This window comes from Chionomys nivalis, chromosome 5, assembly GCF_950005125.1.
Source record: "Chionomys nivalis chromosome 5, mChiNiv1.1, whole genome shotgun sequence".
In the NCBI taxonomy this organism is placed as follows: Eukaryota; Metazoa; Chordata; class Mammalia; order Rodentia; family Cricetidae; genus Chionomys; species Chionomys nivalis.
In genome coordinates, this window is record NC_080090.1 from 5509205 (window position 1) to 5653383 (window position 144179).

Sequence of the window (144179 nt, forward strand, 5' to 3'; positions counted from 1 at the left end):
TCATGGCCTCCTCCTCACCCACCCACCTCCAGCTCTGCAGATTTGCCACACGTGCCTTGGCATCCTCTACCCTCACACAGAGAGGCTGGCGACTTGGCGCACTTCATCATCTCTCTGGCCTAACAGAGAGGTTCTCTGAGGTCACGGACTGCTTCTCCTACTGAAGGCTTATTGAAAGTCTGGGTGCTCAGGCTCATTAAGTGACTTCTAGCAACCTTGGCTGCATGAGTGGGTAAAAGGCTGGACTTACAGTTAGCGGGACTTCGTAATACACACACACACACAGATCTCGTAATGTATGTGACAGTCGACTTACTTAAATCACCCAATTAATTTTTTGTAGCCTTGTATAAATATAATAAAGCAGCTATAGAAATGAAAGATGCTTTCAGGTTAAATTTGACTCCACCGAACTTGCAGAAGCAGAGCTAACTTATTCCTCACTTTACATGATTTTTTTTTTTTTTTTTTTTTTACAGAAAGTGGTTTTAAAGGCAAAATGTCCTTAAAAGATTGAATTTGTTTCTGGCCCTATTTTTCTTAATTATGATCATGAAAAGCCCACGGCTTTCAGAATCTATTCATTTGCCTTGGAAAAACTGGTTTCTTTTGTTGACACAAGACGCCTATTCCACCTACCAGGCACGGGCTTGCTTGGAGCTCCTTACTCATTTTGTTTCAGCTCCCACCGAGCACACGCGAAGCTTTTCTTGTTCCCTTTTCTCCCATGGGTAGAAGGCTCCACTGCCTTCACGCGGACGTGAAAAGGAGCTGGGAAGGCTCTGTGATAAGGCTGAACCGAGATGAGGCCCAACTGGATCTTGCTCCTCTCTCTCTGTGTTGTCTGTGAACTTGATTGTGCACCAGTGCTTCAGACTCTGGGAAGAACTAAGCCAGTTTGCCCAAATGGTAGCCAGGTGTGTAAATCAAATTCAACTCTTCTCTGTCAGTGTGGATTTGTTTCTTGAGAGGAGGCAAATGAGAACATAGAATCAAGAGAGGGAGGTGTTAATTTTAGCTGTCACACATGAGTTGAATTATTCTGGCAGGGGCGACTGATGTTTTCCAAGTGACTGGAGGAGCCGCAACAATGAGACATACAGTGAATACATGTTGTCGAAACAGAAGATGTGTCGTATTAGTGGCTGAGGAAGATCCATTGGGACCGAAAGGTGAAATTGTCTCATTCTGATGGTTTCTGCCACTACTCATTCAGTGATAAATTGTGGGAGGCGCCTAGGATGCGGATTGCCTATCCTAAAATGAAGAAAGGGCCAGCATAGGGACAAAAAGCGGGTGTGCGAAAGGGAGCTCTGAAATAGCCCTTCTACTTATTAAAAAATGGACTCTGTCCAATTAAATGCATCGGGGGAAAATCCAACATTCTTAGCCACCAGAGAAAGCTACATTGAGATTCTGTCTCATGCCAGTAAGGATGGCTAGTGACAAGTAATGACAAATTCTGGGAAGTACAAACACCCACAGCAAGTGTGTAAATTACGGTGTGTCCTATGGAAATCAATATGGAGCTTCAAGAAACTAAAAGTAGAATTACCATATGATCCAACCATACCACTCCTGTGTATAAACCTGAAGAAATCTAAGTCAGCACACCACAGAGGCACCTTCCCATCCCTGTTTGTGACAGCACTCTTCCCCACAGCCAGGGTATGGAACCAGTGCAGATCCATCCTCCATCAGCAGACACAGGCAAATGGAATAGGAGAATGAGATTATAGACACAGAATAGAGTTTCATTCAGCTATAAAGACGAATGGCTTCACCACATTTTCTCTCATGTGTAATCTAGAAATTATTTTAAAAGATTTATTCATTTTTATTTTATATGTATAGTGAGCACCTGAATATATGTGTATGTGGGTCACATATGTGCAGTGCCCATGAAGGCCAAAAGGGAGTATCAGATCCCCTGGAACTGGAGTTACAGACAGTTGTAAACCTCCATGTAGGTTCTAGGAACTGAACCAGAGTCTTGTGCAAGAGCAGCCAGGGCTGTTAACTACTGAGCCGTTTCTCCAGCTCTCCAGAAATTAATTTTAAAAACATGACAATGGAAGAGGAATGGCTTGGGAAGAAGCTAGGTGCTGGCAGAGGGTGAGACAGAGTAATGGGTCAGTGCTACCAAAGCACATCACATGCCAATGTGAAAATCCATATTGATGCCCACTGTTGTATACATTGAATATGAATATGGTAACTTAAAAAAGAAAAGATACCTGCTGATGGCCTAGAGCTTGTGGGTTACTCCGCCCTTTCTTAGGCTTGGCAAACGCAATGACAGATGGCTTTGGCTAATGTCAATAGTCGACCAAACTAAGGAAAGAGTAGCCATGGCATACAGAAAGAGACAAAGGACAAATCCAGAATGGCCCAGTTGTTCCCCTGCCTTGTTTTATCTTTCAGACTGAGTATAGTGTCACACTATATTATATAATAACGCTAGTAACTAATGTCTCTAAATTTAAAAAGTTAGGCCCATGTCTCTAAATTTCATCTATAAACTCCATGATTGTCTTAGAAAAAAATAATTACCTCTCTATCTTCTTTCATGATTTATTTTCTTTCTTTATCAAATGCTATATTTAAAGTTGTTCTTTCCCAATTAATGTTAAATGAAAGGATCTTACTTTTAGTTAGCAGGAGGTTTAAAATATTCCTTTATTTCCTGCTCTTCTGCTTTGTTAATACTTAGGTCCCCTGCTCTGGGAGCACCCCTGCGATTTCAACAGCATTTTTGTGTAATGGTCATAACTCATATCTGAACTATGTATTAATACTTAGGTCCCCTGCTTTGGGAGCACCCCTGGGATTTCAACAGCATTTTTGTGTAACAGTCATAACTCATATCTGAACTATGTATTAAGTTATGAGAAAATCATTCTCAACACTTCACTAAAGCTTCCAGAATGTTTAGCAGTCGTCTTCCCTTTCTGTGTCATCCTGAGATAACGTGGGCTCCTTCACTAGGTACCCATCACACTGATGTTTTCTCCTGTGGATTCTTTGTGTGGGACAATAGGAAACAAAACTGTGCCCAGAATGAGAGAACTCAGATCTGATCAGAGACTTAGGTCCAGAGCGCTTAAAGAATCTCTGTATCCACAATAGAAAGAACAGTAGCTCAGTTAAATATGAGCAAAGGTTCTAAATAATGCTCTGAGGAGTTATTTATAAATAAAGCAAACATATTGTGGGAGGCAGAGCACAGGGCCTAGCGGGGCTTTTGCTAGTGTATAACCCAATGGCAACTGTTTCAAAGGGTGAGGCAATTAAGTATCTGCTCTGGCAGCTGTGAAGCAGCACATCTGAAGGCCTAAGCTAAGCCCCGCCCCTTACTGGGTCTGCATTTTCCCGACTTACTGTCCCCTAATCGTTTTATCACAATCACTAATTAATAGGAAAATGACCTTAAAACACTACAATTTGGATATTTCCCTGCTGAACCATAATTTTTCACAAGCATGCTTATTACATATGTTAAAACAACTTAATTCTGCAGCTAAGAAAAATATATATGGTTTGTCTGCAACGGCCAATACTTGGTTTTCTATTGGTTTGCTACTTCTGACAGGTCACACTAAAAGATTGTCAGACTTGGGGTCAGATAGGTTCCATCCTGTTTCTTGCTAGATTTGAGAGACTGAGAGAGAATATAACAATTTGTGAACCTTGATTTAATCTATAAGACAGGAAATGTACCTCACAGGATTGTAATAAGAATTAAATTAGACAAAGTCCATGGACGTCCAATGTGAAATGGACAGCCATTCACTCCTTCTTGGGATTATCCAGATCTTCAGTGGGCTCCGCTGACTTGCCTGTGCATGTGTATTCTATAAACATCTTGCATTTTAGTGACACCAGTTCCCACAGCCAAAAGGATATGGAAGTCCCATGACAGAAAATTAAACAACCTAAGCTGGATTCCCCCATCCCGGCTTCACGCTGCGATTCTCAAAATGATTTTAGAGGAAATGCCAGAAACAGATCCGTAAACTGCCCAGGAGACATACTATAAACACGGAATGACACCAGGCTTATGTCAGGGCAGGTGATCAAAACACAGGAGAAGCCGAGAGTGGAAAACTCTGCGATTCCAGATGGTCTCCATCTCAGGAGCGGTGCGCGCGGGCGAGAAGTGACTCGGACATGTGTGAGTCTTCACTGAAGTGGGGGGCTGCACAGGTGCTGGCTCCGGGCTTGAAGGCCATACCTGTCTTTGTAATAAGGCTTACAGTGGTGCTCTGTCTCTCCTCAGAGCTTCTCGACAGCTTTTCCAGACATTACCTCTGTGCCTTTCAGAGAGGATGGTAAAGCCATTTTGGAGAGGGAAACCTTAGAATCTGGTGGCCAGCGGCAGAATGGGAGAAGGGCAGAACAAAGAAGCCCTCGTCGCCCTCTATAAATGAGCACACTGCAGCGTTTGTTTTGAGTTTTATTAAAGCAATCTCTGTTTAAATTTGGCTCTTGAAGCAAATATTTACAAAACTCCTACTATGCTTGAGATAATGTGCAAAGCACAGAGAGTATATATATATATTCATATATATATGAACGAATACAATAGAGTCATTGTATATGAAGAATTTGTACTTAAAGGAGAGAAAGAGATTTATACAGAAACAAATGCAGTATCAGAATTGCACCATAAACACATTAGTTGAGAATAAAAGTAGTTATGTTGTGGTATAACTAGCTTGAATAAACACATGTGCATGTGAAGGTTTATGAAAATGTATAAATCTCAAATAATCAGCAACTGACCCTGGGGTCTGGCCTGGTTGAGGAAAGAAACATATGTATATGGCTATGTGTATGGGCTATAAAATATTAGAGATAAAAACAATCACAGGAAAGCAGGTAGGCAGGGGAGGCGTTGGTCCTTGTGGGATACCCTTGAAATGATGAAAAGGAATTTGTTTTCAAAAGCTTGTGAGGTCTCAGGAACACTCGGGGAGAAGGCCAGCCTGCATGTTCAAGCCCCTAACCTCCTTCTCACTAAGAGTCCCCCTTAAACCACCCTTAGGACCTGGGCATGTGCTGCCCACAGCAAGAATGCATTCTCTAATTCCAGAAACAACCCAAATCTGGAAGTAGGCTCAACCAGAAAAATTTGAATAAGGGATTCAGAGGCCCTGGATGTAATTTAGATGGGACAGTACAGGCTCCAGGGAGGCAACTCACTCTGGTGGCAGAGAACAGGACGTATGTTAAAAAGTTTGGCATCCATAAAAATTCCCTTGCCCTAATCTAAAAGCACTTCTGGGAAAATATTCCAAGAAAAGTTATTTGAGTGTCGTATATATCCATGGTGTGAATGAAATAAAGAGCCTGTCTTAGTTAGGATTTCTATTCTTAAGAAGAGACACCATGATCACAGCAACTCTAATAAAAGAAAACATTTAAGTGGGTCTGAATTATAGTTCAGAGTTTTAATTCATCGTCCTCATGGTGGGGAACATAGAGGCACATAGACAGACATGGTGCTGGAAAGGTGGCTGAGAGTTCTGCACCCAGACTGACAGACAGCTGGAAGAGATGGTGATGCTGGGACTGACTTGTACATCTAAACTTCAAAGCCCAGCCCCAGTGACAGACTTCCTCCAACAGGGTCACACTGCCTAATAGTGCCACTTCCTGTGAGCCTATGGGGGCCATTTTTCTCCAAACCACTAGAGCCTATCAAGGAAGCAGAGAGAGAAGGCGATGATGCCTACACTATCAAACAGGGTGACACAGAACCAAAAGATAGACCTGGGCAGAGAAAAAAACAAGGGCAGGAAATGTAACAAACCATACGGTATATTTCTTAAAAGCAGAGGATAGCCAGAGGAAGCATTTCAAAGGAATCAGAATCAGGGAAAGTTCACGGTTTTGAAATAAGAGTGGAGAGAACCAGAGTATCTTGTTGAAAAAGCCTTGCTGCATTGTTGAATGCTCCCTCCGCAAATGAGAGTTGAGGGAGAAACCAGAGTCATTGCAGACCGGGAGATCAACTCGTGATTGAACGTCAGTTTGTAAACATGACAAGTGTGAAGACAAATGGGCTCGGAAAGACGAATTTATTGTTCTGTGTAACATCCAGCTGTGCTGAGCATCACCGGTGTGGACGGCAATGCTTTCCAAGAAGACACAGCTTGCGTTTTTTTTTTTCAGCCAGCGCCTAGCATGGGCTCTCTGAGTGCCGTGTTATCTCATGGCACAAGTGAATCCATGCTTATGCCACAAACTTGACAACACGATTTCGGATTCCCAGGATACATGTCAAAACCAGCTGCAGTAATGAGGATTCTTAACCCTAGAGAAACCACTGATGGGATGGGAAAGAGAGACAGGGAAATTCAGAAACTCTCTGGCTGACTAGCCTGCCTAGAAGGCAGGAAGAGAAAGACTGAATCTCAGCTGTCCTCTGACCTCTAGTGTACTAGGTGGGGGGAAGCACCCCCCCATCTGAGGATATTAGCCTATCCTGCTCCCCAATTCTTTGCCAAGCAGAGTGAAATACTCTATTATTAATCAGCCTTAATCTCTTCATTTATCTTACAAAACTTAGGTTTTTGCACTCTAATGCTCTGGAAAATGCTTTTTCCACATAGTGTCTTCTGGGAAAGGTAAGGTAGGTGAGTAGCCCCTCCCCCCTCCCCTCCCCCACCCTGGATATGGCTGTCCTTTCCTCTCCTTTTCCATTTTCATGCTCTTTCCAAAGGCTCCAAAGGGTCTGCTCGGAACAGTTGGAAAATATTTGAGCTAGATAATCTCCAAGATCCAGTTCAAACACACTCTCCTCTCGGGCAGGTACCACTTTGCCCTTGGAGTGGTTCTGGAGTGGGCCTTTGCAGCTAGGCCTTCTGTTTGGGTTAGTGGTAGGAAGAGGGAAGATATTTAAGACAGGAAGAGAAGCGTCATAAAAGACGCAGTGAGAGGAATAATCCCAGTTCCTTGGCAGAAGATGTGTGGGATAATAAAGAGCTCTTTCCGACCAAACTCTACAGTCTGTAAGGTAGAGATGTGGGAACAAAGTTCAGTACAGGGCGCTTGCTTTTCCTATGAGACAAGTGTTTTTCCTGGAGACTTTCATATAACTTAAAAAGCAAATAATTCAAAACAAATTTTCCCAAAGGGAGGGAAGTTCATTTTTGGAACTTTTAAATTTATAGTTATTTTAGTGTGCATTTGCTTTGAAGTGACTTTTTCTGTGTTTCTTTGATTAGTTTGCTGAAGGGCTCTTTCCAGCATGAATATTGGTGGCCACTCATTCTCCGGCACGCTGCGCTGCTGTGGACACCAAAGCGATGGCTTGGGAGTCTGTTTCTCAGCATGGCAGTGGCACCAAACAACAAACGGGTGTGTTACTGTGGCTGAGTGTGAAAAATAAGATGAGACTTGATAATAAACAGTTGCTTGGACTGTGCATTCAAAAGTCCCCTCTAGAAGCTTCAGTGTTGACAAAAGAGGGTCTGGTTCCATTCTGCCAGTGCTTTGGGGAGAGCAAGAGCATAAACATACTTTGCAGTTCACTCCTTTGTCAAAGTATGCTGTTTGGGGAGAATTTAATAAATTGGATTTCTCTCATACATTTGAATTAGGTGTGAAGATTTCTTTAACCCTGTGGTTTCAAGTAATTTTCCTAATGTAGAATCACTTCTGCACATTATTGAACTGGTTTGGTGATGAGGAATGGGCCTTGTCAATCTTTATAGCCTTTAAGACATCTTAGCATTGTGCTTTCAAGAAATGTAACAGTTGTTAAAAAGGGATTGGCTAGTACATTGGCTAGTTTGTACTGGGAGGGAGTAGGATTAGGTTGGAATTTCATAATTTAGGTACTAAGGAGCTGTTTGCATGCTAACACACAAGGGAGGTGTTCATTAAGTCTTGTTGATTGTAGTAAGGAGGGGCCGCTTGTTTGTCCCGGCTGCCCAGAACCAAAATAATAACACAGAAACTATATTAATTAAAAGACTGTTTGTCCCTTAGCTCTAACTTCTTATTGGCTAACCTTTACATATTAATTTAACCCATTTCTAGTAATCTGTGTATCGCCACGTGGCAGTGGCTTACTGGCAAAGTTTCAGCATGCCTGACTCTGGCTGCAGCTCCTTTGCTTCTCCTCTGACTCTGTCCTTCTTTCTCTCAGCATTTCATTTAGTTTTCCTTGCCTGTCTACCTAAGTTCTGCCCTGCTATAGGTCCAAAGCAGTTTCTTTATTCATTAATGGTATTCAAGCATACAGAGGGAAATTCCACATCAGTTGATTGCTTCATCAGGGGTGGCCTTTGCTAGCCTTACAAGTCTTAGTCTTGCCTGTATCATCTAGACTATGAGGATGAAACACACAATGACTTAGGAAAGGGGTGAGTCTCAAAGAACTAATGTTTGGGGCTCAGTGAGGCTGGGCTGACATATGGAAGAGAATGTATGGAGTCATGAATGAACACAGCCAAGAAGAGAAGCCAGGTATAGTAGAGATGAGAGAGTGCACAGCCAGCTAGAGCTTGGTGAGTCTCATGGCTCCATCCTGCTGTGCCAAGAGCCTAGGTGAAGAGTGGAAAACTCAAATCAATCAGCAGGATAACTCAAAGTATCCAGATGTGCATTGTCATCGGCGCCATCACCAGCAAGTTTGTGAGGGTCAGGCCGATGTCGGTCTTTCCACACTCTTCCCTCAAGCATTTACATCCAGTCGAAGCTATCTGGGAGTAAAGGCTTCAATGACAGTAAGTCATGAAGGAACTCTGTGTGTTGAGCTTTAAGTGACAGCAGAGAGAACACTCCTTTCTGCCAAGAGGCCCTGAGAGCAATCCAGGAGCCTCAGCTAGTTAGAGTCTGGAGATGACAGCCAATCTTCCACGTGAGCAATGGCTAAATCATTCATTTTCAAAAATATTTTACTCTGATGATCTGAACCAAAACCAAAACCAAACAAAAAACGTGAAATGGGTTTTACCTAATAAAGGCCTCGAACATATATGAAGGCAGCTCTAAAAGAATGCAGTGATCTGGAATCATTCTATGGAGACCTATAATGTGATACTTAAAAACAAGTCTTAAGATCAGGCATAGGACAAATGAACAGGCCAGCAGAAATGAGGCTACAGAGTTTTCATCCAGGGACCTGCTTTCTTGTTTAACTTTTTCCCTAAGGCCACAGTCTGTGACTTACATGTCCCTTACAATGTGCAATAGACTGTTTTGTTTGGCTAACCTAATGCAGCTTGAATGAAGAGCAGGAGAAAAAACAAAGACCCTTAGCCTTTGGTTTGGCTGCTCCTACACCATTCATCAGAGCTTATTTCCAGGTTGGCACTGAGAATCCCAAGCCAAGCTATGCAAGAGGCAGTTTAATAGAGAATACAGATTAGGTTTCTAGTCTGGGCTCAGCAATACTGGAAAGGATATATAAATAAAGCAGAAAAAAAGCAGAAGTTCAGGCTGCTGGCAATTAGCGTTCAAAGGGCTTTGGATACAGAAGAACTCAAAACCATTGGAAAGAGGTTAGCTTAGGGTAGGACTTGACATTCTGGACTGCAGTTATTAGATGATTCTCCTGTTTGCTTTCTTTTCTCCTTCCCTCTGTCTCAGGTAGAAGGAACACAAAGCCAACATCCTGTCCTGATGGGGCTAACATTCCAGAGAGGGATTCAGGCAGCCTACACACCAAAACTGAAGAGACAGTATATCTTGCACATGCTAGTGCATGGGTGTGTATGTGTCCAAGATCCTGTATTCTTGTGTGTGATTGCAGGCACATCAGGGACACAGTGTTTGTGTGGAGGTCATAGAACAACATTATATTTGGATCCCCCAATTCCATGTTGTTTGAGACGGGATCTCTCTGTTGTTCACCTCTGTGGATGCCAGGCTAGCTCCCCTGCAATCTTCCAGGGTTTCCTCTGTCCCCACCTCCCATCTCACTGCATTGCAATCATTGCCTGGTATTTCGGATGTGAGCTACTGCACCTACCCATGGGCATGGATTCAGGGCCCCATGTTTGTGAAGCTTTAACCAGTGAGCCTTCTCCCATCTCCAGTGTATCTCTCTTTTTTATATATATATATTCTCGCCATAAAGAATTGAGTAGGCTTAGGGAAGGCAGACTAAGGGGGATGCCCCCAGAAAAGTGACCATTATTTTAGGGGACAGTAGTTAAGTGCCTTGGTGGGTATAGCCCAGATTATAGTCTGGGGAATCTTTCGGGGAGCCTACAGTCAACATAATCTTCCAAGTGTGAATGGTGTAACTCTAGACACAGAAATAAAAAGGCAGCTTGATGGTGGGTACCCAAAGGCTGATAGAAGTAATAAGTTCTAGTTTCCTACTCAACGGTGGCTCTCTAAATTCGAATAACTATGAGGGAGGAAAGCAATCCCCCCAGACACTGAAAAGAAGGAAAAGGAAAACTACGTTCCCTCCATCAGTGTATTTTACATGCAAGTATTGAGCTATGATCCTAGACTGTATAAGTATGTGTGATTATACACACTAGTCAAGAGTTCTAAACAAGGTATTTAAGAAGGTACACATGATTTGAGAGTCACATACTGTATATATGTATTATGTTGTCATGTGGTATCCCATAAAAATGTACAATTAAAATAGTAGTTTGAAAAAATCTCTGTGCTTGAAACAAACTAAACACAATCAACCCTGGGAGGAAAGAATCAATCTCTGTTTTGATTCAGAGCTGAAAAAAATGCTATTTTTTAATTTTGGTCCAAATAGGTAGGGACATGAGAATGGCAAGTAGTATGTTAATACAAAAACTATTTTATTTTTAATTAAAATATAATTTACATATTATAAAATTGACCTTTTACATTTCAGTGGCTCTTGCATTATTTATACAACTGCACAGTTAGCACCAGCATTTTATTCAAAAAACATTTCTTTTCTATCAGAAAAGAACTTCATGTCTGTCAGGAAATGATTGTCCATCATCTCCTCAGATCCACTCCTGGCAAACACTAGTCCATTTTTTTTTTTAAGGCAGTGAGTCTGTCTGTGACAGACAATGCCTGTTGACAATACATTAGCAGATTTTCCATCGATGGCTTCTTTTGTTCAACACAGTGTTTTCAAAGTCATCCATGGTGTAGATGCACTGGCATTCCGTTTCCTGATATGGATTCAATTTGTCACATGGTTATCCAATATTCTGCTTTTCGGCTCCTAGGTGTTTGAGCAGTTTTCTGAGTATGCTGACGGGTGCCACTGAAAAACTCTACAGTCGTTTTCACTACTGTGTGTCTATTCCTATTAGCAGAAATGGCTGCTTTTGTTTCTATTTTTGCTTTCTTTATTATGAGACACTGTGTAGCCCTGGATGGCCTCAAGCTTGCCATTTAGACCAGACTGGCCTCGAACTGCTGAAGTTCCCCTTGTCTCTGCTTCCAGAGTGCTGAGACTAAAGGCATGTGCTGCCATGACTGGCTAGAGTTTCTATGTTGCATGGAAACCTCATGTTTACTTCTTAAATAACTGACAAATTACTCCCCCCAAAAGCTGCAGCATTGGCATTCTGACTAGCAGTGCATGGACGCTGAAACTCTCACGTCCTCCCTCCCAAAGACTTCCCATTTATCTTCTTGCCCTCTGATTGCAGTCATGGTAGCAAATGTGAGCTGACATCATGGATTTGGGGTTTTGTCTTCCCTCTTATGGGGGAGGGGAGCAATGTCTCACATAAGCACAGTCTGGCCGCCAACTCACGATTTAGCCAAGGTTAGCACTGGCCTCCTTATCCTCCTGCCTCTACCTCCTGAGTTCTGAGATTACTTCACTACATCTGGTTTGCATTTTCTCAATGATTAATGATGTTGCATGTGTTTTCATGTATTTGTTGGTCATTGGTGTTTCTTCTCTGAAGAAAAGCCTATAGAAGTTCTTTGTTAGTTTTTTTTTTAACAGGGCTATTGCCTTTTCATTAACATATTATAAAATTTCTTTATGTATTTTGGTGTTAAGCTTCTATTAACTTTATGATCTGCTTTGAACTGAATTGGCATTTTATAGCTGCAGGTACTAGATTCAGTTTTGTTTGTTGGTAGTGCTTTGGCATGTACCAGAACCTCATGTATTCCTGGTTAACAATCATTATTTCTTGTTATCATTATTGTTTTGACTTTGGATTTTGCTTTGTTTGGCACAGGATCTTTGTATGTGACAGGCTAGCCTTGAACTCCCAAACCTTGTTCCTCAGCCTCCTGAGTACTGAGATAATGGGTGTGCCTCACCAAACCTGACAGCCACTATGTTTTAATGAGTGTTCAGGTTCGAAGGTTCTTTGACCTGGTAGAGCACAGCATTGGCAATCCCCCTGGTCAGATGATTTTGGACTGGTTCATTCTTAGTCTGAGATGGTTAACATTCCTGTTTCTCCTGTTGTCATGGACCTGCACTGGTCCTAAAGATGAAAAACATTGGGAGCAAACAAAATTGAATATCAAGGGAGACACTCACGAATCCATAGGGTTCCTGAAGAAGTGCAGCCGGCAGATTGTGTATGGAAGGGTAAAGAGGAAACACTGGGAGAGCTGCGCGAGGAGCCACGGTGAAGACAAACCATGTTTATTCGTAATTTTACCTAGAACCTAGCTTTGACCTTTGATCATAAATTGGATGTTATTCATTATTTAATTTGACTTATTACTTCTCTTCCACAGTCAAATACATGGTGTAGTGATCCTGCTGGTTAAGTCCCTTTTTATAGAGAGATTCGAGGTCAAAATTACATAACTCATGAACAAAAGCTTTATCCCTAGAAGGACAGAGGGGTCATGAACCTCCCATTCATATTTTCTCATTTTAGATTAATAAAGGAGACTATGCCTAGTCAAAGACCCAACGTTATTATAACCACAGTTAAAGCTACTCGGCACAGACTTCGATCTACTTGAGGCATCCACGTTGAGAACAAACCACAGTAGAAAGGGGGAGGAGTGACAGGGTTGGAGCTTTGTCTACTGAGTGTCTGTCCTGTGAACACACTCTGTAAAACTGTAGACTGTGTCCTCTCTAACCCTGTCAATCAAGCCAGACATAATCTCAGGTTACTGAACAAGCCATGAAGCTAGCTTTATGCAGATGGTATACTATCTATCTAGTTTAAACACACAGTTTTCAGACTAAATAGATTATTGGAATATAAGTCTTTTCACAGATAGGAACTCGAAACCAGTGGATATTGTTAAAATGCTACTTTAATATAAAGAAACAAACAAACAGAGAGATACAGCATCAGTGTTGAGGCTAGGCTATGCCCTATTCTAGTTCCTCCTTGTTGTGAGAAGCATTGGTGTGTGCCCTGTCCCAAGAGACACCCTCTCAGCAGCAGGTCTGGACTCCAAACTGAAGATGGAGGATGATTGTCACTTCAGTGGGCACGTGAATGGCACAATCTGTCAGGTGCCACCAATGCAGCACAGACTGATAAATGATTAATTCCTGAAAGAGAAAGTGCACCCCCATATGTTAAAACACATTGAGATCATTTAAATCATATCAGGAAAGCACTCAGGTTTGGGAAAGCTGGCCATACCCTCCCCTAGAACCTGTGAAGAGAAAAACACATAATACTGCAGTGGATGGTGGTGATGTCACTGACCTCTCAGCTGACTACCCGGTGTATACGTACAGGCAGAGGACATTCCAGTGTCCCACGGGCTTCAGCTTGGTTTGTCTCCACTAGAGACATGACTTGTGTAGATGGCCCTCTCTGTCTGCCTATCTGTCAATCATCCACCCCTTCATCCTCCTGCTCCTGACTTTAACCTCTATGGCCTTACCTCATTTCCTTTGTCCCACCTTGAGACACAGCTCAACTCTGACCCTGTGCCTGACTCCACACTCTTCCTTCTAGCAGACATCCAGAAGAGTTAGTTAGTTATGTTCCCACACAGCCTTCCATGAATCCCTTCAATTAGGCTTCTCTGAAACGCCTTGAATTCGGCTGTGGCCTTGCTGACCCTTGGTAGCCATGTGTAACCCACATTAATGCATATGTATAGATATATTTACTGTATGATTTATGATGTGTGATCTGAGCATTAATATCAGTAGTTAAGATGAGGGTAAAAGACTATTTCTTTGGCCACCTATCAGGAGAAATGGGGACAAATGACTGCCAATAAAACCAACATAGCTTGTGAATTGTCTTTAATGTATAAAGTCTGGCATTATGGAAAGAGAGAAATGTGTCTGTTTGTGAGACAGTGCCCTCACAACAGTTCACCTAGAACTCTCCTTTGCAGAGACTGTGATAAAGCTATACCAATGATCTGTAAAACAGATAAAGAAATCTGAAAAAAACAAGGTATTGATTCAGCACAGCCGGGGATCGAGATGTTGGCTGGAGCCTTTCTGTGGGATCATGTCCCATAGCCAAGTTCTCTTATCCAAGATGAACACAGTATTAGCCAGCTGATTTTTTTTAAAAAAAATGATCTTTGGCACTCAGCAAAATTAATGTGGAAGACATATGGCTAGGTCCTGTGGCCAAAGTCAGAACTGGGAAGTGTTTCCTTCCATGTGGTCGGCCTTCTAGTTTGAGAGCCCCTGGTGGCTGGAGGTTCCTCCTCTCTCTATCCTGTGCTCGGCTTAGCATTCATTTGGCTCTTTCTGAATCAGTGAATAATATCTGCCTTTACAGCTGAGAGAAATCAATCATCTCGAGATTGGTAATATGTCAGCGGCTCCTTGCCCTGCCTACAGCACATGCTAGCTGTGGGGACAGCAAAGAGCAGGCCCTATGCTTATCTCAGTGTCCACAAGAGTAGGGAGGACCTTTTCCTCACCTCTCTACACAGGGCTGCCCAGAGATAAGAGCTGCAGCCACTTATTGGACGGTAACTCTCAATCATTTCCAAGGTACAAGGATGCCTTCTTCTCTCGCTATTAATTAATTAGCTTGTGTGTGTCAGCGTTACAGTACTTCATCATTGCCACAGGGGGAACCGTTGGCTTCATTTTGGTTTGGAGACACTGCTGCTGAAGTTATTAAGCTAATGATTTATGCACCGTGTGATGGGGCAACCTCTCGTGCTTTCTAGTGGTTACTGTGTTTTGTTTACTGTTGATTACTGGCAGTTGTTATGCCACCGAAGGCCCCTGCCAGCTCTCTGAGTTTATGTATCCCTGTGGATCTTTAGTTACCCTGGTTAATATAGAAAACATTTGAATGGTTTAGTATTTTTAAAAATCCCATAAGTTGTGAATTAAAGCACTGTGTTCTGCCTTCCAGGAGAAAGAGTTCAGTGAGAGCTAACAATGAGCAGCAAACGCGGCCGACTCTCCTATTGGCTTCTGGTTTTATCAAAATGGAAAGACTGAGTGCTTTTCAGGAATACGGGGCTGTGACTCCTTCAGCTTTGGGCTATGAGATCACCAGTTTTTCCTTCTGGGTGCTGCACATTTTACCATATTAAGGAACCAGTTTGCTTAGAGCAAGCTGCACGTGTTTAAAGGCTAAGTCGGATGGCTGGCAGCAGGACTCTCCCGTTCAGCCCTGGGGCCAGCCTCAGTGAATGAAGCCTTTACAACCAGCCTGTGAGTTTTTGTTCTAAAGTGCTTTTTTGTAACCTAAGACTTGCATGGGGCAGATGAACAATGGACAGACACAAAGAAAGAAACAGTTTAGGAACGATGTGTTTAAAATGGCAGCATGTTTCTGTGTTGGGTGCGGGGGTGGGTGAAGCTCCCTCTACCTGGAGTTCTGAGATGCATTCCCTCACCGGGTATAGAGCTCACCAGTTAGGCTAGTCTCAACGGTCTGTGAGCCCCAGGCATCTACCCACGCCTGCTTCTTCAGTGTGGCGCATGGTGTCACACCTGACTTCCACTTAGGTCCTGGGGGTCTGAACTCAGATCCTCATGCTTGCCTGGCAAGTACTTTACCTGCTGAGTTATGGCTCCTTCCCTTTATGACAATCTCACACAGTGCTCATGTCTTGGCACTGAAGGAAAACATTCGTGTGGACAGCTGCCGGCCAGTCTGAAGACCTCAAACAGTATACTTCGCTTGTTTCAAGTGTAGCTTCCTGAAGGCTGCTGGCTACTGAATCCTGTCGGTCCATTTAGCTTTGCTTTGACTTCAAAATATTTCCTTCTCTCTGTCTCTCTCTGTCTGTCTGTCTGTCTGTCTGTCTCTCTCTCTCTGTCTCTCTGTGTGCTTCTGTCTCTGTCTCTTAGACAGCTTCACACCTCAGCACCTTAATCAGCTGGTGCTGACTGGTCACAGGGTTCCTTTTCTCTCTGGTCTGAAATGGTCCAGTCAAACAATGAGTGGTTTTCCCTTTGACCTCCAGCATCTCACATTGAGCAGATCACAGGGCACAGGGCAAGGATTTTTTTTTTTTGACAACAGGTCTAGGTATGAAAATAAACCCCCTCCATCATTGGGATGTATGTGCAAAATCCAGCCGACTAAGCAGGGATTGAGTAAGTTAGTTCGTAAGCAGAGAGCCAGGGCCAGTCTCTACGGATGAGGAAAAAAATCTGTTCCCATGTTTTCATGTTGTAATTTGAACATCTGCATATAACTTTAGTTCCAGTGAGTCCCTGGATACAGGTCTTCTGTATCAAAAGCTGCCAGAGACAAAAGAGGAAAATACATACAGCTGAAACACAAACCATGGTATAACAATGGCTGTTCACTCCTTCTCAAAACTCTCTATTCTTCTGCATGCAGATGCTCACCTTGAGCAGAAATAACATGGGCCGTATCATAGTATGTGGCGACATGGGAAGTATCTTATTCAGATAGCGTCTTTCGCTGGAAATGCTTGCCCAGGCTGTTAGGAGTTTTCATTTGTGTATGTTTTCATTTAGTCTTATAATTACTGCCACTGCCCCCCCCACCGCCACTTCTAAGAACGTAAAATTAAAACAACAAATTCTGGTGCAAATTACTCAGAAATGTCACTGATGCATTTAGTGCTGGAACTGTATCACAGGTTTAGAAATGGAACCCTATACTGGCCTCCTCAGAGAGCTGGCCAATCTTTTCTGCTTTTAAATTCAAAACATAATTAAATAATGAATTGTTTCAAAGTTTCTCTCTCTGTCTCTCTCTGTCTCTCTCTTTCTCTCTCTCTCTCTCTCTCTCTCTCTCTCTCTCACACACACACACACACACACACACACACACAAACAAAGCAAGCAGATGGAAGAAAGTCACTAATGTTACAAAGAGCACACTCCTATACCAGGTCCTTCTCTTCTGGGAAATCACAAAAGATAAGTTTTTTAATTTTTGTTATTTAAAAAAATTTTTAATTTAAAAATATTTCAATCGTGTTCTTGCCCTCTCCCAAGTCCTTTCATATCCTCTCCCCCTCCATCCCCACCCAACTTTAAGTTCAGGATAAGACATTTTTTTTTCTTTTTTTTTATTTCGTTTTTTTGGCTTTACATTTTTTTATTTTTATTTTATTTTTTAATTTTTAAAATTTTTTGAAATTTTATTTTTTATTACTTTATAAATAATACCAATCAAAATTTCCACTTCCTCTCCTCCCGCCACTTCCCTCTTGTTCCCCCACTCACCCTCCCCCCTTAACCTCCAGTACTAGGAGGTGGCAGGGTACCCCGCCCTGTGGGAAGTTCAAGGCCTTCCTCCACTCCGTCCAGACCTAGGAAGGTATGCATCCAAATAGAATAGGATCCCAAAAGCCAGTACATGCAGTAGAGACAAATCCCAGCGCCATTATCATTGGCTTCTCAGTCTGCCTCAATTGTCAGCCACATTCAGGGGGTCCAGTTTGATCCCATGCTCATTCATTCCCAGTCCAGCTGGAGTTGGTGAGCTCCCATTAGCTCAGGCACACTGTCCCAGTGGGTGGACCAACCCCTCGCGGTTCTGACTTCCTTGCTCATATTCTCCCTCCTTCTGCTCTTCAACTGGACCTTGGGAGCTCAACAGAGAGGGCTCACAAGTCATGTCTTCCCCATGGACCAGTCACAAGTGCTTAGAATGTCCTCAGAGAGCCGTGATTGCCCGTAACTTGCAGAAGCCGCATCATCAAGCAAACTGGATAATTTATATCAGCAATGAAAAAGTCCTTCATCCTAAGATTTTTATAGCATAAGCAACGGGTCTTTCTTCACAAGCAGCAGGTCTGTGAAAGTCTTCCGCCTGGTTTGGAAAGTGTATTAGAAGTGGGTTAGACTTACTTATTCTATAATTCCAGGTGAAAGAGTTAATACAAGTGACAAAATTATTTGCATAACTGTTCAATTGAGCCTTGTTACCCATGAATGCATTTCTCATTATTATTTTACCAAAGCAGATTTAACCTTAAACAAACAATTCCTTCTTACCCATGTATTTGGTAAATCATTAGCAGTATTCAAGTAGAAAAGCACCATAACAATCCCCTAGTGTCTTGCTTTGCTACTTGTGCTAAACATCATAAATACTTAGAAAACAGCACAGAATTGTTCCCATCATTCAAAAAGTTTTAGTCCATTGGACCCCACAGTTAAGCATGAATCACAATGACTAGGTCTTGAACATTTTACTATAATATCAGGGCTGGGACTAAGCTACTTGGGGCACTGTTACAATAAGTGACTATGTGACTGTGGTCTTGAAATTTTTAATTGAATAGTGTCATAAAAGTGAACCTGGTGACAGATACTACTTCTCAAAGCAGTTTGGTCTTGGACACGAATAACACTTATTTTATCCAGACTTGCAGGGCAAGTCCTTTGATTTGTCTGCTTCCCCCAAAGGAGCCCTTAGCTTTGGTTGTAAGAATATCATCCCCTTGACATATCTCTGATCTTTCAGCATCTTTTCTCCAAAACCTCAGGACGGCAGATCACCTGCTACCTCATCATTACAGATTCAGTCCTTGGAGTCTCCTTCTCTTGATCACTGATTTTATTTTTAAGTTTTAAAATAAAAGTTGAAGACCGGTGATTAGACAAGAAGAATGACTTTTGCTTTTTTGTTTGTTTGGGTTTTGTATTATTTTGTTTTTATCACTACTACCTTAGTTTAAGACATCAAATTTTATTTATGTATATGTGTATATATCTACATGTCTATATATGTACCATATGTGTTCAGTACCCCCATGGAACAGAAGAGGCATCAGATACCTGTAATTGGAGTTAGTTCCAGATGGCCATGAACCTACATGTGGGTCCTGGGAAGTGAACCTTGGTCCTCTGGAAGAACAGTCAAGGCTCTTAACCAGTGAGCCATTTCTCCAGACCTAGGTCAGAATATTCTCAGAAAAGTTTTGAAATGGCATTAAATGTATTAAGTTTGCAACAGTATATTCATCTTTTCCTTCAATATAAATAATCTCTGTGAGCCCACGTATGATATAATAGAATATTCTTTTACCTAGTGGTTATGAAAGGAAAAGTTGACTTAGAAAAATATTAAACATTGAGATGACACTTGGTGGCAAGGAAAGCTCCCACAAGCACAAATGTGTCATACTGTAGCATTGCAGTTTTTACTGGAACCTTAGCTGACATGTTATCTTACGTTACTATGACTGTTATGAGACACCATGACAAAAAGCAATTTATTTCATTTTATTTATCTTTTAAGTTTATCACTGAGGTAAGCCAGGGCAGGAACTCAGGGCAGAAATCTAGAAACAGGAGTAGATTCGGAGGCCATAAAGGGATGCTGCTTACTAGTGTGCTCATCATGGCTTGATCAGCTTGCTTTCTTATAGCACCCAGGACCACCAGCCCCCTCCCCATCAATAGTTAATTAAGAAAATGCCCTATAGGCTTGCCTGCCTACAACCTGACCTTGTGGAGGCATTTTCTTAATTGAGGTTTCCTCCTCTCTTCTTTAGCTTAACCAGAAACAATTGCCTGGCCCATCCTTAGACACTTTATCCACATACTTCGTATCTCATACTCTACCAAGTGCTCCGGAAGAAGCTTCAGTGTTGTAATTTACATCCGGTCTCTCTCCAAGCTGCTATTCAATAGGACAAATTAAATATAAACTACAATATCTCTCTCTGGTCTTTTCATTTCCCCCCCTTCCTTCCTTCCTTCCTTCCTTCCTTCCTTCCTTCCTTCCTTCCTTCCTTCCTTCCTTCCCTCCCTCCCTCCTTCCTCCATGGAAATTCTCTGCTTCTTATGATCTTGTGGAGTTTTAATCTCTTTAATCAGTTATTACCAGTTTCCCAGAGTTTCTGAATTGAAAAGAATATCATTTTCTGTTTGTGGTGGTGCATACCTAGAAACCCTGCACTTAGAAGCAGAGAAACAGTGGATTTGCCACAAATCGGAGACCAACTTGGATTACATAAGGGAGTTACAGAGCAGTCAGAACTACATCTATGTAGAGATCCTTACATACACACATACATACACAAATAAAAGTAAAAACTTATAGAAAGAATAAAAGGAAAATGGAGACAGAGAAAGGAAGAGGGAGAGGGGAGGGAATAAGAAAGAATAAAGAAAGAAAAAGAATAAAAAATTCACACCATCAAAATCCTTATTTTAAAACCACAAACTCTCCTTTATAAGCTAAGACTGCTTCTCTCTGTAGGGCACATCTAACATAAAATTAAGGCTGCCTGTTACTTTGGCTTCCACTTTTTCTAAGACAATGTATTTCCCGTCAATACCTCACATGTTAAGTGGAATAATAATAAACACTGCTTTCCTATGGAAATTCAATTTTCTGCCTTTGCTCTGCAGCCTTTGAGTCTCTTCTGTGACTTGAGCTGGGGTTCACATGTCTTTCCTTGCCCGTCCTGCAGTGTTTACATTTCTCCTGTAGCATCTCCCTACACCATGTTTAAATGTAAACAGCAGAGATGTGTTTCCCTCTCTTGGAATGTCTAAATAACAGCTCTGCATATTACAATCTTAAAGATGTGCCGTGGCAGCTGCAAATAACTTTGAGAGAGATGCCTGTGTAGCCAAGATCACATTTCATCTATGCACTGGCCAACGGCGCTTGCTCTCTGGCTCCGATTCAGCCTTCATTTTGCAAACCAACTTCCTGCAGCATGAGAATAGATATTTTTTCTGGGCCAAATATTCCAAAGTGGACATCAATTGAGGACTTCTAGTGTTTTCCAGCTCTCCAGCTTTTAGACATATGAGCATCAAAAAAAGAAAATGCCAGATTGCGAATATCGATGCCAAACGTTTAGACAGAAAAGTCAAGCGTTTCAGTTGAAGCATGTGGCGTCAAAAGCAAACTGTCACTAAGGGACCAGTGCTGCCAGGCAGTCGGTCAGCCTATAGCACCCACTTTAGAGCCAACCTCTTTCATGTCTGTTCTACACACCGAGAATGGTCCTTCCTGTCAGGGATTAGCTTCCTGTACATGTGGAGGTGAGGAAGCTAACGAACCCATGAAGATTCCACACAAGGGAAGTTAGACTTTACATATTCTCCTTTTGTTCTTTTTTTATTTTTCAGTTAGCATGTCTTCCCTTCTCTCGTTCATCCCTGGGAGATGGAGAGAGGGTTGCTTTTTGCACTTCTTTCTTCTTCCCAATTCAGCCTTATCCTAACCATGTTGCTCACAGGTCCAGCAACAGAGAACAAAAAAAAAAAAAAAAAAAAAAAAAATGATTCTGAATTCGAACTACCTGACTTTGCTAGCTTGGTCTGGAGAGTGACCTTCGGGAAGTTCACTTAGCTGGCTAAAGCAAGGCATGTGCTGAAATGCAGCTCACGTTTGGGCCTCACACTGGACACTGGCTGTGTGTAATGAAATACGTCTCTTCTAACTCAATGTCGTTGTCACAAATGTCTCTCAGTCTCAAAGGGACAGAGAAGGGTTCTGGTAATCACTGTCCTATTTAATGGCAGGAAAGGTCAAGAGGCTATGCCCTGGCATTGCGGGTTGACAAGCTAGACCAGAGAGAGGATAAAAGTGGTCTGTCTATGGTAAGGATGACTGAGAGACAGAGAGCTCTGTGCCGTGTAGCTGTGCAGGCTGACCTGGTCTGCGGGGTTCTCTGCTGCTGCACAGGGGTAGTTAGGGGGGTGGGGGGAATCAAAGAAAACAACACTTTTGCCTGGAAAACTCAGTATCCAGGAGAGCTATTGCCTGACAAAGAGGAGATCAGGAGAGAGACAAGTGTGGGGAGGGCCTTATAGTTTGTCCTGCATGTCAAAAGCTCAGTATCTTTGTGGGATTATTGAGAGGTGATGGGTCTTAGTTGATGGGGCTTGGTTGGAGAAAGTTAGGGTTTGTGGGTGTGGCCTTGAGGGTTTTCAGATCCACGGTATCGGTATCCTCTCTCTTCTTTTACTTTTTGGCCATTTTGCTGATCCCTCTGTTCTTTCTCACCACTGTTAGTCCAACACCGCAGAGCCAATTGATTAGAAACAGGACCAATAAGACAGGCAGCCTCTTGTCATAAACAGAGTCTCTCAGGTATTCTGTCACAGTAAAGGAAGATTGACCGTCACAGAGGTTAAAAAAATGGAGAATTAGGTTGGACATAGAAATTTCAGAATGTTTAGTAGATATCAGAGAACAGACTGAGTCTAGAAGGGCAGTGATGGGTAAATATCTAAGTCTGGCAACTAGTAATGTTTTTAGTTGCAGGAAAGACCAGAGAAGGTTCTGAGCATATTCATGGCTACCAGAAAGTAACAATACTAGGAAGAGAATGTGCTTTAGATTTTAGGTTTTTTTTTCAGGGATTTCTTCAGCTTTCAACAATTCTTTGGTTTTTTTGTTTTGTTTTGTTTTTTTTTTTGATAAACTTGGTAATTGCACCAGAATATGAGGGCAGGAATGCTTTTTTCCAGGGTTGTGAGCCATCTGTGTCTACAAAGAAGAACATTATCTTGAGTTTGAAATGCTCATATGTCACTAAAATAGAGGCATCAGGCAAGATCCATTGACAGCTCAGTTAAGAGTGACAAGTGTGTGTGTGTGTGTGTGTGAATGTTTGTGTGTATGTGTGTGTGTATGTTGATAATTTTGTCCCTGAGGAGAAACAACGTGTAGAGAGAAGAAAAACAAGTCAAAAGTTCTCAGGTCTTGGCAGGTGCTGTCCTTTTGCCTGGAGTGACCTTCTTCTGAATAGCCCATGGTCACACCGTCTGTACCTCCCTCCTCAGGTCATTTTTCCCAGGCAGCTTGATTTACGCCATGGCCCCTTCCAAGGCTCTATGTAGCTCTCTGCTTTAACTTTCCTAATATTCCCTAGTGCCACATTACAAATGACCTACTTTACCGCCATTTGTTGTATGCAGCTGTTTATTTTCAACACATATTACATATTAAGAGAACAAAATTGTCTTTTCTACCATATTTCATTCATTGTTTTAAATCCAGTACCTGTACCTACTGGGAAAAAAAAAAAAAAGTATATATTCACTGTGTGAGTGAAAAGCTTGAGAAACGCAAAACCATGATGGGATTTTTGTGGTTTGGATGTGAGATGTCCCCACTGGCCCTTATGTTTGGATGTTTGGTCCCCAGCTAGTGATGCCATTGTATAACCCTGAGGAGGTGGAGCCCAGCTGAAGGAAGTGACTCTCCACAGTGACAGGAAAAGGCCAGAGTCATTATATAGCCCTACTACCTAAGCTGCCATGCTTCCTTTGTTGAGGAGATGCAAGATGTCCCAGCAAATTAGAAATGGTTTCATACTGCCATGGGCCAGCTGTCGTGAACCTGCCTGTCCAACTATCTTCTTCAGATGAGTTTAATACCTGCCAGGTATGGGCCCAAACACATCCTCCCTCCCTTACCTGTCAGGTATTTGGTAAGAGTTATGATAAAAATAAGAAATTTGGGGTATTCCAAATAAGCAGAAGTTAAAGAATCCAAGCAGGTCTGACCAGAGTGGAGCATCCAAAGAGGCTGCAGTCCTAGATGAAGTAGGAAGAGAACTGACTGCCAGGGAGGACTGAGGAAAGGCAATGCTACCGATGAAAGCAAGACTCAAAGACAGAGGAGCACCACGCTTCTCATACTGTTTGCTTCAAGCAAGAAGATGCATTCTTTCAGATAAGAAGGGTAACCCCAGATAGATAATAACACCAATTTTTAATTTGAATGGAGGTTAGACAGCATGCACCAGACTTCTGTCTCTAAGGATTTTTGTGGAGGTGAGGTTTTCACAATGGACGCAGGAAAGAAGGGAGTGCTACAGGTTCTCACATGGTTGTTGGTGTTGATTCCCACACCAAAGGAAGCTTGAATGGTTCTGATATGCTTCAGTACTCATCTGACCTCTGGTGGGGGCTAGTTAAACCAAACGAAGTACAATGTACTGTTCCTCTCCCAAAGATGACACATTTTTTTTTGTCCGATACAATTCATAATGATAAACCAAACATTTGTTACAAAATTCTCATGTCTGCAATACACGGTGCAGTGGAGATGAAGACACTGTGGAGGCTTTCCACCATGGTTGTGTTTGTTAGAACAAAAATTAAATAGACACTGTCATCGGGTATTAAACATGCAGAGTCTTCTCTGTACTTCCAAAAGCATTATTTCATTATTTATAATACTGGTAAAAGTGGAAATTTAGGCTTTTGTGTATATGTGTGTATGTATGTTCACATGTGTGTGGGTGCACTTGTGCAGGTGACCCAGTGGTGTGTGTGTATGTGTGTGTGTGTAGGCAGGCCAGAGGTTGACATCAGGATTTTCTCAGTTGCTGTCCACTGTATCTATTGAGTCAGAGTCCATCTCTTCTTTAGCGAACTTTCCATTCCAATGGATCTACAGGAAAGGGACATCACAGAAAGGGTAAGAAAAATCACAGTGGAAAGGGGTGGCAAAGAAGAAAGATGTGAAAGCGAGGACACATCTAATTAGCGGCCTTCATCTAGGACTCTTGTCTAGATCTTGCTAAAAAGTGAGGATTAAACGCTGTGGGAACCTCAGGGCTTCAATAAAGGGATTTAAGGCATTTCAGGTAATTCATTTGTAAGCTTCCTGCTGAGGCTTTAAATCAGCTTTGAGTGAGGACAAACAGCTTGCCCTCCTTCTCACTGGGTAGCCATACAGCTGTGTTTAAGCACCACTCAGCTATCTGACTTCCCAAGTATTTCTGAGCATGGAGGATTAGGAGTGTGCTATGAACAGAATGTCCAGGGGCAGTGGTACAGAGGGTGAGACAAAGCCCTGAGCATCTTCTTTCCCCTAAGTTGCTAAAACCATCCCATCAGTTCTGTTTTCTGACAAGAGAGCGGGTACCAGGTAACAGAGTTGGTTAGTTGCTGTGAAGAGCATGGGAGATACAGCCAGGACTGTCCCATCACGCCCAAACATCCCCCAGTTTCTCAGTCTGTCCAGTGTTCCTACTAGCAGCTGAAAAAATGGGTCAAAGGAACAAGTAATAAAATGTAGGTAGTTATAAACCTTAAAGAGATGAACAGAGATCAGATAAAGGAGAGCTAATAACTTAGGCAATAGTTGAAATAGCTAGATTCAGAAGGAAAAAAGGAAGTAAGTACCACCACTATAATAATTCAGGTCACTTTCAGTTCAGCCCCAGCGTTTTCTCAGACATCTTACATTCTCCATCTCTTCTAGTTGTATAGTGGGTACAGTCAAGTGCGTGTGTTTTGTTGTATTTATTAATGTTTGGGTTTTATTTCTTTTGTTTTGTTTTTGGTCAGTTATACGTTCTTGACATTATGTCAAACAATTTTACTTACTTTATATTTACTAGTACGTTATGAATAAAGGGTCAGGTGGTTTTCTTAATGTTGTTTTAAATAACATTTACCCACACCTATCCCTCTTGTCCTATTTTTCTTTTTCTATAAATAAATACTTTCAGATCATTCAAATAATTTGTCATTTAGTCCACATTGTTGTTTCCTGTGTGTGTATGCGCAGACACATACTACACACACCGACACTTGATTTTTGCATTTTGAATTACCTACCATGGAGACATTTAAGAATCAAGAACCAAGCAGCTAGCTTCAGATGATTATAGTATTTGTTTTATGTTTATATGGTTCACATACAATTACATCCTTTCCCATCTTCCTTTTTTCCCTCCTTCATTCTCTGTCATCCCATCTCAATTCCCTTCCCAAATCATGGCCTCCTCATCTTTAACAATTATTGCTGCATATACACATCAATATATAAATACAACCAGCTGAGTCCATTCAGGGTTACCTGCATGTATGTTCCTAGGGCTGATTATTTGGTATTAGATAACTGTTGGGGGGTTATTTATGGGAGACAATAATTCTCTTTCAGTTGTAATGGGACTTTCTCTGTCCTGCCAACCAGTTCTCAAATAATGACACAGAGAGTTATTATTTATTATGAAAGTTTGGCATTACCTTAGGCTTATTTCTAACTAGCTCTTCTAACTTAAACTCATTTCTATTAATCTGCATGTTGCCATGCAGCTTATAGCTGTTATCTCTCCTTCTGTGTGTCCTGCTTTCTTTGCATCTGGCTTGTGACTCCCCTTCTTCTTCCCAATGTTCTCTTTGGCCAGAAGTCCTGCCTATACCTTCTCTCTAGCTATTGTCATTTAGCTTTTTAGTGACATAGCTTTTACACAGTGTAATCAAATATCTTGCAATATTTTCTTTTTTGTCTAAATAAAAAGGAAAGGTTTTTAGTTCTAATATAGTAAAACTATGTGCAATAAGAACAATTATCAGGTAAGAATTACATTTACAATTTCCAGTCCATTTGTATTTGGCAATTTCAGAGAAAACACTCTATCATCTATCCTAACTTGATGAGTCCAAAGTTTTATACCTAAATCACTTTTTATCATAACTTGTATTTCCACCCCCAAACTATCTTTTTAGACCTCAAAACATTTTTAACAACTTAAGCTTTAATGTTTCTCAACTTTATAAACTTTACATCTCTTATTATTTTCTTAATTTGGTAAAAGGAAAACTGTAAAACTATAACTATCTAATCTTTAACCCCATCAGAGACATGAGGAGGATATAATATTACCCGAGTAAGCATGAAGTGAAGAGCAATCACTTCCCAAACAACAACAAAAAAAATCAACAGGAACATCCTGGCTGCCTGGACAGTTATCTCAAGCTTTCTCTGCAACGTTGGGGCATCCACCTTCAGTCTATGAACTTAAATATTTGACAGACTTTTCTATTAAGCAGGAATTTTTAAGGACCATCTTACTTCGCCTTGGCATAGTTTAGCAGGTGCTTTCTTTTATGCTCTGCTTGTCCAATTTGGACAGCATGCTGTCAGAAGCTGAGGCAAGGACAGCCCATTGCTCAAATGGCTAGACTTGCTACATTGAAAGCCAACTCTATATGAAGGTTCTTTGATAGCTATCATCTTCTTTTGAAGTAAATTTGTACTTCCAGGAGTAGACATGTCTCACTGTCATTAAATGCTTTATGTTATTAAAACATTTTACATGCCATATTCTGTAGGTCTCTGAAGAGTTTGAAGACCATATATATTTAAAATTTCTTAGAAAACATACCTAACATGACTATAAATTTTATTGTAATAGATAACTTTCAACCTGCATTTCTTTTTTATCCTAAATAGCTTTTAAGGACTAGAATTTTGCATTATTGTTAAATGAGGTGTACAGGTACAATATCCTAAACAATAGTAGAAACATATATGCAGTGCACAAAACAACTTTGTATCAATATGCAAAAATTAACACCAATGTTAAATATTTGAGATTAGTGGTTGTTTATGCCCCTCAACCCTCAATTTATTCAAAGAATGAATAAAGAAAATACCGTACATTTACACAATGGAATATTACTCAGCAGTAAAAAACAATGACATCTAGAAATTTGCAGGCAAATAGATGAAACTTGAAAAAAAAAATCTTGAGAGAGGTTACCCAGACCGAGAAAGAAAAACATAATATGCACTCACTCATAAGTGGATATTAGACATTTTTAAAAAAGGATAACTAGGCTACAAATCCACAACCCCTGAGAAGCTAGGAAAAAAGGAGGACCCTAAGAGAGACATGCATGGATGCCCCTGGGAAGGAGAACGAGATAAGATCTCCTGCATAAATTGGGAGCATGAGGGGAGGGGAGCAAGGGTGAAGGAGAGAAGGGAAGAGAACATGAGGGAATGGGATGATTGAGTTGGAGGAGAGACAGAGAGGGACACTAAGAAAAGAGATATCTTGATAAAGGGAACAATTATGGGGTTAGGGAGAAACCTGCTGCTAGAGAAATTCCCAGGAATCCACAAAGATGACCCCAGCCAAGACTCCAAGCAATAGTGGAGAAGGTGCCTGAACTGGCCTTTCCCTGTACTCAGAGTGATGACCACCCTAATTGTCATCCTAGAACCTTCATCCAGTAACTGATGGAAGAAGATGAAGAAATCCACAGCTAAGAATTGGGCCAAGCTCCTGGAGTCCAGCTGAAGAGAGGGAAGAGGGATCATATGAACAAAAGTGTAAAGATCATAATGGGAAAGTCACAGAGACAGCTAATCTGAGCTAGTAGGAGGTCACTGGATGAACAGCTAGGAAAACTGAATAGGACTGTACTAGGCACTCTGACTTCCATTTTAAGTTAAGGCATTCCTAAAGTATTTAGGTTCGTTTAATTCATTCCTTCTTACAGTCCCCTGTCTCTCAGCAGCAATCAAAAAATTTAAAGACAATAAGACATCACATAGGATCCAGACTCTGTTTATTTTCATCTTTATGTGACTTTTCTTTTAATATATTATTATTTAATATATTAACATTTCCTTTTAATGTATTCACTCTTTAAAGACTTCATCTTATTATTTCTAAACTATTTTTACAATGGTTTGTACACCTTTCTTAAACAAACTGTAACCTGTTTAGAATTTTTCCCTGTCTTTACTGAGCATCTGCAACATTCTCTGAACACATGATACAAATCTTAAACTGCTCATGTCAGTGACCACACAGCTCAGCTTAATACATGGCACTGGCAGCTGGCTTCAGCCCACAGGCAATGGCACGTAGCTGCATCTTTGGATGTCACTGTGTCTACCTGAGAAACTGCGTTCCTCAGGAAATCATGTGTATCTCTGTGTTTTGAACTTTTTTTTTTTAACTTTCTCAGGTCTCATGTGGATATGTGTGACTGGACATTGGGTGCCATGTGTAGCAGGCTGTTTTGGACTGCCAGTTCCCAAATCATGACACAGAGACTTATTATTAATTATGAAAGCTTGGCCTTAGCTTAGGCTTATGAGTGCTTATAATTTAGATTAACCCATTTCTATTAATCCATATGCTGCCACGTGGCTTATGGCTATTACCTCTCCTCCTGCATGTTCTGCTTCCTCTCCATCTGGCTGGAAGCTCCACCTTTCTTCTTCCCAGAGTTCTCTCTGTCTGGAAGTCCCGCCTATACCTCCTGCCTAACTATTGGTCACTTAGCTTTTTATTAAACCAATCACAATGACATATCTTTACACAATGTAGTCAAATGTCTCACAGCACTCAGTTGTTGTTAATTGCTTGTAGCTCTTCCTCTAGGGATGTGGCTCCTTGAGGTTTTTCCATTTACTTCATGATGTTAACTGTTGTTGGATTTGTTCAGGTCTTTCTTTAGTCAGCCATGTTGATCAAATGGCACACCAACAGCAGGTTTCCTAGTCCTCTCTCTCTTGCAACCCTTCTGCCTCCTCTTCTGAGGTGTTCCTTGAGTTTGGGGTTCAGGAGTTGTGTTGTATTGCTGATGTATTAATTGGGGAGGGACACCCCTCAATCAGTTGCTCTTTGCATTATGATCAGATGTGACTTTCCATAGCAGATTCCATTTGTTGCGAAAAGAAACCTTTAGGTGAGGGGCAAGACTTACCATTATCTGTGGGTATAAGGGTAAGTAGTCAGAGTGCAGTTAGGATTCATACTAGTTAGGAAGTGACAATGGTAAGCTCTCTTCTCAGGTCTGTGACCTCTCTGGACACAGGCAGATGACTAGGTGGTCCAGTACCAGGTATGAGTTCCCTCCTGTTGAGCAGGCCTTAAGTTCAATTAGATAGGGACTGATTACCTTGAAGATAAAGTGTCATTATCTCATTGTCCTGGATACCTCTCCAGCCAGTCGCTGTTAGAGTTTGTACGTTTACTGCTTCTCCTCTGACAACTCGCATAGCCTGATCTGATACTACTATTGGAGCCCACTCCTCGGGGATGAGATCTCTGACTCAGTTTCAGCTTGACTTCTCTAAGCCCTGTATCTAAAGCACATCTTGCTTCAGCAACAGGGTCTTGCCTCCAAATTCTGGGAGGCAGCCACAGGCAAGAGTAGTAGCTTTTATTGTTTTTTCTTTGGGGGGAGGGGATATTCTATTGGACTCCCCTGACTAACAACTTGAGAGAAGGTATTTCATTCATGATACTGGAGGTTTGGTTAGTAGATCTCAGCTCTTGGGGGTAGTTTTTTTTTTTTTTATTTTCTTTTCTAGGTTGCTACAGCAACAATTCATAACAGAGAACCACAAAGTATTAGTCATTGTGTGAGCATATGTTTATTTCTAGATTATAAATCTATAGATTGGCTTGCATTATTCCTTCTGCTGTAGGTTGTAGGTTTTCTCTTAAGTCTGTTCCATAGTTACTCTGGGTCCGGGCACTCTTCTTACGAGGATGGAAATGTGATCAATCATGGTAACCCACAAAGACACACAGGAAACTCAAGCCATTTCTGCCTTAGTTACATAGGCACAAGGGCATCAGATGTCTTGGTGTCTATCAAAGGTGACAGAAGATAACAATGAATATTTTTTTTGAGCACAGATATAGTCTACCACAAAAATTTTCCTGCCTCCCCCTCCTCTAACTGCAATTCTTCTAACTCCCACCGCCCTCTAACTACTATTATCGTTGGGCTAATGTTACATTTTTGCCAGGCCCACAGTGTTTACACTCTTAGGTCTATTCTCATGGCTTTTCCCCTTCACAGTACATCCTCTTCTGTACTTATCATTTCTATAATTATTAAGTAAATTATTTTTCATTTTCTTATTTTTCTCTGCTTAATCCCTCCTCCCAGTGACAGGAATTGAGCGGATGAAAGCACCCTGTGCTATAGCCAAGCCATATTTGGTTTTTATTTGGAGACAGAGTCTTTATAAGTTCCCAGGATGTTCTAGATTCACTATTTAACCCTGAGAGGTCTCACAGTTGCAGTCTCCCTAGTCCAAGAGTTCCCACATAGCTGGAATCGCAGACGTGTGCCCCAATGCCCGGCTTTCCTGCTGGAATCGCAAGTGTGTGCCCCAATGCCCAGCTTTCCCGCTGGAATCGCAGGCGTGTGCCCCAGTGCCTGGTTTTCCTGCTGAAATCACAGGCCTGTGCCCCAGTGCCCGGCTTTTCCACATGTTTTTAAGTTATGAAATGGTTCTTGCACTCTCTACCAGCACTCTGCGTTTCTTTGGTGTTGTTTTTCCCACGGAACCCCGCCATTGTCTGATTGTTCCAGGGTCAGCTGGCTGCCTGCCACCTCTCGGGGCCCACAGCTGTCCTCTTGGTCTTCAGTGGTCCCCTGTGGGTTCCTTTCTTCCCCTGTGCTGTTGGAACTCTCATTCTCCAGGTCCATGAACATTTCCTTTTTGTTTACTTCCTCACTTTAATGAATAACATTTTCTGGGGAATTCCTTTAACAATTTCAATAGAGATAAAATTTTGAGACTCTGCCTACTTAAAAATATCTATTATTGCTTCTAATTTTTTAATTAAAATATAATTACATCATTTTCCCTCTTCCTTTTCCTCTCTCCAAACCATCCAATGCACCACTCCCTCCCCCTTGCTCTTTCAAATACTTCACCTCTATTCTTTAATTGTTTTATACATGTATATATATGCATGTATATATATATATATTCTTATTTGTGTATATACATACATATGTGTAAACACACAACCCATTCATTCCTTATAATGTTACATGTATGTATATGATTTTCATGCTCACCACTTGGTATTGGATAGCCAATTCAGGGTTCTTCCCTGGGGAAGAGTATTTCTCCCTTGATCAGCTTGTAGCTCTTTGTCTAAGGTTGAAGCCCCTTAGGATCTCCCCATCTGTGTTAGCTTGTCTGCTGGTGCCATCCTTGTTTATGTCTCTCTTTTAGTACCACACTTAACTTTCAGCTAAACTAGATCTGAGCTTCTAGAGACTCTTTTCCTTCAGAATCAGAAAAATTTACTAAGCCATCACTACCTTTTATTAGTGTTTATAAAAAAATTTAAACCAAATCCTGATGTCTTATGACCACATAGCTCTGTTCCGAATCCGCTGTCTGTTTCAATACACTGAAAAGCCATTTCTCTGGGTGAGACTTCATTTGAAAATCCTTTTCCTGGATTCTGGAAGGTGTCAGGAGTTATTTCACTGGACCAAAACTCCTTAGCAGTTTTCGGTGTCTTTGCTTGGTAGACTATGGTCTCATTACTCAAATCACTCTCTTAAACTTCCAAGTTTGATTTTTTGATCCATGTTCTGTAAATATCATCACCTCTATTAAGCCTCAGTTTTAAAGTTGTTGTTTTTCAATTTTATTTCAAATTTTATTTTCTGAAAAGTATTTAAACTTTATTCTATGAAGATTCATTTCTATCATAACTTTTAAATTTTTTGTGATTATGATTTTTTTCTCTGACATCCACCTAAGGATGGTGATATTTGTGTTCACTGTATTTACTTTTTAAATATTGAAATATAATGTATATTCCACAGAAAGTATGTAATTCAATGCTTTTTAAAATGCATCCTGCCGGGCGGTGGTGGCGCACTCCTTTAATCCCAGCACTTGGGAGGCAGAGGCAGGCGGATCTCTGGGAGTTCAAGACCAGCCTGGTCTACAAGAGCTAGTTCCAGGACAGGCTCCAAAACCACAGAGAAACCCTGTCTCAAAAAACCAAAAAAAATAAAAAAATAAAATAAAATACATCCTAAGATTAACAAACAGCAGCCAGAAAGAACCCCTGTGTTGTTAGCAACCATTCTTTATCCTGTGTTCCTAACGCCTATCAACAATCTTTCTGTCTGTATGCCCTTTTTCATTGTTGATATTTTATAGCAGAAAAATATACAATATAGACTTTTGGGGTTGCCTACTTCCACTTAACACGGTATTTTTAAGGACCGTCTCAGTGGTAGCGCGTAGCAAGCAGTACTGTATTCCCTCTTGGTGGTCGAACGACACTCATGGAATGACTGCAGGACCATTGTTGATCTGTTCATTCATAATGGACTGGTAAGTGGTTCCTCTTCCTGCTATGGTAAATGATGGTCCTCCTGTCATTCATTTACAATATACTGTACTAATACATGTATTAAAATCATTTGAGTTTGTACCTATGCAGGGAATCTCCAGACCCTATGGTAACTCTACAGTTTGCTTTTTGAAGATTTGCTGAACTATGCTCTGTGAAAAAACAAAATCAAATCACGTTACTATGACAAGGGCATAGCTATAAGTCCCGCACAGTATTAATCCACATTTACTGTGTCCCTTCTCTTGCAGTATGGCAGTCATCTGACTGTGGAAAAGGTGAGTGACTTAATTTTCATTTCTCTAATGCATAATGTTGTTGGGGGCATTCTCCAACAACTAACTCTATATGTACTTGGAGATATGGCTATTTAGATCAATGTGTATGTTTTAAGACTAGTTTGTCTCTTTTATGGTTGAATTATATAAAACAATTCAATATATTCTAATATGAATCTTCATTCAAGTTACATGATTTGTAAATATTTTCCCTCATTCTCTGGATTTTTCCATCTCTTTGAGTAATATCTTAGGAATACAGAAGTTTTTTATCTGAAGTTCACTTTTTATTTTCTTTTATTGCTATATTTTTAGTTCCATGTCTTTGGAATCTTTTCCAAATTCAGTGTTCTGATGATCTCCCTTGTTGCTTTCTTCTGATTTTATAGGTGCTATTATTCTATGTAAGAGTCTCATTTATTTTGAATTAAGTTTTATATGGTATAAGATGCAGGTCCACATTTATCCTTTTACACCCATGTGTATGCAGTTGTTGCTGTGCTATTTTTTTTTTCTTTTTTTGGTTTTTCAAGACAGGGTTTCTCTGTAGCTTTGGTGCCTGTCCTGGAACTAGCTCTTGTAGACCAGGCTGGCCTCGAACTCCCAGAGATCCACCTGTCTCTGCCTACCGAGTGCTGGGATTAAAGGTGTGCACCACCACCGCCCGGCCTGCTGTGCTATTTTAAAGTTATTTTTCCCATATGCTGTTTGTAAATTATCTGATTTTAGCGCCCTCCTCAAAAACTAATAGTGTGATATAATAATATTGGTTGTCCCCTTGATAGGATTTGAACTTACTTTAGAGGCAAGTCACTTGGCATGCCAATGATGAGCATTTTCCTAAATTAGCTAACTAGGCTGGGAAGAAATGAGTAGCAGCATTCCACTGGCCATGGTCCTGAGATGCATACAAGGAGAAAGCACAGCATGAGCCTCCATCTCCCTCGACTTCCTGGCTGTGTGTACAGGGTGACCAGCGGCTTCACACTCTTGCTGCCCTGCCTCCGCACCATGATATCCTCTTACCCTGTGAGCCAAAAGAAACCCTTCCCCCTTAGGTTCCCTTTCCCCAGGTATTTGGTCACAGCAATAAGACAAATAAATAACCCAAAACATTGGCCCCCAAGAGAAAGGGCTGCTGGGATAAACTTGACCTTTTGTTTCCTGGGGATTTGGAACTGATCCGCATGAGAAGTGTGGAAGAGCTTGCAGCTCAAGGGTAGTAAAAGTGGAGACTGTGTGCTAAGAAGTTATTGTGAGATTGACTTCACAGCCAGAAACAAAGTTTGGATACTTTCTTGAGATTTTTCTCTTCCACTTGAATTGATGGAAAAGCTCATATATGAATTTAATAGGCCATTCCTCAATCCTGAACTACACTGGCACCTCTTGTAGGCAGACTATATGAAGACTACATGGGAAGAGGGAACTTAAATTAAGGAATTGTCTCCATCAGATTGGCTGTGGAAATGTCTGAGGGGTATTTTCTTGATGCCAATTGATGACAGGGGTACCCAGACTACTGTGGGTGATGCTGTCATGGGAAAGTGGACTTTGGTTGTCTAAGAAAGATAGAAAGGAAGCTGTGTATAAGTCTGAGGGTAAGCCAGTATGCAGCATTTCTCCTGGGGCTCTGCTGCTATTGCTGCCATACTGGAGTTCATGCTATGCCTGAATTCTTGCCTTAGCTTCTCTCGATAATAAAGATGATAAACTATAACCAATAAAATGTAATAAACCCATTCCTCCCCATGTTACTTTTGGTTGTATTTCTATCTCAGCATCAGAGAAACAAGCTAGACTCTTCAGTTACTAAGAAATTCACAGGAATGGATTTGATTTCAAATTCAGATAAAGACTTAAGTTTTATTGAATTTCATCTTTTCCTGTTGGCAAAAGTAATGAATGTAAAATATGTTCATAGCTCACGTGTCCTGTGTTCTTACCAAAATATGTGAATCATAACTGGAATTCTACAATTTGGAGCAAATGGGAATTTGAATTTGTAAATGTAATTAACTGTGGAGCAGTGGGGGAATTGGGCCAGGAATGATAAGGAAGTCTGGAGGCTTGTACTCTTGCACATGTGATGTCTTCAATCCTTCCCAGTCCTGGCATTCTGTATGTTCCTTGATGAAGCACAATATGCAAATCAATCTCCTGTCTTAGTCATCTATTCACATTTACTGTATCTACTGGGGATGGTAAGGAAATGGGTTAGCAATACCTAAAGAAGGTTCCCAGCAATCTTTCCCAGGCTATGCGCAAAATAAGCAGTAACTGGAATTAAAGCCCACAAAGGAAGGAGCTTCCAGTCCTATAACTACTATAACTGCGCCTTTCTGATAAGGAGAGGGAATGAAAATAAGTTACCAGGCTGTTGGCAAACTCTGGAATTGTTTCAGTGAGGGTCTTTGCTGTTCATCCTTTGGCATGATAAAGTAAAAAAAAATACAATCGCGGTTAATTCTAATTTGGACACAGATGTTAGGCTAACTACTTGTGGAGTGGCAAGCAGATTAGCTACAAGTCAAGAGAGGCAGCAAGTGTCAAGCCCTTCCCACTATAAAAAGGAGCCAATAGAGAGACTCGACACTGGGTGACATAGGAACTTGATTGATTTTTAAATGTTGTATATAGTTTCTTTTCATATTTTATGCACCATAATTTACTGTCTCCCTGCCCTTTCTTAGTTTACCTATCTTTGCTGTCTGCAGTATAGAGTTTAGAACCTTTGTTTAATTCTTCCTGCAAAAGATTTAATGACACTGTCAAATAAAGAAGTGAATACATTTTGTGTTTGTGCGGATCATGTATGATGTGCAAGTGTGTGTGGGTGTGTGAGTATGTGTCTACATTTCTGTATTTCAGTAAAGAAGGACCTGTGCCAGAGTGCCCATGGGAAGGTCAGAGGACCACCTCGGGTGTCTGTTCTCATCTTCCACTTTGAGACAAGGTCTCTTTTGTTGTTGTTTTCCCACCGTGGACACCAGGATAACTAGCAACTACCTGGGGAGTCTCTTGTTTACACCAGTCATCTCTTGCTACCAGCCCTGGAACTAGCTAGACAAGCTACCTGTCTAGTTTTACATAGGTTCTGTGGTTTCAGTTTTAGATCCTCATGATTGCACAGCAAACACTTCTATTCGTTGAATACATTTAAAAATATTAAAGTGTGGGGCTGGAGAGATGGCTCAGTGGTTAAGAGCACTGGCTGCTCTTCCAGAGGTCCTGAGTTCAATTCCCAGCAACCACATGGTGGCTCACAACCATCTGTAATGAGATCTGGTGCCCTCTTCTGGCATGCAGGCATACATGGAGGCAGAATGTTGTATACATAATAAATAAATAAATAAAATCTTTAAAAAAATATTAAAGTGTGCAAGAGAATGATTCCATGTTTTATATGTATACACACACACACACACACACACATATATATATATATATCATATTTAGCATGCTTTTCTTTCCTCCTTGAGTTGAACGTAGATCATTCCTATTAAGATAGCCATTGATTCTGTTGCAAATTCTTGAATTTCATTAGGATTGCTGTACTCTGTTTGTAAGTTGTTTCCCTGTAATATGAATGAAATAACAAAAGAGCTCTGCTAATTTTATTCTTCTGCTCAGTAGATAACATTTCTTTTGACTATTGAAATGCATGTCACTGTTTCTGTCTTAGTTACTTTTCTATCGCTCTGATAAAACGCCCTCACAATAGCAACTTAAGAGAGAAAGGGCTTGCAATATCCCACCATTGCAGAGTGATGGGGTCCATCATGGTGGGGAAGGCAGACCTTAGGTAGGGAAGGCACGGTGGCAGGAAAAGGAGGCGGGTCACATGGCTTCCATACCTGGCAAGCAGAGAGCACTGAATGCAAACTGGACTCAGACTGCATTCTCCATTTTATACAGCCCATGATTCCTACTGAGGAAATGTCTCACCTCCCACAAAGAGGGGTCCCCCACATCAGTTAATGTAAAATTCTTCCTATCTCCCAAGTGACTTTAGATTCTGCTGACAATGAGCACATCACAGTAATGAAGTTACAGATTTCAGGATTAAAAAGTGGACTCTAAACAGCCTCATGTAGATCGGAGACTTTTGTCCCTGCACAGTTCTCTGAAGTTCTAAACAGTAGAGTCAAAACATCTATCACTGTACTGTCATGGTGGTGTTGGTTTCCAACAAGCCCTGAAGGAAAGCTGGGAAAATATACCTGTAATCAAGAGTAGCTTTGATCCTGAAAACCTATGGGACCAGAAACTAAGAAATGAGTGTTCCCCCCGTCACCACACACACACTGGTTCTCTAGTCTGTTTCTCTACTTCTATGATAAACACTGACCCAAAAGCAACTCGGGAAGGAAAGGGTTTATCTTACACTTCTAGTAATACTTCAACACTGAGAGGAGTCAGAGTACAGACTCAAGGCAGGAGTGTGGAAGCAGGAACCTGGAGGACCATGGTGGAACTCTCCTTGCTGGCTTGCTTCCCATGGCCGGCTCTGCCTACTTTCTAACAACCCAGGATTACCTGCCCAGGGGTGGCACCTTCCTCAGTAGGCTGACCCTCTCACATCAATCACTGGTCAAGAGATTGCCCCACAGACTTGCCACCAAGTCAGCCGGATGCAGATAATTTCTCATTGGATGTTTTCTCTTCCCCGGTCACTCTTGTTTGTGTCAAGCTGACAAAATCTAAGCAATGCTATTGCAGAATCAGATGTGACCAGGCATGACATAGTGACATAGACTTCTAATGCCAGGGCTCAGGAAGTTGATGCGGAAGATTCGGGAGTTCCAGGCTACAGGCGTTATCTCAAAAACAAAAGAAGCAACCAAAGCCAACAGTGTTCTTCCAGCTGCAATCTCCCACACTGAGACAGTAGGCATAGAGGTGACAGCTGAGGTCCCCAGAGAACATTTGTTTTGATAAATAATATTTTAGTTCTATCTGTCCCCACCACTTTGTATATTGGTAACATCACATTTGTTCTGTGGTGCCAAAGATGCAGGTGTACAGAACGGTTTACAAATGGTATAGAAGACCAGGTACATTGCTCCCTCTGATTGACAGCTCTCTACTTCCTATTCCATAAGCTGAGGTTTCAGAGTCACCTTGTGCCTTCACACGGGATAGTGTTAAAAGTCCTCCTCCTTCACCACCCTGCATATACCCCACCATAAAAATCTAAATCTCAAGTATGTATGAAAAGATCATCTAAATCCTAAAACATGATACACTGTCTAAAAAGTTTAAACTCTGCTTGAAAAGATACAGCAGAAGATGGAAATGGTTCTCAGGAAAAACTAATACACTCTCATCTGCATAATATGCATCAATCGCAAAGCACGGAAGGTTGTGGCAGCAGCTGGGCTTGTTTTGTTAGATATTAAGTTTGTCCCAACTTTATGTACAAAGTTATCATGTGGACGGATCAGGCTAGGTCATGACTCAAACTGTAGAATGAAGTCCTCACTTTGGCCATGCCTTAACGTCAGCTTGACAAACAACAGCAGCAAAATAACCTTTTATTTGTTTTATTTTTAAATAAAAAATTTTTGATATTTTTTTGGCTGAATTTTTAGCTTGGTTACTGACAAGTGGATAAATAAATTAGGGACCCCCATATAAAGCAAAACCAAGACCCAAAGTAAATTCAAAGTCCCAGGAAGCAGCTCTTTGGGAATTGCCACAGAAACAGCAGACTGGACTCCCACCCTGACTGTGAACACTGGGTGATTACAGAAAGACACCACCGACTCTTTGGTTTCAAAATTGGCTTATTTCAAGAAAACAGCTAACTTCCCCATTCTGCCCCCATGAATACCCCACCCTTTTTTCCTAGCCACACAGTTGATTAAGTATGTATTTTTCTCACTTGGTGATCACAATTTGAATATCTGAATTATAAATATTTATGAGAAGGGAAGTGTGCCCTGACATCTCGTAGATTTTAGTTGTGTGATTATTTACCAAACTGATCGTATACGGCCCTATAATATCACAGGTCAATCTTGTCCTCACTAGTGACTTCACACTAAATTCCTGGCTCCAGAGAGACGTTGCTACAGTTTTTCTGGGTTTTTATAAATCATTTGACATCTTCATCTTTGCTTATAACAATAGCTGTGCCAGGAGTTCTACCGTTCTAATTTTATGGCTGGCCATGGTAGCTCAGACCTAACATCCCTTTCCCTCACATCTCTCTCACCACCCAAAGAGGAAAAGAAATCAACTTCTAATTGTCCAAGTTCAAATGGGCAGAATCAATGTCCTCACTTGACCTAGTGGACTGTAACGGTGTTGAGAGGTGGGCTAGAGGCAACATGCCATTGATCCTGCAATGTTTGAACGAGAAAGCAAAAAAAGTTTGTGACACTCATAAAAACTGAAAAAGACAGTTTACAGTTACAAAGTCAGCTTCACAGTAGCCCCAAATAGCCTCCCTCAAATTCCCACTAAAATTCCTATGCAGGGAAAAATGTGAAAATTCTTCAACGTCAAACTCTTGGCCTGACCATCAAACTATTTTTAGATATGAAAGAAATATCTTTTATTTAATAAGGCTTCTTTAATGACACTAAGAACACTGTAATGCCCAGGCATGACAGGATCTTGGGGCTGGGACATTCTTCTCCAAATACCTTCCTCCTGTCATGCACTGATTACTATACCTAGGTTCCTAAAGACAAAGGAGACAGTATGCCAGAATAGATGGGCAAGGTAATCAGAGGGATGGGAAATCTATGAAAGGACCAGAAAGAAGTACTTGAGACTTAAGTTAACCATGAGATGAGGAAATGGGACTGAGGAAAGAATCTCTCTCTCTCTCCCTCCCTCCCTCCCTCTCTCTCTCTCTCTCTCTGTGTGTGTGTATGTGTGTGTGTGTGTTTGTGTGTGTGTGAGTATAGTATATGTGTCATGCCTATGCAATATTTGTATGAAGTTGGGTTCCTGTGCATTGTGTGCACTTGCATGTGATGGCCAGAGTATAGCAGATGGGTGTCTTTGATCCCTCTGCTGGTGTTGGGGGCAGGGTCTCTCACTGATTGTGTAGATTTCCTGGCCTTAGATTCTAGAGATCCATCTGTGGAGTAGGGGTGGGGATAGAAGTGTGGGAGTATGGGGATTGGGGTGGCATTCTTAGGAGCTGTGGTTTTGTTGAAGTAGGTGTGGTCTTGTTAGAGGAAGTGTGTCACTGTGGAGGAGGGCTTTGAGGTCTCATATAAGCTCAAGTCACACCCAGTATCTCAATTCACACAAGATGTAAAACTGTCAGCTGCCTCTCCAGCACCATGTCTGTCTGCACCCTGCCATGCCCCACCATGATGATAATGGACTAATTCTCTGAACTATAATATAAGCCAGCCACTGTAACTAAATATTTTCCTTTATAAGGGTTGATGTGATCATGGTGTCTCTTCATGCAATAGAAACCCTAACTAAGACAGAAACTGGTACCAGGGACTGGGGTATTGTTGAGATAGACCTGACCATGTTTTAGTTTGGAGGAATTTGGACTTGGAACTTTGGGTTAGGAAAGTAGTGGAATGCTTTAAGTACTCCTTAATGGGCCACACTACCAGGAGCATGGAAGGCAGTGGTGCTGAGAGTGATTTCAACTGTGGGGGCGGCTCAAGAGGTTTCAGAGGGAAAGAATACTAATATGTGGCCTAGAGATTGCTGTGATATTTTGGTGAAGAATATGACTGTCTTTTGCCCTTGTCTAAAAAGTCTGCCTGAGCCTAAAGTGAAGAGGTGTGGATTAATTCTGTTGGCAGTGAAAATCTCAAAACATCCTAGTATTCACTCCATCACGTGGTTATTAGTGTTGTCTCTGATTAAGATTTAATAATGAAAAGGAACAAGTTGAGCAAGAGCAAGAAGTACAAAATGTACAACTTGGAGAGAAAAGAGCACCAGAAAGAGGAATGGAGCTAAGTCCTGGGTTCATGTGGAATAAAGGGAGTAGTGACCTCAGTGCAAGATCTCACCCAGCTAAGTTTCCAGCTTGTGAAAAGGAATGAAAAAAAAACCCAAAACAAGATGTCGTGCTTACACACCTTTGATTCCAGTATTAGGAAGGCAGAGGCTGGCAGATCTCTGAGTCTGAGCTAGCCTGTTCTACAGATCCAGGTTCACGATAGCCAGGCTTACACAGCGAAGAGAACCATCACAAACAGAAACATGGTGGATGGGTGACTGAGCCAGGGGCCATGATCCAGCCCCAGCAAGCAGCAGAACTTGGCAGCTTCTGCCACATGGTTCTAAAGTTAAGGGTAGAAGAAAGGAGTTGTGGAATTTACCTTTATGACTAAGGAAAGTGCCAAGGCCACGCATATATTAGGGGTGTACTTAAATGGAGGCCCAGAGAAATCATTGTGTGAAGCTGGGAAGGAGAAGCCTAGATTGTTTTGGAGACCCTAAGATGTCAGAGATACCAGAGTCTTGGGAAACTTGCCAAAGAAAGCTGCTAACAGGGAGTAGAGCCAGCCCAAGAGAAAGAAGTGTGTTTCAGTCAACAAACTGAACGGAGTTGGAGATCTGAAGAGCATTTTGACGTCAGTCATGGAGATGCAGAGTTTGGAGTTTGTTTTGGTCCAGTATTTCCTCACTATTCTCCCTTCTCTATATTTTGAAATTGTAATGTATATCTTGTGCCATTATATGTTAGAAGTATGTGATCTGCTTTTTTGTTTTGATTTTATAGGAGACTACAATTAAGTGATTGCATGGATCTCAGAGGAGACTTTGAATTTTATACTTTTAAATAAGTTTGATTCTGTTAGAGACTAAGGAAAAATTTGAAGTTGAACTGAATGCATTTTTGCATTGTGATATGGTTTCAGGCCTTTGGAGGCCAGGCAGGAATGCGGTGGTCTGAAAGAAAATGGCTCCCAAATGGAATGACACCATTAGGATGTGGGGCTTTGTTAGAGCAGGTGTGGCTTTGTGGAGAAGCTGCGTCACTGTGGAAACGGAGGTCTCACATACGCTCAAGTAGTATATATCATTCTGGTCCTCTTCTTGTTGCCCACTCAAGATGTGGAACCCTCAGTTACCTCTCCAGCACCGTGTATGCCTGCACACTGCCCTGTTTCTCACCATGATGATAATGAACTAAACCTCTGAACTGTAAGCTATCCCGAATCAAATGTTGTCCTTTATAAGAGTAGCCACGGTCATGGTGTCTCCTCACAGCAATAGAGACCTACCCTAGACACCCACCAAGTCCTTGCTTCCCCATGACAGTCTTTCAAAGTGGAGAAGAGGAGAGGAGCAGGCGCGTTAGCTCAGTGCAGTGACAAGTGTGGAACGTGACTAGTTCAACTCCCTGCAATCCACAGGCAGGAGAGAGCCACTCACTCCATGGTAGTCCCCTGACTGCTGCATGTGAGCCATGACTCATAGGCATGTACACACACACAAATACATACATGCATAAATAAATGTTTCAAAAAGAAATAATGGGATTCTTGGGCAAACAAAATAGAAATCACTAATATTGTAAAAACAAACAAGAAAAACCTTAGTAGTTCCTCTGAGAGAAGAAAAGTTGTAGATCAGAAATGTAGTTCTGTATTATAGACCTTCAGTGAAGGGAACATTTTAAATCCCTTTTATATTTATTATCTTACTCATCCTATCAGTTCAATGATCTTTAATATGCTTTGAATACCCATATCAAAGTTTTCCAGAGAAAGAGAGCTGATTGAATATATAGTATACATATAATTTAAATAATTTGTATAAGAGAAACCATATTAGATTGTTCAGATGACTACAGAGGCTGCCAATTTTTCTGGTGACCTTTTGACAGTGGGGGGCATGGGAAGCCAATTGCGGTTTAGTTCCAAAGCCCTAGAATAAGAGAGGTGGATGATACAGCCCCGATATAAGAGTAAAGACACAAGACTATCAGGAGGGCTGCAGGTACGAGTCCCTAAAGAAAGTGGGGTGTTATATCCAAGGATGGTAACCGCCAAAAATCTACACTGGAAAAGACCAGAGCTAGAACACAAGGTTTCTCCTTCCGTTTCCAGTTGTGCCTGGTCCCTCATCATTGCATAGTGCACGCCTGCATTCTGGGAACATCTTTCAAAAGCAAATTGCTGACCCACATGCAGTATTCTTCGAGCACAGCGCACTGAACACATCCTGGTGTGTTTGGCAGTTAGCAAGTGTCTAGGCACCCAGTCAGCTAACCGTTTTGATACTCAAATTCTTTCTCCTCCTCTGTATCTCTCTCCTGTTAGACATCTGTTTTTATTGTTTTTTTTTAAAGAATATTTTTCTGTTGATCTCTTCTTTACAATTGCATTGATATGAATTTTTCTTTTGTGATTCTCTTCTAGTGACTTTGGAGTCCATGAACCCGTCTTTTCCATTTCTTAAACTGTAACATTAGATTTTTTTTTTACATTTTTATCCTCTTTGTTCTTTTCCTACATCTAGAGTAAGCTCTGTAAATTTCCCTCCAAGTCCTACTGTGTTAGATGAAACTAAAAGTCTTTGGCTGTTTTTTTTTTCCACTTTCATTTTGTTTTAAAAATATTTCTCAATTTCTTTTGTGATATCTTCTTGCAATGTGCATAATCTAGAAGTGTGTTGTTTATTTATGAGGATTTCCTGTTACTTCTATAACTGATTTCTGGTTTAAGTCTGTTATGGTGTGACAATGGACATTGCATGATGTCTACTCTTTTAAATGTGTTTCCTTTTAGGGCCCAGAACGTGATTTCCTTTGGTGGTATCCTGTGTGAGCTGAATGAGGCTGAACGCTGCTGCTCTTGGGTGATGTCACCTGTAAAAACCTATTTTACCAGTTGATTGATGGCTTTAAATCCATCTGTACTATATTTGTACATATACAAATATACAAAATTGAGCAGGATCACGTTCCTGCTCAATCTGCCATTTCTTAGGAAAGGGCGTTAAAATCTGTAGCAGAGACATCATCAATAGCACAGTTACTGTCTCTCTTTGTTACTTATCTTTTCAATGTAATTTTTCAAACCTGCAACCAGTCAAATCCATAAGCAGCTACCAAATGGATCCGATACCTTGCAGATAATACCAGCTCTGCATTTCATCCATTTACTATAATAAATGTGTTACGTAAATGAGCACTTTCAAAAGTTAGATACACCCTGCTCCAAATGGAGCAAGTCAAACACAATATGCATGGAATCCCCAACATTCTCACAACGGGAAACTGCAAGGTATGGTGGTAAATCCTGGTTTAAATCTGCGAGGAGCTGATGTCGTGGTTACTACGGTAAAGCCTGACATAGTTCAGATTTCACATTCCTCATCACAGGAAAAGTGTGACCTTGCTGTTAGCTCTCACTTTGTGGTTTCTAGTTCGTCCAAAAATTGAAATTTCACTGCAATTATTTGGGCATAACAGGAAATAATTTATTTTAAGAGATATAAAACTTGGTTGTAGTTAGTGAATATATATTTATGTGATTATCACACTCTACTAATTCAGACTGATCATCATTTTACATGAAGTTTTATATCAATTATAAAGCCCTAAGTTTTAAATATAAATGAGCTCCACTTGACATCATATTGCTTTTCAAATAAATATTCTTATAGTTCAAAGTCCAGTCAACAACCCTTTCTTATTAAGCTGTTTGTAGGGGTTTTAGCTGCATTTTTTTCCTTTTAGAGTTTAAAGGCTGGATTGACATGGTATGTTTGCATATGTACATGGCATAGTCATATATATATATATACACACACACACACACACAAACACACATGCATAATCTGACATATGTTCCAAAAGAAGAGATTCTAGGAGTTTAATTCATGTGGCAAAAGACAGTCGAGTCAGTCTGCATTTTAAAAAAATTGAATTTCTCATTTCAATAATGAAACAGATGGCAGGGAGTTTGTGTCCCCATTCATTGAGGTGCCTGTGAGTGCTTAGAAATGTAATCCATGTCTTCACTTCCTAACATCTAATATGCACCAAAAGTCAGAGTAGATACTCTATAAAAAGCTCAAAACCAACCAACAAATAAAAAAATGAACATCTCCAGCTTCTTATTATAGGAAAGAGCCTGGCAAACCAACTCTGTGGCTGATAATGACTTTATCTGGAGGTGGGGAGAGCAAAGGAGACAAAACAAAACCAACTCTGGAGGACTGGAGGAATGCAGAAGTCAGACACTTGAAGGAGGAGGGTCACGCTGGGTAAGACCCATAATTAGCCAACTTCCAGTGAAGACAACTTGAGTCTCAGCTGTGTATGATGGCTAGAACAAAAGAAGCAATATTTCTGGTAGAATATGATGTGAACACCTGTAATTCCAGTACTCAGGAGGCTGAGGCAGGAGGATCATGGGTTCACAGACAGTCTGGTTTAAATGGCAAGACCCTGTCTCAAAACAAAAGCAACAAAATGAAAAGACCAAGAGCCGGAAGTTCTGATGCTTCTAGAGTATCTGTAAACAGAAGCAGGACTTCCCTGCAAAATGGATCCAGCCTATATACTGCTGTGTCTAATACTACACACGTCCTGTATCCCCCAAGTGAATGAGTGGGTGGTTCTATGAATCATAACCATCGTTTATCTTCATCTATGCCCTGGCAGTGCTAAGCATGCATGGGCAGCCTGTATATGGTGGTTCTCCCATTGTTCCTGTCCTGGGCAGTCCTAGATGCTTGTGTTATTGTCAGACCCGAGGTTCCAGAGTCTTCCTTTATCCTATCTATCCAGCATTATTTTGGGTCTTCCTCTTCACCTTATCCCGTGCACTCCTCCAAGCAGTGCTATCTTTGTGTATCTGCCTTGGTTCATTATCATAACATGGCTGAAGTATCTCAAGTTCTGTTGCCGCATTCTATAGTTTACTTCTTTCTGTAGGTGGAGATGTTTCTTAATGTCATCATTGTGCAGCCTGTCTCTTCGTGTGGTGCCTAGAATCCTCCTGAGAAGTCCCATCTCAAACATATTCAGTCTCTACTCTGAGGAGCATTTCATTGTCTAGATTTCGGAGTTGTAAAGATGACACTTAAGACAAGTGTCTCATATACTTGTGATTTTGTTGTTGTCATTATGTCTCTTGCTGTTCAAACCTTTCCTCAGTGCTCCATGAGAGATGGGGCTCAGTGCTCCATGAGAGATGGGGCTCAGTGCTCCATGAGAGATGGGGCTCAGTGCTCCATGAGAGATGGGGCTCAGTGCTCCATGAGAGATGGAGCTCAGCGCTCCGTGGGAGATGGAACTCAGCGCTCCGCAAGGGATGTAGCTCAGCGCTCCGTGAGAGATGGAGCTCAGTGCTCCGTGGGAGATGGGGCTCGGCGCTTCCAGAGATGGGGCTCAGCACTCTGTGGGAGATGGAGCTTAGCTCTCCGTGGGAGATGGAGCTCAGCGCTCCATGAGAGATGGGCTCAATGCTCCGTGAGAGATGGGGCTCCACACGTTTCCCAAGTTGCATTTGTCAGCCTCGTAGAGATTTTTCATCTGGATGACTAATGCAGAGGGATTTTCCCCCAGTGTTGCTATCATCCCTGATGTGAATTATTAATACATGTTTTTATTTATAATCCATTACATTTTTTAAAAAAAGCGTCACGGATGAGCGCGATGCAGCTGCACTCGGGCTCCTCAAATGTCTCTCTCCAGCTATTTTTGAAAGCTCTAGCATATTCCCCAACATGCTTCCACGAACGTGTTCTCTCTATTTACAGTCCCTTGTGGGTTCAAGGGAAATGTAAGCCTTATGTTTCTTTTTCATTTATACTTTACTCATCAAAATGTTTTTGTAAAGCAATTTCAATGTCCGCGGAGATTTTTATTACTGATTTTCTAAGAAACTCAGAGTTCTGCTTTGCCAATCACAGAGGGAGAGAATAACAAACAAGATCAAAGACTGAGGTTTGGGTCAGAACATGAAACCAACAATGCTTGATCAAGCCTATTCTGAACTTGGCAGATCCATACTGAATCGCTGGGAGACCGGTCCCTTTGCTAAGTCCGTTAAGAAGCAGTGTAGTGTGAGAGTGCGTCCTTACAAGCCTAGTGCCCAGGCTTAATTTCCTTTTATCTACCCATGGACTATGGTATAGATAGCTGTTCATAAAACACAAAATATAGGGTATGGTGCCGCCACAATAGATGCCATGTTTGAATATTTGATCCACAGTTCAGGGCGTAAGAGCTGTGGCCTTGTTGGAGAAGGTGCGTCGCTGGACGTGGATTTGGAGGTTTCAAAAGTTTATGTCATTCCCAGTTAACCCTCTACCTTGCGCTGATGAATCAGATGCATTCTCTCAGCTACTGCTCCAGTGCCTTGTCTGCTTGCATACTGCCCAGCTGCCTACTATAATGGCCGTGGGCTATGACCCTCTGAAACTGGAAGACTCAGTTCTGTAAGTTTCTTTGTTTGTGGATCTTATGACAGCAATAGAAAAGTAACTAAGGCACAGGTGTATGCAAATGGCCCCCTTGGTGAAGAGCTCAGTGCACATGTGTGAGAGCTGACATTCAAATCTACACACCTTGTATGTCCCGTGTAGCTTGGTGGCCTCTCATCCCTGTGCTTAGAAAATAGACCAGGGATCGTGGTGCACTCAGCCTAGCCAGACTAGCCCAACTAGTGAGTGAGGGTAAACATCCAAGACTAATGTGATCCAAGAGGTGCTCTGTGGGCCAGTGGCACTCCAGCCTGGGTGAGGCGCCCTCTTTGATAAAGGTAGTTGTGGTCCAAACTGAGTATCAATGACAGGGACTGTAAGACTCCCTTCCAGAACCATCCGGTCACCCAAGGCGTGTCTTCACTGTCTTTTAAACACATATTCATTACAGAACAACATGAGATTTCATTATAACATTTCTGTTCATGTGTGTTTTGATAACATTCAGCTTCCCTGTAACAATTTTTGTGTTTAAGCAAATGTGGCCAGGACACAAAATCGTTTTGCCATATGATCACATTCAGGCCATCCCCTAAACAGCCACTAAACCTACTCACAAGAAATCTCATTTGGCCCATTTGACAAAGGTCAGAATTCCAAATAAAAGGATTCCCCATCCTGATGAGACTGAAAATTAATCCAAAGAGGATGTGCGCCTCCCTCAAAGAGATTATATAGGTATACGATGCATGGGGAACTTTGTAATTTAGGGATAATTTTAAAATAATAAAGTCTATGATGAAGGTGGGATGGGAAAAATGGAGGAGAGGGGAAAGGAAGAGAAGGAGAAAAAGAAGAAGAAAGGAGTAAAGTAAGAAAGTTTTTTTTCTTTAAAGAAATGTCTAAAAAATTGTGCCTCATTATTCTCTAGTAAAAGCTACTCTTTAAAATGCAAATGCTTTGAGACAGACTTTCATGTATTTCAGGCTAGCCCCCAACCTGCTAAGTAGTCAAGGATGACCTCAGATTCCGGGTCCTCGTGCCTCTATCTCCCAAATGCTGGTGTTATAGCCATGGCCCACAAAATGCTGGTGTTACAGCCACATACTACCTGGCTGACTTGATATGGGCTGTGTTCAGTCATTACTTTTGCTGGTGAAGAAACCAAGGCTCAGAGAGGTTGAACAACTGGCCGAAGGGCACACATGGAAGAAGAGGCAGAACAGAGTCTGATCGCAGAGCCTCCTCTTATTGACTCACAGGTTTCATCTCAATTTTCTAACCACACACAAACTATGTATCATGCGTTCAATATTAAATTGTGTGCATACAAGAAAAAATAAAACACATTAATAGAAGACAGGTCTTTGTACCAAGATTTTTGGAAAATTGTTTCCTCCTTCTTTTACATATTTCAAAATTCTAAAATAAATATTCACTAATTTTTAAAAGGAAAAAGGCATTGTTTCAATTCAGTTACTTGTGCAACCCTTACCTCCTCCTGGTCATCCCTACACTTCAGAGTGGAGACGGGGCAGTTTTTCCATGTCTGTGGATAGAATGGACTGAAACTGTCTACGGATGTATGGGGTGCAAGGACGGAGGGAGGAGACAGGTTATTGAGTGCTGCTGTTTTGTTGTTAGGATTCATTTTTGTTTCCTAGTGTCTTTTCATGATAGGCTATCTAACTGTAACTGAAAAGCCGAGTAGTCGGTCAGATGCAGCCTGCCGTTACTGTAATGAGGTACGATTAGGATCTAAGGCACTTTTCTCTCTTGCACGGGAGACACCAATTAGTATTAATGAATCAGCACTGCTGTGTGAGGCAACCAGGCTCCCGGTTCCCACAGACAGGAGGATGGCTTGATTTTGCCTGAGACATTTTCCTTCTTAATTCCTTTTATTATTTTGTTTGCTGCATCTCATAATAAAGTCTTTGCATAGAACCGAAGTGCTTAGCAACGCTCTCCAGAATGCGAATGAATACCAGAATGATACGATACCAATGCCTGGAGGTTGAAAACCTAGAACATGGTTTTGGTTGCACTACTAAGTCAAACCCGTGTCCTTCTGTTTTACAAGTCAAGCCATAAGTTGATTTTTTAATATTTTCTTAATATCTTGATTGAAGGGAAGAAGAGGATCATATTTGCCAAGGTCTGCTGAAATGCATTATTTTGGGTGAGGGCTGCAAATCATATGAATGGTGAAAAGTAATTTGCATTTTGTCAAAAAGCCTTTAAAAATTCTTTTATTGTTTTATACAAATAAAAGTATTTCAAGAAACATATCCTAAGTTAATAATGATAGATGAGAATTCAGTAACAGCCCAAAGTGGGACACCGAACAAACGGTACCACTGAGACTTGTCGTTTACGTAGGGATGCGAGCTTTCTGTCAGATCACTGAAGCATCTCTAGAACTGAGAATAGGGCCAGTGACCTGGTAGATGCCCAAAAAATAATTATTGCATGACTGAGCAGATGGTATGAGCAAGGCCTTTTGTTTGAAAATATGTAACAACAATTTCAAAATTAAGTGAAGCAATACAGTACACATTTGTTTATCCAGCGTGCTAAGTTGAATTAAACACGAATATGGTTGCAGAATTTGCACATTTTTATATGCTAGTGGGCATCCTGAATGGCGTGGGATGGGTTGACAATAGGAAATACCTTCGGGGGCAGGGTGGGGCAGAGCCAGCACGGAAGAGGTGGACTGACTTTCAAGGCATCGCTGTTCTGTGTTCTTAGCCCTTGAGTCACACGTATTCACTCCAGTTTTTTTTATTTATACATATTTATTCAATTTGCTCATACAATATATTGCACTTTTATTCTGAGAGATGTATTTTTACATCTCTGTGACTTGTTCAAACAGGGCACAGAAATTAATACAAAAAGGCACAAAGAGAGGTGTATTGTTTGCAATGTTCCCAAAGTAGAGATTGGCTACTTGACACTCTTAATTAGAACACATGCTTGGCATAACATGATAGTAGTAAAAGTGACAGCATTGATCAAGACTCAAAAGGAAATGCACTGCAGGTAAGAAGTCTTCAGCTTAGTATGATACAACACAGAACAACTCAAGAAAAGTCAAATATTCTTTACCACCTTTACATATGATTTCCAAAATATCCTCACAGGGAAAAATCACTCTAATACCATAATTCCCAGGAGATAACATCACCAAATATAAAACAGTAATGGTGTTTGAGAATAGCACCATTTTAATGGTTCGTTTAATAGGTTAGAATACTCCAGCAACATTTGTTCCATTTTTTTTTACTAATTATTTTCTCTTCCTACAGATAAAATACTAAGCCTTAAGCTGTTGAAGAATAATGTTGTCTTATTTTTATAACTCAGCATTATTTATAGCCCAATAAATCTAATACCCTAAAGCTGATGCTACTTCCTGGAACAATCATTTGACATTTCCTCCCACAGACATTTTTGTGATAATGGCCTTTATTTAATGTATTACTAAACATGTTTTCAAAAAGGAAATAGTTACGTTTCGACTTAGACAACAAAACTGGCTAGTGTGCTTTCTCTAGGATCTTCATATTTGCCCTTGGTGAGTGTCAGAGTTGGCTGGAACACACTTCTCAAGCTACTACATCTGCACACAGGTTGCCTCCTTCCGTTACTTTTCTCTGTTTGTTGCCACTCCTGCTCTTCTTTTTAAGGCTGGACTATTTAGGTCTAATAGCAAACATGTTTATGTTTGTCTAGTGATTTCCTAAGGCTTAATTTAGTACTCCTAACCTCATGTGCTAATGACCACCCAGCTGTTTGTCTCACCTAGAGATATTTGCTGTGTCTGGGCACTACAAATATACTTCCTCTGCCCACAGAACAGGGAAATGAAAACAGAAATCTCTGTGGTACTCCAGTTTTAAGAAGACAACTAAAGCATATATATGTTTTCTCTGTGTGTGGTATCACAATATTAAAAGTCCAATTTTCCTAATTTTATCATAGAACATCATTACATATAATAAGGAATATAAATGTTTTAAAAGATACAGCAAATTGAGGCAAACAACTTTTGATTACAGTCTCGAATCTCCATCTCTGTTCTGATATTGCAGTTTTGAGCCAGTTATCACACAACAAATATGGTCTTCCCTCTTTTGTATTATTCTTTATTTTTGCTTTTTAGTATCACACTGTAGCCAAAGTTGGTCTTTAACTCACTATGTCATCTAGGCTGCTTCAGCCCCACAGCTGCTAGGATTCTGGGTGTGAGCCACCACACAAAGTTTCTTTATTATCCTCAATTAATGTAAACAGCATCTATCCAGACGCCACAGGCTTCATTTTTGCCTATAGATCTCTTCCCACTGCCTGGTTCTGATATCATCTGTATATCACATGGGTTACCATCTGGCTTCACCCCATAACCCCTATCAGGTGATGTATCAGCGTTTACAACCTCCTTCTGGATGGACCTTCAGATAAAGGCTATCTTCAAATGTGTTCTTTCTCTTATATAAAGTGAGGCTTGATGTCTTATTCAGCTGTTGCAAACCATCACCCTTCCCCTTCCATGCATCTTTTCTCTTTGTTGTTCTCTCGCTCCTACACCTTAGGGAACATGAACTACTCCCATGAAATATTACACATATTCTATCATCATCTACATGCCGTTATCTTTCATTGTTCCTCCTGTGGTGCTCTTTTTTGCTGTTGCCTGGAAGCATGCAGAAGTTTAGTCTCAGAAGTCTTCCAAGACTTTACAAGAGAGATAAGTGGGATGAAGGAGACTAGGGAAGGGAAGGCAAGGAAAGCAGAGAAGAGGCCTCTGGCAGAAGGATTTGGGACTTTCCCAGACAAGAAGATAGCAGAATTGGAAGAGAAGAAGTAAGATTAATTTTAAGGTATGGAACTAAGAATATTTATTTTTAAAATTGGAAATTACCAGTAAATTCTTGGTAAAATTAATGTAAAGAATTGTCATGCTATTTGGATCAAAATATAAGACAGTGTGGAGAAACAAAAATGTCCATCTTGCTTTTAATTTTAATTAATTTATATTTGAGATAATCACATCATCTTTATATCCATTTAGTCTTTTGTATGTGAGAGTAGTAGAAAAATAGCAAACGTTCACAAGAGCCAGGACCTGGAAACAACCTCAATGCCCCTCAACTGAAGAATGGGTACAGAACATGTGTTACATTTATACAATGGAGTATTATTCAACTGACTTCATGAATTTGCAGGAAAATGGATGGAACTAGAAATAAACATCCTGAGTGAGATAACTCAGCTTAAGAAAGACAAACACGGTATGCACTTACTCAAAAGTTAATACTAGATGTAACGCAAAGGATAATCAAACTGCAATCCACAGCTCCAGAGAGGCTAGGTAACAAGGAGGACCTTAAGAGGGACACATGTATCTCCCTGGGAAGGGGAATTGGAAGAGATATCCTGGATAAACTGGGAGTAAGGGGAGAGGAAGGAAGATGAGAACATAAAGGAACGGGATGGTCGAGCGGGTAGAGGGCAGAGTGGGAGAGCGATGAAAGAGAGATCTTGACAGAGAGTGCCACTGTGGGGCTAGTGAGAAACCTGGTGCGAGGGAAATTCCCAAGAATACAAGGATGACCCCGGCTAAGATTCCTATCAATAGTGGAGAGGGTGTCTAGACTAGCCTTCCCCTATAATCAGATTGGTGAATACCCCAACTATCATTATAGAGCCTCTATCCAGTAACTGATGGAACCAGATACAGAGATCCACAACCAAACACCAGGCCAAGCTCTGGAAATCCAGCTGAAGAAAGGGAGGAAGGAATATATGAGCAAGGAAGGTCCAGGTCATGGTGGAGAAATCTGCAGAGACAGCTGAACCAAGCTCATGGAAACTCATGAGCTCTAGACCAACAGCTGTGGAGCCTCAATGGCACTAAACCATGCCTTCCCTATGTGCGAGACAGTGGTGAAGCTTGGACTATCTGAGAAGCCCCTGGCAGTAGGACCAGGATCTATCCCTGGTGCATGAGCTAGCTTGTTGGAACCCATTCCCTATGGTGGAATGCCATGCTCAGCCTTAATGCAGGGGGAGAGGCTTGGTCTTGCCCCAACTTAATGTGCCAGACTTTGTTTACTCCTTATGGGAGCTCTTACCCATTGGGAGGGATGGATGGGGGCTGGGGGATGGGCTAGAGGTGAGGTGAGGGGGTATGAAAGGAGGGATAGTGGAGAGAACTGTGGTTGGAATGTAAAGTGAAATTTAAAAAAGAAAATTAGCAAATGAATGGAACAGGCTTATGAAATGCATTGTTTATGAACATTGAAAGATTTTCTAAAGATGCTGTCTATTTTAAGCATGCCGAGTGAAAGTGAAAGATTAATATAGAACAGCTGATAGATCACCTGATGACTGGATGCACTTTCCTAACTGTGATGACAATGGCTTGTGGCTCAGCATCACATATGACCCAACAGACCGTGAGTATCGATCTGTAAGGAAGTCTACTGCATAGTGGCAACTGTCATAATTCCATCTGCATAAAAATGAAAGCAAATAGAGTTGGTTGTTTGCCCTTTAACTTAGTGTGGAAACAAACAGACCACTCAATGACTTTTTATAAGTATTCACATGGAGGGAGACTTTCTCTTTGGTTAAGTGTTCCTCCAGATTTATAGCCCAAATAAATATAATGACTACCTGTTTGTGGATGAAGGCTGTATTACTTACCAGGTCCCTGTACTCCCTAGTCACACAGCTAAAGTGTAGTTTCTAGGTTACCGTACATTCTAAGTCCCCATGTGACTGATTCTCTGCAATAGAATGTGAGTCAAAGTGATACACAGCAATTCCAAGTCTAGTGCATATACAGCACACGATCATGTCCCATCTGCTTCCTGATGGTAGAAGAATCGGGGCATCAGCGGGGCAAGAGCCATGAAAATGCAAAAAAAACCTTGTCCCTCAATGACCACAGGACTGTCCTATTACAATCCACTAAAATAGTGGTTTCTAATGCTGTCATCTCATCAAATATTAGTGCCTAAAAATTAAGGAGAGGACAGCAGACCTCACTGTAGTCATAGTCGTAAGCTTTCTTCTGAATTTTTCTTGTGTTCCATGATTCCGTTGGTAAGCATGAGTTTAAATACAGGTGTCTCATACATGGTGATGAATGGCATTGCTCTTACATCACCTCTGCTGCTCCATGCTTGAGTCTTCTCATGTTTTCCCCTGCTTCAGAGCTCTTATCACAGTAATAGGCAGGTAGTAGGCGTACAGTAATTGATGCTTATTTATCTTATAGTTGTGCAGATGGAAAATTTATATTTTCTGGATCAAGGTATCAAAACAATAGATCCTAATCTTCCAAAAGATGCCAGCTCCTTACTTTGTAAAGGGCAATGATTCATCTGACTTATGTTAGGAAACACACCTGTGGCTTGGGAGATACAGAAAAGCACATAACAAAGTTCCAACCGGTAGGAAGCTTACACGCAGTGGGGAGACAGAAAATAACAAGTAAGCACGCGTCATTTCAGGGAGCAATAACTTCTGGGAAAAAACACAGCAGAACTGAGTACAGGAGGGATGGGGCAAGAAGATGAGAGGAGTTTATACACAGACAATGTCTGAGCAAATGGTGAAGAGAGAGAGTGCTTAATCCATATCAGTAGAAGAAGGAGACTAAGCAACCTCGGCAGAGGAAAAGGAGCTCTGCTCACCTCAAGGGTTGGAGGATGGGTTCTATCATGCACTGTAAAGAAAATGGAAGTGATCTAGAAAGACAATGATGTGTGGGCTACACAGAAGCATTTGGGTCTGGTACTCAGACTTTATGTCCATACCAACTTCACGTCATCGAGACACACAAAAATCCTGAAAGATGCTAGAAGTATTCTCTTTTCAGTTTCAGATTAATAGCAAGAGATAAGAGAATTTAAACAACTACGAACTACAAACAGGAGGACAAGTCAAAATGATATCCTAAACCTGATTGACTGAAAAACCTGCCTCTCAAGCCTTTTAGTGTTTGTAGGTGTGTTCTGTACCTCAGACTTTTGGGATGGATGGCAAGGGAGCCCCTCTGCTTCTAGCTACTCAAAGGGAGTCAGCAAGAAGGCTGATGACATCTGCCTAGGTCATCTGTCACGTAGGTGTTTCTGCTCTGTCACTAGACAAGATTAGGCTTAGTAAGTTTTTAATGAAACACTTTCCACATTTACATGAATTTTGGTGCTGTCATGAACATATTTGCCATGTCTTGATTTATATGATGTCTCCCTAGAACCAAGAGCTGGTACAAGCACATTTACATTCAGGTGGGTCCTGGCACCACTGCCCTATCATGCTGCTTTCTTTCTTGCTGGGGTAATAGAAGCTGAGAAATGAATGACAACCCACACTCAACTGACAATCGCTAACCAGCAAACGAAGGCTCAGCAGTGTTAAAGGTGACCCTAAGAATGGGCTTCGTTCAGTACTGCAGATGAACATGTCTAGGAGAAGCAGGTATCCATCGTTCTTTGTTTCTGTCGGTCCCTGAATAAAGGGAATTGAACCCAGAGCCTCCAACATGCTCTGCCCCTGAGCTCTGCCCACAGCTCCAAAGATTTGTTTTGATTGTGTATCAGTGGAGAGAGTTGTTAGTCATTTACATCTGCTTTATATTGATGCATATTAAGGGAGCACTTGGTAAAAAAAAATGTTTTAAACTCAAACTGAGGTCTGCAGAAGATACTCTTAAAAGTGTATTGTTGTTTTTAATTAGGTGTGTGTGTGTGTGTGTGTGTAGGTATGTTCATGGGAATGCAAGTCCCCAAAGAGTGCAGAGGCATTAGATACCCCTTGAGCTGGGATTACAGGCAGTTGTGAGCTGCCCGACTTGGATGTTGAGAGTTAAATTTAGGTCCTCTGCAAGAGAAGTACTCACTCTTAACCATTGAGCTGTGTCTTTAGCTCCCAAAGAACATTTTCTTTAAATGGGATTCATGTGTTTCTCAAATTTAAGAAACGTTGATTTAAAAAGCAGATCACCATTTTTTGGTTAGATAATTTCTCACCTATATTCTTGAGCTGCCAAGCTTCTAATGTCTATTGTTGAACTTTTGTAATATATGTAATGTAATATATAATATAATTTAATATAATAAATATGCTTGTGTTTCCATTATATGTATATGTTTCCATTATATGTATGAAAGAAAAAGGATGTACCATTTCTCTGTTATGTTCAATTATGTAGGAAATGTTTGTGAATGATTCAAAAAAATGGGAAAAGCCCCTGTGGGTGTTTTGTGTAATGAAATTTCCACGATGCTAGTTTCACAGGAAAAACCAAGCAAACAGATCACATCTACAGGACACTTCTTATTAACATCAGGACTGTAGCTCCCATATACACTGAAGCAGATGCAGTAAGATCTTATTCTCATTTAGCCCCAAGGATGTCCCATGCCCTGCCTCTTGGCATAGTGACAACTAGAAACAATTAATTTTTCCATTAGAATATGTCAACGTAAGCATATGATTGAGTGCATTTTACTATCTGAAGGATATTTGTAGATACATTTTCATCCACTTGGAGAAATGTCTACCATGTGATATTCCATGAGAAGACTAAGAAACAAATACATATATACCATTTAGTCTGTGATGGCGAGTGTCATTTGTGGTGGTTTGGAGGTTATCAGTTGAACAGAATCTAGAATCACCTAAGACATGAGCCTCTGGGTATGCCTAGGGAATGATCCTGATTGCATGACTGGCGTGGGAAGCCCCACCCACTGGAGGTGGCGCCGTTTGTGGGTAGGGTGCTAGACTGGACAAGTGGAGAGAAGGTAACTGAGTGGCAGCCCGCGTTGCTGTCCTCTTCTACAGAAGTGGTGTCATTGGTTGCTTCAAGTTTCTGCTGCCTTGAAGTTCCCATCATGATACCATGAACTGGGAAATAGGTAGCCCCTTTCTTCCTTCTGTCTCCTTCACCAGGGTGCCACAGCAACAAGAAATGAGCCTGAAATATGATCCTACTTTGTACCGTGTATGCTTATGTGCATGGGGGGACTAAGAATAGAAGATCATGGCTAAAGAAAGCATGTTCGTGGGACCACGAGAAAGCCTTGTAAGGTTGCAGGCTTAGGAGACTCGCGCTTTCTTCTGCTTGTTTACCTGTGCCTGGTTCATACTGATTAGGAGTGGCTTCTGCAATTTAAAAGCATTCAGTATAAGAGTATGGCGTTCCTAAGAATGACGCAAAATAGCCATATCATTCTGGAGAGAATCACCAGGGAGAACAATCAATGGGGGATATGAAAGAGGTGGGAGATGTGAGGCGGGGCTCAAGATGATTTTCAGCTTCGGAATCCTTTGAACACGGTGAGCACCACCAGAAATGCTCACTGGAGACAGCAGGGTGGGAACTGAAACACCACACCTGGGAATAACTTCCTTAAACACTGAAATATGGATGTTTTCTTACGACTCGGAGATGTAATTCCCCTCTTTTATCTCTCTTAAATAGAAACAACAGGAACTACTAGAGTCAGGCTATAATTTCCTAGTGAAAAAGCAAAGGCACCTTGGAGGGAAGGGAGAATAAAAGGGGAGAATAAAACATTAACGATTGCTTCCTGGCAACCCATGGTTATGAAGAGAAACATCCCAACTGCACATGTATGTCATCATATGGAGAAGTCAAACAAGTCCTGTAGATTCCAAGCCGTAATTATTTAAATAATTTCCTCAATTATTCCTGTCAAAATATTGGAGTCTAGAAATTTCCAAAGTAGAAGGCAAACCTTTGCATGTCCCCTCTCCGCCATAAAAAAAAAAAAAAAAAAAAAAAAGGCAATCGGTATTTTAATGACTGGGGTGGGTCTTTTCATCACAAACATAGTAAAACTATATGTCTATGATCAACATACCATTTTCCAAACTCCTTTTCATTTAAAACACATTTAGAAAGAAATATTCTTCTGCATCTGAGAATCAAAACACTACTGACTTCCAATAAGTCTTCACTTAGCCCAGCTTCAGGCTGTTATAGAGTGTCTTAGTTCTCTCTTCCCCCCTTCATGTTTTTAAATAATACTGAGCAGAATATAAAACTTTGAATTTCAATTCCTTAAGAGAAATTCCAGGGTCAGGGTCACTGGGTTGATGGAAATAGTTTAAAAGTATTCCAGCAAAGGATCACTTTTCTTGCACTTCTGGAAGCCCAGGCCTGCTCATGGACCCTTGCTAAACGCAGCGAATCTTGAGAGTGAGGGCCATGTCCCTGAAGCAGTCTGATTTTCTTTCTCCACACCTCTGTGCTTTGTCTTCATAGTCTATGCGGAGACAGAAGAGGGGCAGTGTCTCATCAGCCGTCACAGGAATGAAAGGAACAGCACAAAAGCAAAGATTCTTCCCACCTCAGTCTGGCAGATGTCATAGGTCAAGTTTGACAGTTACCAGAGCTGACAACTCCTTCATGAAGCAATTTTAGGAGAAAAAAGGGACACTGGCCAGGGACCGACAGGGACCTTCTAGTCCTGCGCATTTGGCAGAGTCATTTCCTGCTGAGCATAACTGTCCCATGGAATGCTGTCGAGTAAGCTGGGGATAAGAATGGAGTTCTGGAAAGCATTTAATTGCTACCCAAGCATTTCTGGAAGTGCTTGAAGACCCTAGCTGGGAGGAAAATCCCCTTACACAGGAGATGAAGGAACTGGCAATAGCAGAGTCCTGGGAAAGTCATTTTTATAAAGCCAGGTTGATGTGGGATCTCAGGATTCAAGCTTTCACTATGTCGGTCCTTACTGTACTATAAATTATACATACTTTCTTACCAGAAGCAGGACTTGTTTTATCCTTATTCATCTTTGTTTGTTTTATCTTTGTTGATTCTTAAAGTTTGAAGAATGGAAAAAAAATGTCCCTTTGTTCACTGACCCTGGCTCTGAACCCACTTGTGAAGTGCTTTTTTTAATCTTCCTCTTTTTCGTGTACATATGTGTGTATTTGTACATGTGTGTGTATGTGTACAGGTACATGTGTACATATGTATGTGGAGGTCAGAGGACAGCAGTAGGTGTCTTCGCTAATTTTTTGAGAGTCTCTTTTTGACCCTGGAGTTCACTGATTTGGCTAGAGTGGCTAACCAGCAAGCCCATGGGGAGTCTCCTGTATCTGCCACCCCTCATAGTTCCATTAAATGCACCCAGATTTTTATGTAGATCTGGATCAAACATAGTTCCTCTCAGTCATTCCTTTACTGAATGAGCCATCTTCCCAGCTCCCATGCACACACAAAAAGTCCTCTTCTGCACACAAGGCTTGTTGGACACATGTATGCCAGATTAGATTCTCGTCTTTGTAGCCCATGTCACAGGAGTATGGTCGTGTTTGTGTGACCTGCCCTGCAGCTTCACTTTAAGCACATGCTGTATTGTGTCTGTCTCACTTCTAGAGCTCTCCTTGTAGGCCTAAGGCCCCAGAGAGCTGGTCCTGCTTTCCTGAGCCCTGTCCAGTCTGCAACACAAAGCCATGCACTGAGCAGCCAGTAGGGCACAGAGGCGCCTGCCCTCCCTTAATCTTACCATCACTGGGAATTCATTTTGGTGTTAACCTTTGCCAATGTGATAGCCAAAAATGGAAGTCATTGTGTGATGCTGGTGACGTGAGCTCATATGAACTTGTATGTTTGTTTGTCTTTGGAATTTGATGCTTTGTGTAGCCCTTGCCTATTTTTTTTATGAAAACACTACTCGTTTTCCTGTTGATATAAAAGAACATGTTTATGTATTAAGAACAGTAACACTTTGTCTGCCGTGTATGTTTCAAATATTTCATCCCTGGTTTGTTGTTTACAATGTTTTTAATAGGAGAGAATATTAACTCTTAACCCTCAAATATATGAGTGCTTTTCTGTGGAGTTTTTGCTTTATACTCTGAAGCCCTTTCTCTGCTGCATGCTAGCTCCATTCTCGTGTGTAAGGCTTATTCTTTAAAAATGAACCCACGTCTCTGGATTCAAAAAACATAGTTCCATGGACTTTGATTATTTTTGTCTCAAGTAATTTGATTTATAATATAAACTTAAACATTCCTTCTTTTCTCCTTCCTTCCTTCCTTCCTTCCTTCCTTCCTTCCTTCCTTCCTTCCTGTCTATCTGTCTTTATTATTTGGAATAATAAAAGTCTCACTTATCCCGGGTTGGCCTAGAACTCATTATATAGCAAAGATGACCTTGAACTCCTGATGCTTAGGCCTCCCTCCTTACTCTATCTTCCTTCCTTCCTTCCTTCCTTCCTTCCTTCCTTCCTTCCTTCCTTCCTTTAATTTCTTTTGGAATAGAATCTCACTGAGTGATCCATGCTGCCCTTGAGCTCACGACATTCCTACCTCAACTTCCTGGAACTGCAGTACCCACCAGTCTCGGCTTTAGAAGACCATCTTATTGGTGTCTGGCTCTAAAGAGGAATCGTGTCACTAATTGCTGCTTGGACCCAGATGACTTTTTCTTTTTTTCCCATGGAACCACTTCAAGAAAGTCTCAAACAATGTTAAGGTTTGCCTCCTGTTGTTTGAGACAAGAGTTTTATTCTGAGAAATGTGGAAGCCAAAACTTCTGCTAAAGACTTGTAGGTACCATCTCTTTCCTTGAGATGCTGTACTAAGAGAGGCAGCTATAGCCACTAACATAGTGGTCCTCACCCAGCATGCCCTCCCTGTCCCAGCCCAGTTCCCCTTAGTCTGGGTGCCAAGAGTTTCCACTGTGCTTCTCACTGTCTGGAGTAACCTTCTATACACTGCGGCAACAAATCGAAAAAGATGACAGGGAATGTTTCCCTTCCCTGAGGCTGAGATGCTGTAGACATGGAGCCATGAAACAGTTCTTAGATAAGAAGTAGATGCCACCCAGTCAGCCTGACAAAATACCCGACAGAAGCAACTGGAGGGCGGGAAGATTTACTTCACTTCAGTTTCAGAGGACAGTGGTCCACCATGGCGGGGAAGCAAGGCAGAGTTCATGGCGGTGGATTGTGTGGTATAGACTCCTCCCACAACAGCAGACCAGCCAGCAAGGGCGGGGTCTAGTCTTCAGAAACCCATCCCCCCTGTGACCTACTTTCACCCATGAGACTCCATCTGCTGAGGGTCTCTCAGCTTCCATAATTCTGCCAACAGCTAGAGAATTGGAGTTGAAGTCCTGAGCCAATGAGGGAATGTTTCAGAGTCTAGCCACAACCAAGTAACATCCTCCATGATGAAACACACCGAAGCTCTCAAGCTCTGCTTTGGCTAAAAATCTTTAATTCACTGGCCATGTCACTTGTTACCCTTCTCCCAAAGGAAAAATAAAATGACAGTAACTTTCTAAACTGTTCTGATCATCCCTGATTCCCTGTTATCAAAAGTAAATTAATAGATTTGCAGCTAGCTCAGGTGGAATACCCTGTTCTATCGAACATTTAAAATTTAAAATTTCAGGTGCATACTAGCTATCCATTGACTGGATGATGGAGGAAGGTCATTAGTTAATTAATAAAGAAACTGCTTGGCCCTCATAGGTTAGAACATAGGTGGGTGGAGTAAACAGAACAGAATGCTGGGAGGAAGAGGAAGTGAGCTCAGATGCAGGGCAGCTCCTCTCAGAGCCAGACGCAATGAAGCAAGCCGCCAGGTCAGACATGCTGAATCTTTCCTGGTAAGACTGGTGCTACACAGATTATTAGAGATGGGTTGATCGGGATATGAGAATTAGTCAGTAAGGGCTAGAGCTAATGGGCCAAGCAGTGTTCATATGAATACAGTTTCTGTGTTGTTATTTCAGGGCATAAGCTAGCCAGGCGGCCGAAAGCCGAGGCAGCAGGAACGCAGTCCACAGCTCCCGACAACAGACTGGAGGTCAGATTTCAAGCTCCAAATGACCCTCAGTCAAGCCACCCATCTGAGCCATGGCAGAGTGGCACTGTGTTTGTGATTAAAATGGAATTGAAAGGTAACAATGAAGAGGACAGCCACCGTATCCACCCCTGACTTCTACCTGCCAGAAGCCTAGATGAACAGTATCAGAGGACCTCCAAAAGAAAGCTGAATTAATTCAACTTTGAAATACATGCTATGCTATCTTAGTTTTTATTTCATTTAACATACAGTTTTCTGAATTTACCTTAAGTACAGTACAGCTTTTGTTTTATTTTATCTGTATCCAAACAATTTTGATATGGCTTTCTATTGCGAGATTGTAATAATTGATGCTTAATTTTATGTGTCTTCTCCTTCTTTGCTTGAGCTCTGTTCAAATGAAGCAGTGTGAAAGGCCCCCAACACAGAGCATTCAGGCTTTTCTCTCTCATGGAGCTGCCTCCAGTGCTGTAGTCAATACCAGAATCTGTGAAAGATCCTCCCAGCAGCAAGAGGGCAACCTAGCAAGCCTGGAACCAGTTCTGGCTGCCTAGCACCCTAACTTTAGAATAAATTCCCTCCAGTACCTGGCTTATCTTAACTATTAGCATCTTAATGGCCTCTGCTTTTTATGACCAGAGCACCAAAAGTCCTTGAAAACAAAATGTCCTGCATTGTTACAGCTTTTCCCTTAGTGTCTTTGGATGGGCCAGTGCGATGGTCAGAACATGCAGACCCGGAGAACTACAGGGCAACAGACCTCCAGCAAGCACAGACTATTATGTTTATATAAACATCAGGCATGGTGTCAAGTCCCTTTACCTTATAAGTCATCTCTCTGGCCCTATCCATTGCAAATTAGACAGTCTCAAAGGAAGAATAGTCATTTGCTAAATTTAATAGAATAGTCGCTAGGTGTGGAGGCCACTAGCTCCGATTCTGCCGTGGTGCCTCTGAATGTTGAGAACAACAGTTGCCTTTTCTGCTCTGCTTGCTTCATATGTACAAGAAGAAAAAACATTTGCTTACCCACGTCAGAGGGTTTTTTCTGAGAATTTCATGTGCAAAAATTACCTTTGCACATAGGAACATGCTACCTGGGGGATTCTCTTTAGAAGACCAAGGCAGCTACCTACTGGAGGGAACTTTTCATGGAACCCCTGACTCCCACCACCCCTTACCATCCTGCTGCTCTGTTTAGAGAAACATGTTTTATGACAGCACAGATACAGATCTGGGGTATGGTTTTGCTGCTGTGTTTCCATTATGAACACAGGCTTCAGCCCTTTCCACATGCTCAGCCTCAAGTGTTGAGAGGCTTCTGGAAGAGACCCAACAATTACAGAGGAGTGTACCACACAGACTTGGCCTTCGTGTAATTTCAGCTTGAACTTTGTGGGGGGATTGTTGCGGGGTTCCATCTTGCAGTCTTTCATCATGAGAAGCTCTCCTGGGTGCACAAAGCTTGGAAACTCTTCAAACTTCAGAGGTCCAACCTCTAGCATTGAACATCCAGGAAGGGACCTTAGGACCAGAAGGGAACTCAAATCTCACTTCCTGAGACTGTTGATTTTCTGTTTGTGTGGCTTTTACTTGGAGTAAATAAGCAAAGAATTCAGGTTTAGGCACAGTCATTTCTCTATCCCAGGTCTGACTCCTCCTTTGCTCCCGAGTTTGATGGTTGATCATAGAGAGAGAAGTGGATCAAAGTGGGTTTTGCAGAGATAATCAAAACCCATGCTAACCTGGTTTCCTTCATGCAGTAAGTGCAGTGTGAAGAGCTGTCAGCGGAGAGGAGAGTGGGTGCTGGGTTCACTCTGGTTCCTCTTCAACATCAGTAAAGCACAGCTGCACCGCTCCCTGAGCACCCAGAGTGACTGTGGAGAATTGGGGGCCCAGGAACACAATGCTGTGCAGAAACAGAGGTGTGAGTGATACCATAACAAAGGAGTTGAACACGAGCTAAGCTCTTCAAGCAGGACACCTCCAGCTGTGTGTGTACAAGCTTGGGTCTTAAACATAATCCAGGCTCACAGGTGTGCCCTTAGGAGGTGGTAGAACCCGCGAGAGGTGAGGTACAGTGGGGAGCTTGGGTCAGAGGACAGGCTTTCAAAGGGGGTGGGAGGACCTTGCTGTCTTCCTTCTTTCTTTGACTTCCTGGTAATGAGTTTGCAACACCAGGCTTGTCACCATGACCCATGTCAGTGGGGCCTCAGCACAAACCCAGAAGCATTGATCAAAACCTCAGATGCCTCTGACTCTTGCAGATTAAACATTCCCTCCATGTCAGCTGGCTGACTCAAGTCTTTGCTGCAGTGATAGAATGTAACCAGCCCCCAAGCCATCTCTTTGTCACAGCAAGTAGTGACATTTTCTGTCTCCTTCCTAGGGAAAAGCTGGGAATGAAAAGAAATGAATGAATGAATGACACTTAATCACAATCCTGTGGGAAACTTAGAGTTGCCCCTACATGGAAAGCCAGCAGGAGTCCTTGGCCCTCTCCTCCATTGCAGTGTCATTTACTGTGCATTTCATGATGCCCGCTGTGGCTAGAGAGCCATCTCTGTTCACATAACCATCCCTTGTGTTGTTTGTCTGCTTTTAAAAACAAAACTAGTTTCCCCTTTAGTGTGTGTATGTGGGGTGAGGGGTTAGAAACTGTTATGGTTTGAAAATACAGTTTTCCCAACTGGAATATTTGGTTTCCACCTGGTGGCACCATTTTGGAAAGTTCTAGAAACCTTAGGAAGTGGTGCATACTTGGAGAAAATGGACATACGAGTCAGCTGTTCCTTGTCCTGAGCCCCTCTCCACCTTTTCACCATTTGTCCTGGAGTGCGGTGCTCCCTTTGGCCACACACTGCTGCCATCATCATATACCACCCAAGCACTCACGGATGAGCAAACAGGGACAGACTGTGTTAAACTGTGAGCACAAGTAAACCTTCCCTTGTTTAAGTTGGTTCTGTGAGTGATTTGGTCCCAGTGCTGGTGAAATCAGAGTAGCGACACTAAATCAATAATCGTCATGCAAAAATGATACAATTACAGTTGACCACAATCCTGAAAGGAATGTGTACCTGCTTCTGCATCAGGGATTTCCCCAGGACACACTCAATGGAGGAAGAGGAAATGGATAACTCAATTTTATAGGCCAATATTTGGGGAAAACAACAACAAAATCTCTGTGAAAGGCCAAAGTCAGATAATAATTATTTTTGGTTTTGTAGGTCGTAAGAGGTCTCTGTTGAGAACATGGTCTTGTTCCTTGTAGCACCAACGATTCTGAAGGCAGATTGAAATAAACGGGCGTGGCTTGTTAACAAAGCTTTATTTACAAATATAGGTCGGGGCCAGATTTGACTCAGAGGCTATAATTCATTAACTCCTACTATAGTCTACTGTGCATCATATTTCATGTGTAGGCCATAAACAAGTCAGCAGACGAGTAATTAGTGCCTGTTGTGCGCAGCTGTAGACACAGAAGTGCGCTGAGGCTCAGTTTTCGGCACACACATTGTTTCCTAGTAGGCAGACTCCCTGTCGGGAAAATACTCCCCTCATCAGTAGGGCCACTGCTTCATCACCGTCCCTTCCCACTGCAGTGTTCCATGCTTCCTCTGCCAGCTGCGCACTGCAGCCAGAACATAGCAGTTTTCTCCCTGGATCGTACGCAGACTCATATCTAAGGCACTCACCGAGGCCTTGTTTAACCTTCAAAAGCAATCCAAAGAACTGGGCTCCTTGGTTCTTGCCTTAAAATGAGGTGATAGTGGCCCAGAAAGGTTAAGTCACATCCCCAGTGAATCCTAAAGCAGTCAGGGATGGAGTTTGGGTCCAACCCAGACCACAAAAATGTCATCACGGATGTCCTCCATGTCAGAATTTCCCTGAGTGCACAGTCCACTCTTCACTAGCGAAGATAAGAAACATCTCAGATCTTCCAAGGAGCTGGGAGGAGGGCTCTGTGGCAAAGGCCACTTTTTGGGTGGGTTCCTGTTTTGTTGTGGGTTGCTGTGTCTTAACACTAACTTTGCGGCTGTGTGCTGGAAAGGACATGACATTCTTCATTCTTTTTTCATTACTTGAGAATTGCTGCAACCATTATGCAAAACCAATAAAAGGAGATGTTTTAAAAACGTCATTTGGCAGGAAATGCCCAGCCCGAGAGCAGCACATGTCTCTGGGGACAACGATATGCATTTTGTAAAAGTTTCTTAACAGACAATTTATGGTTTCTAGAAAACAAAACAGGAAATTGAATTAAAAGGAGAAACATATTTAAATAATACTCAAGTAATGATGTATCCAAGAAGATTCTAAAACCTCCCAGATCCAGAGTAAGGCAAGGTCATCAGCAGAAATGTGTTGGTCTTGTCTGGTGGAGCCCAGAAATGAAGAGGTGTATTTTATTTACTTGATCCCACATCACAAGTTTTGAATAGGTAAAACTAACTACTTAAAATTTTTAATAACTTATTTTCTTTATGGGTCATTGGTGTTTTACCTGCATGTATGTCTGTGTGAGGGTGTTGGGTCCTCTAGAACTGGAGTTACAGATTGTGACTGTTGTCCTAAACAGTAGGTCATTGGCATCTCTTTGTAGCAATGATGTCTTTGATCTTGACACTCTGATTTTGGTGCCTGTCTCTGGGATGACTTTGGGGCAAACCTAATAGGGAGCTTGTCTTCTGTGCTCAATCCCTCTTGAAGAGTGAGGGATTTTTTAACAATCCCTTGTAAGAAAATGATCTTTCTATCAACAGAAAGCAGAGTTATTTGTATAATTACCATGCACACATAGAAATATGTTTCCATAGTGTATTTACTAAAGGCTTCTACAAGAAGTAAATGGTCAGAAGGCTGAGAAGAAACTGGGAAAAGAAGAGGGAGGAAGGAAAAATTGTGATTGGGCTAGAAAAAAAACCTAAATGATTGATTAATTTTTGTTAAAAGTTCCTACATGAGAAAAATAGATCTGCACCTAGAATTAATGTGTCACTGTAATCTGCTTATATTGGGTTGGGCTTTGTTTTTTAGAGCTTTTGAATAGAAGATGGTAGAAAAAGAAACTAGTGGAAGCATGCTTAAATCCTGAATCTCTGAGGTTTCCATGCCCTTCCCTGTTAGTGCTCACACATACCCCACCCCAACATGCCTCCAAATTGTGAATCAGGACATAAGCTTTTAGCTACTGCTCCAGTACCATGTCTTGCCTACCGCCATGCTCCCCATCATGACACTCATATACTCACCCTCGGAAACCGTAAGCCCCCATGAACTCTGTCTTCTGTAACTTGCCTTGGTTCTGGTGTTTCCTCACAGCAATAGAAAAGTAACTAAGATAGTTTCCATAGTCTATGGCACACAGAATATGGTCTTAAAAAACATCAGCTGTGCTGGGTGGTTTTGTGTGTCAACTTGACACAAGCTAGAGACATCAGAGGAAGGAACCTCAGCTGAGACAATACCTCTTTGAGATCCAGCTGTAAGACATTTTCTCATTTAGTGATCAATGGCAGAAGGCCCAGGCCATTGTGGGTGGTGCCATCCCTGGACTGGTGGTCCTGGGTTCTATAAGAAGGTGGGTTGAGCAAGCCAGGAGATGCAAGCCAGTAAGCAGCACTCCACCATGGCCTTTGCATCAGCTTTTGACTCAAAACAGATCCTGTCCTGTTTTGAGTTTCTTACCTGACTTCCTTTAGTGATGAACAGCAATGCTGAAGTGTAAGCCAAATAAACCCTTTCCTCCCCAACTTGTCTTCTGGTCATGATGTTTTTTGTCACAGCGATAGAAACCCTAACTAAGACATCATCTAAAGATATCCACAAGGTATCTTTAGATAGAAATGAACAAGACCTGACTTGTTTTTACAATGACTTTTGGGGCATGGGGATTACAGGGTTGGTGACTTTCACTGACCAAGAGATAGCAGCATGACGGACACTGGGTGACCTTAAGTCACAGAGACTTTGGAACTCTGTTCTTGGACTCTAAGAACCCAGGCTCCATCCCGCTGGAGACATAGTGCCTTGATGACAGTGACCATGAAACTGTAGAGATATTGATGGAGCCGCAGTATCCTAGAAAGCTCCACTGAATCAAGCTCTGGACCAGAGAGATGTTATAAGAAATCCCAGAGACTACAGCAGTAAACCTTCGCAGCAGAGGCAACCCACATAGAGAAGTCATTAAGTGTGGGAATAGTTTTTGTGTTTTAAGCAGTAGTAGATAGCTGATATCTTTGAGCTTTGGAAAGTGGGATCCTTTTATCTGTTACATTATAGATGTGGGCCAATCGAGACAATGCACTCATAAGAAGCCTAGGAGTGACGCCCACTTGAAAATCCTCTTAGAAGTGGACACGTCTCCATTGCACCAGATTCTTTAAACATAGCCATCAGGGGTATTGTGGTTTTCTTCTTCTTCTGAGAGCCAAATGCCACATTTATAAGTCAACCTATATTTAATTCATAGGTTTTTCTTCACAGACAAAGCCCACCTACTTAATTAGCCTTTTGTTTTGTATTGCTTTATGATACATTTAGTGATGAGAAGTCTACGAATGGAATATTTCTTTGTGACTTGATTTACAACAAAGACAGTTGCATGATAACAGAATTTGAACTTGAGGACTGGCAATTAAAATAAAAACAAAATTAGGAGAAAGTCTATAAAGATACAGAGAGATGGGACAATGGGGCTATCTGCAGGAGAAAGAGAAGGCTAGATTGATTATTTAGAAGAACCATAATGATGCAGTGACTGAGGAGAGGGTGGTCGTGAGCAGCGTGTCTGTAAGAGGAATGAGGGCAGTGCCCTACAGGAGGAAAGTGAGGTTCACACTGATAGTGCTTTACAGGTTTTTCTTAGATTATTAAAGACCAACGAAAATCAGTTATAAATCTGTTTCAAATATGATATTAAATATCCCATCAGTGTTATATCATTAGTAATTCATATTACCTCAATTGGCCACAATCTTAATGATGGAAGAGATAGTGTTATGATTGTATAAATGAGGAAGCCAAGGCTTGGGAAGATTGGGGGACTTTGTGGAGTCACATAGATAAAAAAGGATCAGCTGAGGACTGAAGACCAGGTTCTCTGACCTCAGAGCACCTTTGCTGAAACACACTGCTAGATTGTTCTGTCCTTTAGAATTGAAATACGATAGGAGACATTGGAAGGAAACACCCAGGGAGATACAACATGAAACCAGCCTTGGGGGACAGGACACTTGAACTCAAAGGTCATCTTACCCACATCCCTGCCATCACGCCATCTAAACTCTCCCAGATAGAAACATCACGTGTCCCACAGAAGAAACTAATCTTCTCCAGGACTGTTTGTTCCCCTTTGTAACACCAAGGGGGTGACTTTTGTTGAGAATTTTTTTTTTTTACTTTCTAACTAAAACAGTATTATTTTCAAGTAAGATTTGCCATTGTGTGGAAATATGTTTTGTTCATTGTGTAGACTGTAATCAAGATTGAAACTAATTCAAAAATCTGTCCCAGGGATATTTGTTGACAAGTGCCAACAGTTGTGAGTTCCCTAAAAACTCATGACTAAAGTCAGCTATTCTTTCCAGTTGAGCGAATTCGCAAGACCTTATATGACAAAGTAAATGAAGAAAATTAGCACCCTTCCTAAAACACCACCAGGAAGAAGAAAATGCTGTTAGGCTGTGTATATTCCATTCTTTTTGTAGCTCGGCTGTGAGGACCTGGGTGTGTCCTAAAGCCCTTAGAAGGCAGACCACATAAACACGAAGTAAACACGGGACAGCTGCAGTTGTCAAATGTAATGAGCTGAGTAGAGAAGCAATCTGAACACTGTTTATCCCATACCAAGTAAAGATGGCATGGCCCAGAGCTGAAGACACCATAAATGGTGGCAGGCTGGGGTGGCTAGGAGACAGTTTTCACCTGCGAGTTCCTTCTTAAAAGGATACTGCCCACAAAAATAGAAAAAGCTCCCAATTAAGAAAACAATCAGCTACTAATTGAGACGCTCATGCCCCAACCCGAAGTTCCTGCCTGTTGCAGTAGATCCTAAGATAGGAGATGGTCAGATGTGTGCTGTTAATTAACTGGTTAAGGGCAGCCCTCTAGCATGCTGCGACACTTACTATCTTTTCGTCTTCTTCTTTTTCTTTTCTTCTTTTTTTTTTTTCCTTTTTTTTTTTGAGTTTTAATTGCTTCACTGGGGCAAGTGCTGACAACCTGGGCTAAGGACGGGCTGCAACTGGGGCAAAGTTCAACCCTTTGAGTTAAGTCACGACATAACATCTGCAGAATCGAAATAAACCCGACTTCTACTGTTGCTGGGACTATTTCAGTTCATCGTCATAAAATGACGTCACAAAGGGGTCTTTCAGGACCAGGTGTGCTCAGCCGCCGTGGTGGAGACCTGGCCAATGCTGCTCAACTTCCTGGCTACTGTCACAGCTGGCTTTTAGATTTTATTCTCAGATTTTTGATTTTTTTTTTTTTTTTTTTTGCCTCACTTCGAGTGATCTTTGATGATGGTTTGCTCTGTTTCTTTCAGAAAGTCATTTATGAGGAAAACGGTCTGCTGTCCCATTCTGTTTGGTGATTGTTGAGTAAAGAGGGCAGCAAGGAGTTTGGAAATACAGTCTGCCTCTTTGGCGTGAAAGGATACAAAAGGCAGGGAAGCAAAAACAGAAACGCAAAGGTTGTGTTTTCTCTTCAGCATGGATCCTCTGGGCTGTGAATTAGCATGATTGAGTTTGGCTGGAGCAGGAAGAGGGGGCCAATGTGCCTAAAACCCAACTACGTTTTCTCATCAACTTGAATCCTCTGCACTGCCTGGGCATGAAATTACTGACTGACATGCTAAACCTATTAAATGTGTATTTTGCAAATTCTGAAAGGAGGAAAAATGCAATGAAAAAAATTGTACAGATGCTGAAAGGTTGGTAATGTGGTAAACATGGAGGGCCTGATCCAGCTGTGCCCTTCTGTGGATTGCTATTAGCTTACCCTTTAAACCTCTGTTGGCCACGTATCTCACATCGTTCTTCCAAATACAATCATTTCTCTTTTATCTGATCTCCTACAGTCTTTCTGTTTTATCGATATCTGACAGCAATTCCCAAAGATCCAGTATAGTCCACTGTAATATCCTTGTGTGTGCTCTCTTCTCCTTTGAAATCTAATACCTCCGCAATGAAATCATTGATTGTGCTTTGTTTAGGCTTTTATTTTTTGCATGTGTTTTGATACTATCCTTCTGAAAGGGATTGTTTGAAAATTTAAACCAACTGTTAGACCCAGAGTTATGAAAGCAAGATTAAGAATTTCTCTTTCTCCAAAAATCCCTCAGAAGCCTTCATTGCTTAGTGTAGCAAATGTCACAGAGTCCCTGGGTCTGGCAATGATGGGAAAATAGGGAGGAATATGACTTGGGGGTCACGGCTGGTGGATGAAACCATACAGAGTACCCAGTGAGCCAGAAAGAAAAAAAAAAGAAATCAACGACAGTCCTATTTTTCTCAAAAAAAAAAAAAAAAAAAAAAACAAAAACAAAAAACAAAGCAAACAAAAACAAAAACCCTAGGATTATACGGTTGTCAGAAGCTGGGGATGTGTATTTCTTTGGGTTTGACCTTCTGCTGGAGATGGTTGGAGTACCCGGGCACTTGCTAATAAATAACTGAAAGTTACTAGAATCCGCTTGGTGGGTACTACATTTCTCTTCTTGAATCCTGAAAACTGCCTTTTATAGGCACTATCTGAGAATGTCTTTATGGGCACACCACAGTCTTAGATATGCATTGTGAAATTAAAAAGCAGAGCTTGTTCCAGGGAAGCTGGCGGCAGAGAACTATAAATCTCGAGGGGCAGGAAAATATGCATTTCAATCAAAGGGAAAGAAGCAAATAGGAAAAGCAAGCAGGACATTCTGGTGACTGGCTCTCCAGCCAACTGGCCCCCAACTCACAGTCTCCATCTCCGTAGCCATCCTTACCAAGGCTTCTGACCCCGCCACCCTCAGACAGCCCCTGTTCTTCACTGCTCAAAGACTGTGCCTTTTGGCTGGGTCACAAATCTGAGGCAAGCATGAAAAAATGTTTTGCTTTTTTGCTAACCTGTGAAAATATAGTTTCTGCCATGGCTGCGGTGGTGTTCCTCCTCCCCCTCTTCTCCTTCTACCATCTCCTACTCCTCTCTCTTCCTCCTCTTCCTTCTCTTCCTCCTCCCCCTCTTCATTTCCTCCTCTTCTTTCTTAGCATACATCTAATTATGGCACAGTAGATCTTGACATGCAGTTGAAACTCCAGATAAATAAGTCAACCATGTTTCAGAGTAGGTATCTCAAAACTCTTTATTTCTTATTGTTCTATTAAGGCCAGGTAGATCGGCCACCACTTGATGCTGGAGTTCATATCCCACCACCAGAGTGCACAGGTTAGGGAATATTCAGGCAAGAATTTCCTTCCTCTTTAAGACATAAAAGTGTGGGTGAAGCCATCACTCTCTATGCCATGCAGACATGGCCACTCAGCTGGAAGCTTGGGTAACTTGGAGCTATGGATGAAAAACTCACCAAGACAGGTGCTTTAGTGAAAACATTCACGGTTTCAAAATGCTCATTTTAATTGTTGATCCACCAGTTAATTATTTGATAGTGTTGATTAAAGTTGAACTGTGGCTCGTAGCATTCTCCTAAGTTAGGTGTGAGAAATTGTACTTGTTTCTATTTTTTTTTCATTTTAAAAATGTTTTAATGGAAATATAATTATATCAATCCCTTATCATTCCCTCCCAGCTACCCTTACTCAAAACTCCCTCCCATGTTTCCCCACTCTCAAGCTGAGAGCCTCTTTTGTTTTCATTATCATTCTCACAGGCATACACTCACACACATGTGTGTGCACACACACCACCCACTGAGTCTGGTTGTTTTGGTGGTGGTGCGTGTATAGTCTCAGGGCTGACCACTGTGCATTGGACAACCAGGAAGAGGGCTGATCCCTGGGAGAGGCTAATTCTCCTTCTCCCAGCAGGTATTAGTTGCCTGTAGTTCTTTGTCTAGGGGCGGGACTCTGTAAAGCTGTCCATCTTGAAGGTTAACATATTCATCGATATTACCACTGTTCCAATTGTGTTTATGCAGCCATTTCCAGGGGAATTTTATGGCAGATTTCCTGGTGTTCTTGATACTCCCTAAGCTGTATATGCAGGAATTGGGATGCAGATGTACCCATTTGAGAAGGGCTCCCCACTATGTGGTGTTGTTTCCCATAGGGGTCTCCATCTGCTGTAAAGAAAGGCTTCTTTGATGAGTGGTGGTAGCTATACTTACTCAGGAAAGATGACTTAGGTGCCCATTTCTAACTCTTAAGGAGCCCAACCTGTGTCACAGAGGACGGACATCTAAGTCAAAACATTCAAAAAGACATTTTATCCTAGTGAGACAACAAATAACAAATGATCAATACTGACGGTCTGTGGACTTTAGGTAACCAGGCTTTATCTATCTATCTATCTATCTATCTATCTATCTATCTATCTATCTATCTACCTACCTACCTATATATTTAAATCTGTGTCCGTTGGCATTTTCTCTGGACCTGTCACATCCGAACCAGACAGTGACTGGCTACGATTCTTCCCTTCAAATGTGCTCACCTGCACTTAATGTACGTTATGAACAAGAGTTGTTTTTCTACATCAGATTTAAGTCATTCTCAGATCTGAACGGCCAGCTTAAACATTGTGATGTTCCAGATACATGCTCTAATACTTTACTAGAGACTCAAAGTCGATCACTCTTGATTTCCACACACTAAAGTTGAGCTGCTGTAAAGACGCTTCTTCGTAGGTTTCATCAACTACTTTCTGTAATAAAAGAGCTGGCAGAGAAATGCAAGGGAGGAAGGGTTTATATTGGCTCATGGTTTCAGAGAGCCTGTGATAAAGACACCTTACATGGAAACTGACCAGGACACGCAGCATGCAAAGTTATAACCGGTGGTAGACATGGCCCGCTTCTGCCAGCCAGGCCCCTACTCCTAAAGCTCCACAGCTTTCAAAGTAGGGCCACAACTGGAGACCTAGTATCCCAAGATGAACCTGCAGGGGGCACTTCAGATTCCAACCCTTGCATGGGTGTGCATGGAGCCCCAGAGGAGGTTTACAGCCTGGAACTCAGGTTAGCTTTGTTATGTGGGCTCAGGTGTGACTTAGACATAGATAGATGGATGCAGTCATAACTGCGCATAGTAACCAAAAACAAAACAAAGCAAAACAAAAAACCCACTCTTCGAGTCTGATGGCAATACTTAAGGACAAGCCATCATGAAGATGCAGATCTTTCTAGAATGCACCAGGATTAATGTTGCTTTTTATAGCACTTGTGAGGAAACAAGAGCACTTCTGGAGGGCCATCTCTTCCACGAGCTGACAAGTACCATGTGTTGTCCCTAGACCAGCACTGGTCACATGGCACTAAACTTGCTTCCCCCAGACTGCTGACAATGAGGAGATAGTAATACGAGGTCAAGCGAATTTAGGCAACACGTATTTCTTTAATCTTCCCTGTGTGCTCAGCATTGAATTCAGTACTAGAAATGATATGGTGAATTCTATGCTCATGAAAACAACATTCAAATTGCCGAAACGAAACCAAGTTCTTGTCATTGAACTTGTTAGGTAAAGTCTAGTTAAATGTTAGTTACCATTCCATTAATCTGTGGCGGGGTTTTTGCTGGTTTGTTTTTGTTTGTTTGTTTGTTTGTTTGTTTGTTTTTAATTTCAGTGGAGAAGAGAATAAATGGTACCCCAAGGTCATTATTACCAGAGGTATTACCGGATGTTAAAGGGGTCCCTGTAATACTAAGACAAGATTTAATGTGATTAAATACGTCCTTATTTGTAGCGCGCCAAGGCGCTCTGCGCACCACGGCGCTGTCAGCTGTCATGTTCCGATGTAGCGCGCCACGGCGCTCTGTGCGCCAGGCGCTTTGCGCACCTCGGAGCTGTCAGCTGTCATGTTCACAGGGTCTGGCACTAAGCCCGTTGCCGCCATTTGCTAGTGTCCCTAGTAGCAAACAACTTCTGCGCACGCTCGCTACCGGCCCAAGAGTGGTTTGAATCCACCTATCAATTGCTCACACGTCTTGCTCACACAATTGCATCAGTGTGGGCTGAGCCAATCAAGCAATGACACATCATAGGCGGACCAGGCGCTGTATATATTCCCCCCCCCCCCCCCCCCCCCCCCCCCCGCGCGGTCGGGCTCGGGGTCTTTTTGCCTCCATCTTATCTTCAGTCTTCTGCGCTCCAATAAAGTACGTTCCAAGAAGAATCCTGTTGTGGTCGTCTTCTCTGCTGGCAGAGTTGCGCGCCGCACTTATTATGCTTTTTTTAGCCAAAACATTTCTTGACTTTAAGTTTGTACTGCTCTCGGCACCAGCTTGTCACTGAAGTACCCCACAAATTTCTGTTATCCTTTAAGATATGAAGAAATAAATTTGAGCTGCGTACAGAAGTTGGGATAAGATGAGGGTCCCTGCCATCAACAGCAAGAAAGGACCCTCTTTTGGCACCTCTGACTGGGCCAAGGAGAGAAAAATAAATTTTCTCCCCACAGGGTTGTATTTAGTACTTGCATCCTGAATTATTTCATCTCATCACATTTGCATCCCAGACTCTTTAGAAAGCCGACTCAAGGTTTTTGTTGTTTTGTTTTGTTTTCTCCCCTGATAAATGACAGAATTATTTCTGTTCAACAAAGAACAACATAACTCTCTCCTTAAGCTTTTTGATGAGGTAAGGAAAAAAATCTAGGCTAAAAGTATGTGTTTCTTCTAGTAAGATCTACGTATAAATGAAGAATTAAGTCCTGGATGTGGGTTACAGCATCCCAGGGTCTGTTGTGCTGGAGACATCTCCCGCAGAGAAGCCATGCACATTCTCCTCAGTCCAGAAAGAGAAGTCACAAAACAACGCAGTGAACCAAGGAGTTTCCACAGGGGTTACTCACAGGGCTGTGGGTCGGGGGTCGCGGGTCACTGACAGGAACAGGGGTGACTGGGAAGTGGCTATAACAGCAAAAGCTCATCCCAACGTGGGCTATGACTCATGGAAGCCTCACGCCCGGAGCTCTCCACGTGGTTTGCGGCGGCCCAACAGGTCTGAGAAATCGCCCTTCCTTAGCTCCACTGCTCAGCCTCTTCCAGAATTCATTTGCTCTGTCTGTAAAACTCGGGAGATGCCTTGCGAATCTTGCAAGTTTCAGCTTTCCCAGATGTGTGACATTTGTTTATTTCCCAAGTCTCAGGAACTTCTCCCTCCCTGCTGGAAGGATTGCTTCGGTTGCACACCAGGTTCTAGGCTGAAGGAAATAGCGAGAGTGACCTGCGTATCAGTGTTGATCTCTCTGCCTTCTGACTCTGCCTGCAGTGTGAGCAGCTGCCATGTACTTCTGCTGCCACACGCGATGGTCTGTGTTCTCAAACTGTGATCCCCAATAAACCTTTCCTTCTTAAGTGGCTTCAGTGGGTGATTTCTCACAGCAATGGGAAAAGTCACTAGTGGCTGTTTTCATTGACCGCAGGCACACTGTGTTGCTTGCAGTATCTATCTAGAGTGCATAGGTCAGAATGTTTGCTTGTTTGTGTTTTTGTTTTTCTCCTCCTTTCGTCTATCAGGTTTGAACACACACTGCTGAGAATATGAGACCATGCACACTCTTGCATAACTCTCAAAGAATAATTAATTAATCTAGGAAGAGGGAACATTTTTATCTGGCTGATCCCATAGCTGGAGGGCAGAATAGATTTCTTTTCTCACCTCTTCTTCTCCACCCGGTGCAGAAATGACAATCTCCACAGGTGCAGAAATGACAATCAGCCACCTGGGGTAAATAACAAAAACCTGGGGGAGGCGGAAAAAATGACAGAGAGCCAGCCTAAAAAAAGGGGAGGGGGGCTGCCTTTTCCTTTAAAGTAGAAGACATTTACAGAGAATTGTGTTAACAGCTTCCCAAGCCTTCCTTAAAGAGAAATAGGTGCTGCTGGGGGCTGTGGGATGGGAGTAGGTCTACAATCCAAGGATGTCTTGGCTATATAGCGAGTTCAAGATCGCGCCGGGTACTAACTTAGTTTCAATTTTTTTAAAAAAGGAAAAAGAGATCTAGGGATGTAGAGCAGTAGTAAGGTGCTCAGTGGTCGAGCAAATCCCTGGCACGTGCATTGTCCCGGTTTCGATCCCTAACACTAATAAAAAATGTACATACAGTAGAGAAAGGAAGCTCTAAATGCAAGAGAAACATTTGATAAGTCACTAAAATCCCTAATGTCTCTTGAAAATTTTGTTGTGAGTGAAAGTACACGACTCTGTTTTGACAATTTTACAGGACTTTAGATTTTGCATTTCATCTTGTAAGGGTTTGAGAATTTGAGCCACAGGTTGACTCACCCGCAGTTCCAAAGATAAGGAGAAAATGAAGAATTTGTAGGTGGGAGGGGCTTGATGATTTTCAGTAGATGTTAAATAAATCAAAGATTAGAAGCTACTTTATTTGTATTCTGTTTTGTGTTATCAAGTGGAAGAGATCAGACTCCTACACACACACACACACACACATATATAAACCAAACAGATCATATAAAAGAGAGGAGAAAGAGTTCAAATCTTAAAATGTGAGAAAATTCTGGTTTTAACTGTCTTTGATATGTAAAATTTAAAAACAAAGTTAAGGGAAGTGCAAAATATCTGGAATAATGTTCGTGGTGAAGAAGACTATTGTGTCAAGACCTTAGCAGATGGCAAGGTGTGGTGCTGTTGCAAAAACCCACGATAAAGTAATATTCACACTTTGCAGAGTATATTGTTTCTGGAATGTATCATAGCTGACAGGAACTTTGTTTTGAAGTATCAGTTTCTTAATACAGAACACACTTATGAAAGCCAACAAAATTGACATTATGGTTGTAAACACATTAAATAAAACACCTCTTCTTCCAGAATAAACTGAATACTTTGAAAGTCAAACATCTGTCTGTTGGCACCTTGTTGTAATCAAGATAGCCTATACCATATGGTGGTACCAGATCACTTCCCAGGATGGACCACACAAAGTTTATCCCTGAATCATGTGGGTGTGGCCTTCTCACTACAGCCAAGTAACTTCTTGTGGACTAACCCTCCCTCCAGCAGGTAATACTTAAACACTGAACAAAATACTGAGTTCAGATGCCTAAAGTCAAATAAAAGTAACCAGGCCATGAAAGAGAGAGACGTTAACACTAGGAAGAATGGAATATTACGGATTTTCTTGTTTAGGATTTCTATTACTACAATAAAACACCATAGGCAAAGGCAACTTGGAGAGGAAAGGCTCTATTTTACCTTATGTCTTCTAAGTCTATCATAGAACTTAGATAGCCAGGGCAGGAACTCAGGCCGGGAACCTGGCAGCAGGAGCTGATGCAGAGGCCATGGAGGATGCTGCTTACTGGCTTGCTCTTCATGGCTCCTTCAGTCTGCTTTCTTATAGAACCCAGGACCACCAGCCCGGGAGTGGTAGCACACACAGTAAGCTAGACACATCAACTAAGAAAACTCAACACAGGTCAATCCAGTGTGTGAATTTTCTCAGTGAAATGTCCCTCTTCCTTGAATGGTATTGCTTGCCAAGGTTCAGATGAGTCTCAGTGTGATCTCTCTGAGGACACCCCTTGACCACTGAGGCAGAGAAAAAGAGACACTGGATTTCCTTCTCATGGCCTTGTCCTGGAAGTGACTCTTACCATGTCTACCCACAAGTCATTACGTAGATGTCATCGCATGGCTCCACTTGGATGGCAGGGGTCTGAAAATACTGTCCTCAATATTCCCAGGCAGGGTGCTGTGGAACAGGCGCAGGGGAGGATGTCTGACTCTTTGTGGCCCTGAAGTCCTGGCAACCATCCTTCTGAATTGATCAGAAAATTTAGCGAGTTAAAAAAAAAATGAAAATATTGTTTACTTAGACTGAAATTTTCCTAAGTTTTCCTACTCTACTTTCCCTCCCTCTGTTGTCTCTACAGAATTTGTTTTTTTAAAGGTTTATGTTAGTTAGCTAAAGGAAATTTTGCTAATCTTAGTATCCTAGGTTCTTTGCCTGAGTCCTGGAAGTGCCCTGTAGAATGCCCTTTCTGTATTTGCGCTTCTCCTAGGGACCCGCCCACACGTGGAATGTGATGAGATTAAGACACTAAGCAATGATCATTTCTTTCCTATTCCATTGCTGACAGAAATTGGATGAAATCCAGCTAGAAGGCACGGGTATGACAATGTGTGGCACTGTAGTTTGGGTGGTAAACAGCAGCTAGACCAGAGCTGCTGTGCTGAAACGTAAGACGAGCTGGAAGTCAGCATTTGTGTCAGGGGCTGGCATTGTTCTCTGGAGGTGTCACCACACGGAAGCAGGTATGGTAACTAGATGTTTGGAGGGGTAGCCTGACCGAAGGAAAGCAAGCTTTGTAGTTAGTCTTTAACAAGCATGAAGCACTCACAGAAATGTAAAGGCTAAGGAGGGAAGGCCCTGGACATCGAGGGTGGGTGGGGCCGTGTCAACTACAGCACTGGAGTGTGGGAGACACAGCACAGTGTCCTTGGAGCTCCAGCCTGGAATCACATCTTCTTCCCGCCTCTTGGGAGCCTGGCTATCTTGGACGCTTGTTCTGCTTCCAGACATTAGTGGCTTCCTCTTCCAAACATTGATGATCATGCTCATCCCACGCCACTGTTGGGGGTGTTGGCTGTTGCTATATCTGTGACATCAAGAAGTATTCAACAAACCTAATGTTGAGGGAGAAAAATGCATTTGATTTTTTTCGTTTTCGCCTGAAGAAAATGCATTGGGAAAAATTCCTGGGTTTATAGCAGTGGACTCATTTTGTTTTATTTTCCACTAATGCACATGGTCATGGCAGAAATAAAGCAGGAGGCTCCTAATATACGTTTTTTTTTTTTTTTTCAGTTTCTCCTGATCCTAATTTCTTTGCATTTTTTACATACATACGTGCGTAGGCCCTTTCATCCCATACACTCACCCCATCTTCCTGCTTCCCCGTGTTGGCTGCTTCATGACTGAAAGGAGACTTGTTGAGACGAAGGGAGCCTGCAGAGTCCTGAGATCAACACTGTGAAGATCAGCTAATGCTTTAATTTCCATCTTCCGTGGTTATGCAAGCCCACGGCTTTGGAATTTCAACATAACCTTGAACCGTCCCCAACTTTGATTTTCCTCACACTTCCAGCAGTAGTAATTGGGCCTCCCTCCTGCTGCTGCTGCGGCTGCTGGCATTGCGGCTAGTGTCTTTCCTTTACTTCCAGTGACTTTGTTTAATTCCTCTTGGCAGCTGTAAGGGCTGGATGCCAAACTCCTGTGCTTGTCACATCAGAACCGAGTCTCCCACTGGCACAGCATGGCCAGCTGAACTGAGCCTCTGAATTCTCAGGAAAGTTCCCTTCCTGGGACGGCTGGGCTTGCCAGGAGCTTTTCTCTCAAGCTAATGTCAAAAGCAGGGCTAAAGGGTCAGCTACAACTGAATTCACATCCTTGGTCGTCCTCTTGTCATTGGATAAAGGATTTAAAGAACTTATTGATCAATAGGACCCTCAGCTTCCTCTTTTGAAAATGAGAACAAAATTGCTATTTGCTTCCAAAGGTTGTCTGGGATTAAACTGATTAGTCTAGACAATGGGGGCCTGGACTGCATTAAGTCTTCAACAATGTTAGTTACTACTGTTTTCCCTTTGCATGAAGGCCCCTCTGTGAAGCTTCCTCCTAGCATGAGATGGCTAATTAAATATTATCAGGCATGGAGTTCATCTGGATGGACCCCCTCCCTCACAATCAGAAGTTTGTGAAACCAGGAACTGAAACAGCAGGACTCCATTGGCTGGTCAGAAGCCTGGGGTCTGCATCTTTATCTCAGGCTCTGGGTGGAGACGTGACCTTCTGAACTTCCCAGACTATCACGTGATTAGTAAGTAGCTACAGTAGTTGTTCTGGTAAAGAACAGGAATGTACATTGTTCCCTTCCTAGGAACTGATTTAGATGGGCATGTCAGTTAGCTGGACAGAAAAATACACCACAGAAAAGTCACATGATCCACAGGTGTTAGAAGCAATGTAAAACCCACTTGAGCTGGAGACCCAGACAGTGGCACCTTCAGACGTCTTCCGATCCCACCCTTGAGAATGTCTCACTTTACTCTGCAATAAACTCTGTCTTCTACACATCACTTTGTGTCTCACTGAATCCTTTCAATGAAGACCCCAAGGACCAGGAAGGTCGGAGGCAGGTCTCATAACAACTGCAGTGTTTGGATGTCCATGAGTCGTGGGAGATTGGCAGGGTCTAGCAACTTCCTAAGCACAGCTTCCTTCTCAGACACAAAGTGTATCTAGAGCTTCCATGTCCCAGAACAGCACCCTGATTGGGTTGAAACATTAGACATTTACTCTCACAGTTTTAGACGCAAGAGCATTGGAGACATCAGTAGTCATCGGGGCCGTACTGTCTTCAAAAGCTGCACGGAAAACGATAAACTTGCCTCTTCTCAGCTTTTGTCCTTTTCTAGAAACCCTTGTGTGTGTGTAACTGCACCGTTCCATTGTCTACATCTCTGACACATGGCGGGAAGATAGCCTCTCCATGGATCCACACATCATATTCTCCTCTGTGTTCCTCCCCTCTGACTGTAAAGATACTAGAAATATTCATCTAAAGTAGAAACATACCCCAATATTTTTCCATCTTAACTAGATACACGCATAATAACTCTACTTCTATTATGGTCTTGTTCTGCAGTTCTGGAAGGTACAACTTCAATATATCTTTTTGAGAGAGAACAGTCTTTCTATAACACTGAGCATCTTTTTCTTTTCTTTTTTTCTTTCTTTCTTTTTTTTTGGTTGCAGAGCTGGATTTGACTTGTATCTGTTCATTGTTGTGGTAAGCCAGTTGGTATTAGGGTCTGCCAGTGGGAGGCAGCTGTGTTTTCAGGATTTTGTTCAGTCTTCTCGGCTTTCTGGTGCTTCCTGGTCCTTCCTAATCTCAGTAGAAAGAGTTCATACATGGCTCATAGAGTGGAGTATAGAAGAGAAGAATAATTTATTGCAGAGTGGAAGACATCACACTCTCAAGTGTGGATAATAGAAAGGAGGATAATGGTGCAGATCTAAATTTTCGACAAATTTATATTATTTACAAAATCTCTGTCCAGATGATTGACAGGCCAGTTGGAATGGGCTCTTGTAAGATGAGACCATTGTCCTTGTTCTTTATCAAACTCCTTGAGCATGTAGTAATCATGTAAGCTTCAGGGAAGCTCAGAGTGCCATGTCTTCATCCAAGACCAGAGACAAAACTCAGACCCTCTTCTCTTGACCAATATCAAGTTTCAGTTCCTGGTTTCAAAAGCTGCTGAGTATGAGGGAGATGACCCCCAAGGCTGCTCTCATCTAACTAGATACCTGTGGCAGTTAATATCCATTGTCAGCCAGACAGGCTCAACAATCACCAGGAGAAAAGGCACATCTTTGAGGGATTATCTAGATTGGGTTAGATTCGCCAACACATCTAAAACGGAATATCCAGATCAAGTTAGTTGGGGTATAGAGACCCACTCTCAATGTGAATGGCACCCTGAGCTGGGGTCCCAGACTGAATAAAAAGACAAAGTGGTACTCAGCACTAGCGTTCATATTTCTCTCTGCCTCCTGAATACAGAGCAATGCAGTTGTCTCAAGAATCTTTTTCAGGGGGATGCTTAAAAACCCCCTGAATATTAACCTTCATCAGGCGATGAAAGAAGACAGAGACAGAGACCAACATTGGAGCACTGGACTGAAGTCTCACGATCCAAAAGAGGAGCAGAAGGAGAGTGAGCACGAGCAAGGAACTCAGGACGGCGAGGGGTGCACCCACACACTGAGGCAATGGGGATGATCTATCGGGAACTCACCAAGGCCAGCTGGCCGGGGACTGAAAAAGCATGGGACAAAACCGGTCTCGCTGAACATAATGGACAATGAGGACTACTGAGAACTGAAGAACAATGGCAATGGGTTCTTGATCCTATTGCATGTAATGGCTTTGTGGGAGCCCAGGTAGTTTGGATGCTCACCTTAATAGACCTGGATGGAGGTGGGTGGTCCTTGGACCTCCCACAGGGCAGAGAAACCTGCTTGCTCTTTGGGCTGAGGAGGAAGGAAGACTTGATTGGGGGAGGGGGAGGGAATGGGAGGTGGTGGCGGGGAAGAGGCAGAAATCTTTAATAATTAAATTAATTAATTAATAAAAAATCAGCAAGAAAAAAAAAAAAAAGAATCTTTTTGCCATGGCTTCCCTGCATCTGTGATGGGATGGATTGCTAAATAAACTCCCTCTCTCCTAAGGCGCTTCAAGTCAGGTGTTTTGTTGTAATGAAGTAACTGACGTATTACCTAAGAGCTGGGATGGAGTACGGACTGGCTTCCCCTGAAGGGTTCGTCACCAAGATGTAACCAGAGTAGGTATTCCCAAACTTGGGTCACCCACCCCTGGAATTGGCTGCTGAACTTACAAAGGATGCCTACCCCTTGTGGTTCAGATTAAACCGTTTGGCAGCTAAAGCCTAGTTGTTCAGATTTTAAAAAGATCTTTGAATGATTTTAATGTTCAGGCCTGTCTGAGGGTCACTGGACTAGAGGAACTGAGAGCTGGTAGTGGCAGCTTTTCTGCTTGATTAAAAGAAAAAAAAAAAACCTCACTGAAGGAATAAAGCCTACTTGTTTATTCAAACCCCTTCAAGCCAGATGTGCCTGTGAATTCATATTTCAATTGCTTTAGAACTATAAAAAGTAATATGATACATATACAGTGTGTAACATAAAACTGAAGTAGGTTCTGGACTTTACCCCTATATCAAACGGTATTTCTGTGCAGAAACACGTAAATCTCTATGTTATAAGGAAGCCAATGTCAGTTCAACCCAGCTTTTGTTAACAAATAAGGATTGGTATGAAACTTTGGGCAAGAACATTTCAGTTTTCAGACTTTTATAGCTCACTCAGTTGAAGAATATAGGGTTGTGCATGTGATTTGAAAGCTCAGTCTTACAGAATCCAGGCTTTATTTATCTGCATCATGTCCCTGGTTTTTTGATCCTAGCTAGAGAGAAATGTGAAGAAGAGTGTGACTGTGGTCAGAAAGGCCAGCGCTGATCACCCTGCTCAGTCAATCAGAACTGATTCCCAAAGCCTCTTCCACTTCTATAGAGCTCTCTTAGTTATTCACAAACTTCCTGTCTAATAAGAAATACATCTAAGATGCTGATTTTGTCTATTTTCCCCAGAGGAATTAGCACTGGATTGAGTATTTGTCTCCCAAATCCACGTCATTCCCTGAGCCTTGGTTTGTGAACTTAGATGGAAATAGAGTTGTTGCCCCTTCCCTATATGACTGGGGTTCTCCTAAGAATTGGAGAAAAGACACAGGGACAGACATACACAAGAGCAGATGAAGAGTCAGCTGATGACAGAGGCAGGGGCTGGAGCTGGGCAGCCAGATGGCTGTTGAGGGGTAATCTTTTTGGTATGCTGTGAAGATGTGTCTCTGCCAAGGCACCTTCTGATTGATTTAATAAAGAGCTGAATGGCCTGCAGTTAGGTGGGACTTCCACCCAGATAGGAACTCTGGGAAGAAGAGAGGTGGGATTCTCCAGGCAGACATAAAGTAAGTAGGAAAGGTAATGAGCCACGTGACAGAACATAGTTTAATATAAATGAGTTAATTTAAGTTTTAAGAGCTAGTTGGGAACAAGCCTAAACTAAGGTCAAGATTTCATAGTTAATAAGAAGTCTCCGTGTCATTATTTGGGAGCTGGTGGTCCAAAGAAAGCCCAACTCTAGCTGCCAGCCAAGGAAGGTGGAAAGGTGGTAGTGACGTGGTGACAATGTTGTAAAGGAAATGCCTGTTAAATGTAAAAGAGATGCTCTGTTAAGACTTCAGAGAGCTCAGCTCTATACACTCAGGCCTCAGATTCAGACATCTGAATCAAAAGTTATCCAGTGACTTTGTGTGTTAGCATCCCTGGAAAACATATCGTAAACCCAAGCAGCAGTAGTCATGAGGGCAGAATGACCCTGTGTTTTCTTTGACAAGACACTTTGTAATACCCAGCATCCATCCTTGAAAGCCCCTCCCCGTGGAAGTTTCCTTGGTCCAGACTCCACCTCCAAAAAGCCTGCCAAGGGCTGACTCTTCTCCAGGGAGGGTCAGGACCACTCCCACAGGCTGTTTAGGCTGCGGCCCAAAAAGGAACCTGTGGTCTTCCAGGTTTGCATGGTATTTTCTCCCTCCCCCCCCCCCCCCCCCCCCGCCATGCTCCTGGCCATCCGGGAGCGCTGCATTTATTAAACGTGGGCAGTTTTTATTCGGTCTAATTTGGTCCGATTGGAATTATTTGTGTTGCCCGAGCGGTTTCTCTTGAGAAATATACCTAACACCCTTGTCCATGGCACTTCTTCCTGTGTAGAGTCTGGGTGAACACCTGGTCATTTCTCAGGTGACTTTTGTTAAGCCATAACTGCTGATACTGGCTGCCTGTCTCTTGGTTGTTTTGGTAAAAGTCACTCTCTAATTCGTCATTTTGGAGCTCATCACAGGATATGTGATTTGTTGTAGTAAATAATAAATAACCACAGTTGTGAGAAACAATTTCTTGGCACATTGGTTGCAAAGGAGCAGTGTGGCCTGAGAGGAGCTGTGATCTACTCAAAGAACTAGGGTGTTGCTGATGTAATTGACGAAATCATTAACTCAGAGTTTCAGGAGGTGTGGTGCCTAGCTCCCTCCAGGAGGCAGAGGAGACAGCATTCCACGGATGCTTGCAAGGTGGAGAATTTCATTTTTGTGCAAACAAAATTATCAGGGGATTTCCAAGAGCAGCTACCCCATATTGGTCCAGACTGGGGGTAAAAAATAAAAAATTTAAAAAAAGAGAAGCTAATGGCAAAGGAAGATAAAGCCAGAATAGTGATGGGAAGGGAGATTAAAATATAGGTATTTCATAGTTGATGAATATGGAAAATTAAAGGTAATTTAGAACAAATGGCCAAAGATTTTCTTTTGAAATGTGAAGAGAGATAATTAGTAGGATTTTCTTCTTCTTTCTTCCTCTCTCTCCTTCTCTTCTTTCTTCTGTTTTTCAGTAGGGAAAGATAACTAAGGCAGGAGAATAAAACCTGTGACTTGGTTCAGGGAAAAGGGATGAAAGCAAAGAGAAGGGGAAGGTAGGGGAACAGAAGGGATAGAGGGGGGATGGGAGGGGAGAAAAGGGAAAAGGAGAGCAGGGAACGGGAAGGTAGGGGGACAGAAGGGATAGGGATGAGGCGGGGAGAGGAGAGGGTGGCTTTTATTATCAGGTGAGGGAAACATAAAAGGGACACCATTTTTATTCAACTCTGCTTTCAGAGAAAAGCAAGCAGGAAACATTTCTCCAGGGCCACAGGCCTGTGTCAGCAGGAAAGAGAGGTTTGCCAACTAGAATGGAAAGCTAATTATGTATTTAAGCTACACCAATCTCTGTTTGCATCTTTCAATTAGAGAGAGGAGAGACCTTATTGAATTGCTGGGATGCATGTCTCAAATAATAAATTTATCAGAGAGATAGCATGTGGCTGCCGGTAGCTCTTGGAGGTTTGTCCAAATTTAAATTAGGTGCCTCTTGTTAGTGGCCACAGCCCTAGGAACACAGGCCCAGATTGACTACCACAAAGAAGAGGCAAAGTGTCCTTGTCTGGTGTGTGTGTATGTGTGTGTGTGTGTGTGTGTGTAAGAGAGAGAGGGGGGGGGGAGGGAGGGAGATAGGGGTGTGTAGTCCCACCCTAGAGTGCATGGAAGCTGCCCCACAAAGAAGAGGAAAGATGTCCTTATCTGGTGTGTGTTGCATGTGTACATGTGTTTGTATATGTGTGTTGGGTGTATGTGCATGTGTGTGTGTGTGTGTGTGAGGGAGAGAGAGAGAGAGAGAGAGAGAGAGAGAGAGAGAGAGAGAGAGAGAAAATGAGTAAGGGGTGTGTAGTCCCACCCTCGAGTGCATTGAAGCTGTCCAAATGCTAGCTATAAAACTGTAGCCCTAACTGTCCTCTCAACTGGACATTTTGGCCTGATGAATGGAGATGTTTCACATCCAATTAGGTGACACAGACAATGGGGCTCCTGTTTACTCACTCAAACTGCCTGTTAGGAGCATCAAGGCCAGGCAATCCAAAGCTTTATACAGAGCAGCAATTCTCCCCCACCTGTTGCTCTAACCCAGAAATTGCTGCAGCTCTCCCCATAAGATGGAAGGGGTGGCTTCAGTAGAAATTAAATAGTTCTGCTTGGCAAACGGAAATTACTAGTGTGTGTGATGGTTATTTTATGTGCTGCTTGGCTTGGCTAAGGAGCCTTGTGATTGGTGGAATACTCGTCTAGATATTGCTTTGGAGGTGACTTTGGATGTGATAAACATTTAAATCAGTAGGTTTGGAATAACACAACTTACCCAACACAGCAAGGGCGGGCCTTGCCTAATTAGTTACAGACCTCAGCAGTAAAGATTTGTGTTTTCCAAAGAAATCAGTCTCTGTCAGACTGAAATAAGATCCTGCAGGAGTTCTCAGTCTGCCTGCCTGGCCACACCTTTTCCCTTGCTGGCCCTCAAAACTGCATGAACAATCTCTTAAAACATCACTTTCTATACAGCAGGGGTGGGGCTGGGGGCTAGGATCCCTAATCTGAAAACTGAAGTCCCAACTCATCCAAAATCAAACCTGAGTGCTGACATGTCACAGATGGAAACATCCCAGGCCTGAATTCACATGGCAGGTTAGACTTCAAAAGCATTTACCTAAAAGCAATGCATAAATTTCCACTCTATATGTGTAGAGATTATTCTCTGACTTGTTTTTAGCCTTTAGATCCCATCTCCAAGCTAGCTCATTATCAATAGCATTCCACTCCACCCATCCTAAGCTTTCAGATAAAAGACATTCAGCCTAAGCAGACAGAGTATGGTGTGGCTGTTGGAGTATGTTTGTATGTATGTGTGTCTGTGTGTCTGCTGGTGTGTGTGTTTGGTGTGTGTAGGTGGTACATGTGTGAGTATGGATGGTATGTATATATGTAGTATGGTGTGTAGCATGTGTATGTGTGAGAATGTGTGTAGTGTATTGTGTATTTTGAATTGGGCAACTGATGAGTATGTGCTGTGTGTGTTTGGTGTGTATATATGTGATTTGGTGTATGAATTGTGTGTGTTTGGTGTCTATATGGTGTATGGATGTGTATGTGTATTTGATGTGTTGTTGTATGTGTGTGTGTGAATGTGTTTGGTGTGTGTTTGTGTGTGAGTGTGTGTTTGTGTGTTTAATGTGTGTGTATTTGGAGTATGTATTATGTATGTGTGAATGATATGTGTGTATTTGATGTATATATGGTGTATGTGTATGCTTGGTGTATGTATGGTATATGTGTGCCTATACTTTGGTTCTGTTTATCTGAAAAATCTTAAAACAGTGAGAATCTAAGTACCTGCCGTCTTGACACTATGGAGGCTCCTCAGGATTCAAAGTTCCAGCTCAAGAAGTGACTGGGAGCCACAGTTCTGACTGCTCGTCAGGTACAAATCAGCTCCTATGTCTGGAGAGTTGTGAGAACATTGCTCTCTGATCTGAATGAAGGGCAAATGAAGAATCCACCATCTTTGCCCTAATTTGGAAGAAGTATCCCTTATAGCATCTATTCCTTCTTCAAATGTGTGCTAGGGCTTTGGCCTGTGTTTCTTACCTGCCCCCACCTTCTGCCCTCGGATCTCCTGGAAATTTTATCCTAAGTGTAGTGGTTAATTTTGTCAACTTGCCTAGCTTGAAGGAAATCTAGAGACCTGGGAAGGCATCCTAGGCTTGCCCAGAGAGAATTGCCATGTGAACCAGAGAGCAGATATGAGTCCCAGCATCCAATAGGCCAGTGATGGAGTGGAGAAGTAGAGGAAGGGGGAAGCTTGCTCTCACTTGAGCCCCCACCCCTTCCCCAGCAGCTGCCTTTGTCCCCTGCTTCCATCCTGGGACCTCATAAAGGTCGTAGGTCTCAGAATTCAATGTCCTCCTTGGATTGGATCGGGTCTTGGAGCCTTTGTCCTTAGAGGAGGGGATGCAGCCTTGCTTGTCTCTCTTGCTCTGAAGCTCTGTCTTCTTGGACAGAGCAGAACCTTGTTTCCCTGACTCGCTCCCTGCAGACAGTCATTGAGGGGCTTTTCAGCCTCTGCTCATGTGAGCTTACCAGTTAATCCCCTCTTGGGAATTGAGTTCCTATTAGTTCTGCTGCTCTGGAGAAGCCCAATATAATAGGAACAGGAGGACATCATGATTGCACATTTGAGACTTAAATGAAACAGATGGTGACTATTCATAGTCCTGGGTAGCCAAGGATTCTGGATGGTAAAGAACAATTAAAGACTGTGTTTTTGGTCAGTAAGTAGATCATCACTGTGGCCTGATTTTAGGTGTAAAGAACTGTCTTCAGCTAATCATAACAAAAGCAAGTTCTTTGTAAGGTCATGTGAGACAGAAGGAAAACACACAAGCTTCCTATAACCTTTGACCTAGAAGAAGGCCTAAAAGCATAATAGGTTTAATGGTGACAAGAGCTGTCAATCACTCCCTGGGTGACCTTTTTCTTTAATTTACAATTATTATGAAGACCAATTAGCTTTTGCATACCAACTTATTATAAATGGAGGCGGCGCTTTCATGTCCTGACCACACAGTTCCAAATAATCACACAGAAAGTTATAATTACAAGCTGTTTGGCCTATAGTTTAGACTTATTACTAGCTAGCTCTTCTAAATTAACCCATTCTGTTAATCTATGTATTGCCAAGTGGCTGTTACTTTGTGACTTTTACCGGTCTGCTGACTTGTTGTTTCTGGGGCACTGCTTAAGTCTCTTTCAGCTTGCCCCTCCTCATTCAAGTCCTTAGTTTGATTGTTCCTGCCTGACTGTTGGTCAATCAGCTTTTGTTATTAACCAATGAGAGCAATACATACGTACTGTGTACAGAAACATCCCACAACAACTTATTCTATTGATATTTTCAGAATCTCAAAGTTTATTCTGTGAATTCATTCTCTACAGAGACCCAAAGTGTTCAGCCACTAACAATCCAGGAGAAAATCAAGGACTTCCCTGAGTCCTTGTGCCTTCCCACTGAATAAGCTGGTCAGCCTATGTAGTTGATTAGTTCTTGTGCCAACCAATAATGATTAACTAACACATTCTCATTCTGTGCTAATGAAGAACACCTTAGAAAGGATGTCCAAATATGACAGACACTCAAGGTTGTGCAGAAAATATGCCACAAGGGTACAAGGTACCTTCTGTTTTGATAGGTCTATGTAATCTAATGACGAGCAGATGGATGCTGCCATCTTGGTGGTTCAATCTTAGGCTGAATTAGAGCTCTCTTCAGATGCACCTCCCTACCCCAACTTTTCCTTCAGGATAGTTCTGCTGTTCTTAAGGAGTCTTATGCTATATTTTCTAGTAAAGTCAGCTTCTAAATCCAAGATTCTCATCCTGCCCTGCTCCAGCCAGCTAAGTGGGGCCAATAATGATAGCCAGGATTGAGCCTATCACATCCCATAGGTTATAAGGTCTGAGGTCTAGAAACCAAGCCTCAAGGAGTTCCTGGAGTTATTCCTGCCCAAGCTGGAGTCACGTGGTCAAGACCTGCTGTACCCACTGAGTTTTATCCAAGATGCATCTTTCATTTGTTCTGTAAACTGAAATAAACTGCATCTAGGCTGGGGGCAGATGCTGATGCTAGGGAGGTGCTTACTAACAGACTTCCTGATGCTACATCATGTGACTCAAGATTTTTGGCATGCATCTGAGGCATCACATGAAACAAGGAGCAGGGTATAATTCCAAACTCATATTTACTTATAATGCAAAACATAAGACCACAGTGAGTTTTGTCACTGATCCTGATCATGCTTGAAGAAAATGTAATAAATTACACATGAGTGAACGATAGCCATAGAAATTTAGTACACAAGGAGAAATATTCTATATATACAAGTTAATAGACCTCTACAGAGTATCACATAGACAAGATGAATACATATGATCATAAAATACAAAACCCTACTTAATTATAAGGTTATTATTATTAAACATAACACATAGGTCAAAAATCCCTTAGGATGAAGCAAGCCATCTTTGATTTATTGAGGCAAGCTGGTAGGGTACTTACGGGGGATGAGGATCTTCTCTTAGGCATAGGGTGATGTGCTAGAAGAGGCAGAAACCCAGTTATTCCTGAGATAGGAGGCTAAGACATAGTCAACACTGTACTCCCCTCATTGCTGTTCTCTGTATTTTACAAATGTGACATTTGCAGAGACAAATGGCAAGTCTCTTGCGGTTATTTAGCCTAGAAGTACAGATTCCATGCCTGATGTATGCTATGCACGAGGCCTTAGCTGCATCAAGTTTATGCTCTAGCCAATGCGTGTTATAAGTCCTAGAACCAAGCAAGAGCTAAAGAGCATGACATGTGGGTAGAGCATATATTCTAGTTTATGGCCATGTGCTTGCCTCCAATCCCAAATCGGGATTAAAATTAAATAATCATATTGTATTGAAAATTTCAAATTTTAGACTCTAAAATCAAAACGAAACTACAATTCATGTCATACAGAGACTAACATCAAGAACAAATCTGAGGTGGAATGAGTGTGTCAGGAGCCTATGATGGCTGGAGGATTTTTTCCTTTGGTTTTTTGAGACAGGGTTTCTCTGTAGCTTTGGAGCCTGTCCTGGAACTAACTCTTGTAGACAGGACTGGCCTCAAATTCACAGAGATCCACCTTCCTCTGCCTCTCAAGTGCTGGGATTAAATGTGTGTGCCACTACCGCCCTGGCTGATGACTGATGTTTTAAGAAACAATAAGAACAAGAAAGGAAATAGACAAAGATGTAAGAGAAGGGAGGGTCCTGGAGCACCATGTCTACTGAAGCATTAGATTTCCTTCCAGCTGGAAAAAGGTCTCATTAGAGAGTTTGGACCTCAAGAGGAACAGGGTTTGATTTATGTTTTTAGAGGACCATAGCGACATTGAAAAAAGGAATGTGCCGTGGTGAGAATAAATACAGTAGGTACCTGCTGCTCTCCAGGAGAAGTATGACTGTGTTGGAGGGAGTGAGAGATGGTTGGACTCCTTGTGCCTTTTAAAAACAGAACAGACAGATGGTGGGCTGTGCGTGGAAGAAGTAGAAGGGAAAAAAGACTTCTAAGATGATTTCTGGAATCCTCGGGCTAGAAACCACACACTTGGTAATGCCGTGGTCTGCAGTGGATAAGGATGCAGGGCCAGGTGTGGGGCGTAATTCAATGTCCTCTAAGTATGAGAGGCTTCTTAGTTATCCAGGTGAAGTGCTGCGAGGCTTTTAGAAGATTGATTCCAGGGCCTGTGGGAAAGATCAAGCCCGGGAGCCACTGTTGTATGTTTCAGAGAAGAACCCCACCCCAAAATGCATAGTGGGATAAGTGCAAGAAACTGAGGCAGGAAATGGCTAGGAGAGCGAGCCGGCCTTAGACACATAGCCAAGAGTCTCATCCCACATTTCCTCTTTCCAGAAATCCTTGCAGATATCACAGGCAACTTTATATGGAGTGACCCCAATTATTGAAGAATTCCTGGTGTCTGGTTGTTTGGAGGCGCTCAGGTGGCACACACTTAGGCTGGAAACATAAAAAGGCAACTGGGGACATGGCTGTAACACGCTTGTGCTTTTGGTAAAAGGAACATGACCTTAACAGCTTCACCCAGGTGTTTCTAAGAAGGCTCATCTACACAGACAGGTCACATGTGATTAAATATGTCTATTTTATGTGGTCATGACATGGGTTTCTGGAACTAAGCAAAGGGTCCAAGTCACAACGCGCAATAGATGGTGTGGAATAGTAAGTGGAATAGATGTGTTGCAGTGTGATGTCTAGGAGAGAGTTGATGGAGACAGAAAACACGAGTGCCCAGGGCCTAGGAACAACAGAGATAGCACATGTGGGAAAGAATACAGTCAGGGCACAGTATGTTTCCAATAAGAGGAGAAAGAAGAGACTCCACATTCTACAGCAACAGCCCTAGTGTAAATAAACTCACATTGGAGCCCTGGATGGATTTGAATTTTGCTGAGTGCAATGATGCTTATTTTGTTGTCTTTGCAGGCAAAGTGTTGTGTGGGGCTATGCCTCCAGATAGTACGTTCACTGTAAGAGCCATAAAGTATCCTTTCTGGCCCAGTTTCCTTCTAGGGCTCGCCTACACACAAAACAAACCACGAAGCCGGATCTCGCTTCTGGTGACTTTCACAATAGTGTTGAAATCGCATCCACCCTTATGATTCCACACAAGCGCTCCAAAATAGAAACACAGAAAGAAAGGGACCCACACCCAGCCTCCACCCAGTTCACATCTTCTTTTGTTCTCATGTGCCTACTTCTGGGAGCTCTTGATCTAAGGAGGGTTCTCATCCTTCCTGGCAACCTCTGACCTCTGGCATCCTGCCCACTTGTAAACAACAATCCAGAATCTTTTTACCAGAGAGATTAATAAAATGTGGACAAGACACAGGCTGCTCTCTGGGATCCTGGGCTCATCGTTAGTAAATAAAGCCCACTCCAGATCTCAGAAGAAGTTTACGTAGAATCAGTACTGGTGTGCTGTAACATACCAGAAGTTTCTCCTTAAGTATATTTTCAAGATTTATGTTTTTTTTTCCTGCCTCTCTCTCTCTCTCTCTCTCTCTCTCTCTCTCTCTCTCTCTCTCTCTCTCTCTCTTTGTGTGTGTGTGTGTGTATGTGTTTGGAGCAGTTACATGGGCACATGAAGGTCAAAGTTCAACACCAAGCACCTTCCTTAACTTCTCTCCATCTTATCTTGGGGACCAGGTCTCTCACTGAGCCTGGCATTCATTGATTCAGTCGTACTGACTAGCCATTGAGTCCCAGAGATCTCCCTCTCTTCTCTCTTCCTCCCCAGGGCTGGGAATATAACAGCAAAGCACCACGGGTTTGGTTTCTTGTTTGTTGGTTTGCTTTTTGTAATGTGGGTTCTGAGGCTTCAACTCAGGTCCTCATGCACATGCATCAAGCATGTTGACGCCTGAGCCATTTCTCCAGCTACAGTGCCTGCCACTTGCTGCAAAGGTTTCCCTCCATTATGAACTCTAAACCTCTGGAATCATTAGAGAAAATCCACTCTTCTCTTTGTTATGTTGCTGCTGGTCAGGGTGCACATGGCAGTAGGAAAGTAGCTAATACAGAGTCAATTCAATTTGCAAGGTATCTGGCTAGCCAATTGGCCTCTTTTATTCCAAAGTGTCAGGTCCACCATGAGTCACAGACTTGCGGGAAACCTGGACTTGCTTTAGCATACCTAAAGTTTCTATCTCAATCTCACATTCATGCCCACTTCCCTTCTGTGCTATCACATAGTACATGAATGTCACATAAATTATTACAACACAGTACAAGAACTTGACATTAATTATTTACTTTTCTTTTTGCCATCACATCTGAGGTACAAAAGGAAAGAAACCAACATGCAGGATAGATGTTAATTATGAGAAAACATTTAATCTCACTATTGTCTGTTATGTTTTGGAAAAGAAATGACCAAACTGAACCAAACAGTTTAACTTTTACACCCAGACACTGTTTCTTTGTTAATGGCTGTGTATGTGTGTGCTTAAATAAAAGAAAAGCAAGCACAGAATGTTAGACAGGATGCCTGTAACTAACTTGGACCTTAAATATATGCTTAGTTGTGGTAGAAATTCACCGCCATTAGAAAGAATCATAGTCCAATTCTTCATGTCCTTTGTCTAAGAGCCTGGAGCAGTTGGAGCTTATATTGGAACAAGTTTTAGATTTCCCTGTCAAGTCAAATGGATGCACTGTTATTCTGTGATTTCAAATTTCTCCAAGGTAACTTAATCCTCACTCAAATCTGGTACCAAACTTGGGAGGGGTTATAAATCCTAATAAAAGCTCAGAGCTGAATGTCATGGAGCACAGTGCGGATCCCAGTTCTCCTGCAAATGAAGCAGGAGGATTGCGATTTCAGGTTCAGCCTGGGTTACAAAACAAAACAATGGATCAACAATTAGTACGCAAGACAGCAACAGTAACAGAAAGTGTGCCCTGGGAGAAAGGCTTAGTCTATTGCTTAACTCCTACACTGGGTGCTAGGAAGCTTCCCTTTCCACTCTTAACCTCTGGGTTTCTTCACGTCAAAAATGGATGTGATGCCTGGAAGGATGGCTCAGTGTCCACACAGCATGCGGATCTCAGTTTGGTCCCCAAGCCCCATGAAAACAAAAGCTGGGCACTATGGTACATACATATAATACCAGTGCTGAGGAGCCAGAGCTGTAAGGTTGCCTGGGGCTCACTGGTCAGCTAGACATGCTCAGTTAATGAGGGTGAGAGACCCTGTCTCAAAAAGTAAGTTTCAGAGAGATTAAAGAAGATACCTGCTACAGACCTCCAGCCTCCAAACATGTGCGCACATTCCTGCACAGGTACGCACACGCAGGAAGATATAAACATACATACCATACCACATGCCCAACATAAATATGTATAAGAATAATTGCAGAATTATCACAATATCCCTGAAAAGTGTATAAAGATTCATTTGTTAATTAAGAGGCATAGTTTGAGATCCTAGAAAAAGGAATTTTCATGAAGTATAGAGATGTCACTATAATTCATGAGAGGTTCCACTGCATGGGTGGGATGATGGCCTCTTTGAGAGGTCACAGAAGTAGCTCCGGCATGCAGAATGACAACAAGCTAATCCTCCCTACTGAACGGCTCCCTGTACTCTGACCATTGTTCCCTGTTTCCTGGCTCTTCACTAGCTCAATCCTTAAACATTGAGCAAGCTTCTGGCTTGGAGGAGACCTAAGTGCATATTTGCCTATATTCCAAAACCAAGATGACGTGCACTTCCAATCGAACAGATGTGGTCAGCCGTTGATTAGACCCAGCGGAGCTGTCTTAAACACAGCCACAACTGCAGAGAGCAGGGAACAGGGTGAGCAAAGGTAAGCAGATACGCCACTTTTCTCCCTTCTCACCACTCTGCTTCCTCTCCTCATCGTCCTCGTCCACTTTCTCCTCCAAATTTCCCCATTTTTTCTCTGTAAAAATGTCTTCCAAGTGTTTCCCCTCCTGGCTTTCTCTAAGTGGACATCAGTGAAGGTGTGCCCACTGTTAGCAAGATTTTTCCCACTACCTTCCAAGTGCTCACAACTGAGCAGGAATTTTGAATGGAGCTCAGTAACTAAAGCCAATTTCAATAAATCAGAGACTTATGTATCCATTAATGGACTCTCCAGGCTCCTTGATATTTCTCCTGCTTCCGGTTGCTTCCTGACTGTCAGCCATTTCCTTGAAAACTGCCAACTGCTTTCACAGAATCATGGAATAATTGAGTTGGAATAGGACGTGAATCTTCGCTCCAAACTTTCTCTCCCCCTCAGCCCAAATGAAAGCACTCTCTCATCTCTGCCACCTTGCCTCCAGCCTCAGCTCTGAACACTGGGTTCTCCTACCCGTCTTTGACATATATATATGCCACAATTTTAACTAGAAAGTGTTCTGTTCTGGGCCAAGTTTCCCACTATGGTTTTGTCTCAGTTTTGCTATCCTATTGAGTATGGATGAAACACAATTCTCTTCCACACTCTCTCCAAATTCCTCCATCACAGGCTCCTAAACATTCAGCTCAGCTGTCATTGTGAAGTCCAGTGTTGTTTGGTAGGACATGCTTAAAGCATGTTGACCTTGTCATTCAGAAGACCTTTGACTTTGCCTAATAAAATCATTGATAATCTGCTCTTCTGTGTACCATATTTGTCTGAGGCTGAGTAGGATTTCCTGTCCTGACCACCCACTACCAAATAACCACACAGAGTTTAATATTAATTATAAATGCTCTTGTAATAGCTCAGGCTTATTACTAGATAACTCTTATATTTTCAGTTAACCCATATTTTTATTTATGTTTTGCCATGTGGCTTTCTGCTTCCCAGAATTCTCTGTCTGGCTTTCCCTCTAACCTTATCCTATCCAGCTATTGGTCAATCAGCTCCTTTATTATACCAATCACAATGACATATATTAATACAGTGTAAAGGAATATTTCACAATTCTACTAGGGTACTTTCTGGTTTCAACGTACTTTAGGGATTCTTCCCACCTAGGAAGCATCCACAGACTTAAAGCCCGATTTCCCATCCTCTGAGATAAGGTCTCCAAAAGTGTGCAATGGCAGCTGTCAGTGCTAAATTCATATGCCCCAAGTCCCTTTTCATTTTCCTCCACCAGGACCACATAGTTCCTGTCCTTCTGCCAGCCAACAGTCCTTGGTTTGCTGGAGGGCAGTCTCAGACTGCCTGAGCCCACATTGCCCATGTTCCTGGAGGTCGTCCCTGGGGACTCATGAGCCCTTCATTAATGACTGTAGATGCTCTGAACTATAAAGAGCCTGACCCTTCTACTCAGTGTAAACTGAAGTTTGACTTCTGCTGGTATCAAAGACCCTGTAGAGAAAGCAGTGGATCTATGAATCCCATAGGTCTTTCTAGATAACATACTGTTGTCTGGCACACCTGTGTACGTATTACCTAAAAAATTTCAACACCCAGTGCTTAGCCTGTTTCTATGGAACAGCTCAGAGTGTACTGACTCACCTCTGTGTTTCTAGATCCCGTACTTGCTTTTACGGTAATTCCTTTTCTCAGGTGTCAGGTTGACTCACCATATCAGCAGACTGACAGAATTTGTCCATCATTTTTAACTATGTAATACGAATGTTTGATCAGTTTTAAGACAATCTCTCTAACAGAGAATAGAACAAACATGGACTAAGTAAATCTTACATTTTAAGTGCTTTTTTTCTTAATGTTATAGCATATTCTCTTAGTCTTGAGGTTGGATTTTTGTTTTGCTTTGAAAATTATTTTAGAGGACATTCAGGATCTTAGTAGAATTTGCTACAAACTGAAATCATCTTGATACATATCATTCCTGACTGTTTTTACAATCTGATTAGTAGAATGTCTAACAAAGCAAGTATTAGGATAAAGTGTACGGGTTAACTAGAGCCCCCCCTCCATCCTAATTGCACATCTCTGTAAGAGCCTGCATATTGCTGCATCCACCTCCTCTCCCTGGAGAGAACTACCAGAGGAAAGCAACTTCGTGGAGGAAGGGTTTACTTCAGCTCATACTTGAAGAAATACAGTCCTTCAAGGGACAGAGGCTGGTTATAGAATAGCTCACAGCTGTGTCAGCAAGAATATGAGATGTCCACATCACAGCTGGGTAAGACAGAAAGCAGAGGTATGACAGGAAGTTGACCAGAATAACCCTCAAGGTCCACCCCCAGTGACTCACTTCCTTCAGCCTGGTGCCTCTCAAAGTTTCTCCATCCTCCCCCAGTGTCACCATCAGTAGGAGACTGAGTTTTCAAATCTGTGGGAGGACATGTCACACCAAGCCTTGCAAAGAAAATGATTCCTGCAGCGAATGCTTTCAACCATTGCCTTTAGGAGCCTTGCTCTTGTCAGCCAGTTTCTCCTTTCTTATACAGTCCAGGACTCTCCTGACTAGGGAATGGTGCTGCCCACAGTAGGTTGGGTCTTCCCCCGCCAGTTAGGGCAATCAAGACAATCCTCTATAGGCAATCCCGCAGGTGAACCCGATCTAAACAATCCCCCCTGTGACTCTCTTTTCAGGGCACTCTAGGTTGTGTGGAGCTGACAGAGTTCACCATCCTACTTCCCTGGGTATGATGCCTATACACATGTTTGCAAGAGTTTCTAAGAAATGGGACAGAATTAGCTCCTTTCTCCCTCAAACAGATTTTCTGGGTTGGGTTACCATTCTCTGCTACCATTTGTCATCTCTGAGAATATTACTTGTGTCTTCACGGTGTCCCTCCAGATAATATCTGAAGCCTCCCATTTGGCCCTCAGACATTCTTATTCAGTGACCCTAATCATGATTTTCCTCAACATTTCCCATTTCTGGATTATATCACTTCAACTTTTATTTAAAATTTTTACTTTTTGCCTTGTGGTCTTATATAAAACAAAGTAAGTCACTTCAATTTTTCTCAGTGTGACAGAGGTATAAATATACACATGAATGCATATATACATGGAAGAGTAGATAAGTATATCTATGATTTTATTATGTCTAGCTTCATACTAGTAATAAGCTCATTTTCTTTTTAATCTAAATTAAATGTGATTGAGTAATAGAATTTTAAACCTCAAAAATACTTTAGATAAAATCTCACCCAATCCTCAGTATTACTTTAGATGCAGAAATGGGGGGTCTTTAACATATTCATGTCCACAAACAACTAAACCAAATGGCTTAAATTTAGAATTCCAGAACCAGAGAAATTGCTCAGCAACTAACAACACTGGCTTTTTCTAAGGACCCAGGTTCAATTCCAAGCACCTGAATGGCAGCTCACAATCATCTGTATCTCTAGTCCCAGGAGTCCTGCTGCCTCTAGCCTCTGCAGACATCAGGCACACATGTTGTTGCATGGAGGTTAAACACTCATATACATTATCAATCAGTGAATCTTGACATTTAGAAATCTAATTTCTGTTCAAACAAATACCCCCTCTTTATTCATCAAATTGCTTATCCCACTTATTACCTGAAGAACTAGGTAGTCACTAAAAGTAGAAAGAAATGGAAATAAAGTTGGTCATTTCATTTAGCTGGCTAATTGGCATTTATAAAAGTTACAAAACTTGGATATTTATCAAGGTGAAGAAGTGTCTTTACTGAATGTGTGATGCACCCAGTTTCTAGTAAAGAAAAAAATAGGCACATATTGTAGAAACACCACGTTTTCAGCTCATGCTTCCACGCAGCAGCAGAGAGTAGTGATGTTGTTCTGGAAGCATGGTTGTGAGAGCAAACATCCTTTCTGTAGAGCTGTTTACCTGTGCTGGTTTACTTAGGTTGATTTGTTAGTCAGTCATGTGTGGAGAATCCCACTTGCTCAAGCTTGAAGCTTTCAAAAATTCACTTTGATAATGCAGGAGTGGTCTTTCAAACTTAACATTGGTAGACTATAGTTAGTATGCTATATGGTAGCCAAGAAAAGTCTATGGAAGATGAAGAAATAATTGAAAGAAACCTGGGATTTTCTTTATATACTGAGAGAGTAGATGCTGAACTTTAGGCTGAAGCACCGTCTTTGTGGAGGTAGAAGGGAGAAGTCTTGTTGCTCGTGTCCAGCTTTAGGTTTTGAGTGTGTGTGTGTGTGTGTGTGTGTGTGTGAGAGAGAGAGAGAGAGAGAGAGAGAGAGAGAGAGAGAGAGAGAGAGAGAGAGAGCATGTGAACATGGATGAATGTGCACATGTGTGTGGGTGGCCGTGGAAGGTCAGAAGAGGGAGCTGGATGCCCTGGAGCTGTAGTTATAGGTAATAATGAATTATCCAATGCAAATGCTGGAACACAAATTCTTGTCCATGCAAGAGCAGTAAGTCCTCTTAATTGTGGAGCCATTTCTCACACTCAGCTTTACACTGGGTCCCAAAGACCTAATTGGGGTCTAAACACCATTGTTAGGCTAAGAAAAATCCAAAATGCCTATTTTATCTTGTTTGTTTTCTTTTCTTCGTCCAGGACACTAGGTTATTGTGTAGTTTTGAATGTCCCTGTTGTTCTCAGTGACATTTACATCCTTTTTGTTTCAATTAAACAATGAAATGGCCTGATAACACCTGAAGTGAAGTTTGTTACATGTCCTTTTTAGTTCTTTGTCAAATGTATTTAACACAATACAGTGCTTTTCCATAAGAAGAATAGTGATTTAGGCTGATCAATGTTAATTAATTCATATATGTGTGCTTTGAATGAATAAGAGCATCAGCGTAAGGTGGTTTAAATTAACTACATTTTAGACTTTTCCTTTAATCATTCTAAGACTAGTGGGATGAAAAACTCATAATGGGGCTGAAATATAAATGATAAAAACAAATGTGGTATCTATTTTAATGAGATAAACTTTTAGTAATTTGAAATTTGTGCAAATAGATATCAAATGTTATCGAGGTTATGGACAACATGATGTTAGTTTTGCTTCAATATTTGAAGGAATGGTTGAAGAGGAGAGGACATGCTGTCTTTTGTTTTCCATTTGGTTGCAAAGCTCTTTCAAGGTTGGCTTGGCTTCTAGATAACCAATTGTTCTAGAAACAGACTCAAAGGAATAAGAGTTTCTGAGTAAGGTGAGCCATTCCTAAGCTAAAATTAACTCTGTTTTATTCCCAACTTCCTGACAAAGCAGCAAATCATTTTTATGAGCCCGTATGTGATTCATTGAGCCATTTGGGGAGGGTCAGAGGGTAAGGGTACCATTCACCAGCAGGTTTAAGGAGAGGAAGGTGAGGTCAGAAGGGGAGGAAGCCCTCATTATTGCAGGAGGGACCTGAGGCCAGCTGTGTGCTGCCCCACTCGATTAGGCTCACCCCGGGTGTTGGTTAGCACAGAGCACTGAGACGCAGATGTTCTGCATGGTACAGAATATTCAAAGATCAGCTCATGGATTTCTATTACCATAAAGAGGATTAAAAGGTTTGAAAATTATAGTAAGCCTGTCTAACTGCTAACATATTTGCTAACATTCACCGACACAGAAAAAAGGGGGCAGGATATATTAGCTCAAAGCCCTGGTAGTTGGTAGAAACATCCTCAATAGCGAGATGATAGATAGGTAAATAGATGGATGGCTAGATAGATGATAGAGAGATAAATAGACAGATAGATGATAGATAGATAGATAGATAGATAGATAGATAGATAGATAGATAGATAGAGTGATAAAGAGATAGATGATAGAGAGAAAGATGAGAGATATAGGTAGGTAGGTAGATAGATGATTAGATAGATAGATAGATAGATAGATAGATAGATAGATAGATAGATAGATAGATAGATAGATATAGATAGATAGATAGAGAGAGATATATATATAGAGAGAGATAGAGAGATATATATATAGAGAGAGATAGAGAGATAAACAGATAGATGTTTTCTCTCCTCTTTCTCCCTCTCTCCTTCTCTCATTGCCAGAATATGGATTGGGTCACTTCAACTGGAACTGATTAAGAATTCATGGAGCAGAAAATGTAAGGGGTTCTGGAAGCAGGGGCTTTGAAAGACCAGTCTGAGCTATAAATAAATTGCTGCTGGTATTCTTTTTTTTCTGTGCTGCTTATATATGCTTATTAAATCAGAGTGCAGGCACAAAGCAAAGCAGGCGCTCTCTGCTGATCCTGCTCCACGTGGAAAGACAGACTGGCATAGATGGACTGACTTAGTGCACATAGGCGGCACAACACCTTCTCAGCAGCTCTTCGGCCATCTGGAAAGGGCTGCAGCTATGACATATGCCACCACAGGTCAGGATGCCAAGGCCAGGTATCTGGAATGATTGTTAGGGAGCCCTTGTTGCTACTTACTGTTAATGGGTTTCAAGATCAAATTCCTATGTCTTTACTTTCAACTTGACCTAGCTTCTAGAATGTACCTGGAGTAGTTGTGGTTTTCCCTGTGGAGCAAAGTGGTTTGTATCTAGGTGTGGGGGAGGGGCTGCATAAAATGTGTATCCCTGGGTCTATCAAATAACTTCCAGGAGTTTAATTTTCTCATTGCTCAAACAGAGATAATAATAACCCTCAAGGCCTATCTACTCCACAAGGCTCAGGCTCAATGCTTCTATGATAGGGGTAAGACTAGAAGGAAAGCAGACAAGCAAAGTGGTATGTGTTTCCAGATGAAAAGCAAGGGCACAGATAAGCACCCACATGCACATGTGCACGTGCGTGTACACACACACACAGTCAGCTCTCCCGTCTGTTCAGTTGCTGGAGCATCTCCGCGTATATTTGCTGGTGTTCTGGAAGGTCTTTGAGGACACTGCAGAAACTTTTATTTGAATTCCTTCTCACATTCTCTTTGTATCAGGAGGCTGTAGGGCTCATAAATGAGACTCAAGTTGAGAACATCCACAGACAAGCTTGGCCTGCTGATTGACACAAAATGTGGAGTGTCCACGCTCAGCTACAGAGTTTGGATCAGACCTGTGGGTGAAGAAAGCCCAGGTAGTTTTGAGCAGGGAAATTCCGGATGATGACAATATACTCGAAGCATTCATTTGGCTTATATGGGCAGAATGGTGTCTCATGAGGACCGAGCTGGGAGCCACATCAATAATCAAGGTGTGAGGTGACGGGAACCTGCTCCAGGGTGGGAATATTTGGCCAGGGTGTGTGAGGATATTGTTTCCACCTTAATTGCTTATTTGCCACAAGTTAAACTTCCATCCACAGTTTGCCTTGGCTGGTAAATCTTCCTGACTCTGGAAAACACACTCCAGCCTTCCATAGAGAAAGGAAGCAAGAAGGGAGAGTAGGAACGGGAGAATAGAGAGAGGAAGGGAATTATCGAAGTGGGCAGGCGGGAGTATCTGGCATGAAGACTGGATTGTGGGGATGAGCATTTGAGTTGATTCAGCTTGGAAGTCGCTGCCTCAAAAAGACCCAGTGAGAGCGCAGAATGAGTGACTGTCTGACTTGCCAGGGACGTCAGTCCGTGCAGAGGGACGACCTGTCTCTGCTCCTCTAACTCAGCTTCACTCTCATTTGATCGATGGCTTTCAAATGTTTTTGAGCAAATATATAAGAAAAAATAAAAGATTTAGGAACAGAGAGATGGCTTAATGGCTAAGAGTCTATTTACTTTTGCAGAGGACCCAGATTCAGTCCCTTGCACCCATGTGACAGCCAACAGCCATCTGCAACTCCGGGACCAGGAGATATAGCCCCTTCCTCTGGCCTCTGTGGGCACCAGGCATGTATGTGGTACATATAACTATATGCAGGCAAAACACCAATTCACATAAAAAACATTAAAAATGTACGAAATGAATTGTGTATTGCAAACACTTGCATAAGCAGCTCTACTCAAAATGGTAGCCTTGTGGCACATTGCTCTGGGTACTACTGTGGTACTGGCTAGTATTCTTTCTTTTTCTCTGTAATCTGAGTTGTTTTTTTGTTTTTTTTTTTTTAGCAAAAATGATTATGACTTAGTTGATTTTCAGATCATTGAATGAACACCAACATGTTTATTATGAATCATAAACTTCTAAGAACCAAGAACTCAGTGCTAAGTTTTGATAATCATCAGTTCACACCTATAAGGGTGTGTGTGTGTGTGTGTGCACGCGCACACACACACATGCGCACACATGTGCACATGAAGGCAGGAGGGCAATCTTGGATGTCATTCCTCGCTGTCTACTCTGTTTAGTGAGTCAGGGCCTCTCATTTGGCCTGAAGCTTTGTCATCTGGGTTAGACTGACAGCCCAGCGAGCCCCAGGGACATGGCCATCTCTTCCTGCACAACGTTGTGATTACAGATGCAGGCCACTGCCTTTGACTTTTCCTGGTGGCTCCAGGGATAGAACTCAGGTCCTTGTGTTTTCAAGACAAGAGCTTTACCAACTCTCTCTCCCACACAGGGAGCATTTAAATTGTTTTCCATTTGCTACTATCCAATGTCTGGAGTTCCATGAACTGGGAATAGTACTGTCTACCATAAAGCCTTGAGTATCCAGGGAAACAGTTTGTATCTGATTATATGCAGAATACTGTTTTTCAAAGACAGGTGACTGCCACCAAATGCCAGAAATCCATCCTCCCAATTCTAGTCACTTCTCAACAGGTGAGCTCACAGGTGGGTTAGACCTCAGTATCAAGATCCCTCCTCAGATTCACAGATACCATTCCAATGCCAGCTGCCTTGCTGGTTCTGTGGCCCTCCCTTGGGACACAGGCCCACACACAAAGATCCCTCAGTCAGGCTGGCTCACTAATGAGAACTGAACCCAGACACAATGGCCATAATTGGTGTAGACGTTTTAATGTCGTAGGCTGGTTCTTTATATTATCCTTGGCTCTAGTGGATCCAGGCACACACAGTCACATTCTTTACCTGCAGTTAGCTATAATTTCAAACTAGAAGGAATTCTTTCCTACCTTGGAAACCACAAAATGAAATCAAAGAAATCAGATCTTTTGCAAACCCAGGTTTCCCCTTGATGAGGAGAGGTGAAAGTTAAGCCTTGGCCTCCGACTGGAAAGAACTCTGAAAATGTCTGATTTTCATCAGATGGCCAAATTACCTGGGCACACAGTAGCCACGACAGGCCCTGGCTGGAAGCTCTCTGGTGGGCACGTGCAAACCTGTGACTTAGCATCCTGGTGCAACAGAAAGTGGAACATCAAAGCAGAGAAGGAAAAGAGAAGCAAGGGAATGGAAAACGACCTTGTGAAAGGGAACCGGGTCTTGGTTTCTTGGAATGGAGTTTCTATGGGCTCAGATACTGAGCAACATTCCAGAAAGAAAATCTGTAAAGTGTCAATCCTACCGGCTAGGCATCATAATCTGTGAAGTGTCGGTCATAGAGGCCATGCATCAAAATGGGAGACATAGTAACTCTGCCTGTGTGCTCACCATGAAAACCAAGGGCTCAGGAATGGCTGTCTGGTCTTTCTCGGAGGTCATTCTTCTTTGAGAAACAGGACTCTGAATGTAACATGATTTCACATGTTCCCTCTTCTTACTGGGCTGTGCTTGGTGCAGAAGGCGGAATTTTCTAGACATGGTTCAATTTCCAATGACTAGAGTGTGCAAAAGTCTGGTGCAGGGTAAGTTCTTTTCTTAGTTTCGTCTCATTTATTACCAAATAACCTGACCAGAAAGCAGCTTAGCGGGGAAAGGTTTATTCCAGCTTACCGTTCCAGGTTACAGACCATCACTTCTTGGATGTAACGATAGCAGGTGTTTTGAGATCGCTGCTCTTATGCCCACAGTCAAGAGCAGAGAGATAATAAATGAACCCTAACTGTTGGCTTGTGCTTAGCTAGATTTTCTACTCCTCTACAGTTCAGACTTCTGAACATCCTCTAGTCATTCCTGATGTTGTGTAAAGTGAGACATCCCAGCCAATGTATATGTAAGAATCTAGATCTCTCATTGAGCAGAATCTTATGAGACTTGCGAATTTCAAAAGACAATGTTAGACATGATGAAAAAGATAATGGCTTTGCTTACATACATTAATATTTGCTTATTTTTGAAAGTGTGAAGTGATTTTCTTTTACATTTTTTTAATTCATTAGATTTATTTAAAAAAATAGCAATCCAAGTTCCCACTCCCTCTCCTCCTCCCATTCCCTCCACACACCCTCCCACTCCACCCCCATCCAATATTCAGAGAGGGTAAGGCACATTGCTTTGTGGAAGGCCCAAGGCCCTCACTACTATATCTAGGTTGAGCAAGGTATACATCCAAGGAGAATGAGATCCCAAAAAGCCAGTACATGCAATAGGGATAAATCCTGGTGCCACTGCCAGGGGCCACTTTGTCTGCCCAAGCAATTCAACTGTCAACCACATTCAAAGGGACTAGTTTGGTCTTATGCTTGTTCCTTCCCTGTCCAGCTGGAGTTGGTGAGCTCCCATTCACTCAGGTAAACTGTTTCAGTGGGTGAACCCATCATGGTCTTGGCCTCTTTGCTCAAATTCTCACTCCTCCCACTCTTCAACTGGATTTTGGGAGCTCAGTCCAGTGCTCCGATGTGGGTCTCTGCCTCTGTTTCCATCAGTTGCTGGATGAAGGTTCTATGGTGACATTTAAGATATTCATCAATCTGACTACAGAGCAAGTCAAGATCAGGTCCCCTCTCCGGTATTGCTTAGGGTCTTAGCTGGGGCCATCCTTGTGGATTCCTGGGAATTTCTCTAGAGCCAGGTTTCTGCAAACCCCTCAATCAAAATATCTCTTTCCTTGCTCTCATCTCTGTCCTTCCTCCATCTCTACTATCCCATTCCCTCAAGTTCTCCTCAATCCTTCTCTTCTCCCCTCCTCTTCCACTTCTACCCTCCCTTCTCCCCCCAGCCCCATGCTCCCAATTTTATCAGGCGATCTTGTCTGTTTCCAATTTCCAGGTGGATCTATGTATGCTTTTCTTTGGGTTCACCTTATTAATTAGCTTCTCTAGGATCATGAACTATAGGCTCAATGCCCTTTGTTTATAGCTAGTATCCACTTATGAATGAGTACATACCATATTCATCTTTTTGGGTCTGGGTTACCACACTCAGGATAGTGTTTTCTAATTCCATCCATTGCATGCAAAATTAAAGATGTCATTTTTTTTTTCACTTCTAAGTAGTGCTCTAATGTGTAAATGGGCCACATTTTCTTTATCCATTCTTCGGTTGAGGGCCATCAAGGTTGTTTCCAGGTTCTGGCTATTACAAATAATGATGCTATGAACACAGTTGAACAAATGCTTTTGTAGTATGATTGAGCATCTTTTGGGTATATGCCCAAGAGTGTTATTTATTGCTGGATCCTGAGGTAGGTTGATTCCCAATTTTCTGAGAAACCACCACATTGATTTCCAAAGTGGTTGTACAAGTTTGAATTCCAACCAGCATAAGATATCATTAGTGTTTTTGATCTTAGTCATTCTGACAGGTGTAAGATGGTATCTTATCTGTAAGTTGTTTAGATTTGTATTTTCCTAATAGCAAAGGATGTTGAACATTTCCTTAAGTATCTTCTGGCCATTTGAGATTCTTCTGTTGAGAGTTCTCTGTTTAGTTCAGTATCCCATTTTTAATTGAGTTATTTAGAATTTTAATGTCTAATTTCTTGAGTTCTTTTTTTTTTAACTTATTTATTTATTTTTATTCTTTTTTAATTAAAATTTCCACCTGCTCCCCATTTCCCATTTCCCTCCCCTCCTCCCAAATATTGCCCTCCCCCCACTTCCCTCCCCCATCCCCACTCCTCTTCTCCTCCCCCCACTCCATTCCCCCTCCCTCTCGTTAGTGAAGAGCAGTCCAAATTCCCTGCCCTGCGGGAAGACCAAGGTCCTTCTATCTACGTCCAGAAAGGTGAGCGTCCAAACAGGCTAAGCTCCCACAAAGCCAGTTCATGTATTAGGATCGAAACCTAGTGCCATTGTCCTTGGCTTCTCATCAGTCTTCATTGACCGCCATGCTCAGAGAGTCCGGAATCAACCCATGCTTATTCAGTCCCAGACCAGCTGGCCTTGGTGGGCTCCCAATAAATCAGTTCCACTGTCACAGTGGGTGGGTGCATCCCTCGTGGTCCTGATTTTTTGCTCATGTTCTCCCTCCTTCTGCTCCTCATTTGGACCTTAAGAGCTCAGACCGTTGCTCCAAATTGAGACTCTGTCTCTACCTCGATCCATCGCCAGATGAAGGTTCTAAGGTGATATGCAAGATATTCATCAGTATAGGATAGGGTCATTTCAGGTTCCCTCTCCTTAGTTGCCCAAGGTACCAGCTGGGGACATATTCCTGGACACCTGCGAACCCCTCAAGAGTCAAGTCTCTTGCCAACCCTAAGATGGCTCCCTTAGATAGGATATATACTTCGCTGCTCCCGTATCCATCCTTCCTATATCCCAACCATCCCAATCCTCCGAGCTCCTCCCATCCTCCCCTTCTCATATTTCTCATCCCATTTCCCCTTTGCCACATGCCACCTCACCCGCAAGTTCCCAGTTTTTGCCCTGGAATCTTGTCTACTTCCCCCTCTCCATGCGGATGACTATATGATTTTCTTTGGGTTCACTTTCTTATTTAGCTTCTATAGGATCACACATTATATGCTTAATGTCTTTTATTTTGTGGCTAGAAACCGATTATGAGTGAGTACATCCCATGTTCCTCTTTTTGAGTCTGGGATACCTCACTCAGGATAGTGTTTTCTATTTCCATCCATTTGCACGCAAAATTCGAGAAGTCATTGTTTTTTACTGCTGAGTAGTACTCTAATATGTATATATTCCACACTTTCTTCATCCATTCCTCCATTGAAGGGCATCTAGGTTGTTTCCAGGTTTTGGCTATTACAAACAATGCTGCTATGAACATAGTTGAACAGATACTTTTGTCATTTGATGGGGCATCTCTTGGGTATATTCCCAATAGTGGTATTACTGGATCTTGGGGTAGGTTGATCCCAAATTTCCTGAGAAATCGCCACACTGATTTCCAAAGTGGTTGCACAAGTTTGCATTCCCACCAGCAATGAATGAGTGTGCCTCTTTCTCCACAACCTCTCCAGCAAAGGCTATCATTGGTGTTCTTGATTTTAGCCATTCTGACAGGTGTAAGATGGTATCTCAAAGTTGTTTTAATTTGCATTTCCCTTATCGCTAAGGAGGTTGAGCATGACCTTAGGTGTCTTTTGGCCATTTGAATTTCTTCTGTTGAGAATTCTCTGTTCAGATCAGTGCCCCATTTTTTTATTGGGTTCATTAGCATTTTAAAGTTTAGTTTCTTGAGTTCTTTATATATTTTGGTGATCAGACCTTTGTCTGTTGCAGGGTTGGTGAAGATCTTCTCCCAGTCAGTGGGTTGCCTTTTTGTCTTAGTGACAGTGTCCTTTGCTTTACAGAAGCTACTCAGTTTCAGGAGGTCCCATTTATTCAATGTTGCCCTTAATGTCTGTGCTGCTGGTGATAAACGTAGGAAGTGATCTCCTGTACCCATATGTTGTAGAGTACTTCCAACTTTTTCTTCTATCAGGTTCAGTGTGTTCAGACTAATATTGAGGTCTTTAATCCATTTGGACTTGAGTTTTGTGCATGGTGATAGATATGGATCTATTTTCATTCTTCTACACGTTGACAACCAGTTCTGCCAGCACCATTTGTTGAAGATGCTCTCTTTTTTCCATTGAATACTTTTAGCTCCTTTATCAAAAATTAGGTGTTCATAAGTTTGTGGGTTAAAATCAGGGTCTTCTACTCGGTTCCATTGGTCGACTTCTCTGTTTTTATGCCAATACCAAACTGTTTTCAATACTGAGGCTCTGTAATAGAGTTTGAGGTCAGGGATGGTAATGCCTCCAGACGATCCTTTATTATATAAGATTGTTTTGGCTATCCTGGGTTTTTTGTTTCTCCATATAAAGTTGATTATTGTCCTCTCAAGATCTGTGAAGAATTTTGATGGGATTTTAATGGGGATTGCATTGAATCTATAAATTGCCCTTGGTAGAATTGCCATTTTTACTATGTTGATCCTCCCTATCCAAGAGCAAGGGAGATCCTTCCATTTTCTGGTATCCTCCTCAATTTCTTTCTTCATTGACTTAAAGTTCTTGTCAAATAGATCCTTTACTTCCTTGGTTAGGGTTACCCCAAGATATTTTATGCTATTTGTGGCTATCGTGAAGGGTGATGCTTCTCTGATTTCCATCTCTGCTTCCTTATCCTTTGTGTATAGGAGGGCAACTGATTTTTTGGAATTGATCTTGTTTCCTGCAACGCTACTAAAGGTGTTTATCAGCTGAAGGAGTTCTTTGCTGGAGTTTTTGGGGTCGCTTATGTACACTATCATATCGTCTGCAAATAATGAAAGTTTAACTTCTTCCTTTCCGATTTGAATCCCTTTGATCCCCTTATGTTGTCTTATTGCTATTGCTAGAATTTCAAGCACTATATTAAAGAGGTATGGAGAGAGTGGACAACCTTGTCGTGTTCCTGATTTTAGTGGAATAGCTTTGAGTTTCTCTCCATTTAATTTGATGTTAGCTGACGGCTTGCTATAAATAGCTTTTATTATAGTTAGGAACGACCCTTGTATTCCTAATCTCTCTAAGACCTTTATCATAAAGGGATGTTGAATTTTGTCAAATGCTTTTTCAGCATCTAATGAAATGATCATATGGTTTTTTTCTTTCAGTTTATTTATATGATGGATTACATTGATAGATTTTCGTATGTTGAACCAGCCCTGCATCTCTGGGATGAAGCCTACTTGATCATAATGGATAATTTTTCTGATGTGTTCTTGGATTCGGTTTGCCAGTATTTTATTGAGTATTTTTGCGTCGATGTTCATGAGTGAGATTGGCCTGTAGTTCTCTTTCTTGGTTGTGTCTTTGTGTGGTTTTGGTATCAGAGTAACTTCAGCTTCATAAAAGGAATTTGGCAATGACTTCTCTGTTTCAATATTGTGAAATACATTAAGGAGTATAGGTATTAGGTCTTCTTGGAAGTTCTGGTAGAATTCTGCATTGAAGCCATCTGGACCTGGGCTTTTTTTGGTGGGGAGGTTTTTTATAACAACTTCTAATTCTTCGCGACTAACAGGTTTATTTAGATTGTTCACCTGGTCCTGGTTTAACTTTGGTATATGGTACTTATCTAAAAAAGTGTCCATTTCTATAACATTTTCCAATTTTGTGGCATACAGATTTTTGTAGTAAGATCTAATGATTCTCTGAATTTCCTCTGAGTCTGTGGTTATGTCTCCCTTTTCGTTTCTGATTTTGTTAATTTGCGTATTCTCTCTCCGCCGTTTGATTAGTTTGGATAGGGGTTTATCAATCTTATTGATTTTCTCCATGAACCAGCTTTTTGTTTCATTGATTCTTTGGATTGTTTTCTGTGTTTCTATTTTGTTGATTTCAGCCCTCAATTTGATTATTTCCAGTCTTCTACTTCTCCTAGGTGAGTCTGCTTCTTTTTTTTCTAAAGCTTTCAGGTGGGCTATTAAGTCTCCAATGTGTGCTTTCTCCGTTTTCTTTAAGTGGGCACTTAATGCTATGAATTTTCCTCTTAGCACTGCTTTCATAGTGTCCCATAGGTTTGAGTATGTTGAGTCTTCGTTTTCATTGAATTCAAGAAAGACTTTAATTTCTTTCTTTATTTCTTCCTTGATCCAGGTGAGGTTCAGTAGTTGACTGTCCAGTTTCCATGAGTTCATAGGCTTTCTGGGGATAGCACCAAACCCCATTACAGATGGTTGTGAGCCACCATGTGGTCGCTGGGAATTGAACTGAGGACCTTTGGAAGAACAGACGATGCTCTTAACCTCTGAGCCATCTCTCCAGCCCTTCTTGAGTTCTTTATATATTTTGGAGATCAGTCCTTTGTCAGACGCGGGGTTGGTGATGATCTTTTCCAAGGATTTATGATTTTCTAAAATAAATGTTTCAGAGTGCATGTTTCTGGGAGTTCTGCTCTAATAGAGTAAAAGAGGAGAAGAATGTCTGCAGGATCCACCAACTCTTCAGGTATTTTGACTCTGATAAAATGCTTGTGAGAACCCCTGCACCATGTCCATCTGTCTGAGACTCTCTTGAATTTCTGAGTCTTGAACTGTAGAGCACATGCTCATTCTTCTCTCTGCCATATCAAACTTCAGGTCTGTTCATAGCTGATAATTAATAGGTATATGTTACTCTTTTGTGGTAGATGAAACACTTTTTAGAGCAAATTTGCCTTTTAGAGAAGCTAATTAGGCTATGATTCTCTCTCTTTCTCTTTTTCTCTTTCTCTCTCTGTATGTGTGTGTACATTCACATTTGTACATGTATGTAAATATATATTCTACTACATAAAATGTTTGAATTTGATAAAAAATTCAAACAAGAATATATTTCTTCATAGAAATCATTCAGACATTACACTTTAGTTCTAGCTAGTACTGCCCAAAGTCTGCAACCTGTTATTTTTAGTTACCTTAAACTCTGACATTTGCAGAAAAATGGATGGAGCTGAAAATCATTATGTTAAATGAAATAAACCAGACTTCCATGAATTCACCCTTTTTTTTCCATATGGAGACTTTAGATTCTAATTCTTATGTGTCTGTAAGCAATGAAACTAGAAGGGAAGTTTGAGGGGAAGGAGATGCTTTAAGGAAAAGAGAAAAGAAAGGGGAAAAAGAAAAATAATTAAGACAGGATTACATGTGGCACAACAGCAGAGAGGGAAGGTTTGGGGAAGGGAGATGGGGCTGGTATGGGGGAGGGGGACAAATAAGAGTAAGTACATAAGAAAACACCATGGTGAGACACTTTAATTTGTATTAAAAGGAGGTCAGAGAGATGGCTCCATGGGTAATGGTGCTTGCTGCTAAGCCTGGTGACTTGAATTCACTCCCTAGATGCCATATGGGAGAGAGAGAGGCCACAGCCTCCAAGTTGTCGTCTTTCACATGGCGTGCATGCCATGACACAGACACATGTGTACAAACAAATAAATCATTATTTTTAATAATTTTAATTGCTCCAAAAACCAGGTTACTTTTCTTATCGCATGGTTTGTCTAGCAGATGGGACTACACTTCCTCTCTCCCTGTCACTTCTCCTTCTGGCCTGTCTGGAACGGGTGCAGGTGACTCAGCAATCCTGTCCCTACACATCCCTCACTTCCTATGTTTATAAAATAAGATCCGCATTTGTCGTGTATGTAGAAGCATTAGCTTAGAATAGTGAAGTAATAAAGAATTCAGACAGAAAGCCATAAAGGTTAAACAATAGCATGTTACTTTAATTTTTTGCCATGGGTACACAACAGATACTTTTCCTGTTTCATCTCTGAATGAAATAACTTGCTCCTCACATCTATCCTCAGTCAGTCTTTGTCCTGAGTAGCATGACGGTTGTAATTAAGCATTTAAGAGACTTCACACGTAGTCCACATAAAAATTACATTTGCCTCTTGCATAAACTTTTGATAATTATCCAGTTGTAAATTCAGAAACCTTGTTATTAAGTCCTAGTGCAGAAGCTAGAGGTTTCAGATTGCATGCTAAACTTTCTAGCTTTTATTCCCTGACTTGGCTGCTCTTTTCCACTCTGGTCTGTCATATGTCAAGTTATACTTGGAATAAAGGAGGTTTTCCTGTTGAGGTATAAAAGACGGAAACCAGATTTGCTTCACTCAATGTTTCATCTCAAATGAGTAAAGGACAATTGCTGTGTACATGATAATGATGGTGTGAGTTCTGCTTGTTTTGAGGAACTTCAGCTCACACAATAGGACATGGCAGAACCAGAACCAGCCTGGAGGGAGGATTCCATTCACTGAGCAATAAGCACACAGGAAATTCCAACAGAACACTAGTGTGTGCTTACACAGAGCTGCAAGAAGACAATAAAGCTAGTCTCTGCTAATGGTCTCTTGATTTCTGGTCGTTCTGGGAAAAACAAATGACAGATAGTTTTTCTCTATAATGAGATCTGAATGGGTTGCTTTGCTCAACTTAGTTCATTTAACCCTCTATTATGAAAAATAGAACTTGGAGCTAATTTTCCCAAGTTAAAGCTGTATTCCTGCTCTAGCAGGTGGCTGTCACTGGGCTGTATCATTTCTCTATGCCTTTGAGTTTCGAGAAAGATGTTAATGAGTTAATGAGGTTAGAATGAAGATTAAATCAATGAATACTTGAGAAGCACTTAGGCTATAGCCTGCTTCATACCATGTGCTCAATAAAACTGAGTCAGCACGCCTTCAACAGTAAAGCCAGTGTTTTTATATTTAATCATTCCAAGTAAAGGTGTCTGTCACTCACGGAAGATACAGGATGACCATCTGGGCTTGCTGGCAGAAGGCTGTTTGTTCATTCCCAGCTGATCAGACTCAAAATAACCACACAGAAACTATACTAATTAAATCATTTCTTGGCCTATTAGCTCTAGCTTCTTATTGGCTAGCTCTTACATCTTAATTTAACCCATTTTTATTAATTTGCATATCACCACATGGCTGTGGCTTACCAGTAATGTTCTAGCTCATCTGTCCCCAGTAGCTGCTACATGGTATTTCACTGACCTACCTACTCTCTCTATATATATATATATTTCTTTTATAGCCTGACTATATTCTGTTAAGTCATTGGCCAACAACAGTTTCTTTATTCATTAACTGTAGAAATGACACATATACAGACTTCCCACACGATGAGCTCTTTTATAGAGAGTCTTTTCCTATTGGGGATATGAGAGTGCTAAGGCTCCCAACTTCCCTGTGGGTTCTACCCACCAGAAAGAAGGTTATAATGAGTGTTCAGGGCTTCCCAAGAGTGGGGGAGAAAACCTTTCCAATCATCCTAGGACTGATAAGAGATTATTTATTCACAGGGGATGGAGGCATAGGCCTGTAATGTTGTAATAAGAGCTGCAGGGCTGCGTCTCCGGCACCCAGCCGCCCGCATGGCTAGTTTATGACCCGAAATAATTACATGGAAACTGTATTCTTTTGAACACTGCCTAGCCCATTAGTTCCAGCCTCTTATTGGCTAGCTCTTACATATTGATCTAACCCATTTCTAATATTCTGTGTAGTACCATGAGCTGGCTTACCAGGAAAGATCTTAACCTGCGTCTGTCTGGAGTGGGAGAATCATGGCGACTCCTCACTCAGCTTCTTTCTCCCAGCATCCTGTTCTGTCTACTCCGCCTACCTAATTTTCTGTCCTATTAAAGGGGCCAAGGCAGTTTCTTTATTACTTAACCAATGAAACAACAGATAGAAAGATGACCCACCTCCATCATTGTAATTTCAGCCACTTAGGAGGCAAGAGGATTGGAAGTTCAAGGCCTACCTGCATATGGTTACTCAAGGCAATCTGTGCTGGGGATAAAGCTCAGTCGTGGAGTGTTTGGCTAGCCAGCAGGTGGCCTTATGTCCACTATTCAGCAGCATAAAGCAAACAATGAAAATCCTCCATCCTTATTTCCCCTTTGCCTGCATCTGTTGGGACCAATTGAGTCCTGGCCTTCAGCTCCTCTTCCCTGTGTAGAGCCTTCTAATTGAAGTTACTAGAAACTGTGCCTAGCCTAGAGGATCAGAGGATGGGATTTTCACCTGTTGGTCATTGACTGCAGGGTATTTAAGCCTCCATGGTATTATTAAAGAAGGGCTTTTGTACCAATGATTGGAGGTCCGTGTGTTGGTCTGTCTCTGCGTGTGTTTCCTCAACCTCCAGCCCCTTGCCCAAGCTGATGAACTGGATTCTAGCACATAGAGTGCAGATGGGGGGGGGGGGCATGCGTGGCATGCATCAACTGTTTCTTGTGGCAATTAGGAGACAAATAGTCAGCTTCATAGGAACAGGGAACCCTAGGGACAACCATTTGCCCAGTGTTTCTGTGCGACAGAGTTGGCCTCCACAAAGGGATTATTATACTTGTTATTTAAAATCTGAAATCAGCTCCACACTCTTTGCTTTGTTAGTCTACCAGGGGCAGTTAATTAGAGGACCGAGAAAAACATTGGCAATAGGACTGCTCTATTTCCCAGGTAGGAGAGTGACAGAAGCCACCACTCTCAGAAGGCCAACGCTCTTAAGAACCGCGGGCATTCCCATCATTGGCACATGAAAATGTTTCCTGACATGTTATTGCAAGCACACTCTCCTGAGTGTGTGTGCACTGAAAACATGAACTGTTCTGGAACTGAAGCATCTGCCTTTGCGTCTTAGATGTGTCGAACTTAGACGATAACACATAGCCAATTACACATGACTTATTTCTTCCGAGGCCCCTGTGTGCTGACATATCACTCTAATTGGTGCTCAGCCACATTTATATATTAACTAGGAATGGCAGATCTCGGCACGTAAAATTTACCAAACTGAGATGCAAATCTCTGGCTGCAGCTTCAAACACGCCAAACAATTAAGACACTTTTCTTTGTTAGTGAGATGTTGCAAGAGTCAGAAATTATGATTTTTACCATATGTTTAGCCAGAGAATGTCCAGTCATCATCACTGTGCACTTTGTGAGACATCATTTGTTTCAACTTTCATTGTCTTGATTGTCCAATTCTTTGGACAAAGCTATTCCATGATGAGGGTTGGAGGCTGTGTGTGATTCAGGCTGTGTTAGTATGATTCTCATTAGACGTGAAGGTTAATAAATGTTTGTTGAAAACCATTACTTCATTAAACAAACTATGTGATTATTTTGTGCTCTCTTAAATTCTATCATCTAAAACAAATAGTAAAAACTTTATATCACACAGATCCTAGTAACTTTTCTCATGGTTTGTGAAGTACCTTTGTTAGACATTTTCACTAGAATAAAACCAGAAAGACATCTGTTACGCTAGTTCCTCTTTCTACTTGGATACAAACACTTCTATCCATATACAACTTTAATTTGCTAACAGAGGGACATGGAGGAGAGGCTCTCTGAAGTAGGTTTCTCAGCTGTAATGACAGAAGGTCTAAGGGAAGGACCTTTGCCCAACACCTGACAGTTCACAAAGCTGTGGTTCCTAGGAACCAGCAATGGCAGCAGTTGGCATTCCTGGGGTTGCCCAACTGAGTATTGGGCTATATTCCCGTTGCTCTAGCTTCTACACTGGGTCCTTTCTCTGTTACAGAGTGTGTGAGCAGACCCTTGCTAAGCATACCATCCATCTAGCTGGATACACTTAGATACTATTTTAAAAAGCCAGATGATGTTCAGTTGTTTCAACCCAATTCTTCCCAATTTGTGTGTGCTTTTCTACACAGATGTACACACAGCTGCGAAAACAAGCAAAACTACAGCTGCCGTCATGTCCTTCTCATTCTTCTAGGGAACAGTCACTGATTCATCGGACAAATGGAAAAGACAGATTGGATGGCCAGATCATGAGCAGCCCCACTGAGCACAGCGCGGACAGGCTCTTTCATAGCTGCAACCGCCTTGGAAATAGAGCATCTTTTGCTCTGAGTATCTGTAGACTGTTTCACATGAAGACTTTTTTATTCATCACTCTTTGACACTGATATTTTTTTCTTGACCATAGGTGGGTGGCACATCCAACAGTTATGCGAATTAAAGCCTTCTGAAAATAAATTGTAAGGAAATTTATTTCAAAATAATTTTCATATAATATAATTTTATTACTTATTAAACACTCAGGTGAATCTGCTTGTTATTGAGTTGGGTTTACTTATTTGTTTTGCCATAGAGAATTGCATTATGGCTGAACATTTGATACTGCAGGGCACAAGGAGTCTTCATCATTTTCATCATTGATCAATGTATTGATTTTGTAAACATCAGTGCTGAGAAAGTCATTTCATATGAACTCATGGTACAAAATGGCCAAAGTATATTTAGAGCCATCTCAGAAATTGTCAGGAATTCTGTCCTGATTCCAAAACAAACTTTATTTGAATCTTTTTCTTTTCTTCCTTCCTTCCTTTCTTTCTCTTTCTCTTTTTCTTTTTAATGAAACACAAGTTAGCAACTCAAATATCAAGTTTTCAACATTCTAACATAGGACTACTCAAAGATATGTGGGTTCTAACACAGAACCACTCAAAAATATGCTGATTTAGCACTTCCAGGCTCAAGAGTTAAGTCTTTTGCTATAATTAAACCTTTGTATTTCCAGGAGTAGAAAACTTCACACATACAACAGAATCACTTTAGTTCATAGATATATACACTTGTGTAGTAAGAGGAGCGGGCTGTGTCCCGCCACCTGTCTATCTTAACCCCTGAAATAACCACACAGAAATTGTATTAATTAAATTACTGCCTGGTCCATTATCTCCAGCCCCTTATTGGCTAACTCTTACATACTAGTTTACCCATCTCCATTAATGTATATCGTCCCTTGACTGTGACTTACCAGCATGAGTCTAACCAGTGTCAGTCTTGGGCTGGAGAACCATGGCGTTTGCTTGTCTCTGCTTTCTTCCTCCCAGAATTCTGTTCTGTCTTCCCTGCCTACCTGAGTTCTGCCCTATCAACTAGGCCAAGGCAGTTTATTTAATAACCAATGAAAGCAACACAAATACAGAAGGGCCTCCTACACCATTTCTCCTTTTCTGTTCAAACAACAAAAAAAAGGCTTTAACACAGTAAAATTACATATAACAGGTATCACACAAGAATTACAGTTACAATATTTAGATCTATTTTATCTTTTATCATAACAATAGAAAATTATAACTATGACTATCCATTCTTCAACTCTATCAAAGACTCCAGAAGGATATAGTATTACCTAAGTAAACAAGAAATAAGAAACTTCTAAACTCTATAAATGACAGAGACATCTCACTGCCTGTACAGTCACCCAAAGTTCTTCTGTACTATTGGGGCATCCATCTTCAGCCTACAGGCCCATAATATCCAGCAGACATTTCCATGATGCAGGAAATTTCAAAGACAGTTCAGTCACTTTCTTCTGTGTCCTACAGAATGTTTAACAGACTCTTTCATGAAGCAGGAACCTCGAAGGACCATCTCACCTTTAGGTAAGTTCAGGAGTTCTCTCTCTGACATCTGGAGTCAACCAGGGTGTTTCCGGAAACTTTTCCTAGTGTCATGTGGTATGACAGCACGTGCATTGCAAAACATAAATACAAAGCTCAGAGTGGAGATCTGCATCCTTTGTCTAATGCAAAAATGGACAAGTTGAAATAAAGCAATGTCCTAAGAAACTCATGCTATACACTTCTCAGACTGTGACCAGCTAGTAACAATGGGCATGTTTAGGATTCATGACTATACATTGCCTTCAGGAGCCTTTCAGGACTCTGTCTAGAAAGCCCTGCCTTGTAATCAACAGGATGCAAGCTGCTAGTCTGAGCGGCATCTTTGTGCCTGTTGGTTCAGATGAGATCTGCCCATGAATGGGTGGGAGGGACACAAGGCAGGAAATAGAGGAAGTCTGGTTGTCCTCAATATTGCATGGATAATTTCTGTAAAGACTGGACTTTTTAAGTTATGTAAAAGAATATGTTCTCCTTTGTGTTTAAGCAATCTGGGTTGGGTTTCTGACTCTTAACCAGTTCTAACCATCATATCCCTAAGGCCTTCAAAACTTCAGCCATGGTTCTCCTTCATGCTGTTTTTGTAATAAATTATTACATCCAGTACCTATGTCGTGAGTCACAAGCAACAAAATCCATCCCTTCATCATTTTTTATTGTCTCTTTCTAGCACATTCCTATATATGCTACAATTCCTATATAAGTATAAATGCTATAATCCAAGCAATATTGTTCAAGTAAACTGAACAGCAAAACAAAAATGAAGGAGAACGATAAGGAAAAAAGACGCAAACCATATGTCGTGTTGAGCATCTGCTCTGGACCAGTGACTGATTAGGTTGTTGAGGGAGCACAGAGAATGAAAATATTCTCATTGATGTGGAAAGACATTGACAAAATAGGAAACAAACAAGTGGGCATAGTTCAGGAATTGTTCAGTGCTGGGGATGAGAGCAAAGCCGGAAGGGAAGGCAGAGGGCGGTATTGATGGGGTCAGACTGGTGAACCCAAAAGGTCTTTCTGAGAAGATGGCCCATGGGTAGCCCTATGAAGCTTGGGTATGGAGGAGCATTTCAGACAGAGGAATCACCATGTTGGGACAACCAGAGAAGGAATGCAATCTCATTCAGGGAGCAGAAGACTCTCCTGCTCTGTTCACTGGTGTCTGTGTTTACAGAAACAGAGTGTGTAGTTCCCAATGGGAACTAGTTGTTGGCAGAAAGATGCTGTTGTCAAAAACAGATACTTAGGTCCTGGGAAGATGGCTCAGTGGGGAGAGTTCTTACCTAACAAGCGTGAGGATGTGAGTGTGGATCAACCAGGCATAGCAACATGCTTTCTGTAATTTTGGTTCTCCTAGGGTCAGATGGCAGCCTCTATGTTCATGGGGTAGGTAATCTAGTATACATAGAAAGAGAGTATCTAGAATAGTCAAATCAAATGGCCAAATAGAACATGTGAAATTTAATGCTTTTCATTTCATTGATCATAAAATAGAGGTTCATGGGGTTTGGAAGAGTGAGAGAAAAGCACGGAAATCAAATATTCTATGAACATTTAAATCTAACATATGATGGGGCTGGAGAGATGGCTCAGAGCACTTGCTCCTATCACCAAGGACCCAGGTTCAGGTCCTAGCATCCACACAACCATCTGTAACTTCAGTTCCTGGGGATCTGATGCCCTCTTCTGGCCCCTGCGGGCACCCAGTACATACTAAGTGCACTGATGCACATGCCGGCAAAACACACAGATTTAAAAAATAAAAATTTAAAAGAAGTAATTTAGTTGAAAATTTTTAATATGAATGTGTCCATGGGTTACTTATAAAAGAAGTTTTGCACATCATCAATTAGTGGCTTTGTAGTATTGATAACGTTTCGAGGCAGAGATTTATGCAGATAAAATATTATCTGTTGCTTGCCTTTAAAATTTCTACCAAGATTTCTGATGCCTTGAGAGAAAACCAGGGAAGTATCACTTATTATTTGAATGTTCTTTTAGCTAACAGTAGAGGTGAATAACTACAGAATCAACACTGAAGAAGTAAAGGCAGAGGGACCAGGAGTTCAAGACCAATCTCTGCCATACTGGGTGTTCTAGCCTGGGCTATATGTGACCCTATCTCAAATGAAACAGAAGTGTTGTCCTACAAGGCTTTCTCTGAACTATCAAGGGTACAAAGGGAAAATTTTAGTGACCCCCCCCACTGTCTCCCTCCCATTCAATAATTCCCTACAAACCTGTAGCTTCCATTCATAAACTTCTAGGTCTTGAAGGAGTTGTTGAATGGCTGTGTAGTTGTGGCTCTCAGAGTTAAACTAATGGTATTAATATAGCTTGAAATTTGCATCTCTTCACAAGCATTTGAAATGCTAAGGTTCCTTTTCGACAGCTAATGTGCAGTATATTGATATTTATAACATATTGTAAAGCTAACTACAAGCAGAAACCCTCTGTGTCTCTACCAAAACCCAATCAAAAGAAAGATAATTGAGTTAGCTTCCTCGTGACTGAACACAGCATGTCCGCATTAATAGATCTGCTAATGGGGTAGTCATGCATCATTCTTGGGACACGGGGTACTGACTCCACAAAACAGAGTGAAATGGACAGAGTAGGATCAATGGCTAACACATGAACAGCTAGTCTTGCCAACTGTTTGGAGTTGGGGTGGGGGTGGGGTGCCTAGAGCCTAGAATCAGCTTATTTTGAACAGAGTCACTATGTGTCTAACTCAGGTCTGAGTGCCTTGGGTAAGCTACTTCCTCTATCTGTCCATGACTTTATTCAACTGGGAAAAAAAATTACCTCCTTGGGGCTGATGAAAATGAAAGCATCGTCCTATATACCATCTCCATAGGCTATAAAACATCTCCATAGATGTCAGGATGTTCATAAAATCAAATTGTCTCTGGTAAGAAGGGAGGCTCCTTTGTTCTGTGGAACATGGGTGAACACTTCTCATTGGATGGAGCTTTGAGCTGTCTAGTATTCAAAGGCTGTAAAGTCTTATTTGTTTATAGGAGTCACATGCTCTACTAAGAAAAGGGACATCACCACAGTTTGACAGTGACACACAGATAATTCATTTCTTCACCAATCATCACGAAAGGTCCAGTATAAGAATATAGGAAAATGGGAATAAGTTTTCAATGTTGAAAAATATTCAAGGAAATGTTCTCCCCTTTGAGTTGGAAAATACGAGACTCTTTAAACATCACAAGAATATTTGGCTTTTAATCATAACTGACTCTTCAGACATCTTCTGGTCAAATCCCTGCACCTGAATGCTACACACATTTGCAAGGCCATCATTCTTAATATGAACCATCAAATTTTCTCTCTCAAAGGCCCCAGAGGGTCTCTCTGTTTTCCTTCTTATTCAATTTAAAATCTGATCAGCACAATGAGTAGTGTCTTGAGTAGTTCTGATTTTCTGGTAGAAATAGAGGAACCATAGGGAAAGTCACTCAATTGTTACCTCTGTCCCTTTTTCTATCCATGCTCTTTCCTGTTCCTGGAATATCTTTGTTTATCCCTAAGTCTCTACCAATTAAATTTAGTCCAAGACTTATAATATCTATGTTAGTTTTTCTTCCCTGTGGTTGTGATTAAAAAAAAATACTCCAAGAAAAAACAACTTAAGGGAAAAACAGATCATTCTGGCTCACAGTTGCCAAGGGATAGAGTCCATGGTGGTGAAGGAGAAGACATGACAAAGAAGGCATGGTGGCTGGAGCAGGAGAGGGATCTCGTTTCTATACAAAGGAAACAGAGAGAGAATAAGAAGTGAAGTCAAGTTATAAAACCTCAAACTCCATGATCAGTGACATACTTCCTTTAATAAGCTTTGCTTTCTAAATGTTCTGTTTGTGTTCCATGGTAACTTCCCAGTGTGGTGGTTTGAAAGAGAAATGGCCTTCACAGTCCTGTGGATTTGAATACTTACTTGGTCCTCTGCTGTGGTACAATGATCTTCTATCCTGTAAAGATTTGTTACTTGTATTTTAATAAAATGCTGATAGGCCAGTAGCCAGGCAGAAAGAATAAGCAGGATGACCAGACAGGAAGTACAGGCAAGATAATAAGAACAGGAGATTTCTGGGAAAAGGAAAGAATCAGTCTGCAGTTGTCATCCAGACACAGAAGAAGCAAGATGAGAATGCCTTACTGATAAAAAGTATCAAGCCATATGGCTAACACAGACGAGAATTACGGGTTAATGTAAGTTATAAGAGTTAATAAGAAGCCTGAGCTAATAGGCCAATCAGTTTATAACCAATTCAGGCTTCTGTGTGTTTCTTTGGCACTGAATGACTGCAAGACTAGGCAGGACAGAAATCTCAGTTAACAGTCCTCAGTTGGTGGTGCTATTGGGACAGTTATAGAGCGTACATCCCTGAGATGTCTGGGGTAAGTTTGGAACCTGAGAATTGAGTTGTAGCCAACTATAAACTCAACTTATGCTTGAAGTTGGAACAGATTTCTGGTTAAATGAACCCTGAACTGAACTGCACAGTGTTTACAAAGAAGTAATGCTAACATTTTTCAGTTGTTTATAGCCCAGTGAGAAGTTCTGAACAGAAACCAAACCTATACTTTTGAAAACCACTGACCCAGAATAAAACGAGAGCACTGGAATATTTTCTGAAATAAATTTGAACCAAATTGATATTTTGCTAGATCCAAGTCCCTGGTTAAGATAAAGTGTGTGGTCATGTAACATAACAGAGTTAAGTAGCCCACCCAGAGATTAAATATGTGGCCTTTCACTCATTAGTACCATATTTTAAAAGCAAAACAACGGTCAAGTCATGACTCTCTATGGACCGCTTCGCTATGGGAGGAGAATGGGGATGATTCTATCTGAGGGAAGCAAAGTTTGACTCTAGAAAGAGTCTATGAATTTCTCAGAATCATGCAGAAATTCTGCATAGTTAGGGAGCTTTGAACAGGTTTTTCCTTTGGCATTTGTGTAACAAAGAGGAGGAAGATTCAAACCTATAACTTACTCTGTATATATTCATTAATTTGGAGACTCATTAGTTTGGGTATAATAATCATTATTGGTTTTGATTACCACCAAACACTAAGAGTGTATCCAACAGAGACTTGCCATTCTCTTTATCAAAGATGTTAATTAAGATTCTAATTGGTGAGATAAATCATCAGGTAAAGAAACCTGTAACTAAGTCTGTTGAACTAAGTTTCATCCTTGGGACCCATGTCACAGAAGGAGAGAACTGACCCCTAGAAGTGGTACTATTACCACCATCCCTGTGCTATGGAATGTATGTATATATGCACAGACACATTCACACCAAGTAGATCAATCTAATAATATATCAGGAATCTCTATTTTTATTCAAATATAAATTCAAATCAAATCTCACTCTTTTTGCTTAGCAACGAATTGCACTTTTCTTTTCTTTGTGCTATTATCTCTGATAGGGATGTAAATGCTTCCCCAAATATTTCAAGTATGGCACATTCTGACATATTTTCTCTTTAATGTTTTTATATTAGTTAACTTATTCTATGTATATGGATGTTTTGACTATGCCTATATCTGTGCATTGTGTGTATGTGAGTGTGTGTGTGTGTGAGTGTGGGGGGGGTTCTCATGGAGGAAAGAGGAGAGCATTCAGTGGTTTGGCACTGATGTCACAGATAGTTGTGAGCAGCTATGCGGGTGCTAGGAATGGACCCTGCGTTCCGAGTCATCCTTGCAGCTCCTGACATATTTTCTCTATGTCTGAGTTTGCCATCTTTCCTTCCTTGCCTTGGAGCTTTGATCAGGTTTAACTCAGGTCATCAAGGTTGGCTTAGACAGCCAGCTCCAGGTCAGAGTCACCTGTAGAAGTGACTGTCTTCACCCCTAGCCCTTTCCTTTGTTAAGATAAATTGAGTTATCTCTGTGCCTAGGGTGAGTTACTATTTTTGTCATAGTCCTTACATAAAACAATTCAAGGAGTCCTAGAGGTTTATTCTTCTTACTTTTTCCTGTACACAATACAAACACACAAGAGTTGTTACATAAAGAAATCCATTCATGAAAAGCAATTGCCCAAATGACTGTAATTAACCAACGTAGTTTTTCTTCTGTGCAACAGCTTATGGTGTAATAGCAAAGGCTTCCTTTAAGTACTGATCCTTTTGAAGTTAAAACGCTTTCCAAGTAGCAGTTAATTATTTTAAACAGACAAGTTATAGGGGTTCATGTATACCTTCCCTATAAAAATGCATGCCAATTCTTACCTGATTGCTGATAGGCTGTAATAACACATGCCAAGTCTTGCCCAATCACTGTTGCACTGTTTTGCAAAAAGTGTTCTAAACAGACTTTAAAAGAAAACAAAAATGCTTTGGTGAAAACAAAAGACTTTTTTTAAGTCCCAGATATGCTTGTGCTAACAGAATCATTAAGAAACTTACTTGGTCATTTTTATTTTTATTCCAAATAATCCATGGATCTAGATAGCAACCGCACTATAGAACTTATTCCTCCCTCTTCTCATCAGATATGATGCATTCCTGGTCTTACAGTTTTTTCAACCATGCTTTCAGTGTTCAATCTCCACGGACAGCACCCTGTGCCACACGGAGCCCCAGGAAGACAATGTCACACTGGCTCTAGTCAATGTCCATGAAAGCTGTGATTTCAGTAGCCCTCCAGGGTCACTGCACTGTGTGCAAAGTCTAGATAGTGTCGTTTTGCCCATGTGAAGGCCAACAGTTATTCTCTCAATGGGTGAAGATTTTCTGCTGGGTGTGAAGGGTTGCACACTTCCCTTCTGCTTAGGAGTCTTCCTGTTCTGTGCATTCTGGTGTGTGTTGATTCTGCCCCATCTAACTCCAATTGAGCTTGGAGGTCAATTTGCTCTCAAACAGAAGGAGATAGAGAGACTTCGACAAATAAAATGAAGCATTCTTTCCCTGACTTCTTAGCCATTAAGAATTCGCCTTAGAGACTCTAGGACAACCAAGCTGAGGACATTGTTCCTGCCTGATAAACACCTGAAGGAGATTCTCTAGGAGAATTAACTTCGCTGAAGGATCTTCTTGTTTTTCTAGTAATTCCCAGGTGCTCTGCCTGGGGTCCAGCTCTCTTTTCTCTGATGTCTAATATACAACCGCTTCACATTCCTGAAGGTCATTCTGGTCATCTGAGTTGACCACCTTCCTCACAGCAACAACAACAACACACACAGAGAACTTAAACTTGCTATCTATATCTCTCTTGCCAGCCCTTGTATTTTCTCTACCTCTGTCTTTTACTACTTCTGACCCCTAACACAGTGTATGTTTTAGGTTATGGTTGCATAGGGCTTACCTGCAGTCAGACCCTTGCATCCAGCATTCCACTGCTTTCTGAGATGATTGTGATGCCATGACCCCTTGAACCTCTGAAGCTCTAGTCTCTAATCAACATGTCCTAAATTAATCATGTTTTCGAATAGTTGGTGTTAGAAGGATATGGTGTAGCCACAACTGCCAAGTAAATGGGCTGTGATTCTTACTGCAACATTTGCTTTTAGAATGGGATGTTTCTTCTAATAAATGTATCTACATTCAGTAGTGTTCAGATGTGATTCAAGTTAATTTGAATTTCAAGGACTAGAATTTGAAGCAAGGGACTGCCCTTCATAAAACTCTGTACTTAAACCTCACATTCAGATTTGCCTGGGCCACCAAAATCCCACCTCATTCTCTGTGCCAGAAAGAACATACATTGAGTACTATGTAAGCTATGCTTGTAGGCTGTTCAAATTTTAAAGCATGTTGAAACAAATTGAAAATTGGGATTCTTGAAGAAAGTAATTGCTCTAGTCAATGAGAGCTCTAGTTCCCATTTTTGTTCTTATAGACAAGGGGAAAGTAAGTAGATTTAATATCTAGGGAAGTTATGGAAATAAGATGGCTATCTTGGAAAAACCAAGGCAACAAATAAGCCACTTTACAGTTTGTAAAGGACTGGTTTGGCTTATAGTGGCAATACTTCTGGAAACGAGTGGACGAGTACTTATTCACATCTGCAGAAATCAGTGACTGGATGAAGAAGACATCCAGGGACACGTCAACCTGTTTGGTTATATTAATCATTTTATCTTGTTGCTTCTTTGATTTCTACTCATTGCAAGCACTGGGTAGCAGCATCCATTCTATAGTTAGCAGATTCCCCACCTCGCCTCCCTCCTGTTCCTCTTCTTCCTTCCCCTCCCACATTTTCCTCTTCCCCATCTTCCTCTGCCTTCCTCACTTCCCTCTCCTCATTCACAACAGAGGCACGTGGAAGTTGTAAAGTTAGTGACAAATTGCTCGAAGTCCTAACTCAGAAGAGTTGTGCCTCTGGCATTGTACTCTCCCCCCCACCAACTCACATGGGCTCACAGGCTGTTTATGATCTGTGCTTTTACATGAGGATTAACATGAAGAAAATAAGAAGTGGTATCCTCACCTGTGGGTCCTTCTGGAACTCTTCAACCCTTTGACCTCTGTTGCCCATGTGACATGACTGACAATGACCATTCTCTGTGCTGCAGACAAACTTCTTTAAACTTGACACAGATTTGACTGTTTCCATTAGATTTATTGTTAAATAGAATTTTTTCTTGCCATCTTATTTAATAACAGCTGTAACCAAGTCATATACACAGGGACAAGGTTATTATTCCTCATACATACGATCATGTACACACTTGAATACACACATGGAAGCACATGATTTGTCTTTCTCAAATGTGTTACAATTTTCCATGATCTGATTTCCTGCTATTGGGCAAAAGTGGAGCATAGATTCAAACCCACTTCTCTTAACTCCCATACTAAGCTGCTGTCCATTCTTAGAGCATGTTCAGTTTTCAAACACAGCATCAGTAAAAACATATTCAAGGACATAGTCACAACCTGCTCCATTAAACTATGTAGACAATCCCACAAAACTAAATATTATTTGTAATATATTTACTGAATTTACAATGGAAATTTCTTTTGAAATGTAAATATTTGCCCTGGCTTATATTTTGCGACCAAAAACTAGATTTTCTTTCTCTCTCTCTTTTTTAAGAATAAGGGCAATTCATATTTATACTCTTCTTGATCTCACATGCATTTGATAACAAAAAACAAGTTACAGAATAACATAATTATAAAAGTATTTCAAAGAAAAACCAAAGCATTATTGGTTTCCTCTGTGACCTTACCTACTATTCTTAACCTTTGGGTTGGAAGGCTTCCATCTGCTAAAGATTTTTTGTAATTGATCCATCTTATTATCAAATTGTTATGCAGGAATTCAATGTTAATATGGAAATAAGAGAACGCTATGACCTACAGAAGTGACTGTACCCCAAAACATGGTGGTAAGAGCCTGTCATTGTTGGCTAGAGGTGATTGCAGCTGCCATCAGCCAGGCGGTGTTCATTGATGAATGGCAGCCCTCTCCCCGAAGCTGAGATTTGGCTTTAGAATCTTCTGTCTCCATATAACACCCCAGAGGTCTAGTACAAAGCTGGTGGGCTAGATGCTTAGCTCTCAGAGCATGATCTGAAGGGAAGTAACATTCTTAAAGCCTGCCACACCTGTGTGTTCTTGGTAGGGTAACTTCGGCGGATGACGATTAATTGAGTACTTTAAAAATACTAGTAGAAAGGTCTTTGAATGTTCCCAGTTGAAAAGAATGATAGACCCTCAATCACAACTGACAGAGGATAAATAGGCCACACATTACTTGATCATTCCATCATGTTGGCATGCATTGAAATTGTACATATGTCCCTGTGATTGTGTGCCATTGCCAGGTACAGATTAAAACCTTTTACATATAGAATCTCTACCAAATAAGTTTCTTTAAGTTATTTTTCTTTCTTTCTCTTTTAACTATGTTTATGCTGAGGGTATGGCATGTGAGCCTTAGTGTGATGTCTGTAGAAACCAAAAGAATACAGCCCTGGAGCTGGAGTTAGAAGTGGCTGTGAAGCACCTGAGATGGGTATTGGGAACTGAACCCTAGTTTTTTCCAAGAACAGGAGGTGCCCCAATGGCTGAGCCATTCTCTCATGCTCCTCAGTTAGTATCTTTATTAAACAAGATTCACACACCATCCAGATGTGCGTGGAAGCTTGAGTAGCACTCTGACATATTTGTTCTGTTCTAGACCCTCTTTTTAAAAAGCGTCAGTGGGGGATGGTCTGGAGAGGTGGCTGAACTGGTAAAACCACTTGATGTTCTTGCAGAGGACCTAAGTTTAGCTCCCAGCGCCCAGATGGTAGTTGCCAACCACCTGTAACTCCATCTCTAGGGAATGGCACCCCTTCCTGTACTATGAGAGTACCAGGCACACACGTGATGTACATACATGCATGCAGGCAAGACATTCATACACATAAAATAAAAATAAATAAATCATTTTAAAATACATGTCAGTGGGGGATAAGAGGGACTATTTGTTTTGTTAACAGATGACAATAGATTCCAGTAATCCCAGAGCTTCTCTCTTTAAACATGATAAAAAACAAACAAACAAACAAGAAAAAAAAAAAAACCAGAAAGTGATGTCCTTCATGCGTCTTTCCTGGTACTCTAGCCTTGGGCCTCAAGGCTGGTACGGAGGAAGCAATGGTACCTGCTCTCTGGGCAGTTTGGACTGCCTCTGTTCTACTCAGAAACACTAATGTTTATAATCACAAACATCTTCAAAACCCAGAATTCTGTTACAAGATAAAACATGATCTAAACTTCGCTACGAATGGGATTAAGACTGGGGTGTTTCTTCTCAAACAGTCTGCTTGTTTATGTCATGTGTGGTATCACCTTCAAAGAGAAAAGTGCTTCTGGCCCAGCACAGCCAGCTCCCATGACATGTCTGCTGCTGCTGGGGTCCTCCAGGCCCTGTTTTGTCTGCCTGGTGTAAACTTTGTGTGCGAAGAAACACACAGAATGCAAATCTGGTATTTTCCATTAACTTACAAAGTCAAATAAGAACTTTTTCAGATCCATTTCCTCTTTCAACCCATTTACAAAATTGTAAACAGAAGTGTGGGCTTATGATATCTTCTTGTAAATTCTGGAAACTTTCTGAATGGGAGAGCGCTTCCAATCCCAATCACTGTCTGGGAAGACTTCACTTGGGACCAGGCTCACTGACTAATCCACCAGGAAGGAGAAAAAATTTAAGTATAAGGCAGTGAGATGGCTCCATGGATAAAGACGCTGGCGTCCAAGCCTGATTACCTCAGGTAGTTAGCCAGATCCCCGAGACCCACGTCCCAGAGGGAGAGAATCAAAGCCTGCAAGCTGGACTCTGACTTGGTGCTATGGCGTAACCACCCTTACTTCCCTTGAACTGGAGTGATGGTTCCTTGGTTAAGAGCAATGGCTGGTCCTCCAGGAGATCTGGGTTTGAGTTGCAGAACCCGTATGATGGCTCACAACCTCTGTAACTCTAGTCCCCCAAGGATTCAACAACCCCTTCTCTGTAGGTTCTGGATACATAAAGAGTGATATACAGTGGAGGCAAAACATGTGAACACATAAAATAAAAATAAAACATTTTTTAAAAGCATTTTGTCGATAGCAGACTCTGTAATATCTCTCCCCATGCCTTGAGAGTTCCTCACATAGAATAACACATTCAGGTGATTTTAAAATTAATTCACAAATCTGCAGGAACAAATGAACCTGGCAGGACAGTCCTTCAAATGGTCGCCTTGCAAATATTAGCACACCTGACCAGTAATAGTAATGTCCAAGGCCTTTGTGTCCACCTATCCCCATTCTCCCTGCCAGAGTGCCAGGGAGTACATCACAAGCATGTGTCAACTGACCTGGAAACTTCTTTTTCAGCTTGGTTTGTTTTGGGGAATGAGAACTTTGTAGCCTGTGTCTCCGTAAAGACTTACACTTGGGAAGCAGGTTGGTCAGACACCAGCGAGTCCACTAACAACCAAAGGAGTGGATGAAGTTAACTGCTTCATTTCCAGACAGTGCATCTGGACAGGGGATGAGAATGATGGACACCACAGAAACCCTCACAACTCTGATTCTCTTCTCATTCACCACACTGGGAGGTTTCCAATGAGGTTTTAGGTGTCCAGAGTGGGTACCCCACACCACTGCTGTTTCCAAGCAACACAGTACAAATCCCATAAACATCTCTAGCTGATACCAAGCTGTACTGAACCCATTTTGACAAGTGAGAATTTTTAGCATCTCCTTATGCTGAGATTCCTGGTTGCAGATGATAGTCTGGATTCCTTGAGTAACACCTAAGTAGCTAATGAGAGTCAGGAGGACACATCTTTTTCTTTATTGTGTATGTGATGACCAAGGAGGTCATTTACGAATGTGTTTAAGAGAGAATAAGGAGGCTGCAGAAAACTCGTTGTTGTGTTTGATGGCTCCTGCCTGTATCACTCAAACAGATCCCTGGATGGAAAGTGCTATGTGATGTCGAAGAAGCTCTGTGTAGGGAACTGTGTTGTTGAGATCTCATATGTGCAGAAACCTTGGCATGTCTAGAAGACACTATCTTGCAGCAGGGGTCCTGGTTCCCTGGTCCTTAAGAGTCACACCAATAATGGAGGATAATCCACAAAGCTCCCTCTAAATGGAGAATGGTCAATGGCTGTTGAGGGAGGTGAAGTCAGTTTTCTTCAGAGAAGAGCCTTCTGATAGGTTCCAATGAGTCAGCCCAAAACACCAGAGATGGGGAGATGTTGAGGGGAGAAGGAGGACTGGAAATGACATAAACACTGGATTCAAGCATAAAATTCTCAAAAACTATAGAAATAATTTATTGTGTGAAAATTATGTGATTGCCAGTTTCTAAGGAAATGGGATATAATTAAATATGCCAAAATTCATCCAGATTGAATTTACTTGTTGTTGACCCAAACGTTATTGAAGAATCCGAAATGACTAAAGCATGATATGCTTCCCATTTAAACTGCTCGTATCTTACACTTCTCCATATGAGAAGATGAGAGGTAAGCCAATATTTTCTGTAGTTCTGACACCTGATATGCACACCTAATATTCCTCAATACTAATGGACTTTTACTCTCATCCAGCCCTTAATGATTCCCCTAAGCCAATTAAGAGAAACAAATGTAGATCAATTTAGTCAACCACAGATTGTAAGCTCATCTACATTAATGGCACTGTTACTTCACTGGGAATAAAATATTCTATTCTCATGAATATAAAGCAGCAGAAATTGTGTTCCCTAATTAAGATTGACTGAAAATGAACAAAAACTAAATAAATAAAACTGGAAAGGTAGGTGATTGCTAATTTGGCTTGTGCAATTTTCTTGATTTAGGCTAAATCGGTTTTGCACATGTAGATGACAATTTATGGTAAAGTAATTTAATTTCGTGGCTTCATCTAAATCACACTCGCCACATATATCTGGAAAGCTAGCAGATCAGAGGAAACATCTCATGGTGCCCCAAAATGTTGCCGTTTCTGAGAAAATGCAAGGCAGTATCTCCCTAATGACTTGTAATTAAAAGCGCTCAGGTAATTGTGCCTAATGAATAATTTATCTTTTTATCTTAAGGCATCTTGAGTGAGTCAGAACAGCATACCCCTGCTGAAGAGAGATGCATCCCTCCATCCACTCCAGTCCTCTTTCTCCCTCCTCTCAAACAAACAGAAAGTTCCTAATTGGGAAGATAAAGATCTAAACCCTAGAGTTACAACATAGAGGTCCTGTCTGGCCGATCAGTCAGGAGCCAGGTCTGTGTCTGTGAGATCACTTCCCCTGATAGGACTCTTAGACACGCCTCTTCACCTGCTCGCCCACACAGTCTGGGCTTTTCCATGTGGAGTGGGATCCCCTGAATCTCATGTCCCTGAGTGCTTGCTTTCTGCTGATAGTCCCACTTCTTTCATTGCTGTTTTAAAATGTGAGGACTCACCAAACACCAGATAACACACTTTCGCTAAGAAACCCAACAGAAATAAAATCTACAAGAGACACAAAGCAAATTCTGATCTGCTGGATCCCACTGGGTAAAATCTCATTAAGGTTCTGATGGATTTCTTTGAGTTTGACATTGACCTTTGCCCATGTTGCAAGCTCTTGCCAATGCCTCTGGCCTTTTCAAATGCAAGCACTGTGCTTTTCCCACAAAAAAAAAAAAAAAAAAAAAAAAAAAAAAAAGGAGGCTTTCTGGAGGGACCTTAACTGTCTCCAAAACTGTGAGCCCCAGATGTTCTTGTGGGCCATGCTGTTCTCTGAAGTCAAACTTAGGCTGGTGCTTTCACAGAGCTGAGTGATGGCCAGCATCCAGCTCGACTCATGTGGCGAAGTTCACTGCTTTGTGATTTATAAAATGTCCCCAGTAAAAGTAAAGTCAAATAAAATAATCTGTTCCTTATTTACCCTACCCAGTGGAAAAGAAACACCATAACTCATTTCCAAGAATGCTTAATTTTATGTGTGCGCTCATAATTACTTAAACACTTGCTCGCATTTTCCCAGCAGCCCTCTTTCCCTCAGAAAAGCCAGCACACCATCCTCTTTCTCACTGTCACAACAAAACACAAAGGACGGTTTCTGCTATTAGTTGCCCGAAGGGCACTTGATTATGTGGCATGTAAGGAACATTTGAAAACTGATTATTTTTTTCTTGATACTTTCCAAGAAAATACAAAAGTGTATCGTGTCTAAATTAATATTGGAAATTCAGATTTTGGAAAATCAAAGGGGAAACTCGTGTTTGCCTTTCTCCCAAATTTCACATATAAATAACTGTGTATGTTTTTTTTTTTTTTAAAAAAAAAGAGAGTTATAGATCAGTTCAGAGACTATCAGTATTTTCATATCGTCAGGGGATATTAACTACCCTCGGGCCTCCAAATACTATGCCAGCACTCAACAATGACAGATAATTTGGGTCAAAGCAGAGGCAATAAAGTAGACTCTTTGTACCTACATTGGACTTCTCTGTGAATAGCCCAGTTTCTTTGTGTGGGAGAATGCTCAGTCATTGAACTTGGGTGTGAACTAGACTGTCAAGCTAATATAAACCAGAATTTTAGACACCTTCAAAAGATGATGATGTTAGCCACAGGCCCTACTGCAGCCTCCACTAAACAATCCTAAACAATCCAACATGAGTTCTTAATGAAGAATTATAAGCAATTATTAATCCCCTTCATCAGTGTTATTTTGTTTCGTAGGAAAGTAAAATACCCGACATTTGGGGGGACATGTGAAACAATTTAGGAACAGGCAAACAAAACCAGGTGCTGATACTTGAGCTGCTGAGACATCCGCAGCTAGTAAGGTGCCTTGCAGTTTAACACATGTTTGAAGCCGGGGTTTCCACGTGATTTCCTATCACAGGGACATTGGCCATCGTTGGGACACACTGTACTGTTGTCACAGTTCCAGTTGCCACCAGCATCTAGCACATGGAGACCAGGAATAACTCCAGACGTCGTATAAGAGTCACTTAAGCCCCTGAAACAAAGACCAGTCTGGCCTCAAATGATGCCACCAACAAGCCTTGGTCTTGGAGGACAAATGAACAGCAGTGCCAAAGATTGGTTTTATTTACACGGTAAATGATGGAGCTTTGCCAACTATCCTTTCCCCCAAATGAATCCATCATCACATTTGACAGAAGCAGAGGGAATGACATGAACCTTGTGTCCGTAGGAACAGTAGATTTTAGACATTCTTACCACAAAAAAATTAAATAGGTGTGTGGTACTATGTATTCGTGTTAATGAGCTTCTTTTAGCCTCTTCATAATAGATTTGTACTTTAAAATATATTTTATATAATAATTATATGACATTTTAACTTTATTGATTTAAAAGTAGCTTAAAGAAAAAGGAGTGGTGGGAAATTTTGAATTATGTGTGGAATATGAAAAGAATCTGTCAAGGGGAATGACTCTGAGCAACATAATAATTAATGAAGTTTAGAAAAGAATGTCATTATAAAGTCAATAATTCACCTACAAAAGGGTAAACCAAAAATGTAACTCAAAGACAAGTTTTTGGCATCAAATGAGATCAACACCAAAGTCAGAATTGTGATGTTCATGAAGAAGAGGTTTAGTGTCTGTTGTGAACTTGCAAGATCATTGTCAAAGTGTTTGCGTAGAAGCTTGTGCCATCAAAGGTCCCATCCCTGTGAAGAAGTCTAATTGAATCTGCACAGTGAACACTCGATTGTGTCTCCTTATGAGTTGGGTTTTGAGTTTTATTTACTGAGTTAGGTTTAGTCTTAAAGAGCTCATGCATTCACCATGCACTACATAACCAACAGGTCCACAACTCGCTGCAGCTTCCTTGGAGTTGGAAAAGAGAAGCTTGTGGCTGCTGAATTCACCAACAACTAAAATGTAGGAAGGTTGAAACACTGTTAGCATCTGCCACTGCCACTTTTTTTTTTTTTTTTTTTTTGGTTTTTTTTTTTTTTTTTTTTTTTTTGGTTTTTCGAGACAGGGTTTCTCTGTGGTTTTGGAGCCTGTCCTGGAACTAGCTCTTGTAGACCAGGCTGGTCTCAAACTCCCAGAGATCCGCCTGCCTCTGCCTCCCGAGTGCAGCATCTACCACTTCTAAAGCACTAAGAGAGCCAGCATCTCTACCTGTTAGTGTTCCCTCAGTTCCTCCCATCCACAGGTTACTAGTACGCTGCTCACCTTCATAAAGGGACATGGTGTACCATCACGGTTCATCAGATAGGACGTTCCTTTTGTACCACACAATCCTTCCACAGAATTTGTCAGTGGCTCCTTAGGCACAGTCAATGAGCATCAAAGCAACAGCTGGCATCCAAAATTAGAGAGAATTGTTCTCTAGCTTTGTCGATGTTGAGAACACCTGTAAAGTCACCGGCAACTCAGACCTTACAATTGACCACAAAAAACCTGTTTCATGAAAGTCGGTACTCAATTCACTGTCGAGAAAGTTGCTGTTCTTATGAAACCGTTGGAAAGAGAATCTCTCCCTCTGGGGGAATTACGACATGGACCGAAGAGCGAGCTGCCTGGCCACTTGTGCAATATCTAATGTTAGGGAACGTTGCTTCATGAGGCTTCAAGCCATCTCTAGACCAGCTATAGAAGGAACTTGAGGAGTCCCAAGTGGAAATCACTGAAGAAGAAGAAGTAACCTGCCTGGATGGTGCCCAAAGTAAACCAAAGTCCTATTAGAAAGAATTGTTTGGTCAATGATATGCTGATGAGGATGGAAGAGCAGCAGATAAGACCTGAAGACAAGAGGAGGCCCTATCTTGTCCAGAGGGGTTGCTTTGGTCTTGTGTGGTGAGCACTGAGCATTTGTCAAGCAGTAAAGTGTATTCAAGAGTTTCCGTGAGAATTGGGTCAGGTGGGAACTACTTTTAACCAAAACCAGTATTGTGACATTTCTATGTGGTGATTAATACGAATGGAATAGTCACTGATTGTCCATCATGCTGTCTTGACTTTGCTTTGAAAGGTTCTCTTCATAATTCTCACATTTTATGTTTTTCTTGAAAAATAAAGTAAGAGTCCTTTTTTCTTATAGGACATATCCAAATTTTGTCAATAAGAAAGGAAATTCTCATTATAATTTTATTAATAATACAATAGAGAACATTAGCTAACATCTATTCTTTAATCTTCAAAGACCACGTTACTAATTAAAATTGCCTAAACATACAGACCTTAAATATGAGGATTATTCATTAGCTAATAGAATGAGACTTCTTAAAGCTGTCTGACTGCACTTTTATTACTTCCTGCACAAAGGCCAAATATAGCATTTCCTTACTGCCATAGGAAAATGTAAGGGATATTTCAGACCTCACAGGAAGAATGATTCTTGCTGTGGTTTTTCAGGTATATTCCCATATTTAATGATAAAAACAGAAATCGGTTTTAAGAAACAGTTTCCATATGTGTCCAAAACAGAAGGAACAATGTCCATTTTAGAGAAAATCCGGTAGCTGCTGGTGTGTGAAGTCTCCTGTTGATCCACCCTCATGTGTATACGCTTTCACATACATACATTCACACAAATACACATTCAGTGGGCACACCGGGCATTCAATAGCATTTTTCACATGGGCAGTTTCCTAAAAATTAGTGCATTCCCATGTTTAAGAACTACTGTCCTCATGGCTTCAGCAGATATACCCACTCGATTCCTCCCGGGGGATGGAAAAGAAAATGATCAACAGTAAAAGGGCATAGTCTCTCACATGTGTTCTCCAGTAGTGTGAGCAGTACAGGGGGACACTCCAAAACCATCACGACCTGAGCATCTCTCTGAACACCATGGATGGCATTTACAAAGTGGAAACTATCAAGAGGAGACAGGGTGTCGTGCGGGGCTGCTCCTTCTACTTGGCGAGACTCAGTTATCTCTCCACTGTAGAGCTTGGGTTATTTTTATTCCTCACCACATCTATACAGTTCGACTGTGGATCTAGTTACCACTCTCAAGACAATCCATATTTACCACTTTTCTACCTCCTGTCCACTGTCACTGTTAAAAAAAAATAGTGCTACCAAGCAGAGGCTTGAGGAAGAGTTCTGTTTTAAAAGCAACGTATTGTATGGTTATTTCTCATAAGTGAGGCTTTTTTGTGGACATACAACTCAGGCATTAAATAATTTGTCTGATCTTTGTCCAGGTCTCTTATTCGTATTGACCCTTAAGGTCTAACAGAAGGAATGCAAAACCAATCCCTTCCAGAATAATTAAAAAAAAAAATAATCTTTCACCGAAGTCAAAAGTATAAAAGTGAAGTTAGATGACACCAAGTAAAGAAAAGATTAAATGGTGTACAGAAAAGGCCACTGAGGACTGCGGCCATTGAAGAGTTACTGAAGACAGTGGGTACGAAGCCAACAATACTCTCCAAGCAAGCAAAGGAGCAAATAAATGCTTTGCAAACAGGTGTCGTTGGTTGGCGGTTTTAATTGGAGATGGCGCTGGCATTTGTCCGCTCTCCCATGAAATGATTCTAGCAGCTCTCAAGATGTGAGAGATGATATTATTTTTATGTTGAAGCAGCTTCTGATTTATTAGAGAGAATAGGTTGGGGAAATGACCACCCATGTTTTCTTCTTCATCTTCTTTTCCAGATGTACTTTGTGTTTGTATTCTGTTGCTCCAGGGAAGGAGACACTTCTGTGATTACCCCCACTGCTCTATACAGTGTTTATGCAAAATGGTTCTTTCAGTTTCTTAGAATATCTTACAGATATTTGTATCAAATTTATTTAGGAAAGTTTGGTTTCTTGTCAGTAAATAAAAACAGAATTCGTTGTAGGCAAGTATTAATGATGTCTTATTGCTGATTAGTATAGAACATTTTAATTTTTTTCTATGACAGGTAATTAAAAACTCAGAGCTGCTGTTAGCTAAGTTCAAATAAGGCCAAGATTTATCTGACATTTAGCCAGTTTGATTTTTGGTGACTAACCAACTTAGATTAAACTGGAGTTATCACTGAAATGCTCAGTTGTGTAACCCATCCTACTGAAAAATGCTGGTCTCTCCCGTGCCACACAAGTAGAGCTGGCTGGACTCTCCAAGAAGTGGGTGTGCTGTGGGGGTAACATGAGCAGAGCGAAGCAGGAGGACAGCAGCTCTACCAAGGGATGTGCCACAGGAACAAAGGCGAGATGCCTCGGAAGACTTTCTCTGAATGTGTGATCGGGTACTGAGTTACTGAACATGTGCGATATGGTGAGTTTCAGATCATCTTAGGCTTCAGCTGTGGGTGCATTCTAAGTATTATTTTACCCATTAAATATGCCATTATCACATTAAACATACTCATTCTGAATCAGACTCATTCTGAGAGATAAGCCTTATCTGTAGAGTGGGAGCAAAATTAAATTTTTCTACACTTAAAGGTAATCTAAAACTAGGGTTGGGTATTCAAACATGAGAACACTTTCAAGAATTAGAGACAGATTAAAATCTCCACCTTCCTTTCCAGATGCTCCTTTAAACTATAAAATGTGTTTATGACTGTGAGATTTATCCTTATTATTGTGTGGAATAAAATGTCATCCTCATTGCTCTGTGCATATACCACAGTTTATTGGTCAGTTTTACAATGGTCTGCATTTTAATGTTTCTGGTTTAGGGCTGTGATGGAGAATATGGTTATCAACAGTCTTAATTTGCCTTTTAGTAAACACGCATGTGCACATAGATTTAGAATGTACCTTAGAGGAGGCACAAGGAAAGTTTATGTTAGTCTTTGATGAATAAAGCAGTTTCCTAAAATGCCTGCGGCAGTATGCAAGGTGTAAAAGAATAAAAGATTCTTGCACAAAGGAGTCCACATGGCGTGATTCCATTTTATCTTATTGCTCAAAGCCACACAAAACTAACCAATGTGGCAAAAGTCAGTGAAGTAGTGACTCTGGCTGCTTGTCATGAGGGGGCTAAGGAGCTCTTCTGTATGAGTCTGTAGTTTGTGTGTTCATCAATTGTGTATTTCTAGAACATTCTCTATGGATGTTTTAGTTCAGGAATATTCTATTCAAAATGTTTTTGTTTTGTGAGCTACTTTACTAGGAAAGTCTCGCTCTGGGTTATTTTAAATGTCAGAAGGACAGCTGACGGAGGCACATATTAAAGACTAGACTTTTGAGTCTTTCTTGTGCTTACACTACACCTACGCATCTCCTTATAGCAAGCACATGTATGTTTATCTATGTTCTCATGCAGGTATACATGGACATACGTGGGAAGGTAGTGAATGCATACCTCCACTTTGCATGTCTAGTTATCCTCAGTCCTTCCTCATGTCTAACCCTCATTTTGTCTCAAGTCTTCTGGATACAGACATTGCCCTGAGAGTGACCTTCATGCGCTTGTGTTCTAATTGCTACGGGCTGCTACAACATTTGATGGGATGTTAAGAGTTCTTGGTCCATCTGCTCCCATTCTTTCGTCAGACAGTTCCCAGTAGCAAAAAGACGGCTCTGTTCGCACTTGGCGGTGCCTGCTTCTTCCCTTCATTTTCCAGTTGTCCCAACCGTTCAGTGTGTTGGGCTGCTGTTGACATGCTTGCTATTTCAGTCCTGCTGGGCTTCCGCGAAAGAATTAGTAATTGAAATGAGAAACAAATGGAAAACAAAAAGTAAAGAAGATGGAGTACAAATGTAGGCAGGAAATAAAAGAGTTCTCTGTCTTTGGAAGTGAAGTTAGAAGTAATTTAATGAGAGAAGCCACAGTTAAACGGGGTTTGCCGCGGAGGGAGATTCCGGGGAGGGCATGTCAATGGAGCATAATCAATTCTCTCCACAAGCTCAGGCTTGGAGCAACACTACATTTTAATGACTTGCTTGGAAGAGGCAAAGGAATAGCAAACTATAAACAGTCCATATAGCAAAGGCAATAAGTAAGAATCTAGGAATCTTACTGCAGATTTAACTAGAGACAGAGGAAAGCTCCACTTTTGCAGCTGAATTTAGAAGATGGCACGCCGCTCACCTCCTTGTATTGAGCAGCAAGAAGGCAGCCCTTGCTCTGGGATATGACGCTGCTGACTTCTGTATTCACAGACCACCTGTCCATCACCTGTGTCATCCAAGTGGTTTCCTTGAGTGATTTCTTGCTTTGATTGTCACAATCAAAAGAAGGCCAGCCCTCTTCCTAACAAATGCCGGAAAGCCAGAAACAAACAGCAATCGGTCTGGGAAAAGATGTGTTCATTATGGCTGGAGGCAGAGCTCATTTTCCAACTCTGGCATGACAGAAATGTGGAATAATTCTTTGATTCCTCTCTACGAATCAGATACTGTGCTCTTCAGGGGTAGGAGACTGAGAATTTGAGAGCAAACAATGAGTGTTACCAATTGTTGAATATTCTTGTGGCCACCTTAAGCTACTTGAAAGAGCAGTAAGTTCCTATTCAAGGTGACTTCACTTCGAAATGGACTCAGAATCAGCTAAGAAGTTTGTGGAAGGAAAAGCTGAAACTATCTGCAATCAGAATATCATCAATTCATCCTGGGCTCTGAAACTAGTCAAGTGTTTGCTAACAGCCCTAGATTCTTATGGTGAAGATAGCAAATTGTGGTTTGAAATGGGAATAGAGACACGCACAGAGGTCAACCAGAGACCTCTGGTTTCAAGTCCTCTTGTCTTGCCCCAGAGAGCACTTCCTGCTAAGTGCTACAGTGTACAGCCATGGTTAGAAGTTAGCCTTGGCTTAGATTCACTAGATCCATGCCGTCCAATATGGTAGTCATTAGCCACATGTGACTTCGTAAACTTAAATTAGATTAAACTAAAACCCAGTTCCTCGTTGGCACTAGCCATGTTTCATGCTCAGTAGCCAGGTGTGCCTAGTGCCAACCATATTGAATAGCACAAAAAAAGAAGACTTTTTTTTTACCATTGCAGGAAGTTTTATTGGACAGCTCTCATCCAGAACAAATTAATTTATTAGGAAAACTAGCTGCCCCAGTCCAGCCTATTGTGTTTCATTTATGCTCCAGGACTGATGACTGAAGCACAAATTAGGAGTCCGTGGCACTGTTTGAGTTTGTAGTTCAGTCCTGATTAGACTATAAAATGGCTGCTGTTGCTAATTTGCACAGTACGTCTTCAACAGGGGCATTGGGAGGTAGCGCCATAAGCACATTGTGTAGGGAGTAATGAGAAAAGCATTTTCAGGACTGAAGCATCGAAGCTGATGTATTTCTCAGCCTCTCATGTTACTCAGCCACCGAAGAGACACCCGGAGAACAGAAGAAACACACTAGTGTGCCCTAAGAAGAGTCTGTGGTACCTCATTTATATTTGGTCCTGAGAGACCCAGGGACTCAGAGGAGTGCTTCCTGGGAGGTGGCCATGGCAGTAATACCAACCAACCAAAGCATTGGTGAATTGTCAAGAGGTCAGTCACCCACTAAAGAAGTATCTTCCTCTCTCCATGTAGAAATGCCCCTGATCTTGTCTATCCACTTTCTAATGCTTTAATAGATGCTTTCCCTGCTTCTGTAATCCCTCCTCTTCACCGCTGTCTGTTGGCCGCCTTAGAAATGGAAGTGGTATGAAGTCCAACTAGCAGGAGGGCCATTCTTCTAAAGTCTGTGCCAGGTGGAGGTAGAACCGAGCCATCTGGAGAAGGAATCTTGAGTTGTCGAATGGAGAGCAGTCAGTCCACTTCTGGAAGATTGACAAGATGCTGCCTTGGCTTGCTTATGTCTCTAACTGGAGTGAGTAGACCCGAGTGTGATAGACGGATCGCATTGACCTAGGTTCCTTAGGAGTTGTGTAAGAAAAAGAGCAAGTGTGTGGATTAGGAATCAGTCATGCAACATGAATGGAGGATAACTTCCTGGTTGGGCTCTCTCCAGAAGAGATGTGGAAACATCTTTTCTCCATGTGGTACATTTTTGGTTTTATACAACCTAACCTCAAACTTCTGGCCCGAGGACTTATAGCAGAGGCAAACACTTATTCCAAGGCATCTACCAGCCTCTGCCCTGTGGCCAGAGCTGATCAATCTAGAGGTGAACAACCTGACCTTGGGGTGATATGTAAAAGGCCAGCATATAGTCCTGACAATCCTATATTGACAAATCAAACAACAAAACATCAGGCTAGAAGCCAAGAACCACAAGGTCCACTTGTAATTCTCCAGCACACTCAGCCTGGGACAAAGTTGCTTTATCTCTTTGAACCTAAATTTCTTGCCATATGAAAAGGAGGGGCTGCTACTAAAATAGCATTATTTTCCAGTGTGTTATATGCATGTCAATTAGCTCCCTGTGAGGGGTAGGAAAACTTTATAGTTCCAAGCTGAGTTACCAAAACTTCTAGAACATAAAACTTGTGAGAACACGAACACAATCATGTGCCTTATGAACCTTCTAGAAAGGCAGAAGTATGCAATATTTCTTTCATTTCTTTGATCTCAGACCGTTGCTCTCATTAGGACTTTCACAGTGTTCTGAGAAACTGTGTGGGAGAACTCAGTAAGCCTCACTTAGAGAGAACATGGAACACGGACTTCATGAACACAACAACTACTGGATTCTTGCACGGCTCGGAGAAGTGGGGCATCACTTCTATGTGGTGCCCACACAGTTTGAAAACTGCCCCTTGTCTCCCTTGGAAATCTGGTGAGACCCCCTGATGC